Source organism: Serinus canaria, chromosome 12, assembly GCF_022539315.1.
Source record: "Serinus canaria isolate serCan28SL12 chromosome 12, serCan2020, whole genome shotgun sequence".
Lineage (NCBI taxonomy): Eukaryota > Metazoa > Chordata > Aves > Passeriformes > Fringillidae > Serinus > Serinus canaria.
In genome coordinates, this window is record NC_066326.1 from 9,754,806 (window position 1) to 9,894,322 (window position 139,517).

The 139,517-nt window shown below is 42.7% G+C and overlaps 8 protein-coding genes across 13 annotated transcripts in view; 4 read left to right on the forward strand and 4 right to left on the reverse strand.

Moving 5' to 3' along the window:
• Positions 1–419: 419 nt before the first annotated feature.
• Positions 420–3,955, reverse strand: LSM3 (LSM3 homolog, U6 small nuclear RNA and mRNA degradation associated). The gene is made up of 4 exons (XM_050979565.1): positions 3,856–3,955; positions 2,286–2,396; positions 1,123–1,218; positions 420–833 (listed from the first exon to the last, which is right to left on the reverse strand). The coding sequence occupies exons 1-4, from the start codon at positions 3,874–3,876 to the stop codon at positions 753–755; spliced, it is 309 nt and encodes a 102-aa protein (XP_050835522.1). The 5' UTR covers positions 3,877–3,955; the 3' UTR covers positions 420–752.
• A 2-nt stretch (positions 3,956–3,957) lies between these two features.
• On the forward strand, positions 3,958–12,320 carry XPC (XPC complex subunit, DNA damage recognition and repair factor). Of its 2 annotated transcripts, XM_009091109.4 has the most exons (16): positions 3,958–4,094; positions 4,674–4,875; positions 5,064–5,197; positions 5,469–5,592; positions 6,096–6,180; positions 6,668–6,825; positions 7,038–7,158; positions 7,352–7,441; positions 7,855–8,787; positions 9,264–9,424; positions 9,651–9,732; positions 10,166–10,300; positions 10,804–10,973; positions 11,169–11,262; positions 11,476–11,565; positions 12,111–12,320. In XM_009091109.4, the coding sequence occupies exons 1-16, from the start codon at positions 3,995–3,997 to the stop codon at positions 12,318–12,320; spliced, it is 2,889 nt and encodes a 962-aa protein (XP_009089357.2). In that variant the 5' UTR covers positions 3,958–3,994. The 2 variants fall into 2 exon arrangements, with proteins under 2 accessions (XP_009089357.2, XP_050835520.1); XM_050979563.1 differs by lacking the exons at positions 11,169–11,262; positions 11,476–11,565; positions 12,111–12,320 and having other exon boundaries at positions 10,105–10,300; positions 10,804–10,958.
• Positions 12,321–12,652: 332 nt separating this feature from the next.
• Positions 12,653–25,113, reverse strand: TMEM43 (transmembrane protein 43). 3 transcript variants are annotated; one of them, XM_050979564.1, is made up of 12 exons: positions 24,960–25,113; positions 23,642–23,794; positions 22,559–22,693; positions 21,782–21,876; positions 21,064–21,113; positions 19,534–19,603; positions 19,119–19,189; positions 18,833–18,954; positions 18,164–18,238; positions 17,981–18,082; positions 16,534–16,651; positions 12,653–12,798 (listed from the first exon to the last, which is right to left on the reverse strand). In XM_050979564.1, exons 1-12 carry the CDS (start codon positions 24,969–24,971, stop codon positions 12,653–12,655), a joined length of 1,149 nt encoding a protein of 382 aa, XP_050835521.1. In that variant the 5' UTR covers positions 24,972–25,113. The 3 variants fall into 3 exon arrangements, with proteins under 3 accessions (XP_050835521.1, XP_009089359.1, XP_018770679.1); XM_009091111.4 differs by lacking the exon at positions 12,653–12,798 and adding an exon at positions 13,720–15,576 and having other exon boundaries at positions 23,642–23,791; XM_018915134.3 differs by lacking the exon at positions 12,653–12,798 and adding an exon at positions 13,720–15,576.
• Positions 25,114–25,280: 167 nt separating this feature from the next.
• On the forward strand, positions 25,281–32,668 carry CHCHD4 (coiled-coil-helix-coiled-coil-helix domain containing 4). The gene is made up of 3 exons (XM_030228098.2): positions 25,281–25,441; positions 27,222–27,320; positions 31,512–32,668. Exons 1-3 carry the CDS (start codon positions 25,420–25,422, stop codon positions 31,799–31,801), a joined length of 411 nt encoding a protein of 136 aa, XP_030083958.1. The 5' UTR covers positions 25,281–25,419; the 3' UTR covers positions 31,802–32,668.
• A 3,956-nt stretch (positions 32,669–36,624) lies between these two features.
• LOC103817037 (netrin-4-like) lies at positions 36,625–78,839 on the reverse strand. Of its 2 annotated transcripts, none has more exons than XM_030228195.2 (10): positions 78,296–78,839; positions 71,535–72,076; positions 59,282–59,545; positions 49,966–50,092; positions 49,519–49,707; positions 41,826–42,039; positions 41,032–41,168; positions 40,386–40,454; positions 39,087–39,257; positions 36,625–38,591 (listed from the first exon to the last, which is right to left on the reverse strand). In XM_030228195.2, the coding sequence occupies exons 2-10, from the start codon at positions 72,069–72,071 to the stop codon at positions 38,455–38,457; spliced, it is 1,845 nt and encodes a 614-aa protein (XP_030084055.2). In that variant the 5' UTR covers positions 72,072–72,076; positions 78,296–78,839; the 3' UTR covers positions 36,625–38,454. The 2 variants fall into 2 exon arrangements, with proteins under 2 accessions (XP_030084055.2, XP_009089360.3); XM_009091112.4 differs by having other exon boundaries at positions 78,123–78,839.
• Positions 78,840–81,350: 2,511 nt separating this feature from the next.
• UROC1 (urocanate hydratase 1) lies at positions 81,351–117,389 on the forward strand. Of its 2 annotated transcripts, XM_009091113.4 has the most exons (20): positions 81,352–81,656; positions 88,162–88,292; positions 90,858–90,951; positions 91,402–91,461; positions 93,705–93,833; positions 94,494–94,555; positions 95,441–95,507; positions 96,068–96,211; positions 98,987–99,075; positions 99,536–99,598; positions 99,783–99,962; positions 100,471–100,568; positions 100,803–100,875; positions 101,954–102,075; positions 106,564–106,634; positions 107,545–107,643; positions 108,073–108,172; positions 111,319–111,400; positions 116,481–116,580; positions 117,147–117,389. In XM_009091113.4, exons 1-20 carry the CDS (start codon positions 81,531–81,533, stop codon positions 117,285–117,287), a joined length of 2,031 nt encoding a protein of 676 aa, XP_009089361.2. In that variant the 5' UTR covers positions 81,352–81,530; the 3' UTR covers positions 117,288–117,389. The 2 variants fall into 2 exon arrangements, with proteins under 2 accessions (XP_050835342.1, XP_009089361.2); XM_050979385.1 differs by lacking the exons at positions 116,481–116,580; positions 117,147–117,389 and having other exon boundaries at positions 81,351–81,656; positions 111,246–111,335.
• A 3,218-nt stretch (positions 117,390–120,607) lies between these two features.
• Positions 120,608–132,169, forward strand: ZXDC (ZXD family zinc finger C). Its single transcript, XM_030228024.2, has 10 exons — positions 120,608–121,670; positions 122,149–122,301; positions 123,164–123,242; positions 123,368–123,498; positions 124,092–124,262; positions 124,825–125,510; positions 126,215–126,299; positions 128,087–128,259; positions 129,037–129,138; positions 129,992–132,169. Exons 1-10 carry the CDS (start codon positions 120,635–120,637, stop codon positions 130,076–130,078), a joined length of 2,703 nt encoding a protein of 900 aa, XP_030083884.2. The 5' UTR covers positions 120,608–120,634; the 3' UTR covers positions 130,079–132,169.
• Positions 132,170–132,291: 122 nt separating this feature from the next.
• CFAP100 (cilia and flagella associated protein 100) overlaps positions 132,292–139,517 on the reverse strand; it is a 10,513-nt gene continuing 3,287 nt past the window's right edge. Inside the window, exons 5-13 of the mRNA XM_030228025.2 lie at positions 139,129–139,209; positions 138,355–138,536; positions 138,133–138,277; positions 137,391–137,439; positions 136,662–136,813; positions 135,814–135,949; positions 135,141–135,343; positions 133,707–133,800; positions 132,292–132,787 (exon numbers count right to left, since the gene is read on the reverse strand). Of these exons, the coding sequence (XP_030083885.2) occupies positions 132,722–132,787; positions 133,707–133,800; positions 135,141–135,343; positions 135,814–135,949; positions 136,662–136,813; positions 137,391–137,439; positions 138,133–138,277; positions 138,355–138,536; positions 139,129–139,209 (1,108 nt within the window). The 3' untranslated portion in view covers positions 132,292–132,721. The remainder of the gene's footprint in view (positions 132,788–133,706; positions 133,801–135,140; positions 135,344–135,813; positions 135,950–136,661; positions 136,814–137,390; positions 137,440–138,132; positions 138,278–138,354; positions 138,537–139,128; positions 139,210–139,517) is intronic.

Sequence of the window (139,517 nt, forward strand, 5' to 3'; positions counted from 1 at the left end):
GGGAAATGAATGCAGCAGGCAACTCAATAGCATGTGAGCAACAACCTCAGTCTCTACTCATGGCCTTGCAAACTGCAGCTGTTGGCAAAGCCACAATGAAAACATCTGAAAACATTGCACCAAAGCCCATCTTCTTTATCTCAGGTGGAAGATTCATATTAACACCATTTCCCTACAATGAGGATACACATGACAAATTTGAACACAGAGCCATAAATTACAGCACCATTGACTGATGTAGTGCTGTCCCCAAAACCAGTAACCTGTGAGCTTGGGTTTTAGTAAGGACAGAAGTTAAAACAACACATTGAAGATACTGCTTGCTCTGAGAGCAAGGCTGATACTATAACCTAATCAAGTATTAGCTCTAAGGAAGAACATAGATCCTCACCAACACAAAAAACATGACAAGTCGAATCTCAAAGACAAGCCAAAATTTATTTAAAACAACAAAAACAAGACAGTGCTACTGCCAAGATAGAAAAAAAAAAAGGATTCTTTTACTGAATGTGACAAGGCAGACAATTTACAGCAGTTTACATTAATTCTGAGATCGGGTGGAATTTTACACTGCTTCAATTGACTACATGTACTTTCTGCAAGACAAACTGGTTCCCTTTCCCCTCCCCTTTTCAAAAGAACTGACAAAAATATCATATAAAAAACATTTACAGAATTTTGAGACATGATTGAAACATAAACTACTGTCTAAAAGTCTGGAACTTTCCAAGAAGGTTAAGTCCTTTGTTGCTTCAACCAACCCTCAACGGGGGAGCTACAAGCACAACACCATCCCCTCTGACAAAGAGCATGGGAATATTCCTCTTGGTAGACTGTGAAGAAGGAAAGAAAAGTTTACATTTACAAAACATTCATTTCAATCATAAAAACACACCTGAAACAATTCCAACAAACACTCAATGTGCTGGCAAGCTGAAGAGATCAAAACAATTAACACCAACTGTCTAGATATCCTGTGTACTTTCATAACAGCTTGTCCAAATCCTGTTAGAGCTTGGTTTGAAAAACAGTCATCAATAAACTACTTTATCAATATAACATAGTGTAGTTTAAAATAAAAGAAATCTGTGAGGATAAATTAGCTCCTTTTTTAGTCCTTACTTTATAAATCTCTTCATAGGTTTCTTCATCAATCTCTATTGTAGTCACAGTTTCTTCCACATCACCCAAAATCATATTTAAGTGCTGATCATATGCCTGTAGAAATTAAGTTTCTTTTACTATGGTTTCCAAAATTCAAACATGAGTTTATTCAAATGAGAATTTTAGCAAGACTCTCGGACATAAATAGTTTAGTCTGATTTTGACCAAAACATAGCACTATCAGTTCTAGTTACTACTCAACATAAACAAATGAGAACTCTGCAGCAGGAAAAAGAATGCACAACATTTATATTTACTGAAACACTTGCAGGAAATAGCTCTGAAGCATTCTGTGAGAGCACTTACAAGACCTCAGAGACAGACAGACTTTGTTAACATTAAACCAGCTCCACACTGCTCCCAGTCCAGCCTCCTGGAACCGATTGCCCAGGGGCAACTTAGAGGGTATGAAAGCTGCTTCTCATACAGTGCTACAAAACCTTAAACACACGTTCCAAAATCCTTACAAAAAGCATGTTGCAAACTACATGTGTCCCTCACAGATCTCTTGTTATCTCTGTGTTTCCAAAGGAGTTGAGGCCCAGTTAACTCATGGGGCAACTGGTTGTCTTCCCCAGCAGAGCACAGCACTCAGGTAGGATGACTGACTTAACAGAAATCAAAAATCTGAGAACCCAGCTGAGCACCTGTCCTATCACACCTCCCAGGGTGTGCCTTAAAGGATTCTTGTTTGGTAATGATGACCTCAGTCTAGAAGAGGCCTCAGGGTACATCATATGAAGAGGCCTGCAGCATTATTGCTTATTTCACAGACAGAGAAATGGAAGCCAAAAACAGTGAAATCAGTTGCTTGGTATCATTCAGGAGAAAAGAAAAACAAAATACATCTCTTGATTTCCTAGGGAAGCAGTTAACAGCTGACAAAGTACTGAGAAAATGAGATTTTTTTTCCACCAATCACATTACAGTTATGGTAACTAAGACAATTCTTAACCTACTTTCTCCAACTACTTCTGCACTTTCAACCATGAAATACAATTACTCATATTTTAAAACTAATTTTTTCAACAACTAATAGAATATTACAGGTAAACTTGTAAAGAAAGGCTGCCCAGTGCTTAGCTGAATGAGCAGGACAATGTTGTGAAAGTTTTACTTACGTGTAATCTGCCTCTAAGCTCTCTGTCATTCCTCATTTTGACATAGATTCGCTCATCTAAACTGAGTCTGATGAGATCAAGTGGCTCCTCTACAGTATTTGTTGTTTGTTGCTTAAAAAAAAAAAAGCAAAAGCATTATTTGTACAGAAGAAGCCTGTGAACTTTTGCACTCCTCAATTTTTGTTTGACAAGAAAATAAAGGAGTGAAAACAAAGGTGCAAATACTTGAAATCATTCCATCACATCCTGGTGAACCTGAGTGCTGCTGATTTACCACTCCACTGACACTCACCAGCCCTGAGCAATGTGAGTCACAAGATCTCAGTTTAGTCTGCAGCAAATCATTCTTCACACACAGGGGGATTGGAACGAGATGATCTTTAGGCTCCCTTCTAACACAATCCATTTTATAACTTTGTGAACTCTTTTTCTCACCAGCAGCCACAGTTTACACTGCAGGTGCCAGCAGCACAGCTGTGCCATGGCACCATGCAGCTGAACCAGCCAAACCCACACTGACAGTGGTGCCAGCACAGGGAGGTATCCGGGTGATAAAAATGGGAGCAAGCTCCTGGTACTAAAGTGATTTCAGCATTTATGATAAGGAAAAGAAAGGCCTAAAGCACAGGGCCCATGAGCCGAGCAGGAGCGTTCCCGTCCAGGATGCTGCAGCACCGGCACTGGGGATTCTTTTCAGTCCCCATGTCCCAGATGGAGCAGCATGGCTTCAGTGAGTCAGAAGCCCCTTTTTATCCTGTTTTTTGCTCCTTTGGATTGGTTTCTTGTTGTATCCTTCATTTGCATGAAGGCTGAAGGTGCTGGGTTGGCCCATTACAGTTCTGTCCAGGTTGGCTTGCTTCGCTTGGGGGGTGCTGCACTTTACTTAGATGTAATATGGTAGATTGAGTACCCTATTTCTCATAACTACCCTTTTAACCCCTTTTACAATAAAATAACCAAACTAACAGTGCATGCTTAACAATCTATTAACTATTTTACAACAATTTCTAACCTATTTTTAACACGGGCACACACTCAGGAGCTCGCAGGCGCCCGGGCACACCCCCGGGGGCTCGCAGGTGCCCGGGCACACCCTGCCCCGCACACTCCCCGCTCCCGAACCCTTGCTGGGCCGCACAGCGGCCAGGCCGGGCCCCGAGGCTGCCGTGAAACCTCAACACAGAGCAGCCTGCGGCCCCTCGCTGTGCGAAAGGGGCACTTCGAGGATCACAACTAAAAAAGGATGAAGACCTCCCCCACACCTTCCATATGTCATCTATATCCCATATTTCCGTTCTAGCTACCCCCTTCCTTCAGAGCCCAGCGCACTGCCCTCCGCAGCATTCCCCCTCTCCCTCCCCCGGCAGTGCCCGGGATCAGCAGGCCCGCAGCGAGCCCTGCCCGCGCCCCGACAGCGGCACCCGCTCCGCGGCCGAGCGGGGATTTCCCCTCGCACGGGAAGCGCTCTCAGGGCCGCGCCTCACGGGGGACCCGGGCGCGCCCGGCCCAGCCCGGAGCTGCCTCCCCCCTGCAGCCGCCGAAAGAGCTGAAAGAGCCGAGAGCCGCTCACCTGGTCCACCTCATCCGCCATCTTTCAAACCGCCTCCCGCGCCCGCCCGCGAGACTTTATGGCCCGGCCCCTTCCCCTTCCCCTTCCCCTCCCCTCCGCAGCGCGGGGCCGGGCCGGACCTGCCCGCGCCGGCAGCGCCATGGCCAGAAAGCGCAGAGCATCGCCCCGGCCCGCAGCCGCCAAAAAGAGGCGCTCCGGGAGGCTGCCAAAGGAGGAGGAAGAGGAGGAGGAGGAGAAGGGTGAGTGCAGCAGAGAGGCCGTGGCGTGCCAGAGCTGCGCCACCGCCGCGCCACCGGCCGCTCCGGCCGCGGGGTCTTGGGGCAGCGGTGCCAGCGCGCCTCGGGAAGGACGGCCCCGCCGGGCTGGAGGGCTGGGTTATCGTAGGGTTATCGGTGGTGGGTTCAGTGCCCCAGATCCCGGGCGTTAAACCCGTGTGTGACGCGGGCCCCGCACGCTGGCAAAGGCTGAGCAACCCGTGAAGGGTCATTTCATCTCGGCCGCGCTCTCCTGAGCAGCGTCACGCCGTAATAAGTTGTTGTGAGTGGCAAGCACGATGCTTGGTTTTCTGCCGATTCCATTGGTTGGACTATAGAAATCTTTAGCTACTTTGTGTGAGTTACGTAAGTATTTCCCTCCGAATAGTCTCACTGTTCACATCCTGCCTATTTATAAACAAACAATGACATGCTCAGTATTATGAGTGCTCACGTTCTTCTGAAGCTGCCTATAATGAAGTCCATGGAGCTGTTGTTTCAGATTGCCATGGAGATGAAACTCCATACTTTAACATTAATCTTCATTTGTTTTGTCACATGCAGATGATTTTGAAGAGAAAAAGCCCAGTATAAAAAAGACCTCAAAACCTCCAGCTAGGAAAAAGGAAGAAGATTGTGAAACTGAAGTTTCCAATTCAGCAAAAACTTCCAAACCTTCAAAACAAGAAGAGGCAAATTCACAAATAAAAGAAAGTAAAAAGAATGCTAGAAATAAAGAGAATTGTATCAAAGAGGAAATATGCAGGTGAATTTATCATTCAAGTCTATAAGACCTTTTTCTTCATATTATTTCTTCCCGTGGTTTGATTGGCAAATACTCAATCTGTTGTTACTGATGCAGAGGTCATGCTTGATTTATTTTCCTATTTTTAGTCTTTAATAAACAAGCACCTCCATTTCCTGATGCTACTACTGTTTTGATGATTTTAACAGTGACTCACTGAAGCATCCTCAGAAGGAGATGAAGTTAAAGACAGAATCTCCTGTTAAAAAAGAGATGGATGAAGATAATACTGACAACGATGATGATGATGATGAAAGTGAAGATGAGTGGGAGGATGTGGAAGGTAACAATTGCGTACATTTTTATGTTAAGCACTTTTTAAGAGCTTTTATATCACAATGATTCTTCAAGAGAAGGTGACCAGCATCCCAGTTATTTGAAGTAACATAGCACACACTGTGTTATAGAAGATCCAAAAGCTCGTAGTTACTGGATGTGTTCTATTTAAAGTTGTTTGAACACTTGAGAAGGAAAATGTAGGTTTTATCCAATCATCAGTCCTCCCTGGTAATCTATTCCATGTTTACTTATAATTTAGTATTTTATTTTTACAGAACTTCAGGAACCCTCTACAGATAAGTTAGAAGAAGCTGCTGTTCTTCCATCAGTGGGGCTGCCAAGCAATCCTGTCGAGATAGAGATTGAAACCCCAGAGCAGGTGAAGAAAAGAGAAAGGAGGTAAGAACAAGGAGGTGGTGGAGGGCTGCTAAAGGCTGAAGTTAAAAATACTCCAAGTCTTGACTGTCACTGACTTGCTGTGTTCAGGGTGAAAATCCCCACTTGGTGCAGACCGTTGAGTTGGAATGATGGAGGGTCGTGGGATGAAGAACAGTTTACACACTGACAGTTCTACCAAAAATTTTCAGTGGAGGTTGGCAGGAATGAAGGAGGCTTTTCAGCTTCCTTGAAAGTCAAGTGTGTAACTTCATTGTGTTTTACTGTCTCTGTTTCTGTGAAAGAACAGCAGGAGATCTCTGCAAGGAGAGCTGTGGGTGAATGATATTGTGTTGCTGCAATACCTTAGCAGCCTGTTCACATAGCCAGTCACTAAACCTTTCCTTGAGTGTGGACAGAAGATTCTCTGGGATGGATTCTCTCTGTGAACTGACCCAGTTCAGGAATCAAGAAAGGCAGGTCCACAGAAATCCCACAACATCCCTTTCTTTTGTTATCTTCTGCAGAGAAAAAAGAAAAGCCGAGTTTGAGATGTACCTTCGGAGAATGATGAAACGTTTCAGCAAGGAGGTTCGTGAGGACACACATAAGGTATTTGTCACAGAGAACCATGGCAGAGAAGAAATTGAGCATAAAGGTGTCTGAACTGATTTCTAATCAGAAGAAACTAATTTTTATAAAATAACATGGGGTCACAGCTAGAACTGAAAACACAAAGAGGCTGTAGACCTGACGGATACTTGTTAAGGTTCCTCCTAAATTGTGAATTGGAAACACCAGTGTCTATGTTACTAAAATTCTAACTCAAAGCATATGTGAGTAGGATGTGTATTTCTCCATAGAAGGACATCTTCTCATTCTGTTGGGATTAAATTGCCAGTCGTGTAGAGCAGGAGATACTTGCAAAGACTTCAGTGCTTTGCTGTCTTCCGAAGCCAGCACTGTGAGTCCTTGGGAGGCTTCATTGTCAATTCTCTCTGTTAAAAGGAGCAGTGAAATATTCTTTGTCTTTACCATGGGCAGTAGTTCCAATAAGGAAAATCTCTTGTGAACTCACTTTTAAACTCTTCTCTCTCAGGTTCACTTGCTGTGTTTATTAGCAAATGGTTTCTACAGGAACAGGATCTGCAGCCAGCCAGATCTCCTCGCCATCGGTCTGTCCATCATTCCCACGCGCTTCACCCAAGTGTCTGCAGGCCAAGTGGGCCTTGTCTACCTTTCCAACCTGGTGAAATGGTAAAACTCTCTTCTGATGGTGCTGTCACATGGAACCCAGAGTGAGGGTTCAGGGATAGGGATAACTGTGACTAGCGATTTTCTGTGGGTTTTTTAAATTTTGTGTACGAGGGTGAGAGGGGCTGTCCTTTTTAGAGAAGGAGATGGGGAACTCAGAAGTTTAAGAATACAGTCACAAACACTGGATAATAAGCAGGTGTCTTGTATTTCAGGTTTGTTGGCACCTTCACTGTCAATGATGAGCTCTCCACTGAAAAAGGAGAGCCCCTTCAGTCAACATTGGAGAGGAGGTTTGCCATCTACACTGCAAAGGATGATGAGGAGCTTGTTCATGTAAGAGACTGGGAAGTGCAGGGTTGGTTGGTGAGTTTGGATGCTGTGTGTCAGACCATACACAAAGTGGTGGCAGGAGTGGATTTGAACAAAGCAGATTGGTGATGTAAGTGATTCTGTAGCTTTTTATTCTCCTGTATTTTTGTCTCGAGACCTCCTGTGATTAAATTACTTAATTTAAATTGTTTTTCAGATATTTTTAATTATTCTGCGAGCTTTACAGCTGCTGTGTCGCCTCGTGCTGTCTTTTCAGCCTATTCCTCTCAAGGAGACAAGACCAAAGGTAGTTTTTGTTGTTTGTGTGGAATAAGGAATAGGTCACTGATTTAGTAGGATTAAAAAATCTTTCTGGCTCTTACAGCTTGGAATGAATCACTTACTGCGTGAACCAGGGTTCTGTCTACATTGCAGAAAATGCACACCCTAAATTTTAATTTTCTTCTTTAAAAAAGTCACTCATTTCAGTGTTTCAGCAAAGATTTCTTAATGTTTCAGTGGGTTTACATTTCTTTAAAACTTACGTGGTAACTCTTGCTGCATGAGTACACCTCTCTTCAGCCAGTTGCCTGAAGTTTTCAGGTGAATTGACTGTGTCTGCCAACCTTTGGTCTACATGAACCTTGGGCTGATTTCAGTCTTTTTTTTACCATATTCTTAGCTGTGGTGAAAAAAGTGACCTGGCCTGTTTCCCTGCAGGGAAAGAGCTCATCCAAGAGGCTGTCTCACAGCAGCACCTCTGAGGGACAGAAGAGTTCTGCCACAACACCCAAAGCTGTGGCAAAATCATGCCCCTGCAAAAAAGCCAAGCAGGATGAGAAATCCTCAGAGAGCAAAGAAAACAACAAGGAGCCAAAGAAACCTAAAACTGCCCAGACTGAAAGGACACAAAAGTCAAAGCTGACTAAGGGTAGCCAGGCACAGAAGGAATCAAATAATGAGACGAGTTCAGCAGAAAAAGATGTGCCAGTCAGGCCCAAGAACGACCGCCGGAGACGAGTGGCCTCCAAAGTGTGTTACAAGGAGGAGAGTGGAAGTGATGAGGGCAGTGCTTCGGACTTTGAGCTTTCAGAGGAGGAGAGTGATGTCTCTGATGAGGATTTTGAAACTGTCCCTAAGAGGCGGAGAAGCTCACAGGCTTCCCAGAATTCAAAGCTGACAACTGTGAAAAGGTCAAAAACTAACACTTCAGAAACAAGGCAGTCAGAAAATTTGTATGGAGCTGAGACTAAGCCAGCAAAAAGTACAACTCCAGCCTTGTCTGAAGCACAGAGGAAGAGAAACAAAATCATTTCTAGTGATGAGGATGAAGGACAGCAGGAGGTGAGGAAAGCCATGGGCACAGACCAGTGGCTGGAGGTTTTCCTTGAGCCTGAGGACAAGTGGGTTTGTGTAGACTGTGTTCATGGCAATGTGGGCCAGCCCCAGCTGTGCTTTGCACATGCCACAAAGCCGCTTTTCTACGTCGTGGGATTTGACAACGATGGGAGTGTCAGGGATGTGACACAAAGATATGATCCAGTGTGGATGACCTCAACAAGGAAGAGCCGTGTGGACCCAGAGTGGTGGGAAGAGACACTGCAGCCCTATGAAAGTCCCCATGTGGAGAGAGACAAGAAGGAACAAAATGAGGTAAATCACAATGGGTTGTTCAGGACATATAGTGCCAGGAGTCCTATCCCTGGATTCTCATTCAGGCAAAAAGCATTAGAAATCTCTTTCTGTGAGGAAGGAGGTTTGTATTTGAACTTGAAATGTTGAGATTGAACATAAAGAGAATATACAGTGGTAAATTGAAATAATATTAAATGATGGGGGTTTTTCAGACAAGTCTGCATAGCAGAAGTACTGCACTGCTTGTGCTGGAAACTTACTAGTGAGGTTTGTGTAGTGTTCAGCATTATTCTTCTCAGAGGGAGTTTTTAAAGTACATAGGTCAGAGTACACATCTAAGTACTTATTTGCAGCAAAAGTGTTTTGGTCTGTTGGCTCATCTGCTAAGTTTCTGGTGTTTTTTCTCTTTGGTTCATATTGTAGTCTTTCTTATTTTCTTACAAAAGGGTAGTGAAAAAGTTGTGAAATAACTCTTTTCTGTATAATTCTTACAGTTTCAAGTGAAGCTTCAAGATCAGCCTCTACCAACAGCAATTGGAGAGTACAAAAACCACCCTCTCTATGCACTGAAGAGGCACCTCTTGAAATACCAGGCCATCTATCCCGAGACAGCTGCTATCTTGGGGTACTGCAGGGGAGAGGCTGTCTACTCCAGGTGAGCTGTGCACCTGTTATCACCTGCATCTGTGATCTTTGTAACAAACTGGAGAGCTAATTAGTAGTCTCAGGCCACATGCATAAACAGGTGAGGCATTCTGCTGCTCTGACAGCATTTGTGTATCACTAAGGTACAGCTTTTTTATTATTCCAAATATGTGTTTATTGTGGATCTGTTATGGGTGACTTGAAAACTTACATTTGCTTCTTTCTGGCCTTTTTAGAGACTGCATACACACGCTGCACTCCAGGGACACTTGGCTGAAGCAAGCTCGAGTGGTGAGGATTGGAGAAGTGCCTTACAAGGTAAGAGGGTTTGACTTCCTCCTGTACAATCCATCTGCCCTCTAAAGCTCAAGCTCAGTTCTGTTTTGGTTTTTGTCTTCTGCAGATTTCACACGTGCTTGCATGGTTTGTGTTAGCTGTACTGTCTGCCTGCTCTGCCTATAGTTCCTACATCCTGCCCAAAGCCCAGCTTTGGTTTTTTCCCACCCCAAGGGTATCTGGCAGAACTGCTCACTTTTCACCTTCTCCAGAAGCATCCCAGTGTTTTTTATGCACTGCTGGATCTCTGCCTGTTGCATACAGGTGCCATGGGTTGTCATTTATTGGCAATGGATATTGAAACTAGGAAAAAGCATTTCTGCTCTCCCAGAATCTTCTCCTTTGGTGTCCTAGGAAAACCTGAAACCACTGTCAGCTTCTTGTGATGTTCCAGGCCTGGTTGTTGCATTTGCAGATGGTAAAAGGATTTTCCAACCGGGCGAGGAAGGCGCGCCTGGCAGAGCCGGCGAACCGGGACCGGGAGGACCTGGCGCTGTTTGGCCACTGGCAGACAGAGGAGTATCAGCCTCCCATAGCAGTGGATGGAAAGGTACCTGGGAAGGCAGAGGGCTGGTGCTAAAGGAAGGGGTTTGTGTGGAGCTCTGGGCTTTGTTTTTCCAGAAGTTGTCTGTTTCAGACGTGAGATCAGTCAGTAATATCTGGATTCAGGATTAAGAGTTCAGAGGTAATTGTTCACAGGAGGAAATAGTCAAAACTTTACTGAGGCCTTTTTTTCACAAGTACTCACTCAAAAGGCAGTGAGTGCAGACTGGTAAAGTCAACGTTTTGTTCATCTGATCTTCCTAGCCTATGTTTTGCCTTGTTCATTCTCTGCATTACAGTCTGAGTAGCAAAGCTTGGGCAGAAGACATAGCTATGAGATAACCATGCAGCTAAAATCTAGGCTTGTACCTTGTCATGTGAATATTAGTTGCATACTGGAGTGGAAAATAGCAGGTCAGGAGGGGAGAGTCCCTGAGTTGGAGCAGGTATTCTCACCTCTCTCCAGAAAGCAGGATTATCACCATCTCTCTTTAAATCTTGCCATAACAGGTTCCTCGGAATGAATATGGAAATGTCTATCTCTTCTTGCCATCCATGTTACCCGTGGGCTGTGTGCAACTGAAACTGCCAAACCTGAACAGAGTGGCACGGAAGTTGGACATTGACTGTGCTCAGGCCATCACTGGATTTGATTTTCATGGTGGCTACTCACACCCAGTGTATGTAAAAGCTGCTTTGTCGCACCTGTCAGATGTTGATGTCCTGCAGAATTTGTATATCTTGTGCTTCGGGGAGCGTGTGACCTGTTGTAGATCCTTTTAGACAGACAGTAGCTTTTGGGCTGGGTCAGCAGGCATTTGCTCCCTTTCTTTTGCCTTCTTACAGCTGACAGAGAATTGTGTTCTCCTTCCTAGTACTGATGGCTATGTGGTGTGTGAGGAGTATAAAGAAGTCCTTGTTGCTGCCTGGGAGAATGAACAAGCAGAAATGGAGAAGAAAGAGAAGGAGGTGAGAATTACTTTTGAGCTTCCTTATTGTTATATTTACAAAGTAAATTTCATTGAAACTGGGCAGTCAAACAGAGTAGGCTGTGTAAGCAACAAGCAGGAGGCTTTTTTTGATGACAGTTTAAAAATCTTAAAGCTTTCCTTTTCCATGTGCATAAATACATTGAAACTCACAGTAGTGAATTTTTCTCTTTTCCATAACAATCCCCCACAGAAACGTGAGAAAAGAGCTCTAGGGAATTGGAAGCTGCTGACAAAAGGACTTCTCATCAGAGAGAGACTGAAGCAACGCTACTCCATCAAGGTATCCTGCATTTCTATTAGTCATTTCTTTTTCTAGAGGTTATTTTAACTGTAGAATAAAATTTCCAACTGTAGTTGCTCAGAAGTCTTCAGCTAGTCAAAAAAGCTAGGCCAGAAGTTCAGTGTGGTCATGTTCATCAAAGAATTGTGACTGTTTAACAAGGAGTGAATGCTTTTAATTTTATTACTATTTTCTGTGTTGTCATACCCCTTCCTGGATTTATTCCTCTAAGCCAAGCATGTAGCTAACAGATGGAGAGTGGGGCACTTTTAGTTAGATGTTTTACTTCTTAATTTTTTCTGCAAGAAGATGAAAAGCCTGATCTTTTTAAAACAGGTTGGTTTTATTCTTGTCAAAAATGCTTGTATTGCAAGAATGTTTGGTGTTGAGAAATAGAAGCAATTTGGGTGGGAAGTCCAAACCAGAGCAACCAACTTCTGTAAGGCCTTCATTGTCACTGTGACCAAAGACAAGCCCTCTTAGGAAGGGGCAGTTACAAGTGATTCTTAGAGTGACTTTCTGATTTTCACACCTGTTTTTTCCAGAGTGAGCCATCAGCACCTGAGACAGAGAAAGGAGGGGGATTCTCTTCTGATGAAGAAGGAGCTCCAAGCTCAGAGAGCACAGTGGGGAACACAGCCATGTACTGGCCCCAGAATCGCCAGCTAGAGAAACAAGAAGAGATAAAAACCAAAAAGAGCAAGCGAGAAAAGAGAGGAGAAGCGGCTCAGTTGTTCCCTTTTGAGAAACTGTGATAAGCTTTTCTTTGGTGTTCTCAGATGCAGGAAACATAGTAATTTTAAAAGTATCCTTTACCAGTTAGGGCCTTAGGCTCTTCTCTGCACTTGTGTGTCTGAGCAGGCAGGGACCAAACTAATTCAGTATCCAGTTTCCTTTGAGATCACAGGTATCACTTAGGTATCAGATAGTTCCTTTTGTCCTTGGGAGAAGGGCTGCACCTCCCACGATCACTTTGCATTGTTGGGGATTTGCTCTCTTTTGTATCACTCAGCACTAATAGTTGAGTTTCCTGAGGCACTCTCTTTTCCTATTTTTCTTGTTTTCATTTTTCCCTGCTTGCTCAGAACTAAAGCATCCAGCTGCTTTTTATCTGTCTGCAGAGAGGTGGCCAAAGGGATGCTGATGCCTGCTTTGATCCATCGCTTACCCAAATCAGTGGTGAGGTAGAGTTCTGGCCTTTCTGTCTCAAGGCAAAAACACTTCCTTTAAGGTCTAAAAAAAACCCCAAAATCAGAATATGGAAAAATTAGTATTTTCTAAAGAATACTTGCATTTTGTGATAAAATTTAGGCTTTTAAGCCTGCCATCTTTATTTACTCTCAGAAACCTTGTGCTGTGGAAGGGAGAAGCCCTGTCCTTACTACCAGCTTAGGATTCAATATGTCTTCTTAAGCAATTTTACATACATATTTGCTTCTGTTGCTTATCAAGATCCTGTTCTGGAGCAAAACACATAAAACTGGCTAAATCTTACTGATGGAACAAAATTCACTAGAACCATAGAATTCTTGTTATCCAGTACCGTAGCATAAAAAAAAATCTGTTGAGAGAGGAATATTAAATCTACATAAGCTTTTGTTGCACTTTTGTAATAGAAATACTGATCTGTCTTTGGCAGTATGTATCTAAAGTCCACTGACAGTCTCTTAAAAAATGGAGGGGAAAACAATTTAGTCACTGCTGGGCATTGTCACAAAGTAGGAGATGTAAGAAAATGGCTTTCATGTAACTATGTTCAGAAGAAAATCTATTTTTGTACTGTATTTGTAGATGCAAATAAAGTTTGAAAAAAAGACTTATGTTGTCTGGTTTTGGAATGCACAGGTAACCCGCAGTCTCCTTCAAATAGAAGGGGCTGTAGCAGTCAGGTTGAATCATCATATTTTTCAAATGATCTTAGAGAGGCAAGGAAGTGACTGACTTCCTTGGTCAGTAATGGGGAGTAAACCCATGGCAGGCAGGCAGCAGTACACAGACAGGACAGCAACTTCCCAAAACAGAAATATTTGCAGGACAAACAAAACCAAACAATAGGAAACTAGTTCCTGTAGATGCTACAAACTACCTGGACATTACATTATTCCTGGATATAAAAAATGCAATACTTGAATTTAATAAAAAAGCCTACAGAGCAACCTTTTGAAAATAGTATTTTATTAAATATACAAAAGCTCAGCACTTCTGTAGAAAATTGTCACTTCATTTCCAATAAGTAATGCTGGTTAGTGTTCTGCATGATGGGCAAAACAGCAGCAGTTCAAAAACAGTTTCTCTCTGCTCATGCTCCAGCAATCAGGAGCACAATTCCTGATTGCTGGAGCATGAGCAGGTTTTGCTGAGCAGCAGCAAAGCTGTGCAGCAGCACTGCCACGTACCAGGGCATGCACAAGGCCAGCTCCTGTACCTGCCCTTTTACTCCCTGCTCCTGCTTTCACCAGGACAGAGCTGTGAAACCAAAAAATACCAAAAGAGTAACAGTAACTAGGGCTAATAAAGTTATTACAAATTCTCAAAACATTTATGATTTCTAACTCAGATTTCTATTTCAGTATCATTTCTAGCAAATGTCAAATTCCTTTGGTACAGAGAATACTCCTCTGATGGTCATAAATAGATTTCATAATAGAAAACATTATTTATGTACTGAACTGTATACTTACAAAAACCCCAAAACAGTAGTGTAGGGAGCCCCATCTGGAAGCCAGACTCTAGCTTGGTGGAGAGACTTAAGGGTGTCTCCAACCTCAAGTACTGGTTACAACAGATAAATATGAGCCATCACAACACTACAAGGCATTCCTCAAACAAGATACAAAACTACCAATTTAGGCTACTAAAATATATGAAAACTAATCAGGCAAAAATGTTTCCATGACTTAATTTCACAGAGTATGTTTGTTGTCCTTACTAAGTGAAATTAAAGCAAGGAACACTATACACAGCAAAAAAAAAACTATTTTAGACTACACATTCAGTTATAAAAGTCAATGTTGTTTCAAGGCAGGTTTTTTATTTACACATGAATGACCTGTGAGGATCCCTTAAGTGCAATTTGAAGTGAAATTTTTGAAACTTCTGATATAGTCCAGGCTATCATTTTGGATGCTTAACCAAGAACAAGTTCAGACACTTAAAACCTGGGGGAAATCAATGTGTCCTGAGAAATCTGCCCAACCTCAGACCACTGCTAACCTGGCCACTCATTGCATCAATGACTGAAAATCCTCAGTCCAGAAAGCAGAGGGTTTACACGACTATTCTGTGGAATTCACCTAAGCTATGTTTTCCCTTTGAACACTTGCACTGCCAAACACATCAGCCAAAGAAGTGTTCCTGACTGTGCAACCAGAAAAGGCAGCAGAGGGAGGGTTTGTCAGAGGCAGGCAGGCACATGCATTTCCTAAGGACATGTAATCAGGGTCCACAGGATGCACCTGGCACTTTCTCCAAAACACACAAAGTGCCCAACCGAGCAAGGACTTGCCAGCTCTCAAATCAGGGGGAATTACTAAGCAGTAAGAGGTACAAATCTGCTTGTTCACTAACTTACCATCAATAACACACCTAAAATGCTTTTTTCCCCAAGCTGGTGTCACTGACTTCCCACAAACAACATCCTATAGTCCTGTGGATAACATATGCCAATACTCCCACCCAAGCCCCCTCCCCAGCTTTTGGTGCTTGCTGCTGAGCTGTGATTTGCTGTAAGCTTGCTGCAGGAACCGGGCAGAATTGCACTTGGGAAGGTTCTAACCAGGACCCAGCTCAAGACCCGACCACTTCCTTGTCACTGCTGCTTCTTGGGCAGAACACGGGATCTGGCCACCAGGATGGGGACAGCGGAGAGCAGCATCAGGAGCAGGGCCCAGAGCGGGCGGTAGAAGAGCCAGCCCACGGAGATGGTCAGCAGGGACAGCGAGCTGGCCACACACACTGCAAACACCTTCAGGCCAACGCTAACCAGGTCCCTCACAACAGGAAACCAGTCCACTGCAGGGAGAATTAAACATGGCAGGAAGCAGTTGGCAAGATGACAGTTTAAAAAGAAGTCTGATTCATGCCTAGGATCTGCACCCTAGCAGCTGCAATCATAAGACAGACTCAAACTATTCATCAAGAGCACTGGATTAGGCATTTTAGCAGAGCATTATCAAGACACTTGATCATTAAGCAACAGCTAAACATATAAGGCAATGCTATCCTCATCTCTTCACATAGGAAGTAATCCAAAATGAAGTCTGGAGACCTGTCCAAGGCTTGAGAGGCAGAGGAGACAGACAACCCTGCAGCTTTAGAACAAGTCCAGGGCAACTGATCCAAGCTGCTAGCACAAGAATTCCTTTCTGGCAACAATAAATCTCGGAGCAGCATGAATATGGATAAATAAATCAGAAAAAAAAAAAGGTTCATGGCTACAAAGTGAATGATATCTTTGATGTCTGGAGTTTATGCAAGTTTGAGGCATTGTCCTGTCTTTCTGTTTTTACTCCAGCATTTTCTATATTAAAAGAATAAACAAAAACTTTTTTTGCTCTTTGTTTACAGTAGTGTGGAATAACCAGACACAAAAACATATTTCAATACAGCTGCTGATTAGGACCTGTTGGGGGAACCAGCTGTGTGTGGGTGCAGAAAGTATTTGTATTGCAGTACCTTGAGTTAGATTTGAAAGAACCAGCCCAACACATGCCTCAGCTTTTTATTTTGGGAAGCTTTGGGCTGGGACCTTCTGAGACTGGTAAAATATATTTGTGTGGGGTTTTTTTGATGTTCACAAAGCAACCACTTGGTTTTGGGGTCCTGTTTACCTGCAGTTGCCTACAGTGACTTTTCAGATCAAATCAAATCTGAGTTAAAATCAGATCTCTCCTGGTCTCCAAATGACCTAACTCTCTAGAGGTTACAATCTTGTTCCTAGATAATTTTACCTGTCTGTGAAAAACTTACCTAATGTGTAAAAGATCCTGGTCATCAGGCTGATGCCTACAAACATTGAGAGCCAGCCAGCTGCACGGAGGGCCCAGGTCTTCATGGTGTTACTCTCCTGCTCCTTCTGAAACACCTCCTGAAAGCAAACATCATCACATGCAGCCTGTTTCTTGTCCTTTTTCAAGATCCTCTTAATTCCAGTACATTATGAGCTAAGGAGAGCCAAGAGCATTTTAGGTGTACAATTTCTCTTGCAGAAAACACATTGCAGCTCATTTTGCAAGGTCTGTGCAGTATGGCAGTACACTGCAATAGACTCAACAGTGCAGCATGGGGGAAACTGGTACTTTTCATAATTAAAACAACCTAAAAAGCACCATTCAACACTACCCACAGGCAGAAACCACACAGGTTTTGCTGAAATTGGACACATTCTCCTTACTGTGGAAAATAAGACACTAATAAGTAACAGTCATAAAGAAGGAAGAGTCTGACTTCACTCTGAAGGAAGAGAGAATAGGTAATATCCACTGATGGCTGAGAGAAAGGTGTGTGAAAGAGAGCAAGCTGGATGCAGGGAAGAAATCTAAAAGGCATGTGTGCATTTCATCAGGCAAAGCAAAGCATCTCTTTGCAAGAATTCTGATTAAGATTTTTTTCAAAATGGATTGTGTGACCCTCTGGCTCAACAAAAATGTTCACGTGAGGATGGCTGGGACATCAGAAAGCACTAATGGTAAGAGGTGTGTAAGACTGATTATTTGCACTTACAAGTATTCAGTGTATTATTTATTTGTAACCAGTTCATTTTCAATGAAATAAAATTCTGTCTAATGAAGATTTGGAGCAGAGGGTTGATTCTACTGCAACTCTTTCAAGTCAGAACAAAGCCTTTCTAACTGCTTTTGGGAGCACCTGTAAACTGACATCTGGTTTTCTTTGCAGCAGGGCATGAAACAATCATTAATGGAAACAAACCTACTAAAAGAAGTAAATGAATCACCAAATTGCTGGAGCATGCAGGATTTATTGAAGCATAATGCCCTGCCTGAAGGTTCTTTCTCAGCCAGAATAATAATAAACATTTCGAACAAGCCTAAACTCCCGTTATTAGGAGCTGAAGAGAGAATAACTCCAATGGTTTATTTAATTAAACCCTGATTTTACTATTTTTACATGTAACCTGTTCAAAAGCATGTGCTTGCATGTCTAAGTGGGAAACAACCAAGGAGCAAATAAAAACAAGAGGGCACATAAACAATCTAAAGAAAACAGAATGTGCAGAAACCTGGAAGCAAACACAGACTACAATCTGTTGTCCAAGAAAGAGAGAGAGCAAAGACAATGTTTGTATGAGTATCTCCTCCTTTAGGGCCAGTCTGAAGGAGAGTAAGAGCTTCATCTCTGCTGCTTCTGCACCTCCACCTGAAGTTTTAACCCTCCACAGAAGAGCATGGTATCTCACCTCCACAGAGAGGTCCCCAGGGTACAGAATCTCCAGAACATCTCCAGTCTTGGTATGATATGGAACCAGCTGATCACCTCGCTGCCGAGCAATCACAGTCACCTTGGAAGACAGGGAAAAATATTTACTGCTTACTGAATTGGGATGAGAGCTTGCAAAATAAAAAAACAGCTGAAGTCTCACCCTATCAGCAGTGCCCAAATAGGGATCATCTCCACTCAGACCTGCATAGAAGAAAGAGACACGAAGGTCTCCCACCTACAAACAAGAGAAGATTGGAAGTCAAGAAAGATTATTTTACAAAGGGGAATCACAGGAAAGACAACTCAGCACAAGAACATCCTTTATTTATCAACACTTTTTCTGAACATTTATGTCATATAAGAGGTAGCCAGAACGATTTCCAAGCTGTCCTTTTTTCAGGGCTAGCTGGCCACTGAAACATGAGAGCTCAAATGCTGTTTTGTAATATCCCCTCTGATTAAGCTGCAGGAGCACATGATATGCTTTGTTGCTTTGTTCATCATTCCATCTTTTAGCAAAACAAGGCAGGCAGCCAGGTGACAACAAACTGTTTGTACTCCTCCATACAGCAAGGCAGAGGTGGAACCCACCTTCCAGCACCATCCCTTTCCAGTTAAAAGCACAGCAGACTTGAGAAGACAGAGAATAAAGGAGCAGACTGAAAGCTTTCTGCAAGAGAAGCACTCATTCTCTAGGGCTGCACTAAGGGAGTCATCCTATGTGATGGTCTGCACTCCATTTTCTGTACATTTCAACAGAAATGAGACAGGCCCCAGTTTCTTTTCACATACAAGTAATCACTGCTTTAGTTTATCTTTTTCATCTTACTTCTGGACGCCTGGGGTTGTCGCTGTGATAGAAATAATCTTCTCTTCGGGTAACATCAGCATGGGGATCCTCCAGGTGTGACAAGCTCAACTGCTTGAAATCATCAATTTTATCCACGAGACCTAAGCACAATAAAGCATCAAGCTGAGGCCCAGTGTCTAACCTGGAATGGCCAATTTGCTGGCTGGCTTCCTGATTATCACTTGACATGACAGCTATTATGGAAAAAGCAAAGTCCACCGCTGATGCAACAGCAGACACAAAGCCAGTACAAAACAACCCTTACCCTTGGAAAGAACAAAGCTGCCAACCTGGACGTTAGGAGAAACAGCAGTGAAAGACTCCACAGCCATGGCACTGAGAAACACAGAGAGTGCCTGATTAGTCCCAGAATTATGATAAAACTCTTGATTTGCAGAAAAGGTACTATGGTAAACATCAGGAGAAACTCAAAGAGCTAAATTACTGTCATCATGTGAAAACAAATCCATCAAGAGACTGTCTAGACTGCATACTGCTGAAGCCATTAAAACAAGTTAAGGCATCACTCTTGGAGCTGCTCTAATTTCTTTATGCCTTCGTTCTCCCAACTACCAAAAGAACAGCATTTCCATCTACTGCACCCTGTTATGAAATAGGTCATTTAGCTTGATCAGATCCAGTGACAGAATTTAGAGGGACTGTGCCAGATGGTACCTCACCTTGGGTTTTTGTGTCCAATTTCTCGATCAAAGTTTCTGCTGTTCACAACTTCTGATTTCCACTCTGTATCTAAACAGAATGATAAGAAGGTTGAGTAAAGGACACTCAGATCTCAGTTACTGAAGACACCTCTCGATCATTTAGTTCTAGGTTACGCTTCTAGTAATACTGTCTACATCAATGTCTGTCATAGTCTGGACTGATACACAGATTCCTCCTCCTAGCATATTAATGGGGAATGGCAGGATTTAGGGTGAAAAAAGGTATTTCTGGGATAAAACTGTAACTCAAGTTTGCTCAGCTTTTTTGTTGGCATCTTCCATGATCAGGCTTTGATTCCTGGCTCCGTTCTTTGGGAATAAGCTGGCTTTGTGAGAACAAGTATCAGGGGGCAAAGAGAGAGGAGTCTGGAGTGAGCTCAGGAAACGTTGAGTCCAAATGTGTTTTGCCAATACCCAAGTCAGTAATTAAATATTTATTTTAACTGACAATAAACTTCCCCAAGGAGAGTCTCTTTTTCCCATAATGGCAATAGAAAGCCATCTCCCTATCATTCTTTCAACCTGTCCTTCACTCCTGTCATTCCCAATTTCTTTCCCAGTCCTGCTGAGGGGAGAGTAATCAAGCAGCTGTGTGGGTCCATGCCTGGCATACATAGACATTTACAGGACAGAATCCAACAATTTTGAGAGGACAGATGGTTTTTTAGATGGCATTTCTTTTTGTTCCCTATCACTGTGAGCCTGTTTTTCATGGCTCAAAACCACCAGCTTTGCTCCTTATGTACCTCCATGACACAGGGTCCCCATGCTACATTCAGCTGAGTAGTTTTATTTGATCACACCCAGAAACTGCTGCACACCCACATTACACATCAATGTGCTTTGATCAGAGATAAATGAAGCACAGAGACCAATCTCCAAACACACAATGACTCAGAGTGCTTTTCTGCCACTGGGTAGATCAGAATAACACACTCAGTTCCACTCCTGCCAAAAAAGCACTTGGCAAAAGCCACAGGGCACATCAGAAGGTGCTGGTGGTTTTCACTGGCTGGTATCAACACCTAAACAGGTTCTCAACAGGCTCCCTTACAGGCTGGAGATAAACTACTTTTCCCTGTCTATTCGCTTCTGCTCACAGCTGACATATTCCCAATTACTCCATGTCTGAAGTGTAATCTCAGAACATACTCCCATCTCTGCCCATCTCTGGTCATTGAGGATCTTATGGGCCCTATTTCTGAGGCATCCTATCCCTGGATGTTCCACTGAACTTTTAGGGGTTTCAAAACAAGTCTCAGATTTTCTGTAGCCCTTGCTTGCTGACAACACGTCTCCTTTCACCTCAGTTACCTCAGGAAAGGGAGGTTCTGTCATTTGTTTAGGAAAGAGAATTTCTGCTTATTTCTTCACATTCCTTTCTTTCCCAAAAAGAAAATAAAGGTTTTACAACAAAAATCAAAATACACACACACATAGAAGTCCAAAGTTACATGCATAAAAGGGACTTTCTGTTGATCAACTTACTGTATGAATACTTTGTCTCTTTCTTAATCTCACCGCCCTCCTCATATTCGCTGCAGAGAAAAAGGGCTAGGATGAGAACCAAAACAATGCACACACACCCCTGCTCAGGGCAGAATACACTTCACCAATGAAATGCACAGACAGATCTCTGGCAGCACAGACGTATCTTTATACATAACCTAACTCTTCTCTGAACTCCCTGTTCTGAAGACAGATTTTTCTGTACCAGGAGAAAACTGTGTTTGATAAGAAACAACCAGCATTAAGTACAGTGAGACAAGCTAGCCCAAATCAAGTCTCTAACAGATGCTGCACCATAAGCATGTTAAAACTGAGAAATTATTTTTCACACCTTCACTACCTCTGACCTTTTCTTTATATGACATGAAAGACATCTGGAACATGAATTCTGTGCAGTCACACCTACATAATAGCTAATAACATTCATACTACCATCAGTGGAATTATTAGCAATAGCAGAAATGTCTTCCCTATTTTGGTTGCAACTATTTAGCAGAGCAGTTAACATCTTTCAAAGAAATTAAAGTGATTTTCTAAAGGAAAAAAAAAATCCAAGAGCTCTAGAATTCCCTTGCTATGAAGAGTTTTTTTATTTGGTTTCTTTTTTCTCCTTCAGTATAAGGAAAGAAAAAGAATTGTGATAGGATCCTGGTAACACAACAGCCTCAAACTACTTTTAAAGATTGCTTTCACTTACTTGGAATCTTCATATTCAACCCACTGGTACATTTCCACGTTACGCTTAAGTTTGACAGCTTGGATGGAGAGCCCATAGCTGGGGTCAAACAAAGGCTGTGCAAAAATTGAAGAAAATGCAAGTCAGTCTAAATGCTGTACCTCACAACCTCAAACACTACTTTTACTACTGAGCCCATTTACATATCTCACTGTACAGCTAGCACTACCTTACACACAGGTGAACACAGTGTAAATGTTATGAAAGACAAAAAGGAATGTCTCTGGCAAATCTAACCTGAAGAATCATCATCAAAAGCGAAGAATGAAACCAGAACTGCTGACTATGGGTTTACAAGTTTTATTGTTTAAACCAGGAGATTCTGTTTTGTTGGAAGGCCCTGTGTTATCTTCTGCAATGTGTGTGGACCATGGAAAATGTCATCACTACCGAAAAGTAAAAACTTGCAGAACTTCTGTGCTGCAAGAGCCTGTGCTGAAGACTTAACAATATCATGAACACACTACAGGTTCCCTACACAAATGGTAATTGAGAAAGGCAGCTTGAGGGTAAACACAGCTAGAGCTGGCATTGGCTTGAAGAAGGGAGTGCAAGGCCATTCGGCATCTCCCTGATTCCAGGCCAAGAACCAGAGCTTGAGTGGTAGATGCAAATGCATAGAGGAGGGGAAAAGCCGTATGTCTTTTCCTGGATATCAAACAAAACTTTAATTGCCAAAGACGTTTCCTTCCCTCCAAGCTTGAAATACTCATACCTTCAAGATATTATTTTATTTACCTTGGATGTACTGAGAGCTCCAGCCAGGTGCACCAGTCTCCCCTCATTCTGCTGAGAGATGCTGTGGATGCTGTCAAGAGGGAGCACAAGAGAAAGCCCCTCATCAAGAGACTTGGCTGTCCTTAAAGCTCGTCCCTGCAATGAAGAAATCAGAAATCAGCTTGGGCACAATCAACATCACAGCAGCATTTTGTGAACAAGGTTAGCAGACAAGTGTACTGATGACCACAAGGAATGCTTGTATATTCAGCCCAAGGCATATTTTGGAAACATACTTGTACTTCTCCATTCTCAGTCTGGGCCAGTTTGGGGCAGTACTTCTTACCCAGGCAGCAGGACCATTAACATCAACTAAGCTTCTCAAACAGACCCAAATTCTTCCTGCACAGGTCCAAAGTTACTGCTCTGCACCTCTTACCTTGTTCATCATTCCCGAATAACTGCAAAAATGATACAAATTACAGCTCATTTTCCAAACATCTATATTGACTCTTTGGAAGTTTTCCCTGCCTCACCATCATATCCTGATGTGCTTTTTTTTCTGCAAAGTCATCAAAATTTGGAATAGTTATTTTTCCTCTTGTAGAGGTATGAAAAGAAGTCTCTAAGTGAAAATCCACAGAATTCTGCTTTCCACTCTAAAATTGCCAAAACAAGTATGTTTTCAATGCTAGGGTCTTAAGATTCCTGGCTTACCTTTTTTTTTAATTGTATCTAAACCAAATAAATAATACTGAGAAAAAACAAATAAATAACTACTCCAATTTTGCAACATGGGGTATGAATTTCTTTAAAGTAATTATAACACCACTAGAAATGAGGACCTCCTGTTATCTCAAGAAAAAAGAGGGCTGGCTCATGCAACCCTCTTACCACAGGCTGTTTCATCATCAGTTTACAAGCTTTGGATCTTATCTCTCATCACACACTGCTACTGTCTCTACCAGTTCCAGAGGAACTAGGCCTGTGATTTCACTTTTCTGCTATATCCCAAGCATAAGCACCAGGTTCCCAGACCAAACCTCCTCTTCTCATGGGTCAAGTAATAATGCTGTGCACAAACACTGACAGTATTGCACTTACTTCATTGGTAAAAAGAACGTAGAAAGCCAGAAGAAACGTCACAAGTCCAATCAACATGCCTCCAGAAGTCTCACTGAGCCGCTCCAGGAACCCTGGTTTGGGCTCACTTGTGACTTTAACATGCTCTTTTCTGCTGCCTGGGTCAGAGAACTGCTGAAAATAAACCAAAAGTGCAATATTAGTGTGAAAGGGAAAAGCATTCAGTTTCACAACAAGTCTTCTAGCTTTGTTAGCACTGCTGCCCTACATACAGCGCAGAACCTCTTGCCTTGGACCAAAACTTTCCCACACTTATCAAATGCCTTATCACACTTTTGATACCAGAAACCCAATCAATAAATAAAACTCCAGCCTGATTAAAAAAAAAAAAAACCAAAAAACAAAACCTCCCTAATTTCTATTATAGTGGTTCTACATGTTCAAGCTTTCTTCAGTCTGCCTCCAGGTTCTGTATTTGGAGTCCACACCCCGCATTCAGGCCATGGCAAATTGAGTAATAGCCCTGAATTCCTGACCAGCTAAAACACTGCTATAAATAACAAATTATGATTCACCTCACCAGTAAAAAGAGTGCTGCACAGTCTAAAATAATTATATCCAGGGTAACAATAACTCAAAACAAGGCAGCCCAGGAGTTTATCTGTGCGTATGTGGCTTGCGGGGAGCTACCAAACCCAACTTGAGCACAGGCACACAGCCAAGGCAGGGCATGGCACTTCTCTGTGTATGGAAAATCACGCTATGAAAAGCCAGTGTTCATAGAGGAGGCAGAGAAGTCCTGCAATTTTATTCGAATTAAGGGAGAGAGTCCACTGGGGCACACACCCGCGGGGTTTTCTCTCTCGAGATTTCGGAGGGCACAGTCTCCTTTCATCCTACACTCCCAGCCGCACCCTGCCTTCTTCATTTCGCCATCAGCTGAGGTACGGAAGGTAGACAGAGCCTTCCCGAAACGCCTTCCACATATCCCCCCTTAAACCTACTGTTTTACCCCAAAGTTCAGAAGTTCAGGCTAGTGGAGACCCACTTTCTGTGTGAGGAGCCAAGCTGCCTCAGCTCGGCAACCAACCTGCTGCCCAAAGTCAGCAGACATTAAGACCCATTTCAAAGACATTAACACTCATACTTGCACCCATCAAATTATTAGTAAAGTCATTAGCACACATCGTCCCTCTCATCTAGCTCATTTGGAGATGCCTGGCGGGCTGCGACCGGCATAAGGCCCTGGCGGCAGCCCTGGCACATCGGAGCGGGCTAAGCTAGGCGGACGCCGCACGGAGCGCGGAGCAGCGGCGGGGCCGGAGCGAGCAGCACTTACGTTCCTCGACATCCTGAGCCTCTCACTCCCCCCGGGAACCACAACTCAGAGACCGCCAGAGCCGCGCACCGCCAGCTTCGCCCTCATCCGCCTCAGGGCTCCCCCGCCCCCGAGCCGCTCCCCGCCCGCAGCGGCGCACGCCGGGACGCGTAGTTCCCGCAGCGGCGGGGAAACCCTTCCTTCCTCCTTCCCTTCCCGCCTCCCTCTCTCTCCGCCCTGCGGCCGGGCGCGGGGCGGGCGGGAGCTGTAGTGCGGCGGGGCCGGGCCTGGCAGGGCCCCGCGGCCGGCAGGAGGTGCGTCAGCGGCCGCCTCAGGGCCGGGAAGGCGCTTCCGGAGGCGGGAGGTCGCGGCGTGGAGCAGCAGCGCGGCGCTGCCCGAGCGGTGCTGGCGGGACGGCAGGAGCGGAGCGGCGGGGCCCGTGTGCGGCGCGCTGCGGAGGAAGGCACCGGCCGGCTCAGCCATGTCCTACTGCAGGCAGGAAGGTGCTCCCGAGTGTCCTCCCAATGTCACCCCGCCGGGCGGGCTCGCCGTGAGGCGGCCGGGGGTGGGTGCGTCGCGGGGTGACCGCCCGCTCCCCGCAGCCCGTAAGGGCAAGGCGCGGCCGGAGTAGAGAGGAGGCGCGGCAGCCGCCCGCTGTCCGTGTGTGGCGGCGGTAGCGCCGCCTCGCTTCCCGCCGCGACCTTTCTCCTCACGGAGGGCTGGAAGGGCGGCGGGGCCATGAGGCGCAGCGCGGTCCCGGGCATGTGGGGACGGTGAGGCCCCGCAGCGGGCCCAGAGCAGCCGGAGGTGCCCGCAGGGACCGTGTGTGGCGGGGAGCGCTGAGGCGTGCGGGCAGGGCAGCCCCCGGCCACGGAGCGCCTTCTGCCCGCAGGGGTTAAATTTATCCCAGCCTAGCTGAGTGGCCGGAGGTGTGGGGTTTTACCTTTTTAAGGTCGATGGACAGGGTGGTAGACTGCGTATCTGTATCATCTACAGGTAGTGGTATTTATGAGGCTTGACCACCTCTTGAAGGGGGAGATGCATAGGTAAATATCTATGTCTACATATATATATATAAAGATCCTTGCTCTCTTAAGTAATGCGAAGGGCTGAATGTAAAGTTTCAGACTACGAAAAAAAGCACCAGTAGTTCCAAATGCCATTTGTAAGTTACAAACTTGGGCAGAGACTATGAACTGTATTGAGGTGGTCATAATGTATGGATCTCTTTTATGCTTTATGTTGGGCTTTGTTTAATTTTGCAAGATTTGTAAGTTGCCTTATGCAACCCTACAGAATGGCAGTGACTAGGTTAGAGTGCATGTGTTTATCGCTCCTTTCATATAATAAATGACCGAACATTACACATTGTAAAGTTTGCTGGAGTACAATGCAGAGTTGTCAGAAAACTCTTTCTGCCTTTTAAAAGGTGTTAAGATTTATCTGTTTTTCAGGTGTTTAAATGCATGGTTACTGAGCAAGGTTAAGTTACTGAACATCTGCTGGCTGCGGTCACGCTGAGGGGCCAGGAGATTTAATTTCTAATATGACAAGTTACTGTAGTGGCCTGTATGAATTTGGAAAATTCTTGGGGAATTTACCATTTTTTCCACTCTCAGAGTGTGTGTTAGAGCTTTGCAGGGGTGTTAGAAAACTAAAACTACTGAAGTGTCCAGCCAAGCCTCCCCCGACCTTGCTATGGAATGTTTTAGTTAAATCAAGAGCAGAAAATTTGCTCCATTGGATTTCATCCCTTGTAATGTTCACAGCACCTTTCAGTGTAGTTAGTTCTATATGCTGATGGCTATCCTCAGTTTTTAATTCAGATTATTAGTGTAAAATATTACACTAGTCTTTAGCAAAAACCTCTGTTATTAGTAAGTTCCTGTGGAACACTGTACTGCTATTTATTATAGTTTCTCTTTTACTTTTTTTTTTTTTGTTTAATTCTAAACCCTTCATCTGTGTTAGTCCTGACGTTGGAGTAATTTGAATTTGTTTGGAAACAGCTTTTTATCTTAGCAATTTAGTGAACTGTACTGTTATTACAGGACATTGCTATGAAAATTGGAGTATTAGAATAACTGAATTTCAGTGTGTATGTGTTCCTCTGAGCTAGTAACTGTTCTCATTCAAGGTGGTTGTTAAATACAACAGTTCATTCTCAATATTATTGAATCACATTGAAAGTCTCATTACCTTGTGGTGTACAGCAGTTTTGTAAATGACTCTTTTCTGTCACAGATTTCTCTGAACTTTTGCTTCTTGTCTCCTCCATGGTAGGAAAAGACAGAATCATATTTGCAACCAAGGAGGACCATGAGACACCGAGCAGTGCTGAGCTGGTTGCAGATGACCCGGATGACCCTTATGAAGAGCAAGGTCAGTAGTGAGCAGAACGAAGTAAGGGGTGTTACATCATACATAAATCCAACAGAAAACCCTGCATGAATTACAAAAACTTAAGCACATTTAAAGACTGAAGGCAGCTGGTTATGCAGTAAATACCCAAACTCTTGGCAGTTTTAACTGCTAGATTAGGACCTCACTAATGACACATTTTCTTCCAGTATTTATTTTTCTGCACTTGTAATGATTTTTCTTAGTGCCCTATTCAAATAATCACTTGATGGCTTTTAGTTTTGGTTAGTGGCCAGAGGTATGCTGGGATAACTTTTATTTATAAAGTTAGAGCCTAATCAAGTGAAAATTATGATCATTTTTCCCTCTAAGTAACAGCATGCAATTTTCAGAGAAGCTGGAGTGAGTTACATATTGTCATTGATGTGAGTTGCTCACCTGACTGTGAGCAGCTGAAATTGCCTAATATGGCAATCTCTGAATATCTGTTATAGTATAAAGTAATATCTGGCTAATCTATACTATACTGGTAGCAATATAATCAATATCTTTCACTGGCACATGATGGGTAAGCTAAAATTATTGAGTTTTCATGTGTAATTATTGTGCCTTGAAAAGATAAAGCTTTTCATGAAGATTACAGTTCTTGTACAAAGTATATCTAACCTGCAAATAGAGGTTTAAGACAGCAGAATACTTCTGAGACCAAGACTTACAATATTCTGGTTGCAGATTTTAAATAATGGGTAAATAAAATATACTTCCAGTAATGATGATTTAATACATTTTGCCCTGGATTAATAATTGTCATGGAAATGTGAGTTTAGGTTAATTTTTTTCTAATTGCCTCTATGTTTACAGATCTTTTGGTCTCTTCACTTTGTGTGAAGGGATTTCATTGGTTTCAGCTCAACTGAAGCTGAAGTAAATTCTTCAGACTCTTTGAAACTTAGTTAGAAAGTGAAAGTTAGGCTTTCTAAAGTGTCTCAGAGACCTTTAGAGGGCAGCATTTAAGCAGTTTAGCAGCTGGAGCTCACAGGGTCTCTGTTAGCTGATATGGCATGTACTGTAATTGGAACCACACCTTCCTATGTCATTAAAATTAACTTTTTTTGTACATAGATTTCTGCAGAAATGTTGCTGCATTTATCTGCCTTCATTACAACTGTATGTAGTCAGTTAGATATCTTAAGTTTTTCTCACTTGCACTGCTAAGTCTGTTGATGTCCTAGTGTGACATACATTTGGGTAATAAACTAGTCAAAATGAAAAGAACCACTTTATTTTTGTTTAAACGCCACATCAGTTGATTGCTGTTATGTGTATGTTGTTGGCCATGAAAAGGCTGTGGTGAGGAGGAGACGTGATGGGGTTTGTTTCCTAGCAGTCCTGAAATGGGGAAAGCCAGGAGCTTTTTATGTCGCCTTACAGTGACAGTGTGTGTCTGTGGGATTCAAAATGAGAAACTATAAACTCTTTTTAAGTACTGTCGGTAAGTTTGGGTGGGGATTTATTGTTGTGTGATTTTTTTTGTTAGTTTGTTGAGTTTTCTTCTTAGTAGGTGGTAAATTACTGCCATGTTTTTAAGTCTGAAAAACCTCTTGAATAACCCAGGGCTACGGTGCATTAGATCAGAAGAGAGAAAATGGGCATATCATAGAATGTAGCAGTAGGGAATGAAGCTTATGGGCAGGAAAGACATGAGTAAAATGGTTTGGAATATGATGAAATGCTGAAGCTCTGGCTTGCATGGCTTTTAAATAAAAGAAAATTGGGAAGAGTTTTGCTATACCTAATGTAACATGCAGACTTTTCTAATTGAGCTTCTGCTTGGAATAGAAGACTTGGTTTCCAGTGTTGTAAAATTAACTGTAAGGGCTCTTTTAATCTTTTCTGCTCTGCCAAAGAGACCAGTCATATCTGGAAAAGAATAGATGCATTATATAGACCTGCCATAATCTGCATTGTTTTCTAATACACCTGAAACTTGTGTTTGAGGTTTTGTTTTATTGTAGGGGCTGTTTTCATACTTGAGATAAAGATCTAGTTTGGTATTTGGTAATTTTCGATAGTTCTTATTTTGTCCCAGACATTAACAGATATTAGTCTTTGAGCAGTCTACTTGAAACAGTAGATTGGTCAGGAAAACTTGTGTTCTGTTTCCCTTAGGATAACAACCAGTTGTATCCTGCTCTTATTTCGGTCAATATTTTGTTGTTGTTCTTGTATCAGCTGGGGGATTTTGGTAGGCAAAATGTTAATGACTCACTTTAAGCTGAAAACATTGAAAGAAAAAAGCCATGGGAAATGGAAAGGCAGACAAACTGGAGTAAGTTCAGGTTAGGATTTCATACTGCTGTGAAGATCCCAGTTCACTGTCTGTGCTTTTGACAGCTGTGGCTGATGGAAACAAATTAAAAATTCATTTGCAGTGGTTTTGGAATAGTACTGTTACTGTAAAGCATCTTTTTAGTCCTATGTGTTGCAGATGGTGGAATTTGAACATGAAAGATTCCTGGTTTTCACTGACATCTTGGCTGCCTTCAGTTTGAATAATTTTTTATTTTATTAAGCTTATATGAGGAAGGCAATGATGAGTTTTGTGCATGCAAAGTGGTTTTTATTAGTGTTACAGCTGTGATGGGAAAGTTGGATAAAAGTACTTATGGAATTGGACCTCAAACACAGATTGTTGCTGGTCTTTCCCTTCTGTTTTTCCAGACTTGTTCCTGTCATCTTATTTTATAAACAGTTTTAAAGTGGTTTCTAGAGGGGACTGATGAAGCAAAACTCCACGTTCTTATAAGAAAGAACTTGATGAACGATCAGACGTACAGGACTGTTTCTATGACTAATGATGTCCCTTTCAATCCTGCTTCCTGTCATCTACACTGTGAATCCCTGGCAGATAAACTTGTTATTGGGGTGTTTGTCATGTTACAGGGAAGACACTCTTCTCAGAACAGCAGTGGGACTTCATACCATGAGTTCAAAGACAAATGTTGACACAGGTGCAGGTGGGCCTGCCTTTGGCCATGACATGAGCAGCTTCCATGAGCCAGGAGACTTTAGGTTGTGAGATGTCAGCAATCAACTGCTCGCACAAGTCTTGATCTGCAGTGATGTAAACAGTGTTATTTTTTCTTCCACGAGTGCAGGTTCAAGTATATTGTGACTCACTGGATCAGTGAGGTTCAGGCTGCATTTGAAAGAAGTTTGAATTAAATTTTAATTAAAAATAGTAATCCTATCTGTTGTAGGTTTGCAGCTCAGGAAGAGCAGTGGATGAAATCTGTTTCTGATTTAATTGTGTTCTAAGCTTGCTGATGGACTTACTCATTGATGTTTGAATTCTGCTGTGATTATGAGTGAAGAAATGCTTGCTTTAGTCATCTCTATTTTTGTTTTGTTTTTCTAAATCATTGTTTCTGTGCACAAAACGTCTGAATCTGATGCTATTTCAGTGATAAAATAGGTGTAGGTCAGTGATCTTGTGATACCGTAGAATGTATTGTTTATGGGATAACTCACAGTAAGATTTGCATGTTTACAAGGCAGGTCTGGTTCTAAAAGGAACAATCTGTTTGAGAGAATTATTTTACAAATAATTTTATTGCTCTAGTGTCTTCAGGAACATTTCAGACTGTGGTAGTTCCTTGTGTTCTGTGGCACATGACTTAATCTTGACAAATACACTGATTTTTATTTTTGCAATTCTGGTCTTCCAGTTGAAATTTGAAGGGGGGAAGTTGTGGGTTACTATTTCAGAGCTTATTTCAACCAAGAAGAAAAAGACATCCATTCAATTTGATTTAAAAGATTTCTAGTCTTAATACTGGATTTAAAGTCTTACTATTTGTATGGAATGATTTTAATGCTGGCTTGTTCCCCTGACAGTCTGGCAAATCGGTTGACTTGACTTCCATCTGTTTTGCAGTTCCCTTAGAATATTCTCAGTGGTTTGTAGTCCAGGGAGAAGGACTTAATTCAGAGATGGATAGAGAGCTAATCTCACTGATGCCCATTAAAGGATTATACAGATCAGAGGGAGAAACAGACTGGCTGGGAAGTGAAAGGTGTTTATCAGCCTTGAAGCTACAAAACTAAGATGGCATTATAAGTGCTTGAGTTCACCTACAGCCCAGCAGCTGTCACTGGGTGAAATCAATGTTTGGAAGGTGCATTAACTTTTCTTCTCTCTTGTTTGTTCAGGATTGATATTGCCCAATGGAGATATCAATTGGAATTGCCCATGTCTGGGTGGAATGGCTAGTGGTCCCTGTGGGGAGCAGTTCAAGTCAGCCTTTTCTTGTTTCCACTATAGCTCAGAAGAAATAAAGGGATCAGACTGTGTGGACCAATTCCGTGCCATGCAGGAATGCATGCAAAAATACCCAGATCTTTACCCTCAAGAGGATGAAAATGATGGCAAGTCCAGCAAAGATTTGGAAGCTGCCTCTATGGAGGCCTCTGCTGCCAAAGAGGAGGAGGAATCCAGCTAATGAAGATGCAAGGAGGCTGTCGTCTCCATTTCTCATTTTCAGAGACATGGACTTCTGCACTGTGTCTGTCTTCTGAGTAGTGAGGAAATGTTTCACCATATTCTGTGCACTGTATCATAATAAATAATTTATTCCTGAAGGAGAAATCTCAGAGCTTCAGCCTTGCAGATAAATACTGCAAAAAGAGTGAGTGTTTGTATGTACTGTGTAACCTGGTTTTGGACACAGTTAAAACTTTAACAGCTCTTCTTTGCTCTCAAGTTTTCCTTGAGTTGTGACTTGAATAATGTCTTGAAGTACATAGCTTTCAACTAAAATTCCACTGGCACACCAGGTCTATCTTCATTTCAGTATGTTCTGATCAGTAGTTGCTTTTTATTTAATGTGTTCTGTTCTGTCAATAGAAATTACATTAAATGATTGTTTTTCATTTAAGATTTCTTTTTTCCAAAGTGATGCAAGACATTGACAATGGTCTAGATCTAGAATTTCTAAAATAATTTCAAATGGTCTTACTAGATTATGGTTGCATTTTACTACTGGCATCAGATCAGGACTGCCAGGAAAACGTTGAAATGCACATCTTCTTTGATTTCATTTACTTACTGTGATGCCTTTTGCATTTTTAAAAATGGTGTGTTGTGCAACTGATGATTAAGGTGAATGAAAAGAATGTTGGTCACTGGCTTTAGTTTTGCTCTGAAAATACAGATTTTGGGTTCCTTTGGTTATTACCTTCTCCTTCAAGGTATAGATGGGCACTTGTAAAATACTTTGAGATATAATAAATTGTTACCTGGTGTAATGATCTCAACCCAGATACTGTGACTTAAGTGCATATTAAAAAGAAAATACTTTTTACCCTCACTGGAAGCTCCTGTGTCTTTGTGGTGTTTTGTTTGGTTGATTTTTTGTTAACACCAACTGGATTTGAGAACTGTTCTGTGCTGTAAGCAGATCTCAAATGAATTTGTGGCTTGTGAAGATCAGTTGCTCCAGCTTGTCAGATGTTTATTCTTGTCTTATTCTTTTCTCCCCAGCTCAGGCAGGAAGGCATAAAAACCTAAAGCTTTTTCAGTAGCTGTAGTAGACTGAGTAGAACCAGCAAATAAACATGAACAGCTCCATAAATGTTTGAAAATCACTTAAAAGGTACAAATAATTTAATAGTTCAATATTGTTTAATAGCTGTAGATAAGCTATACTCCATTGTTTGTCTTTCTGAACAAAAGATAGGCTGTGAGATTTTTTTTTTTTTTCAAATGAGATTGTGGCTATGGTTGTTGGGTTTTTTTTTCCCTCTCCTTGTGTTGGTTACCTCACCGAAAGCATAAAAGGTTGTAGTGTCAGTAATGCAGCCACAAAGTCCAGCGATGTTTAAACACTTTCTTTTTCTCTGTGGGCAGCACCCAGGAGTGCTCAGCAGCATTAATTCCATATAGCACTTTCATGTCTTGCTTGCATACGTGAATTCGATGCCACAGATGTTTCTGAATGTTTGAGGGGAATTTTGGTCAAGTTTTACAGTGTCTTTGAGGTGTTTGTATTTCAGTGCAGCTGTTGGATCCTCAGAAAAAAAATTTGTAGGCAATTAAGTGGCTGACAGCTACTTTGTTCTGAGGGTAGTGATAGCAGAGACTCTGCATCGATGGTTTCCAAAGAAGCAAAGTGAGACAGAACTTCCCAGTGTGGCTCTTTTAGGTATAAGAAGCCAAGTGCCAAGTTAACCTGAGTAAACAGGCACAAAAGCAGCAGAGATAATCTTTGGCACTTAGGCAATAGATGAACACTGGGCACCAAATTAGAAAAAAATCACATGCACTCAAGCTTCTGGTTCAAATGGAAATCTAGTGCACTCTGTAAAGAAGCAAGATCTGTTTGTCAAGGGGTGCTCTGTTCTAACAAGTTTCCTCTTTCTTTTTGCTGTGCTTTTTTTTCCCATGTTGCCTTTGTGCTCTGAAGTGTTTGGACTTATCCTCTGCAACTCTATTTGTAGCATCTGTGTACAAAACATAAAATGTGAGAATCTTGGCCTACAGTGGGTAGGGATGTGCACCTAATTCTGACAGAGGGAACTTGAGGCAAAATCTGACACTTCTGAAGGTGTGTTCAGGATGGATTTACTTCTTTCTGACTGTTGTGACTTGGTAACCTGTTGTGCTGCATCCAGTACAAATATGAAATATGTGTAAGGATCTTACACCAGAAACGGTGAATAGCACTGTGTGATGTTTTGAGAAAGGAAGTAATAGCTTTAATCCTAAATAGTTCTTTGTGGAATTTTTTTTTTTTTTTGGTATGTAAATTCATGCAGTTGTGAATGCATAGATAATGTAACTCCTTGTTTCTGTTTCCCAGCATTGCTTAATTTGTGTGATTTTCCTCTTATAGTTACATGCCCCAATTTTAAATCTAAAATCAATCAGTGGTTATATTAATATATAATAAAGATGATAAAATGATCCTTGACAATATGTGACAAGCTTGTGAAATAAGCAGATGGTAAGTTGCATTTTTATTGTGTGAATACAAAACTTAGAGTTGCATATTTCTTATTTTATATATATATATATTATAAATAATATCTTAGTTTTCTTTCTGTGATCACTGAGCTACTAGTTCTTGGAGTGATAGTAGTAGATTCAAAAGTGTGCAATTTTGTTTATAGAGTAATTTCAAACTGATTTTATGTTATCAGGTGCTTTTGTCAAGTCATAGGCACTGCTATGTCAAGTCACAAGTAGTCCTTGAGGGATAAAAAATGCTTTAATTATGAAAAAATTACTCTTTTAGTTGATCTTTGGCCTATAAAAGCTGATGTGATGAGTGTGATTAAATGTTTATAAACGATCAGCTAAAAGAAACTGTTAACAATTCATTAATCTACAATTATAGATGTATTAGAATATCTTTTCGATCCAAGTTACTTAGCCCAAGCAGTTCCATTTAGATAGAATTCCAGTTGAATTTGCTCTTTAGTTTTTAGAATAAAAAGACATTGTTTTAATTGTGTTCACCCTACAGACCTACTATTGGTCCCAAAATGCTCCCTTGTACCATATTGCTGTGAAATACTCCAGATTTTTAGTTTTAACTATTCTTCAGTTTTTGCACACCCTAGTCCTTCTGGTGCAGTGGTGAAACAATCTCTGCTTTTGAAAGCTGGGTGAACTGTTATCAGCTGGCTGCAATTCCTGCATGATGCAGGCCACAAATTTATATGTAACTTGTGATAACTTGCTTGTTAGGATGGGATTGTTCCTGCAATCCACTTAAACTTGAATCAGTGGTGCATGCATTACATATTCTGATGTGGATAAAGATTGCCTCTAAAACTTCAGATGATCCTTTAACAAAACATATATTCTAAAAAGTAAAAAAATACTGAAAAATAGTTAAAATTAGACAAAATTGCCTTTTCAGAATCTCTGCAGTACAGCCTGAGGATATTGCAGAGACCTGACTTCAGTTTGTGTGTAGTAACTTTCTTAGAGGTATGGCTTTGCTTCAGATGCAAAAATAATCTTTTTTTTTTCCCTTTCTTCCTGCAAAAAAGGAATGATGAACAAAATGGTGGCTAGAAGGAGACATTTATCTTGCAGGCCATTGTAGGGATCATTAGATCTGGGGATCTTTCAGGGCTGTTTTGGAAACAAGATCTATATCCTGAGCAGTTCTGACTGAGAGTGTCCTTGTTAACCTGACAGCAGTGTCTCCTGTTTATCTGAGGCACTGATCTGATCACACGTCAATGAACCTACTTATTCCTAGGGAAGTAAGAAAAGGAATTTGTGTGCTTCTAGACTCTTGTTTTACCTCATTAAAATTCTATCAGTGTTGGTGTGGGACAGTGTCGAGCAGCTACCAGCAGTTTGTCATTTATTCTTAGTCAGCTCTCTTCACTGGACGTGATTCCATTTTGTTGAACGGGAGCCTGTCTGCAGTTGTTTTTCAACTGCTTTTAAGCCCTCTGGAGCTGATGCTTTGTTGGTGATGGTGGAGCTGAGGGGAGACACACCCAACAGAGGAAGAGTAGAGGAGTGATTATAGCACCAATGTTTGTTTTTAAAAATGGCTTATTGTAAATCAGTATTGATGATCTGTGAGCAGATGGCTCAGGAAGGCCAAAACAAGGAGCACAGTGGTGATTCCACAGTGCAGATTAGCCCAGATGACACAACAGTGATGTGAAGGGTAGGTGGATGCAGGATTTGTTGTGCCCTGAGTGACAGGTCCAGTTATTTGTTTCTGAATGTTACAAGTTCCTTACAGCTCCTAAGAAAGTTAAAGCATCCCCTCCCAGTGCAGTCATTCCCTTCATAGGATGCTGTGTGGAAAATGGGTGATTAATTTCTTAAACTATGGTTCCAAGTGGTATTTCTACTAACAGTAGCTAGTAATGCTAGTAAATGAATGTGCCATAAAATAACTTTTATTGACAGAAAAGAACTATGCTGATGTTTACCCTCCCCACAAAACCACCAGTCTGGCACAACAAGTGGAATAGAGGTGTTTGTTTAATATGGTGCTGACTATAAACCAACATGGAATATCCTCATTGTCATTAAATAAGATCCCCTACAGGTAAAGTGGCCTCTGTTGAAAAGCACATTCCTTAGTTTAATTGTAAACCTACACTTGAATTTCATTTCTTGTGAGAAGCCCTTTGAGATCAGACTGTAAATTCATGTACAGGTCTTTATTGATATTTGAAAGAGACCTAGTTAATCTTTTTATTGTGAGACAATTTCTGGAGACAGTAAAGAAGGCAGTTGCTGGGCTCCTAATTTCATAAGGCTGACATTGCAAAATCTGCCAAATGCCTTGGTTAAAAAGTGTTTTATTGCATTAATTAAATAGCTTGTTGGAGATGCCACATTGTTGGATACCAGTTTAGGTAACAACAAATAAATTATGATGTGAAAGGGGGAAAGCAGTGGAGAAAGGGAAATTTCCTGAAAAGGAGGGAGGAGGAAACACTAGAAACACTGTTTATATCCTGTTGAGAAACAAATTGGAGCTTTTTCCTCTCCTAAAGATATGCCTGCCATCCATTTCCAAATTAGCCGAGGATATTTCTGCTGTTCAATCAATGTGAAATTCAAAGTAAAATAGCAGTAAATAGAATGGAAGAGGCTGAATTTTTACGTTCTCATTGGTAAAGAGAACAAAACAATGGCCTAAGTTGTAGGCTGGATTTCTGTTGTTCTGCATTAGCATTAGGGTTCCTAGGTATCCCACTTACCAGACTGTGCTAAATGGAAACATCTCCTCTTCCCCAGGAGCGTTAAAAATTGGGCATGGAATTGAAACATGCAAACGTAGCATGTGTGCTTCTCTTTCTCTGTAACTCCCTGGAAGAATATGGATTGATTCATTGTGATTTTTGCTTAGTTGACAAGAGAGTGCTCCAACCAATTGCATTTGGTTGTGAGTCCTTAAATGGGGGACACACATCTCAAACTTCAATTTCCTCAAAATACTGTGTTAGGGAAGGATTGAGTAGCTACCTCTTGATTACTATAGGGTAAAATGGATTTAGAAATAATGCTTTTGCAGAGCAGAACTAATTTTACTCGGAGTGCTGATGTTACTACTCCTGTACTTTTGCAGAGGGAGAAACAATCCTCAGGCACTATGGGAAGGAAGCAGAGCTTCAGCATCTTACCCTGAAGTGTGACCAAGAGAAATAAAGCACAATGAAAGCACTAAGTGCAATCAAAGGCCAGTGGTCTTGAGCACAGTTGGAATAGCCAGGTTGCTCTCCCAGAACTACATTTACCTCATTTGATACATGATCCAGCCAATCCATTTACCTCCTGTTTCTGCTTTGTGGCTTTTGTAGTGTCAAAATTTCAACATTAGAGCAGCTGCTAGTTCCTCACACTTTGGCTTTTTCCTATAATTAAGGCTTATTTGCAGTTATTGCTGTGAAACCTTTGTGATGTTGCAGACTAAGTACTACAGCACAGATCTGGATTTGGAATGGAGTTTGAGCCAAGGTGGTTTCTGCAGCAGAGCTCAGCACTAAGCATTGATGATACATGATGATACATGATGCACATCTCTAAAGGACACTGTCCCAAGATAAGCCACATGTTTGTTTCTGGAAGGCAGTGGAATAATATTGCTTCTAGAAAGCAGCCCATTATATTGGCATAATTGCAGTCAGATGGTAAATCAGTTTGAGCTCTCTTACATGCTTATTTAGTATTATGCCACTTGTAAAGCTGAAAGAAATTGCTGTCTTTTAGTGGCCACTTATAAATAAAATTACACTCCAGTTATGAATGTATTATGAAAGCAGTTTATGCATATTAATATCAGACCCTGACCTGAAGTATGGAAACACTAGTCCATGTCTTTAGTTTTGCCTTGTAAAATTATTCTGGCTGGAATCAGGCTCAAGTGAAGTACTGACTTGTGATCTATATATGATGCGCTAGGTAATTTTGTACTATAACACTGTGCATTTTTTAAAAATGTAGTCATGTCCCAAGTTTCCTGTCTAAGCACATGAAAGGAAGGATGGCAAGTCTGCTTTCCTTGCTTCAACTAGGAGCATGTTGAATGGGAATGCATGAACTAACTACACCTTTCACTGCAGTGTTACTAAAAGGCAAAGTCCAGCACTGTAATTTCTGAAGCAGAAATTATTTGCATCCAGTTCGAAGAATATCTGATACTTGTTTTCCCAAATATGCCTTCCAGGGTTTCACCAGGCTGTTCATGTTCACAAGGAGCTTGCCAGTCCTAGAGTCCTCCTGGCCTGCTATAAGATAGTCAGTACCTAGTTAAAGAAAAAAGAAAAAATAAATAAAGAAAAAATAAAAAGAGAAAACCCTTAGTTAGCAAATAGAATAAGAAAGAACCAAACTAGAATTTCTCTATTTCATATGGATCTGGCATACAGCACCTTTGCCAATTTCATCCAGCTTATGCATGTGCCATCTTATGTGTATAAATCCATGTGCATCCTGTCATTGCTGGCTCCTGGGCACACAGATTCACTGGTATCAGGGCTGTGCTCAGGGGTTACTGCTACAAATTGATTTCATTCCAGTGAGGCTCTGCACACAGATCTGCTGGGATTTGGCAGCTGCTGCTCATGCTTTTGCCCCCCTCCTGCCTTTACCACCCTCCTTGAGCATTGTGAGCTGGAAAACAAACATGCTTTGGTGGGGATGAATCAAAGGATGCTGCCCCAGAAAGGCTGATTACAGCTGATATTCCTAAGCACTGTTTACAGGGGAAGCAAAACCCCCAGTGAGTATTTTGTCCTTACCAGGATTGAGAATGGGACATGTACAGCCTCTGTTGGTCCAGGATTCTGGGTAAATGCTTCTGTTGCTCCGGGCAATTTTCACTTTGCCTGATTTCAGGACCTTCTTCACTTTCACCACAACTTCTGCATGGGTCCCTTTGTCATGAGCAGACAGGATTCTTGCTTTTATTACTGCCAGAAAACGTTTCCAAATAGAGACCAACAATGAATTTCCAAATGAATTTTGGTTAATGCTGCTAAAAGATAGAAGTTTAACGCCTTGAAAGAAGACATGAAAAATCCCCCAAAGTGCAGAAAGTACAGTGCTTGTCCACTTCACTGATGGATCTTTTAAATAAATCTGGGGAATAGAAACTGGATTTTTCTTTGTAAGTAGTTAACTCATCCTTTCACCCTGTTATTTAGCGACTATTTTTTAATGGGCTGATGTCAAAATACTTGGAAATTCTAGGAAAGCACTTGTACGTATACAAAAGGAAGGGTGACAAATCCTGACCAGCAGCTTCCAGTCGGATTTCTAGCACTGATTCTACACTTTATATTTCCAGTTAGAAAATGTTAGTGTTTAACCCTCTAACACTGGCCTCTCAAAAATTCTGTCCTGTGAGAAGGGACTGTCTACAGGAAGGAAGTCAAGAAGTTTCCTATCAGGCATGTCACATGACTAAAATTCCATGATTGCACAACAAACCAGAAGAGCTATTTTTGGTTTGTGGTCCAACACCTGGTTGCCATGTTTAATTTCTGTTCCTTTTAATTTAGTAGGATCCCATAAATTTTGGCATGACAGGCTCATGTAGATCAGCCCCTCAAGGAGGCTTTGTTGTCTCCTGCCAGAAGCACATCAAACCTCTGAATGCCAGAGTTTTCCTTTCTTGCTTCATGTGATGGCATGAACCAGGTATTCATAAACAGCAGTTTTAAATACAGTCTTGGTAAATGAGCATGGCAATTGGAACTTGCATAATGACTGCAAAAAGCAAGGACATCTCAGATGTGAGGTTTTTATCATTTTTTCTTGATGTAGAGGCCAATCATTCCACTAAGTATTATTCTACCAACCCTTGTGCTGTAAGAGGTAAATTAACTGGGTGGGAAGGAGATACCACAGAGCTTTGCATGAAAAATGCTTTCAAGTTCTGATCAGAAGTTGGATGTGTCACTAGACAAAAAAGGCAGAAGAAATCCTACCTCTCAGGACTTAGCTATGAAAAATGACAGGATTGGTTATCAGCTAACAATATGCAGAGCAGGAACATTGTGGAATGATCATAGCCTGGGGGCATGTTGCCCACTTACCATAGGCATACTTCATTTGGCAGAAGTCACTGACACTCCTGAGCACCTTTTCTTTGCACACACACTTTTCTAGCAGGGAAACCCCAGAACACAAAATGTTGGAGAAGAGCCAGAAGACGAGAGAGAAAAGAAGAGCAAACAATCATCAGTTATGAAGTTAGATAGCTATAGTTCCCATAATCTATATGAACCTTATTCTTGAGTTGGAAAGTGAGCTCAGTTATTTGTAAATGTGTTTCTTGTTATATGATAAAATAATTACTCTGAGATCTGATCAGCACTGTCAAGTAAAATGCAGCCCACATGAGGTCTATTGTACAGGTAATAAACTGATCCTAATGAAGAGATCAGATCCAGCTGTAAATCATGTAAGTAATGAGACCTTTGTTTGATCCCATAACCTAAGAACTGCAGATCCTTCCTGGTGTTAAGGCAGTATCCATCTCAGAAAAGTCAAGTTATGCAGTAAGTGGCACTGTTACCTCTGCCAAGCCACCAGTGATGGCAAGTGCTGATCTTTACAGGGCAGGCAAAACTGAGTCCTGTTTAAATTCTACAGACAAGCTGGAGATAAGTAGAGCAGACCCAGTCAGGGTGGAGGGCTGAAAGAACTGGCAACTGAATGTTCCCAAGCTCGGGGCTGTACCTGGGTGCCTCAGTGCAGAAAATCCCTGCTCGTGGTCATTCCATTTCCACTCCTCTTCGCTCTCGTTGCTCGGCGTTTGGACGAGGTCGGGGATTCGTCCCCCAATGGGGACATTAAAGAAGGGCTCACTGTCATAGCTGGGGGACACAAACCACAGCACTGCCTTAGGGCACTCAGGGGAGGGAAACAAACAAACAAACAGCTGCCTTTGGCTGTGCCCAGACTGATGAGCTTGCTTTCTTCAGGTTGGGACTGCAAATATGAGTGAGACTTCATGCCACATAGAGAAATCATAAGGTCTAGGCTTTTATTCAGGCCTCCCACTGCTGACTTAGTATTTTTTAAAGTACCTATAAATTGGGCCTTTTTTGCTTACGTTTGTTTGTTTTTAGGGAATTATGTAACTTAGTGACCACTTGTTGAGGTCACTGGGACCTGAGGACAGCTGCAGGACCTGTAGAACTGCAATTGCTCAGCAAATCATTTTACCCTGGGCACAGATGAGAGGCAGACTCTTCCATCTATTTCCAAAGCAAAGATGTGTTTAAAGACCCTGCACATATTTCCATGGGGTTGTGGAAATGCCTATTATTACTGCAAAGATTTGTCTGTTCAAGATGGCCTTGGATAATGCAGTGGACTTAAAGGCGCAAATGTAACCTAATAAACCTTTTATGATTTACAGCCACCTTTTCAAATCACTGTGCACCCCCCCAATTTTTGTTATTGCTGTAGAATTTGTTTCCTTTCACGGAGTCCCATCTCAGAGAGGACCCAGAGCAGGGTTTCTTTACCCATTGAAGCAGGTCCCAGTGCGCTGGTCACAGTCTCTGGCGCAGTCACAGGGCCGACAGCCGTTTTCTCCAAAGCCCCAGTAGCCCACCAGGCACCTGTCACAGTTGGGACCTGCCACTCCTGGTTTGCAGTAGCAGAATCCTGTCCGGGGGTGGCATCTCCAGCTGCTGCTGAACGTGGTGTTGGCTGAACCCACGGGCTGGCAGGCACAGGCTACGGACACAGAGCAAGAGGAAATTCAAATCAAGTGCCATGGGGACAGCTGCTTAAGTGACAATTTAGCAAGACGAATAAACTTCTACCTTCTTTCTCATGATCAGTACTTTTAAGTCAGAACTTGTAAACGTTGCATTTCAGCCTACATTCACTTTTTTTTTTTTTTAATTTGTTAGACAAAGCAGAACAAGAACAACTGTGAGCATTTGTGTATGAGAGTCAGCTCTTCCCGACTACACAAACCATGACCACACAGGGTTTTCAAATGACACCAGTAAGCCTCCTCTGTGTCTTTATTGTTAAAGGGGCTTGAAGGTAGTTCACTTTAAAAGTGTTTTACAGAAAGTTTCACTAGCAAGGACAAGGGAAAGATTTATAGCTATTGCCTACATTGCCTATCCTGTAAACACAGAGATCACAAAACTGCTGTTTCCTCTGGGGTAGATGCAGGTTATACAGGTGGTTCAGATGACCTGAAACATATTTTCAATTTCTGCCTCAAAAGAGTGCACAAATTTCCTTCAGTTCCTTTCTAAAGTGCTAAACATCACACCATGCAGTACTGTATGTCCTTAAAGAAGCTGATAATTATTTTTTTTTTACAAATGCTTGAGGAGATTTTTTTCAAGGAAGTTAGCAGAATGGGAGAAGACCTCTAAACTAGATGTATTTTACATGTAACTGAAGGAAATAGGAGGAAAAACCTTGAAATCTTTCAAATACTATTGCCAGTTTCACACCAGCCTAGCAACTCAAGGCGTTTTGGCAGGAAAACAGATAGTGACAGCCCCTGTGGGCATCTCTTCCTGCACAGACAATAAATTGTCATAATCCCACACCACTGGTACATTCCTGATGTGACAGCATCAGGGAGGGATACACAGAGAGGTACAAGCCAGCACAGTTGACTCCTCTCCAGAACCTGTCTGGGATGGCCAAGCCTCATGCCAGCAGCTGTGCAGAAGTAAAATTCAAGCAGTAAACAAACCCACTCTGATGTTCAGACAAGTTTGATCAAAATGAGAACTGAGCTGAACTCCAGGCCTTTATATTTCAGCTCTCTTTTGTGCTATGAAAGCAGCATGCCCTGACTTTTACTTGTAGCAGACTGAAAAGGTAATGCATCACTACATCCATCTGGAAGAGGGCAGAAATAAAAATCTTGTAGCTAAGGCCTGCTTTTACAGAGATTTTTCAGTTAAATGTTGGACACCCAAGGTGTTTAGATAGCTTGGATCAGAGGCCAGCCTTTTTGGATGCTTATTTGAACCAAACATGATCTCCAAAGCTTTTGAAGTTTGCCCATCATTGTTTCTGATCAAACTACTTTTCTTCATGAGCTCACAGATAAGAGACTAAATGAACACTCTGATCCCACACATCACTTTCCAAGGGGAAAGGGGCAAATATAGGACTAAAAAAATTTTAAAATGTAGCAAGGACAGATTCACTTTCACCTGCAACCTCATATTTGAAACTCAGGAAAATACCTTTTGGAAACAGTACAAGAAGAAGGGCGAGCAATTTTGTTTAAAGGGCATTTCACTTATGATCTGCTTACCATATAGTTATTTTTTTCCCCAATGCCCTGTGTTCTTTCTGCCAATAATTTCAATAATATTATGATACTGCTGTGGATGGATCTGGGCCCATTTTGCTCAGGGGAATCTAGCACAACAGCCTAGGGACAGAAGAGCCACGTGCTGTCATGGGCAATGTGCTGGGCACAATGGGCGGGCTGGCGCAGGGCAGCAGCCTCGACTTTGGGAGCAAACCCAGGGCTTGTGCTGTCACTTCTGGAGAGCAGGTGGAACACTGAAGTGCTCATTACCCCTGACAGGTTCAAAGGAAGGTCTGATTTTTTGCTGCTAAACTGGATTTCACCCCCACCCCATTTTTGCAGGGCTGACTACATCACCCAAAAAATGAGACTCTTAGTTTGTCAGTCACTGAAAACAATGGATGTCATAGATTTGGAGATAAGGATGGGAAACACCCTTCCTTCATTGCAGACAGGTTTGAGACATGAGGAGTAAGAGCTTGCCAACATCGGGGTCACTTGAATCTAGGATGGTTTTCACTGTAATATTACTGTATGTAGGATCTGCCTGTGGTGTTTTCACTTAAAATGCCTTAAATTTCTGCAACTTCTGGGTCTGTCTTAATCCCTCTTATTTCTATTTTTGGGTTTCATCAGTGAGAGTCACTTAGCAGATGGGTAACTCACATCATTAGACTACCCTATCCCCAGCTGAGACTGGAACCTGATTCAGGAAGATGAGAACTTCTCCTACTCTATTCCTCAGGGAAAACATTACAGCACAGTGACTGAAAGCACTGGTGAAAGCTGATGAGGAAGCAGAAAACAAAAGTGCCTTTTTTATTTTGAGACTACAGTTCAGTAAAAATAATGTTCCCAGATGAACTGTGGGACATATTCTCCAGTTAGAAACTGGGACAGCTTCTGGTGCATCAGAAAGCAAGCTGCATCAGTTCATGTACAACACTTTCAGATGAGTTATACAAGTGGCTTGCAAACTCTTTACTCAGTCTGTGTTTATTTAGCATTTCAGCTTGGGTGGGTACATTGTCTGGCTTCCAGAGTATTATGGCTAAAATCCCAGTTGTGATCTAAGGTAACTCCTAAAATAAGAGCCCACATGTCACATGCTGAAGGGGCAGCTGTGGATGACTGGGTTTTTATCTGTTTAACAGTACCATGGATTTGCAAATAAACCTCACTATTAAAGAAACATAAAAGCAAGTTTCCAAAGCCTTACCCTTTAACATTTTCCAGTATTTACAACCCTTTCCAGCTGATTTTTGCTTCTTTTCTCTTGGCAAACCCTCATTTTCTCTCCATCCACCTCCCCATCTAACAAAACAGCAGCCAATGTGACAATGGCCTTGTTTGTCAAAGGCATCATCAATTATGTTAGGGACGGTGTGCAGACAATCCTGGCTCAGAGCTGGGCAGTTTATTTTGGTTCTCCCTTTGACAGTAGCATAGTGAAAAACAGAATTTTACTTTAGAGTTGCCTATTGGTCACAGTGTCATGAACATCCTCTTGCCTTTTAGTCTCACTCCCATACCAAGTATTTGTCAGACACTACTGTAAAAGGGAGGAGACAAGAAATAATGAAAAATGAATAATTCATACTGCAATCCCCACTCAAGTCCCTCATAAATCTGTCTGCCCTCAGCACAGCTGTCTTCCCCATGTAATTAGACACAGATGTAAAATATAATATTGGTTGTAACAGTATGGTCCCAGCTTACAGGAAAATACCAGGTGCTCCAAGTAAGTCAATGGCCTATGAGGTATCTTGTCTTAAACTTTCATCTAATAATACTGCACAAGATATAGCTGTGAGGAGACACAATTTGATTTTTAAAAAAAACAGGCAAAATGAAAACATCAAACAGTCTTTTGAGTCTGAAATATATACACGTGCATCTTGGGAGTATATGATCAGTGTGATTTTTAAAGCATGTCAGGTGTGGGGATTGACTCTGCCAATGATGTTTCTTAAATGAAGGAAATAAGATAGCTCTGTGTGTGGTCAGGGCTGATTAAGACAGACGTTGAACCAAGATGTGATGGGGCCTTTGTGATATTAGAATTAAAAGTTCATTCCCTCTGCTGCTCAGAAGTAAAAGGATGAGAAGCAGACCCTTTCAGACCATGTGTGTGTGCATGTGCATCTGGGCACATTTTAATTTTCTAGCCTTGTTCTTTGAGTAAAAAAGCTTGTTTTCCTGGAGACCCTTTTTAATAGGTCTACATGCCTGCATTACTTTTAAGCTAAGCAAAGGGTGAGTACAAAAGATAGTGCCATTTCAGAAGGATCCCTTAAGCCTTGGAATAAGCCACAGGAAAGAGCCAAGGATACAGCAGCTTTTCTAACCATTGGTTAGGAAACAATCAGGCTTTTGAGTCAAAGCTCCCCTACAAGTCTATATACAAACTACTTAATCCTGTGTTGTCACCCCCAATAACAGGCAGGTGTGTGCCTTGCTCAGGGACTCTTTTCATGCCTTTCTTTCTTTTTAATATAGATCTAAGCTGTGTCCAAACAAGGCTCTGCCCATGACCCTGTTCTCATTCATCCCAGCTGATAGGAACAGGAGCAGCAAAGGGATCAGAGGCAGGCTACCTCTGCAGACAAAAAGGAATAGCAGATTCACAATTCCATATCAAATTTCAGTAGTTTTTTTTTCTGAGGGAATGTCTTTGCAGTCTCACACTAGAGGGTCAGCTAAGGGTGGTTTAGATAGTGCCAGGAGATCCAATTGTTATACAACTTTTTTTTTTTTTTCAGAGCAGATTAAGAGGGAATGCTATTCATTATTATGACTAATGCTTAAAGACTGTTTCTGGGTCTGAGCAGTGTCCTGTTAACTTTCTGGGAGCCTGAGGGGGATGTCACAGCTGACCCTAGACTTTGCTCTGGATGGCAGAGCACTCTTCAAGCGTGCTTTCTCAAAGGGATTAGCACAACATTTCATTCAGCTTTTTCATCAGACTTCCTGTCCCAGCTCAGTATCTACTGTACACAAGGGTTAAGTTTTCATCTCCCATTGAAGTTTTATTTTCCTTCTAAGCTCAAAATAGGAAGATGGGCACTAGGTTGCTCTTACCAAAACCACCCATTCAGTCTGCTGTTTGCAGTTTATTACTGCTTTTCAACACTTGCTCATTGGGTGGGTCTTTCATTTAGTGTTGTTAGTCTGGCTCTGTTTGCATGAATTTCTCAAAGTGAGATGATGCCTTGGAATTGGTATACTTAAATCCTAAAAAGCATGGTAATCCAGAAGTGGCAGCTCTTCAATTATAATCATCAGGCTGAAGTATGACAAAAATCTATCTGGTGGTCTCATTGTCTAATATATTAACAATGCTCAAAGTAGAAACTTTTTTTACTGAGAAACCAGATTTGGTTTTAGGGTCACACAACCTGAACAACTTGGACCACACCAGATGAGGTTTACTGGCAATGCAACCTAAACTATAGAGAAGAGGGCCTCTAACCTGCAGGAGGCTTTGCAGTTTAATGCTAGCTGATGATGGTCCTGGACGAAAAACCTTCCCTCTCTTAAACTGAGTCTGTTCTAACCAAAGCCTGTCTCCACTGGTGTTTCAGGTTTTGCTGATAATTTTCAGGTAATAACCAAAGTAGTGAAGTGTTCCCTGAAAACTCTCTGCAGAGGTGCCCTGTAACACAAAGTGCACACTTGCACACTGCCTGCAGTCCTCACGGGGAAGTGCTTGGGCATCAGGTCTTCCATCATACAAAGTGCTACCTATTATGGGAATTGGCCAAATCTTTTTGTGGGAATTCTCTTATTTTCCTTAAATTAAAGAGAAAAGCGCAGATTAACCACCTCCTTCCCAGTTTTCTCTGAAGTCTGTAGTTATATCCAGAGTTCCTCCTATTCCCACAGAGGTACAAGCATCGTGCACACAGCTGCTGTAAAAGCCAAGTGAGCTGCAATGCCCTTTCCTTATATCTTGATATGGCAAGAATTCATGAATGCCTTTACACCCTGAGAAAGGACCTATTGACTTGAACCATTCACAGATAGGGTCGTGCTTACCTCTGCTGCTGAATCAAACCCATTAAATTCATCTCAGCTAAGAGAAACTCTAGTGCAGGCTAGTGATCCAGAGTACCTCTTAGGGAAATAGATATGCTTTAGAGGGCAACTCAGTCCATCTGTTTCAGGCATCTACCTTAGATTGCAATAAATAATTCCCCTGAGGTCCCTCTGTTTCTCCACTGACAGAACAAGGAGCCTAGAAAAGATATATAACTTTCAGTGACTAAAGCAGGATGGCAGCTCTCTAGGCCTGGGCATGCAACTCAGAGTGGAGACAATTGCATTTGGGGGCCTTCTGCTGGCAGCAGCACCTTCCCAGGTAAAAAGAACATTGTTGTGCTTGACTGGCACGACAGGAATAAAGCTCTTTCAACAAGGTAAATTTCTGAACAGCTTTTCTCTTGCTATGCAGAGTATTGGCAGGGGTTACTGAGAGACCTGTAACCAGACCAGACAAGAGAGGCAGACCTAGAGTCGAGGTCTGATTTCATCTAGGCAAACAGTTCTAGGGTTTCCAGACAGATAGGCTGTATTTTCAAACAATGTTTTTTCCTCTTTGCTGCTCTCCAGTGCTCCTTGATTTTAGCAGTTATCTAGTATTACACATGATGCTGGTTACTGCACCATCTCCCTGCTGCTCAGTGCAAGAGTTCACACACAGATTCTTTCAGGTGCTATGAAATTGAGAGCTAATCTTCTGGCATAACAGTTTGTTCTCATTACAAGATTTCCCTGTAACAAATCTTCTCAGAGTAGAAACAGAACTAGAAAGGGGCCGCCATAGAACACTCCAGGATACAGGGTGAGCCAGATAAGCTCACCCTCTGCCCTGTCTGCTGATCCATGTTCTGTGATGAACATTGTGAAAATCAGAAGAAAAAGTTGTGTGGAAGCAGTCTGCTGTCACCAAGTTCCAGTGGGAAGAAGGCAAAAGAGCAGAGACATTGGATATGTTGGGCTCAGAAAGTTTAAGTAATACCACAGGACTTGCAATCCTAGGGAGAGGAGTAACCTAAATGTTTAGAGGAATCATGTTGAAGAACATTAAAAGGGCCAGAAAAGCTTCAAAAGCTCGTTATGTCAGTGGGCAAGAGGTCAGACAGCAGAGGATGAAGTTCTCTATGCTGGAACTGATGTCTGAGCTATGGGGAAGGAAAATTATCCAAAAGGAAAAAAAAAAGAAATTAAGTAAATTGCTGGAAATAGCAACCTCTCAACAGCTGTGAGGTAGAATCAGACATGTGAAGCCTGGCAGGATACTCAGGAAACATTTACTTTAAGTGAGGGAGATTTGGGCTGTTTGCCAGACTGGCTGGGTGCAAACTATCTTGATCCAGAGGTTGTACATCCTCTGTGTGCAGCCATTAGTGCCTCTGTGCCAGAGACACACCCTAACACATTCTGCTGAAGTGTTAATGATGTAATTAATTTGGGCAGAGCACCTCATAACAGCTGTAGAATCTGGAAATAAATCTGACTGATGTATTTGTTTCCAAGTGAATATGCACAGTTCCAGGCCTCTTGTATCTTTTGCATCCATTAGATGTATTTGCATGCACAGATATTGCACAAACAAATGGAATTTAACAATAGCTTGCACATAGGTTCACACAGTCTTGACAGGTACAGAACAAAACCCCAGGTAAATAAAATGTGCCTCAAGAGAAAAGGACCCATATTAAATTAAACCCAAACACAAGAAGAATGTACTTTTCCCCAGGAGGCAATGCATTTGGAGAACTGAATCAGTTATCACAAAAAAAGTGTCATAACAAGGGGACAAAGAGACACAAAAAATCAAGATGTTCACCTTTGATCAAAACCCCCTGTATTTAGCCAAAGCATTTTTCCACTCCTGTAAGGTGGTCACTTACGTTTGCAGACGTCTGGAGCAGACATGGGCTTCCCTCTGTCTCTGTAAAAGCCAGGTTTGCACCTCTGGCACCGGTGTCCCTCCGTGTTGTGCTGGCAGTTGTCACAGACCCCCCCCGTGCGCTTCCCCGAGGCCAGCCACACGCTCAGCTCAAAGTGGCAGCTCTCGGCGTGGTTGTGGCAGCGACACTCTGGTGGGGACAGGAGAATAGAATGCCCTTCAGGCTTTTACAACTGGCACAGTAATCATGGGAGCATTTCCCAAACCACTCTGGCAGTATTTTAAACCCTGCTAGAACCTGGAACGTGACGGGGTTTAGCTACATGAAATTTCCACTCCCCAGTAGCCCCAGTGCAGAAGAACGACCTGCACACTGAAGTTCTCCATCAGTGACCAGCAATTTATCCCCAGTTTCTGTACTGACACTCTGTAAACTCCTTCCACTTACTTCTGCATTCATTTGGTGCCCCTGTTTTCCCATCTCCTGGTTTCCAAGGCTGGTCGTTGTAGAGTGGAGCACATTTCTCACAGTGGTCCCCTGCGGTGTTGTGTCTGCACACACACTTCCCACGGACCTGCCAGGGAAAAGAGAGCACAGTCAGATGGCTACAGGAGCAGGTGGAGTCCCCAGCAGCCTCATGAGGAGCTGGGGCTTCTGCACAATTCCCACACAGCTGCCTGGCTCTCTTAGGAAACCCACAGAGCTTGGAGCTAAAACATACAACTCTCTCTTTTCACAGTTATTAATGATGTAGAATTTTTCCTATACCTTACAAAATGCACATAGCAACAATTTAACTCTCAGTTGGCTAATTAACTACTGCATTGATGAACAACCTGTAGACTCTAAATTTGGTGAGCTAACAGGTCTTATTTTGATTTACAAATTCAGGGCAAGAGCATGCAAAGAATATCAAATATACTCTGGGCTAGCAGAGCCAAGTCACAGGAGAGCACAGGCTAACAGAGGATGCTTGGCTCTGTCTTATTTGACATGAACACTGATCTGGAAGAGAGTATAAATATAGGGAAGTGAAATCACCATGAATTATGAAATTTTAAATTGTTAGATGAATGAGGAAATAGCTGTGGACATCCTAGCACAGTTAAAAATGTAGCAAAAATATTAAAAATGGAAAAATACCAACCAGTACTCCCACAGAAAAGTGGGAGAGCTTTGAGCCATTCTATGAGGATATTTTAACTTAGGTACAATAGGCACCAGCCTGTGAACTTACATATGACTACATATAAATTAGATTAGTAGAAAAGACACAGTCAAATTTTGGGCTATGGAACTAAGAGCACCATGACTACAAGGGGACAAAAAAATTGTACCTACAATGCTGTGCTCAGTTTTGAACATCTTATTACTAGATAAATTAGGAATTAGAAGATCAAAAAAATGAGCAAAAGCCGCCTGAAGAAGGGGGTTGAAATACATAAACCCATCTGAGCTAGAAAACAATACATAGTATTTGATGGGCAAATAAAGTGCAAAAAGTCTTGACTAAGACTGGCTGAATAGTTCTCTCTGTGATTATTTACTTGAGAAATTACTTGAAGAAAGAACTTGCTTCCTTTGTACTTACCTGCCTTCATTGGAACACAATAATGATTTTTAGTCATGGAAATATTCAAATACATATCCAGTTTGGAAGCAGGTATTCACACTAGAAACCAGACCTTGCAAACTGAGCTAGTCCAGCCTTTAAAGAGAAAGTTACCATTGAAACTACTTCTGCTCTCAAGCAATTTTACACACCAGGAATAAAGCAGCCCACTTCCACAATAAACTGAGATTTGGTGCACAAGATTCTGTAATATTAGCACATATCTAAGAACAGCCATAGAGAAAGGTTTTTATGTTGTTGCTGGGTTTTGATTGTTTGTTTCTTTTTATAATAAATAAATAGTATTCCAATATCTGTTTACAATGTCTAGGGAATTCACAGATTAATTTTTTGGAGGAAATATCAACCACAGGGTGTGAGAAAAAGGAAAGGGTGGTACCATAAGTCATGTTCTACATTTATCACAGGAGCAGCTGCTATTATGCCAGGACACACTGGTACTAGAGCAGGAAATCCACAGAAATCATGGGTTAGACCCCTGTCCCTCTGTGGGCTGTTGAGGATCCTGAGCTCCGCACAGCTCTGACCGGGGTGTGAATTAACTTTATTCCTTTAACCCCACCATCAACACGAGTTAGGTTTTTCCGGTCTGTGCCGAAAGCCAGGCTCTCCCTGCAGCCCCACCTGACAGAGCAGGTAGCTCGGGATCAGCAGAGCCGCCTTCAAATGAGCAGCAGCGTGGATGCGCTCCCCTGCCCCCAGACTCGTGTGCCTGCAGCAATTCTCTCTCCGCTGCCCTGGGTTCTGATCCTCCCGAGCAGAGATGGGCAGCAGGCAGAGGAGCTGATGCCATCCCCCTCAGCTGCCCTGGTTCTGATCCTCCCGAGCAGAGATGGGCAGCAGGCAGAGTTGCTGATGCCATCCCCCTCTGCTGCCCTGGTTCTGATCCTCCCCGAGCAGAGATGGGCAGCAGGCAGAGTTGCTGATGCCATGGCCCCTCCGCTGCCCTGGGTTCTGATCCTCCCGAGCAGAGATGGGCAGCAGGCAGAGGAGCTGATGCCCCCTCGCTGTTTATCTTCCCGATGCCAGCTGCTCCCCTGCTGCCTGGTTCTGATCCTTCCCGAGCAGAGATGGGCAGCAGGCAGAGTTGCTGATGCCATGGCCCCTCCACGGCCAGCTGGCAGCGCCGCCGCCTCCTCCCGGCGCACTGAGCGCGGCTGCGGCTCGGTCCCGGCCTCTCCCGCCTCGCTCGGGAAACTCACCCGCGTTCAAGGCACGACAAATGACAGAGAAAAGGGCAAAAATACTAAAAATGCTATTACAAGGGCGTTGTGCTTTTCTCTATTTGGGTTTGACACTCGAGGCTCTAAGTTCTCCCCTGCGGTCACAGGGGTTGCTCTTCAGAAGGCAGAGAACAGAGAAAAGGTAAAATGGACCTGACCCAGAACTATGGTTTTGCATATCTCCAAACTTCAGACTCCACCTGAACTTCACAGCTTATTCTAAAATGGATCAGAACAAAATCCTAGATCTCTTCACTTTCGTACTTCTTGAAATGTATTTCTATGTAAAATCTGCAAGTTAGCCCATCTTATTGTTTGGAAATACATGCAATACCCTGACTAGAGTACACTGTATTCACTAGATTTAAAAATTATATGAAAAGTGCTGAGACTGTGCAGTTGGGAAATGATAGAATTAAACCATGCAATCTTGTTTTAGCCTTGAATGACATAATCAAATATTCATTATTCCACAGGAGCCTGTGCTTACAGTGCACAGCACAGATGGTGTGAACACTGATGAACAATTATTCAGAAAAATAAACAGGAAAATTCAGTGAGAGGGAAAAGGAAAGGTCGAGTTATTCTTGGGAGAGTAGACGTGCCAGTTTGCTCATTGCCCACTGGTTTGTTTGAAGTGTAGTTTGGGGCATGTTGTGAACAGGACAGAGGCAGAGAAAAGGCTTCCTACCTGTGATCCCTACTATGGAACAGCTCCCAAATCCACGTGGAAGGATGACTGGCTCTCTTGCTGGCTGTCTGCTTGGCTTTTCAGCCCTTTTGTCTAAGCCATTGAGCAGGCACAGGGAAGCAGGGATGCTGGCATGGAGCTTTTTTTAGAAAGTGTTACATTTGGGTACTAACATTTTTGGCAAAGGTTTAAGAAGAAGGCAAAGATAATTGACTGGTATTGGTGCAAAGGAAAAGCAAAATGAAAGAGAAAGTAGTCCACCATGTGTACCAAGGAATATAATTTTCCATGGAGAGTAATCTCAGATAGCATTCATAGGAGAAACAGCTACAGAAGAGAGTGAAACATGAGGGGACAATGAATTACAAAAGGGATTTGGATAAGAGAAGAGAACAGAGGGGAACAGCTCACATTGAATACATAAGAAAAATGAATAATGGATGTAAGTGGCCATCACAGAAAGATTGGCTAATGCAGGAAAAGCTGAGCTGTGGAAGAGACCTGTAACATTTAAGTGTAAGATGAAGTAAGGTTAGCTGAGGTGTCTGTGAGTAATGAGACAATTTGTTCTGTTAGAGAGGAAGAGATAGGAGAGACAGCCAGAGGCTAAAGTCCAGGAAGGAGCAAGAAGGAAATACAGGAAACTGTGAGATAAAATAGGAAATGGGATACTGCTTAAAGACAGAATATGAGAGTCACATTCAACACCAGTACAAGGAGAACAGGTGTGTCCCTGAGTGGTTATTCACTGCTAAAATAAATCTGCATTTCTCTCACCAAAGTGTGGCCAAAAAGCTGGAAAACTGCACTCTCTACCAAATGCAAGATTTCAGGATGCACTGGATCACAAATGTCATATCAGGGAAGAGAAGATAATCAGACAAGTACAGATCCAGGGGAACTATGCTGACACCTTTCTATGTCCTTGAAAGCAGGGTCAGATTTACATGGAGATAATGATGATTAATAAGAAGAGGAATGTCAGGAAGCAACACAACAAGGAGCAGTTGCTCTTTAAGGGCCACCTGAGCCCATGTGGGTTTTGATCTTCACAGTGAGTGAGTGAGTCAATGAGCTGCTGCCAGTTCCAAATTCACTGAAGTGGTAATGGTGGAGAAAAACCAGTGATAGGGTTCAGCTGAATATTTAGACTGACATCCCCAAGAGCTTTTTGAACAGGAACAAGATAATATTACTCAGCCTGTAACAGTCTCAAAGCACAGCTCTGCCTTTTGCCTGAATTCATCTCCTTCAGTTCATATTTCATTCTGCTTGCTTATTGTCTTCTTTCTGAATTCTGCCTTGATTATTATTGATTTTGGGGACAAGCTGTCCTCTTATTTTTGCCTGCAATGCCAGTATTAATCTGTATAAAGCTGCACACAATGGACAGCTGTCAGGCTGAAATGCAGCATCTGAGTTACAGTAGGTCACCAGCTCTTGGTGAGTATCTTAAGAATGGAGGAAGAAGAAAGGGGAATGAGACTCAGTATTTAAATACTGAGTGCCTGAATCACAGAGTAATGAGTAAATACCACTGTTCAAATGTCCTGAAAGTGAGTGGCATCTCTTGCATCTCTGAGTTCTGGGCACAGCTGGAATCAGATAATGTGAAAACTTAGCTAGGGATTTCGAATAGAACTGCACAAGATATCTGAAGAGGAAGTAGATAATATTTACAAGGGTTACAACAGTCTGGTCACCTAGAAGACTGATGCAAAAAAGCAAGTTTTACCTTATGTAACCCCCATTATGCCAAACAAGGAATCCTACTTAGAACCAGATCCTGTTCCCTTTGAAGTAAGGGGAAAACTTTCCATTTGCTTCGTTGTGGAGGATCAGGCCCACAGGGAGTCTAGTTTGTCTCTGTAAACAGGATAAAGAAGCAAAAGAAACATCCGAGGCCACTTGTAAGAATTTCCTGGCACTGTAGGTACCAATAATTAACAATTTAAAAAAAAAACCCAAAACCCTAATGCTCTCTAAAAAACATTTTCATCCACATTTGCTTTCCTCTTTCTGAACTTACTTCTCATGAGCTAGAAAGAGAATTGTGAAATGTTTGGCAAACAAAAAGGACTTTGGTCTAGATTCTGTGTTCTGTCCATGTGCACTTTCTGCTCTGTAAACTTTGTTCTGGGAGCATCTCTGGACTCTCCTAAAATGGGCCATCAAAGCAGATCCTAAACCTGGCAGCTCTGTAGAGACACACATGACTTTGTACATCCTGCAGTGTCAATACCTTGGGCAGGACTGCGTTCTCTTGCATCCAGCCATAGAACAAGACTAGATGCAGTCAGCTGCCTGGGTCCTGGCAGTTGTGTTATTTGTAACAGCCTGTTAATAACCCCCATTAATAAAAATGGGAAAAAAAGAGCTGGGAAACAATTTGTAAGAGTTGGAAAAATGCAGGCTGTGATATCCAGAAAGGAGAATTTTGCCATTAGCTGCCATACAAAGCTATGGAAGTTGGGTGAGGAATGACATCTCTGTGTCTCCTTTTATTTTTCTGATCTGAGGAGAGCTAAATAGAAACCAAGAAAACATTACTGTCAATAGCAACAGACCTCAAACTCAAGACATGTTTGTCCTGAAGTTTCTTGCCTATTTACAGCTCCCATCTTGATAGCTCAAAGTTTTCCTTCTATCCAACATGATATTCTCAGTAGTTTGCACAGGAAATGTCATCTAGATAAATTGTGTTGAGGGGGGGGCATGGCTTGTTTAAAAAAACAAAAAAAGCCCCACAGAAAAAGTAAGTATTACTGTTTTACTCCAAAATAAGAAGTCAGAGAATATTTTCATTGGATCCTATGCGCCTATTTTGGATCTCACTGTATTTTCACAAACTTATGACCAGAAATATGCATGAAACTCTGTAGGATTTCAAAATATGAGGAATGATGCACCATTTGGACATTGGGTTTATAATCTGCAGTTTTCTCATATCCATTTGTTGCTATGACACTGTGGCATCTGTGACATTGCTTCTCATGGAGCTGCTTTTCTTATTGGCAGCCTCAGTGGAGAAGCCAGAAGCTGAGAGGGTTGCCATGACTGAAGTGACACATCCACAGATAAACTGATCATTGACAGATTATCCAACAGCCATAGCTCGTCCAGTCCCTCCAAAATGGTGTTGAAAAATATTGGTTCAATAGTATTAGGAAATTAGCTTTAATTTTCTCCATTATTTAGCCTCCATGTAGTATCAGTTTAGCAGCATTAGGAGTATTACAAATGGAAGAGATTGCTGTCAGAATAGGAAGAGCAGACTTGCAATTCAACACAATAATGCATTTTCTAGGACCCATGTGCAGAATGATCTCAGATTTTGGTCCTATCCCATATCAAACAATTACAGTTGTATTCTACATGAAATTGTTTTTGTCTTTGTTAACTACAGAAGATAAATACATCATAGAAGGACTATGAACAATTAAGAGGCTGAAACTCATATTACTTAAGACTTTCTGTGGAGGTCTTTATTTTTTGCAGCATTTTACTTAATTACCTGACAGCAACCCAGGAAACAAAGCTGCTCTGCCTTCCATCTGTGGATGATGTAATATCATCCACATTAAAAACTGTGTGTTGTGGGACTTGTTCTGCCCATGTGTACCTTCAATATTAGATGTGGCCTGTGGATTGAATCGGATTCTTTCTGGATGTGCAGTGTTTGTAACATCTTTTCCACACCCTGTTTTATGTGGCTCACCATTACCATGTGACTGAAAGCAGAGCACCTTTCCTCTGCCAAGAAATTGCAAAATGGCAGAGATTTTTTTGCAGTGTGGGTTGGCTGATGGGAGCTGTATCATTGGTGTTGAACCCTCAACAACAAAAGCTTTTTCCTCCTGCTTGTAGGCAAGGAGATTGCTGTATTTCAAGCCAAAAAGTTATACACTTACATAAACTCCCTCATGCCAGCTGTGTAAACCAAACCTTGAGATCTGGACCTATGAACTCTCCCCTCACCACTACAATATCATTATTGGTAACTATTAGGTAAAATACAAAAGGATCCAGGGACCTGGATCTTCCAGGAGTGGGTTTTCTCTTGTGTTTGAGAAAGGCTTGAGTTGTAATGTCTAAAGTGCAGAAAAGATGAATACAGGAGCATGATCATCTTTACTCCAGGCTTGTCATCTGGGAGTAGAATTTTAAATTTTTACCCCCTAAGTTTTCACACTTCTCTGGTTACTACAAAATAGAACCTAAGGAAGGATATGGAGAGAACCTTCCAATCATATCAACAGCTCATTTTAGGCATTGGGGAAGAGGAGACAAGGAGGAATCACCTTAATTTGCAGCAGAGATTATTTAGGCAGGCACTGAAAAAGAGCTTTCAAAATGTTAGAACTGGAACAACTACTGAAGGTTTGAATGTTCTTTGTCAGGAAAATCTCACTCAACAAGCATTCCCTAGTGGATTGTTCAGGTGTGCTTGATCACACCTTTCTGTGAGGACCCAGACCAGCCCACTTGTGGTCTTTTCCAGGCCTCCTCTAGGATTCTAGAGACAGTTAAAACTACAGAGGGCTTTTCTTATTTTTTGCACAGCTGTGTTTGAATTCTTGCTTAGACAAAGACTTGATAATATCTGTGAGAATCATGTGCTGCATCCACCCTCTGTCTCCTGGGACATGAGTCACTCGTGGAGTGCATTTCATCCAAACTATTTCACCTTCTGCCCTGTGAAGTCATAGATGGCACAAAAAGATTCTATTCCCTTGTGACCAGTGGGAAAAATATCCAGTCATAGTTTACAGTGGTTATGCCAGTAAAACACACAATATTGTGTTTTCCCTTTCTGATGGGCAGAATGTTTATTTTTCTACCAGCTGCATTCACTTAGTGTGTTATTCATCTATTTGATTTTTCTATGTGTCCATTTAACAGTTTGCAGTAAGGACCATCCACTCTCTAAACAGCTTTTCTCCACACAGTTATGACTTAAGTGGGTCTATATTATTTGAATCTGATAGTATCACATAGTATAGCTGAATCTTGGAGTTGTACCACAGATGGAACAGATTCAGAAATTATTTGAAAGTCATACAGTCCTAATTATCTTACAATATCTACCTCTGAACCTAGGAAAGTTGAAAGGAAGACAATGAATACACATTCCAAAATAACTTTAACCAAAATGTCAAGTGTACCATGTGTCTAAAGGGACAGAAATTATCTTATGATGTTTTTCTTAAGTCTCTTATGTCAGAGTGCACTGGGGGCTAGAGTTTTAAGAGTTATTTGGGTTTTCAAAACCCAATACAGAGACAGACACTTCTGGATCCAGGGGAGATATTGAGTAGTTTAAAGTGGCTTGAATTCCATCTCTGATGTATGTGTGTAGATGTACCTGGATATTTGATTAGATTAAATCTCCCCATGATTGTTATTACAGTTCTCTACACAATACTTGCAGTTAAATCAAAAAGGTGTCATCAGTCATTTCCTCTGAATTTCATTGTCTGAGAGTGCATTCAAACACAAGTCCTCTTGTGCACATCTCAAGTCAAATGCAGATAAAAGACTGAACAGGGAAGGGACACTCCAAGTACTACAGAATAATTTTACTACAAGGTTTGGCTTTTTAAAATAAAAAAAAATTCTAACTTATTTTAAGATGCATGGGTAAAAGAGTGGGAGAGCAGAAGTTATTTTCACATCCTGAACGCTGCTGTCTATGTTGTGAAAGTAACAGAAGGTTGAAAGCCTAAAAGTGATGGCTGAAACCCTAAGTATGACAGAACTGCTCATGTCACACAGACTCAGAAAATCGGAGATCTGATGCTGAAATTCTGCTCAGGGCAGACTTTGTAGCAGCTTCTCTGGAAGATATTAGTTCAGTTCTGTGCAGGCATAGAAGTAGGAGATTTCACTCACTATATTTGGGGTTGGATCTCTGTTCCAATTACAAAGACCCCTTTCAATTTATAGGTTTCTTGAGGTCCATGGTTTTTTAGCAATTTATTTGAGTTTAAGAGTACCAGAGTTTTTAGAAGTTATTACACATTAAACAGTAGAAAGGAGTATAGGAAATATTTTCCCAGAGTGGTGTAGGTTTCACTAATGTGGATTGACTGTGCTGCCCTGTTTTTGGATAGGCTTAGGGAGGCTGGGACAGGATCACACATGAAATATACATTTAGGCTGAGGCAGCAGAAGCAAGTAGCAAGTCTAGTAAGCTGATAAATGTCTGGAACTCACCATGTTCTCCATGACTCCTGTCCTGTTGGCAAGCTCACATTCCTCTGCATGCCCATTGCAAAAGCAGCTGCCCCGGATGATCAGGTCATAAATAGCATAGTGGGCAAATCTTTGGGGTTTCTCTACCAATCCTGAGCCATGGCAGGGACATTCCTGTCTTTTTAACAAAAGCAGGCGGAGGTTGGTGAGCTTCAGGAGATCCTGAGCCTCAGGACTGTAAGGGTCTTCGATCTTGTTGGCCGGACTTAAGGCACGATAAATCACCTGAAAGAGACAAAGTTCACATCCCAGAGCTGACAACAGTGCTCTGCATACACAGCAAACACCCCAAGATGATCTTTAGGAAAAAGCAGAAAGCCCTCACATCTTGCAGTACAGGCAATATGTCAAGGACAAGAGAAATCTACTTCCTTGTGTTTCTGAGCCCAGTGACAATAGTGTCACTCAGAGAAATCCAAGGTTCATTGGCATAAATGCAGTGTTAATGTCATCCCAGTTTTTGGAAGCATTTTAGGAGCATGACTTTAGCATGAGTTCTGGAGTCAGGTAAACAAAGGCACTAAGGGCATCTGTGAAAGAAATGGAAACTGTGATCAGACTTTTTTCCTAGGTCACTTGAACTATGGTGGAAACACAGATTAGAATAGGACAAGTGAACACTGAGGGAGCCCTGTCTGTGCACAAAGCCAGGTGGTTTATTACTGAGAAGCAGCTACAGAGCAGTGAGTTCACAGGACACGAGGTGCTTGGTGCCTGCTGGCTCTGTGCAGGTTGTTACTCTTTTGTCACAGCATTTCTGCTGTTTGATAGTTCTCCAGAGCAGCAACAGCTGGGCTTTGAGCATCACAGTCCTAATTTGGTGTTTAACAGTGGCTGTTGTATTTTAGTTCTCCAGCATTCTACCCTTCTCTGTCTCTTGGGGTGTGCTTGTTTCTGTTGCTTTTGAGAGAGGTTGATAATGGAGGGCTGCACCACACTCCTGGCCAGAGAACTGTTAGCACCGTTTCCAGGCTTAGATGTGCTAACTCCAATTTGACAGTAGTTTTGTCCTCTGCTTGAGTTTTTCCATCATGACAGAGGGCATTTGTTCTTGGGATTCTTTGGCCCTTCTTTATAAGTGGTCACAGTCTCTGTCTGACTCACTCTGTCAGTATTAGCAGAGTGAAATCTTTGTTTCCATAGGGATTCCCTTTTTCTCTCTCTGTTTTGCTTTTTCTTTCTTCCTAGAGAACTGATCAGTTTAAATGTTTGGAGCATGTAAAATACTTTTGCTCCTTTTAGCTTGCAGAAGCCACAAAAGAGCTTGTGGAACATGCCTAGTAGATAGCTCAGTTCCATGTTGATGGCACATGGGGAGACAAATACCCTTAAATAACAGAATCAGCTTCCAGGCTTTGCACAGAACCAAGCAAAGGCAGTTGTACCTCTCCCACCTGTCCACAGTGTTTTCTATTTTATTACCTCTGTACTTTTTTTTCTTTTAATTCTCTTCTCTTATACTGTCAGCTGCTTCCAAATCTGCAAACAGCCTTGCTTGGTGAGATAGAGATGCCCATAGCTCCTTGTTGGATAGAGCTGTGGGCAGATTGCCCAGGCTGTGCAATGCAGGTGCCCACATTCCCCTGACCAATGAAGCCATGACAAAACAGCCCAGGCGTTTCCACCCTGATGTCTGCATTCCCCTGGTCAATGGAACCATAAGCAAATGGCTCATTCTGTTTTGTCCAGGTGCCCAGCATTCCCCTTACTGGGGGATTCACAGAACAAAGACCAAATCTGCATATCTGTCCAGTTCCCCTAATCCAGGATGGTCTGATCTTTTGGTGGAAACCATTATATGAACCCTGTCTCTTTGCCAGTCCCCTGTGGATCACACAGAGGTGGAGAGACTTCTCAGACTCCTGAGCACCTGTTGTGTGCAGACACACACATCTCCTTCCCCTGTGGTCAGCTAAACTAAGACCAAGGCAGGGAACTGGGTGGAAAAGTTCTGAAGAGCCTGCTGAGCTCTGAGATCTTGAAGAATGGTTAAAAGTCTCTGTGAAGCTGTTTAAATTGGCATAAACCAGAGGAATTGAGGGTAAAGCAGTCTATTTAGTCACTAGCTTTTATAAGCTCACATTTTTTAAAGTGTTCTCACACTTAGCATTCTTGTCTATGGTTTCTCTAATATACATGCTTAGTTAAAATGGTATCTCCTTTCAGATGGACCTCCAGAGGATACCCACCAGATAAGTGGCTTGAGAACACAAATGCTAGAGGTACTTCATAAAATAGACATCTGAGAGGTAATTGATAAAGCATTGGTTTCTGCAAGACCTGCTCTGCTCCTGCCAGTGACCTTCTTATACTGTGGCATACAGGAAAAGCCTTATAAAAGAAGGGCCTTGTTACCCTTGTACAGCCATGGCCCAGGCCTGCTGCTTAGGCTAGGCAGAAGGGAAATATGGGAGAGTGACTCAGCTGGAATAGGGGTAGGGAGATTTGGGAGATGTGAGAGCCCTGGGAGCCATGCTGCGTGACTGCCGCATGCCCACATCATGGTGCTTGGCTGGCTGGGGCTTGTTGTGCCTTAAAACTGTAAAACTGCTAAAAACTGTGTAAAACTGCTAAAAAACTGTGTAAAACTGCTACAACTGCTTAAAAAGGCCTGGTTTTTGCAATAAAGCCACTCTCCTTTGCACTGCCTGGGGACCCTGTGTCGCTTTGCTTCGTACATTATACAAGGCTGGGCAAGAGGCCTCGTGTCTGTGCCAGAGATCCCAGCTGTGAGCAGCTATGGGACTCCTCACAGGAGAGAGAGAGGAAGGGTGAGTGAGGTGAAGAAAAAGAGTTTTTACTGGGTCTGTCTGAAAAAATCAGCATATAATGGCTAAAATATTTATTTTTTTTCTCTCTGGCACTATACATCATTTTGATTGCAATAGTCTTGCACTGCACTATGATAGGTGTGAAGAAAATCCTGTGCACTACTAGAAACCTATTTTGTACATGGTATGACAAGTTTAAACAGATGGATTCATATTTTGGGGTCTCCAGTCAATTATCCATCCTCCCCATGCCATAATTGGCATTCTGAGAGCACTGAGGTCTTTAGGCAAAGAGCAGCTGTCAGGGGCTCTTCTCTCACCAAAGGGCCACTTGCTTTCACCAAGCTGTTTTGTTCCTTGTTTCTTTGCTTGACAGCTTAGAAAAAGGTTTGGTTTCCTGTGGCTTTATTGTTTTGCAAATATTTTCATTTCTGGCCTTGCCTCTCTGGAGAGGAGTTGCTTTGGCATTTTCCATATCCCATTAGAACACTGAACATCATTTGTGAGTAGAGACATTAATAGCTTGGAAGTCCCATAGGGATTGTGGCATCCTTTTAAGAAAAAACCAGTATTCCATTCCAGCTGAGGTACAAGAGTTTGTTTGTATGATTAATTCATGACACATTTCTGTCTGGGATAAGCTCACTGGTGAGACTGGATTTGCTTGTCCTTATTTCTCCCAAGGCAAGTCTTGTTAAGTGTTAAAGATCTGATTTGGGTGACATAACACTGCTGAGGTCTTCTGGGAGCTGCTTAAATGTTCTTCTAGGATTCAACCTCCAGGAAGGAATTAACCTTCCTTAACTTTGTAAAAATCAAAGACATTTTGATCAGCAGATATATAGTGCCAGTAGAAATAGGTTTAGGTGAGCTACAGTTAGCACAGAGGTAGCAGTTTTATTTCACAATTAAATCAGTTTAGCATTTATTTCACATATGCATAAAACTAGAAAATTGAATTTCTCTCTCTTCTGGATGTCCCATTCTCCTTGAAATATTGGTGGTTATAATCCTTGGGCACAGGCAATGGGATAATATAATCATCATCTCTTGCTTCACTTTTAATATTTGATCGAATGTTCTGTCTCAAATGAAAGTGCCAGTCAGAAAGTGGTTCCTTAACATATAGATTGCTGTACTGTCAAGAAAAAGATGTTTGTACCTGTAATTTCTCCTCATTAGTCTACTATATGTATTGATTCAAGTAATTTTAGATTGGGATAATTTTTTTTTAAAAGAACTGGTATCTCACCTTACATCCTAGGAATTATTTTTCCATAAATGCATAATTTAGCTAAAAACAAACAAATAAATAAATAAATAACCCAACAAAACCAACTCCCTAAACTTTTTTTTCTGTGTTATGAATGCATGACTATGTTTTAATTTAATGTGTTTGGGTTTATAGTTCCCTAAGGAAAAAGAGATAGTTCCCTAAATTAAAAGAGATTGGTGGTGGCTATATATATGGGTTGACAATTTTATATGATTTAGGGAAGAATTTTATTTCTTTAAAAAAGGAGAAGGTATTGCTTTGATGAAAATACAGAGTGGGGAATGCAACTCTTTGGTCACAGCCCCAGCACAATTGCTCACTACAGTGCTCAGCAAGTAACTAGGGCCTCATGCTGTTCTGGATTGATTTCAGTAGGAACTCAGTTTTATGTACTGTTTTCTTTCCATAAAAATGGGATATTGGTATTCAAGTAGTTTGTGCTACGGGGGGAATATTAATAAACTTGTATCTGGAAAATTTTAATAATTCCAGGCAAGAGATAAGAGTTTGGCCATCCCAACCATTGATGCATGAATGTATTAAAGATTAGATTATAAATGGATCTAAGTAATATTGAGCCTCCAAAGTCATGAGCTGTAGGAGGAGACATTCCACCTTTTCACTGTTATTTGTTCCTTTTGTTTCAGTTTACAAAGTTGGTAATCCTAAAGCCTATGAAGCAAATTCCTTCTATACAGGTAGACATTTGACTTCTGCCTTTTGCAGAAAGGCAGTAATATTATTATTTTTTCATTTCCCAGAGGTACTGTGTGAATTTTTAATTTTCCATTACATTCATGCAAAAGATATGAAGAGAGAAGAACAAAAAAGAAGTGTTTTTCTTTAATTAAGATGTAAGTTTTGAAAAGAGCTTCCCATGATGTTCACTGTAAAGTTATTTCTCATCCAATAAAATCTCTATCTGGTAGCAAGCTCTGTTCTTTTTTTTTTTGTGCTGTAATTGACTGCTCTGAAATCTCCCAGTTGTTTCCCTAAATATCAATGTGCAGCTGTCATGAAAGTAGCATAGGCACAGCTGCAGAAGAAAATCTGATGGTGACTGAGTCTGCTTAGGGACACCCTAGAAATCTTTCCATTGAGCTGGGTGGAAGTTGAAGGTGTGCAGCACCTCTGTAATTTAACCCTTGGTAGAAATCCACCCTAGGTCATGAGTTTCTCTAATAAGCAGGAGCTGGCACTGGAGCTGAATGCTGAGCAGGGCGTTCATGCTTATCTGCATATCTGCCATCGAGCGCATATTTGCCATTCTCATTCTCAAAACTCATTCAGCTGCGCCTCAGAAAGATGGTCCCTGTCCTCTCCTGACCTTCCTCAGAGCAAGGAAGTCTGGAAAATGCTGTAAGTGTGCAAAGCTAAAAGGCAGCCACTGTTAGGTGACTGGTTTTGCTGGATACAAGTTGGCTCTGCCTCACATTGTTTTATCAACAATCAAGAGATCATCTTCATTTCGGAGACAGTGTCTCAGATTTTTGATTTCTTGCCATAGGTTTTGCTTCTCCATTCCTGATGCACCTAATTCTGTTTTTTTAACCTGATCTTCGAGCCAGTATTAGTCAGAAGAGATATGGACACAACAAACGTTCCCCCTTGCAAACTCATAGCCTAAGGCCAAGGAATATGAATCATAAATGGAGGGCAGTGCCAATGCATGGCCTCCTGTAAAAGAAGATCCCTATGCAGAGCAAGAACTTGATATTACAAATCATCCTTAAGCTGTGTTCATCATGTTGCACACACTCAGGTTAATGAGGTGAGAAATGTCTGTGTGCTTGTATTGGGTCCATCAGAAGGAAGCTGCAATAAAAACTCTCATCCCTCCTAAATCCTCTTCATTAAGAGATTTTCATGTGAGTTGATTTTGTTCTTAAAGGAACAGTAAGCAATTGTCTCAGGATTTTTCCTACCCAGTGACATGTATCCTCTGTTTTATTTGATGGACTTCTATCTTGTGAAACAGTAGTCTTTTTTCTGATTTACTGTTTGGAGCACAGAGAAAAACTAACTCTTTTCCCAGAAGGTCTATTCTGACAACTCATGGAATGGTGTTTTTAAGTCAAGATCTGCTGCTTTTCTGTCCCTTCAGAGAACAAAGCTTAGAAACCAGTATGGAATATGGTAGCTTCTTAAAGAAATAATTGTGCTTCTGATTTTTAAAATTTCTTTGATCTGGGTAAACTCAGCTACCACCAAGACAGGGGCATCCTAAATTCATTCTGTGTTCTCCAACTCAGAAAGGATTGATGTGCCCTCAGTTTGCATTTGCTTTGAGGTTAATCCAGTAATCCAGCTGGCGTGGCATTTTAATATTAATATTTAGGCATGGCTGCTAATATGATTATGGCATAATTGAAGTCAGGCAAATCTAAGAGCAATGCAGACTTTTTCTGTAGGTTCAAGTTATCTGCAGATGTACATCCATGCAGAAAGGCAAGGGTTGTGGGGAGAAGCAGTACCCTCTATGAGACAGGTAATGTAGTTGGAACACAAAATCTAGATTATTTGACAGAAAACCCTTCAGCTTTCAGTCTGTGTATAGGGAATGGGAACATTTCCATGCTCCCACAAAATACAGTGTCCTTTTTCATTATGAGGGATGGTGCTTGCTCTGAAATGGCAAAGGGTGGCACAAGGAGTTCTGTGATGCAACAGCCTGACTGGGAACTGGACTGAGAGCAGGGAGACTCATTTCACTGTTTGCTGGATTGTCAGGGAAAGGTAAAACACCCCATCACCATCAGTGTCAACCCATGTCAACCAAGCTGTGATCTCATGGGAGAGCATCCATTTCTTGTAAGTGAAGCCAATTATATCTCTAGGTCTTGGCTGAAATCTTACACATGAACAGACTTGGCTAAATGTATAATCTCACTGTGACAATGATGTAGGGACAACTGCAGAACAAATATTTAAGTGCTCTTTTGCCTGGAGTTTGAAAATTACAACAATAAATTGCTAAATTTCATAGCATTTTAGGCAACTTTTTTTTTTCACACTTGAAACATGGATTAAAAAAAAAAACAAAAAAACCCCGAACAATGGCTGCAACTCCACTAAGGTTTTATAAAGAAAGGTGAGAAGAAAAAATAAGTTCATATCTGCTGCCTTGTATGTTCAGAAAATGCAGAAGCAATGCTAAAAAACCCCCACTGCTGTGTCTTTCTGGGTGATTTATAATGTTCCAAACGTTTCTGAAATGGTTCATTACAAACCAGGTCAGGGTAGGACACTTGGTGCCCTCCTCAAGCTCACTTGCCAGGGATGGGATTGCTGGGCTGGTCTCAGTCAGTTCAAATTCCCTTCAGAGACAAATCCTTGAGCCCCTTAATTCTTCCTCCAGGGAGGCAGGGCCTGGCAGTGCTGTCAGCTTGTTTACACTGCTGCTGTTAACTGCTTCATCTCAACTTGCCTCTGCATTCTGTCTGCTCTGCAGCTCAAGTTAAACAAAAAGCTGAACAGACAGCCCTAGTCCTACCAGTCAGGCACTTACCTACACTAGTGACTAATCCCTCCTGGAACCCTTTCTAGATGGAAGTTGGAATAACCCAGCTGGAAGTTGGAATAACCTGAGCATCATGCAACTTTCAGAGGCCAGTCCTGGTGACTGTTGGATAATTCACTGAAGTGCAAGACTTTGAATCGATTCAAACAGTAGTCTTTGAATCCCAGCCATTGGGAATTCATCCTTGTGATGTGCTGAGCAGGTTTCTTTCCAGTGACCCCTCTGCCATATGAGATCAGAACTCTAAGAAGTCACTGAAGCCTCAGTGGTGATCTCTTGAATTATTGATGTTGCCATTTAATGAGGGGTGTGGGTGTGTGTGTGCACAGGGAATACTTTGTTTATCAAAAGGATTGGCATGAATACAGTAAAAGAGAAGCTTGAGAAATGACAGTGGAAAATGTAGGTCCTTGGAGCAGGATCCATACATGCCACACAGAGCCTTGTCCCTGGCCTGGTTTGGTGCTTGGGTGCCAGTGGTGCCACAGCTACTGCTCAGGAGGTCCCTGTGGATGGAGAAAGGCAGCAGAGCTTCAGTGTCAGTGCAGAGGAAAAGACCTTCCACAGGGCTGACTCTGGCTTCTCTCTGAACGTCCTGGTGGCTTTTGAAGCAGACAGAACTGTACCCATCACAACCTGCCCTGGCCTGGCATTCACCAAGGGGAGTGTGTTTGGGAGAGTGATTAAATGTCTTTTAGCTACAGAGGGTCCACTCATCTTTGACAAAAGGCACTGCTGGGGACTTCTGTCCCTAAAGAGGTCACCACAGGATACAAAACGGAGAATGAACAGGTCTTCTGTGCAAGGCACACTTAACATGTTGCCATAGAAACCAGTTCCTTAATTCAGGCATAGACAATCCTTCCAGCCCCCAGTGAATTCCAGTAATGGGTTTATTATATCACACTTCATTGGTGTCATCTGTCACACAGACACTCACATAAATGAACCAGCCTTTGATTCAGAACTCCCTTCCACTAGCTAGACCCAGTAGGGGAAGGGTCTCCTTCTGGGCCTGGTGGCGATGAGCAGGTCAGTGTTCCACCCCACTTTGCATGCTAATGTCTTCCTTTCATGCAAACATCACATTCAGTGGAGGAGAACATTTGTTTTCATTTCCTGATATTCCAGTTTATTAAAAACGTGCTCTTAATCTCTCAGATCCTCGAGTGCACGTGCTGTCAGGGTGCAGGTTCAAACATTTCAGTCCCTTTTCCCCCCACATGATTTGAACTGCAACTCACATTGATGCCTGATGCAATGCTGTGTTAATTTCTCCTTTTGTTTAGGCCAAAGTTTTGATTTATGTTAGCTGACCTGGAGGCTCATTCTAAGCTCCATGACTATATAGTACAGTGTTTTCAAGTTAGAAGAACAGATGGATGGACAAGTGGGTAAAAAAGGTCTCAACTGATTTATAAGACTCCATGCCAGTATTCCCTGTAGATGGACTTACAGATGATGAACAGACCTTGAAAATGTGGTCTTGGTTTTAGTTCATGAGCTAATGATGAGGATCCTAGGATTTCAGACAGGTAGATTCTCTCTGCTAGAGTACTCTGGATCTGAACAGGAGTAAGGGATTCAACAAATGGTTGAGTAAAAGAAACTGGAAAAGATGAATTAGAGAGTAATTGTCTTGCATTGCTATAGGAGGTGTTCCCCAATGCCTTCTGTCTCAGTGTATCTTATATGAGATGGAGTGGAGATGTGTGACCCTGTCAGAGGTGAAAAATAAGGGGCAATCTACCAGAGACAAGGGATATGCTTTAACTTCTGTTCTGCTGTGACATTGTCATGTCACTCATCCGAATGTCTTTTGCTCCATCCTAGTCTCCTACAATTTTCTATTCTGTCAAAGTTTTTACATTGCTTTTAGGAAGAAACTCTTTCAGTGGCCTTGGTGGCCAGAAGGTGCTAAATGAGATGCATCTCAGTTTACAAATGTGTGTAGGTTACTGCAGCTCTAGCACCTTCTACTTTCATGCCTGCATTCTCAGTTCTGGAAGCCAGTTGACTTGAAATCTTGTTTCATGATCTGTCCCAGCGCAGGTTTAATTTTTTTTTAATTCCTTTTTTGCCCTGTTAAAAAAGGAATTTGTGTCTGTTCTCAGAATGAATAGGACCCTAGAATAACCTGAGTTTCATGTGGTGAAAATGACTTCAAACCCCTCAGTAAAGAAAACTGACATTTATGTCAGAGCATTAATTAGCACTTAAGTTGGAACAGTTCTGATCATTTCAGACGTGCTGTCAGCTTGTGATGTGAGCCCCTCAGCAATCCAAGGCTTAGCCAGAATCAGTAACTGGGTAGGTCAGAGTGGAGGTGAAAAAGAAGCAGAGAACACTGAAGAAAATCCTGGTGGGGATTCAGTCAGCTGCCTTCAAAGTTACTTGAGTCAGTGCTTGAGGAGATGCCCTGGTGACATTTGTGACATCTTCAAAACAAGGTGTAAAATTGCAGTTCTGAGGTGTGTGGGCAAAGCTCCCCTGAGACCAGCAGTAACAGTGGCAGTGTCACCCAGGCAAACCAGATCAGGTATCACTGCAAATAGCTACACTCTGCCTTCCTTCATTTCAGCTCACAAAAGGATCTGCTGTGTCATACTGCTGACCTGAAAACTTGGTGCTTCTGCACCCTTGCCATGGGGACACTTCCTGGATTGATTAAGAGGTCTCTGTAAAGTCTGTCCAGAGCTTGACAACCCTTTTTGGTTACTGCGCTGTGGAACAGTATTTGTCTTGTCCTCTGTGAAGTTGCCACACACATTCCTGCTTGCAGCTTTAAAGCTTCAGCACTTCTGCCATGGAGGAAGTGACCTCTGCACTGATTCAATTCATCTTCATGAAAGAATTTGGGATCTGCAAGGGTAACCTGTGAGTTTAGGACTGTTCTTGTTATTACTATTGTTTCCTGACATCTCCTACCATGCCATAGATTGATTAAGCACACACATGCTCATTTCAGTGTAGCTGCCACCCAAACTGACAGAATCACTGTGACACTTGTAATCACAGAGGCTTGCATTGGATGAATGTTTTATTATTTGATTTTCTGCCCTCCACTTCTCAGATTTGTTGTAGCAGCAGCACATGGTCTTAATGATATTCCCCAAGGTTAAGTAAGCACAAAAGCCAACCTAGTGCAGGGCATACTCTACTTGAGAGGGAAGGGTTATTTTGTGTTTAAGGTCTAGGCATTTCCCTTAGACCCTGTATTCTGTCTCTCACTTAACTGGAATTGTCCTCTCTTACAAAACCCTTCACCTTCCTGTGCTGCTCTTTTCTCATCTGTGAAATGGCAGCAGAACCCTTGTGTGTGTGCTGAAGATCATTAGCTGGGTTTTGCAAAGTACTTCCAGATTTCTGATTGGAAGGCACACAAGAATGGAAAAATATATTACTTGCTGAGGTTCTTGACGTGGCAAATTGTAACCTCCCTACAGAAGACATTTGGATGCATTTGACTTGGACATGAAATGAATAATGATAACTGACCAGCACAATGACTGCTCCAGATGATCTGTTCCAGGTTTCTAATATGCAGAGATGCTTCTTAGCCTGTTACATGCAGATGAATTCCATCTCTCCCTACTGCTGTGCCCCTGCTCAGGTATAGTACCTTGGTTTCTTCTCATGTGCATTTTGAAGTGCACTGCTGAAACACAGGGTTTTCTGAAGCCTATCTGGACAATTCACCTCACACCTAAATTTAATTTGCAGATAAGTCTGAATCTGCTGACCACTTCCAGACATCAAAACCAAAAGAATTGTGACTTCTCTGAGGAATAGAGAAGGAAGTGAAAGGACATGAAAAGATTCAAGCCTCTGTTGTAATTATTGGAATATCTTATAATCTTGTTTTGTGACTTTGTCTTCTCTGTAAAATGATACCAATGATGTTTATGGTCTTTCCCATCTGAACTGTTTCAAGATTGATGAATGAAAAGGCTCTAATCAGGAGTTAATGTTCTTGTAAGAGGAACTTATCAGAACAACTGTACATTTATTTAAGAAACGCTCTTTTGTGTATGCTTAAAAACAAATCAGAGTATTGATACCAAGGGAGGGCTTTTCCCACCATTGAATAGAGAATCCTGGCTGCTCACTCCCACCTCTGCTTCCAAGCAGTTTCCTTTCTGTAGCCTATGGCTTGGTACAATCAGCCATAGTCACCACCAGACAGGAAAGTGAAAGCAAGAAAACATTGAACTTGGAGGAATGATGTATTTAAGTCAGCCAATCATCTAAGACTTTTTATATAGAGAAGAAAAAGAAGCATCATGCAGTTCATGTCATCCTAAAGTGACAATGGTTTGGATAAATCAGACTCTACAGATGTGTGTTTCCCTACACCTACTTTGCTAGAATTTTAGTTCAGTTTTGGGCATCTGCAGTGTATAATCAGGCAATGTTCATATTATCCTGTGAGGTCTCATAAAAGAAATTTGCTAAAATATTTCTATCATTGATGTATATATAATTTCTCCTCTTCTTCCCCTTTATTTGCTTAGCAGAAAGCCTTTAGGGATGGGATACCTTTCTTAATCTATATGCACAGTGTCTCTTTGAGATACACTCTCTGGGTTTCTGGCAGTCTTGAGCTGTTTGACATTAAATTTAGTGCAAACCTCAATTATTGCTTACCTCCCCTCTGGTGCAGGGCACTGCATCTGAATACCTGGAAGTGCACATGGAGCCTTCCTCAATGAGATCATCCTGGAGCCCAAAAGTAGCTGTACAGTTGACAGAGAAATACTTGTAGGGCCTCCAAGTCTGCCCATAATCCTGGGATCTTTCCAACACCATCGCAGCTGGGCGAGGTGACTTGAACACAGCAATGACGTGGGTCAGGTAGAATTCTGTTTCAAAGTCCAGTCTGATTTCTTCTCTGTGCACCCCTTGGGCAGACTGCCACCAGGAGATGGGGTTTGCAAAGAAATCATCAGTCATGTCAGCAGGGAGGTGGGAGTTGTCGGGCTGGTTGATGTTGCATTTGGTGCAGCGGGGCTGCCCACAGCCAGGGGAGAGGTGGTGGAGGAGGTTCTGCTCTGGGTAGAAGCAGTAGAGCTCTGTGCTGTTCTGGCCACACGTGGTGCTGGTCACTGGGGTCCTTCCTGTGGCCAGGTTTCCCACGGGAGGGTTGCAGGCACGGCCGCTGCAGCGGAAGGCTCGTGGCCTCATGGGATCTGAAGGACAGGGAAAAGAAACACAAGCAGAATTTCTCAGGTAGTTCTCACTGTGTAACCCAGGTGACAACACAAATGATTGGAGTCCTCATCTGGGGTCTGACATTTAAGGGGACACCTTTGAAGGAGAGCTGCTTCATCTTTTCACACAAAGTTTGGGGATAGTGTCTCAATAAATCTAGTCCTTGTGTTTGGTGCCTAACTCAGAAACTGATCTTTAGAAAAACTCATGCTTATGGGGCTTAACTCTGATTTCTGTTGAAAATGCAGTTGTGTCAGTCTATTGAATTTTATGGTTAACCAGAGAAATCTTGTGGTTTTCACTTTTACTCTAGTAAAACTCCATATTGAAGGAGTGAATCTATTCAATGCCTTTAATCAGAGAACAAAGTCAAACTGGACAGGACACTGTCAATACATTAAGAAAAGATTATTCCTGCCTGACATGTTACAGACACCAATTACACATATGAACACATAAAGAAAGCCTGTATTTCTATAGCTGGGTGTTGAGTTTCTACTGCTTCTAATAAGATCAGGTGGAGTTATTAATTTGTAGCAAAGCTGAAAATCAAGTGTCTCTTGTTTAAGTACCTTCATGTGAAGGTAGGTGATTACATTCTATTTGCCAAGTTGGCAAATACTGACAAAGTTTTGGTATCTTCAATGTATATATTTTCTTATCTCTACATTAAGAAATGGTAGGGATAGCTACAAAGTCTTAATGTTGTTTAAAAATCAGTAGTGTCTTGTGAACTGGAATTAAAGGTCATTCCAAAACTTATTACTGAACTGGAGAAATCTTCATTTCTAATGACATATAATGCTCTCTTTGCAACTTAACACTCTAGAAGGAGTTAAGGACTGACCTTGCAAGGTCATAAATCTAATCCAAGAGGTCACAAGTCAGATGATTTGATTTAGGTCCTGCAGGAAATGACCCTTCCAATGATACGTAGGATGGCTGTAAACCCTGGGTAATCTAGGAGCAGTTCAAAGGTCAGCTATAAGTTCAACTTTCTAGGTCAAATTTTAAATTCCCTACTCCATTTGTATTCAGCTTTTCCTTACCTAAAATTAGTTTAAATATCATGTTAGGTCAAAGAAAGGGTTCTCCAAGTCAGCCTTATGAAAGTATTCAGATTGTAAATGTTGTTGAATGAGATGGACATTCCTCTTCCAAAAGGAAAGTTTAAATTGAAAAAATGCATTCAGCTTGTGTGGTTTTGCTTTGGAGTTGATTCTGTCCTTAGTTCCTCAGTGACATCTCTGCACAGGCCAGGAAAGAAAGCTCAGACTGTTTTAGAAAACTCCTCATGCATTTTGCATTTGCATTAACTATTTGCAGGATGCCAAACAGTTATGGCATGTCCACTGAATCCCTTTGACCAATGGTTTGTGCCATTTTAGCTTGCATACAGTGTAAGGTAGTCTAAAACTTTAGATAGCAAGGAAGGGGATCATCCACAAATGATCTTGTCTGCTCTTAGAAACAGGTGGAAGCCACCTTCTAGGTAATTTGAAGTGTGCTGGCTGGCAATGATTTTTTAGTATCACAGTGCTGTCAGCTCCAGGAGCCTGGCAGAGCTCAGAGGGCAGCAGTGCCTGGATTACAAGAGCACCTAAGAGTCCTCAGACCAAAGGAATGGAAGTGCCTGTCCCTCCCCAGTCCCACCACCACTCCCTGTGCCAGCACTGACATGAGGAGCTCCAGATCCATCTGGAGCGGAAGGAAGATGGGGATTTTTGCCTCTGTTGGTTCTGTTTTGTGCTCCCCACCTTCAGCTGAGCAGGTGATTCTCAGCACCACCAGAAGTAAGCAAAGATATAATGAGCTGCAGGTGCACACCTCAAGAATGTCTTTGCAGGTAGCATTTAGGTTAATGTCCAAACTGCTTGGTAGAAACTGCTGGAAATAAGGAAGGCAATTTTTGTATTGAAAGTAGATTCAGTATTAACTGATTTTGCCCAGGGCTGCACAAAGGTGTCATCTTCGCCTCCAGAGAATTTTAGTGGGACTGGTCTCACAACTGGGCTTTGAGCAAGCATTAGTTCTGACCTAGAGTCAGGTTACTCAGTTTTGATTAAGAATGGATCCATGTTACAAATGTTATTGGATTATGGATGATTATGTATAAATATACCATGTAATTAAAAGAAAGTCCATCTCTATTGATGGATGACACCACTAAAGCTTTCATAGAAGAAATGGGATGCTGGAGTTCTAAATTAAGGAAGTTGCATAAGGGGGAGCTTTGCAGACAAGAATGTAAGGAAGCATAAAAGGAAACGTTGTCTAAAGGGAATGGCTGCTTTTTGTATTTCCCATAAATGGACTATTAGCTTTGTATTGAATTTTTAGCTGGTTTTTTCTGAGCCTTGAAAAGAAAGAAGGGTGTATTTTCTCCTGAACAGCAGTCACAAGAAGGTTTATCTGCTCTGCCTGCTAATGCAGCAACATCAATAAACAGTTCCTGTCTGAACTGCTGTGTCATTAGGAAAATTGGAGAAGAACAAAGTGCAAATTAGCAGAAGGGAGTTTGAGAGAAGGAGAGAGATTGGAAAACAAAATCTGCAGTCGATTAAAAGCTTTGTATTTAAAGAAATCAATTGGCAGAACATTGTTTGGCCACAAGGATAGTGCAGCCTGTCCATCACTCACTGGTTCTGTGGAAACAACATGAAATGTTGAGCCTGGACAGCAAGGGGAGACTGCTGCAGGAGAGAATCAGCAGCCAGGCAAACACACAACTTACCCCAACTGCCAGGAGGACTCACTGAATAATTCAGAGAGAATTAAACAGTTTGATTACGTATGGGCACTGCATGTTGTTATGAGGTTGATTAGCTTTTACTCCATGGAGGGTGGCTTGGCTCCATCAATGGAATGATTAATTTATTTGTTTGTTTTCTGGTCCCTCAGAGCTGTGCCACAAAGTGCAGGTCAATGGCACATGCCCAGCACGTGCAACAATGGTGTTATCTGATGATTAGGGAATCATCCAGTTCAGGGGAGGTCATACCATTGATATTCCTGGGACACCATTTCAAACAGAGACCTCTTACTTCACAGCCTTGTAAGGCAGTAAAACATTGCAGACATTAACTAAAAACATGTTCAATTATTTTTTCTTCATTTCTTTTTCACCCTCCATTGGATACAACAGAAGAAGGGTCATATTGCAGCTCATCCAAAACCTGCTGATATGTCTGGAAAGATGCCTAATATTTTCTGAGTGATTTGAATTAGAATTTTTTTATTTCTTTTCCATATGCAGATTTATGATTTTGTGTGTTCAAGTCTCCTGCAGTGAGTGAGGACAGTAAATGTCACATATCTCAGAAAGAGCAAAACCTTTGGGCATCTTCTGCCGTGTGTTTAATGGAGCAATTTCAACATGTATGTCCAACCTGGATTTCACTTGTTATATATCTGTTAAACTTTTTTTCTTAATAACCAAGACCTTATAAACGTTATTCTACATCTAACCACCCTGGGGACTTAAGTTGCTCAAGTTTTTCTTAGTCAGACCTAGAATTTTGCCCTTTAACACTGTTTCCAACAGCTGTTCAACTCTTGGTTTGTCTGGGGCCAACATGCAGTAAGTTTGGCAGGTCTTCATCCCCTTAGGAGAAGTCTGGTGTATTTCTGCACTAAAATAGTTCTGATAACTGGAGCTAATGAGCCTGCTGTCAAAATACCTCTGAGGTGAAGTTCAGGATGTGCTGTGAAACCAAGCTGCCTCCATGACTTGAAGCATGGAGAGAAGACTAAATCCCAGGCTGGGGCCAGGGCAGTCTGCCTGTCCCCATCCTTCCTGGAGCTCCAGCACCCGCAGCTTCACTGGCAGAGGAGCTGAATAATCTCAAACAGATGAAACCAAACCCTGCTAATCACCAGGTCCTGCAGGTGCTTTTAAGCTTGATGGTGGAAGTGGCCATTTTTGGCCACATCCCACCTTCTTTTACAAGGCTCCCACTGGGATCAGAGCTGGCCCAGGTGCTGCTCCCCAGGGCACTGCTCACATGGGGAGGTCTGGGGCTGAAGCAAGAGCCCAAGCTGTTGTCAGCTCCACTAAGTGTCCCTTATGCAGGAATTTCAGATCACTGCAGAGTTGATTTGAGGGGAGTAATGCCCTCCACCTACATGAGACAAGGGGAAGGATTGTCCAAGTGTCACATCCTATGGTACAAACCCAACTGACAGCTCCAGCCTAATAAGCAATGTGTTTGGTTTTTTGTTTGGGTGTTTTTCCCCCATTATGTGTAAAGTTCTAAGGAGTCAATCTTGGCAACCCAGACTGTCTTTTCTGCCCAGAGGCAGCAGAAGGTAAACATTGGATTCCCCACAAATATTATGTGCCTTGTACTCCCCATAGGGTAATGAAATATGCCAAAAACATACTTCTCTGTATATGTCTCAGCTCTAAATAAAGAATCAAGAATTTACAGGCAACCCTTGTGCTTTCACAGGCTGATAGCTTGTGCAACCTTTCAGTCAAACACCAAACACTTATTTAAAAGGATGTTGAATCCTTAGCAGCATCACCTTCAGTATCCAATTATTTTGCTGCTATCCACCATGACCTGCACTATTATTTTGAGTGAGTTTATCTCCAAACATAATGCACTCCCTTCCTGCAAATTCACTTTCCCAGACAGCTGGGAGATGTGTTTGCTTGAAGATTCATTCTCTCTTAGTGAGTTGGATTCAGAACAGATTTAGGCTAGTCTGTAACAGGCTGCCTTCTGCAACAGTGTCAGCAGCTTCACAAGAGATCTCTGCAGCCTTTCTGTGCTGCATGTCACCATATGTATCCTGGGGGGAGCCTGCATCCTAGCCTGGGGAGCCAGGCAATGCCCAGGATGAGGCACTAAGAGAATTAAGGCACAGGTACTCCCTCCCCTCATTCCTGTCACACTGTGACAGCCCCTTCCCCAAATGAGTTACTGGGTCATACAACAGGTACATCCAGGAGCTGTTCAATTTTTAAGAAAATAAATCTCACTGTTATGGAGATTTGCTGTCTGTTATCAGAGGGGTTCTGGCTAGGGAATCATCTGAGCTGAATCCACTGGAACTGGCAGGATAGCTGAGCCCTTTCAAATCACTGCATGAGGAGTGTTGTTCCTGCCCCAATACTCTGAGCACACATGTGAAATTTAAACCATTGAAGTGCTTTTCTGTACAGGAAGAGAGATTCCAAGACAGTATCTCAATGGAAAAGTTACCAAGGATGAAGTTTTTTCATCAATAATTGTTTTTATTTTTTTCTGACTTGATTCCTGTAATTAATCCTTTTTGAACCTAAAGATATATTAAACCACAACAGAAAGGACAAAAATCCAATGCTTTGCCTCCTTTCCTTTAAGGAGTTTGTCTTCCTCATAATCCAGGTATTTTTAGAACCCTATGTAAATACCATTAGAGCTGTATCATTCCTATATATGTTTATTTGTACACCCACATGTGTACACACAACTAATCAGTTTATCTTTCTGTTTTAATCTATTTTTCTCTAATGCAAATTTAATCCTGTACTCTGCACGTGAACTATTCAGTTAAGATTTCCTAAACAGTGTCTCTGATTTTTAATTATGCAATATTAAGTTAACAGAGAATAATTCAGATTCCTACACTGATGCTTTCCAAGGATGTTGTCATTTCACTCTTGTCCTGCCTAGGAAGGCAGTGTTTCATCCTCAAAACAAACATCCAGCAAATCTCACTCCACCTATCTCTTTCTTTCTCTCTTACTTTTCTTTTGTTTTCAAAAATGACACACTGCTTTTTTTTAAGGGTGTATGAACCTGTACATCCTATGATAAGTCTTTGGAAGGACACTGAACTATAAAGCTGGGTATTAGAAGGAATAAGAAGCATTTGTATATATTGACTAACACAGATTCCTTGTAAAAATCAATTTAAAATAAAGATGTTGACACAATTTATTTTTCACAAACAGATCCGATTTCTATCCCCTTTCCCCTTGCTTAATTTAGGATAAATTGTTTCAGAATGGCAATATTGATTTATTTTACTTACCTGCTTCCCCATGTCCAGAAATAAAATATTCCAAGAACACAATCAGCATGATGCCTTTATGCTGCATGGCTGTCAGTAAAATATTTGTCCTCAGTGAAGCAAAAAAAGACCTGCAGTAATCTACAGGTTTGGTGCTTGCATGGCTTTTCTGTGTTTTCTTTCTTTCTGCTCACCTTCCTCTCAGTGCAGGGTCAAAGCTGCTGTCTCATTCTTCTTGCTCTCGTTTGGGTCCAGAGGTGGTTTGGTTTTATTTCAGGGCTCAGATGCCTTCTGGGTGTCACCCATACATTGCTTCCAATAAATAAATAAATAAATAGCGAGGTGTTTCAGCGCCTTTACCCCTCTCCACGCAGCGGGCAGGGGACGCTCACATCTCTGACGCAGCCCCTCGGATGCACCATCGGGGGCTGGTGCGAGGCGGGGAGCTCTGCTCGCTGCGGTCCTTGGCGCTCCTTCGGATGCTATTTCGAAACTTTCATTTCTGCTCCTCGCTTTTGGTGCAGCTTCGGCTCGGCTGTGCCCGGCTTGGCCCTGGCAGCCCTGCCCAGCCCCTCGCACGTCCCGCAGGCTGCTGCTGCCCGGGGCGGCGAGGGGGTGCGGGCAGCCCGAACCCTGCTTTGTTAGGAGCTGCCCCCGGTGCCTTCTCTGCCTTTGCTCCCTGCAGCGCGGGGTCCTAAGAAGAAGAGTTGGCTTTGGTCCCTGAGAGATGATGAGAAGCAAGTGCTTTCTTGGCTCTTCTCTCTTTTTATTTTGGTTTGTTTTATTTTGTTTTATTTCCCTCCTCCCTCCGCTGTCACGGAAGCCGCTTCTCCCCCACCTCCAAGGGATTTGCTTCACGCAGCGAGCGCCAGGGGAGTGGAAAACAAACGCAGGGGCAGCTCCGCGGGGCCGGTGCCCGGGCAGTGCCCGCTGAGCGCTGCTGGAGCTGCCCCGGACCGCGGGGCTGCGGGGCTGCGGCTCCCGGAGGGACCGGGCGGGCAGAGGCTGTGCTGCGGGATGGAGGTGCGGGGCCAGCCACAGAGCCGAGCGGGGAAAGGGAGAGGGCTGGGGAATCCTTCCTCCCTCCTGCCACAGCAGGGCTCAGGGCGGGGGTCCTGCCCTTCCGAGGGCGGGTTAGTTATCTGCGAGTTTTGTCTCTGCTTCCTCCAGCCTCTATCTAGCACATCTCTCCGTCCTAACCGGGCACTTCTGCTCAGTTCTCCTCCTCTCTGGTCCTGTCTGGCTGCAAAGGAGATTATTAAAACATGTGATCTTTTTCCTGGGCTTTATATGTGCGGGTTTTTGTTTTTTTTTTTTCTGCCTTAATTTAATTTCTTTAAGGTCAGTTCCGCACCTCCTCTCGGCTGGGCTGGTCCTGGCTGGGCTCAGCTGCGGGCGTTGTTTTCCAGCCGCATCCTCTCCTCCTCAGCCGGGCCGGCTGTGCGTGCGTGTTTCCCGGTGCGTGTCCGGGTGTGCGCGCAGGCGGGGGCGCGTCCGCGTCCGTCTGTCCCTGCAGCACCCTCTGCCAGCCCGGCCGGCACATGACACCTGCCCCGGCACCCCGGGCACTGCGGCTCGCCCCGGGGTCACTCCACAGCCGCAGGCGGGAGCTGGGACAAGCCGGGCGGCGAGGGGACTGGCGGCTGCCCGGAGCTGGGGGCTGCGCTGGCAGAATCCCTGAACCGGGCTCTGGCACAAACCCAGCGACAAGGAGACACTCCAGTGTGTGGCAATCAGGAGGTGGAAGTGTCCAGCCCGAGAAAACATCCTGTTTCAGGGTGGGAGTTCCCACATTTCTGTTCTCTTCAGGTTTCTCACCAGTATAACACCATTAAATTCTGCTGGTGTCATGGGGGAAGCAGGTCTGATGGGAGTGCAAATGCAGACAAGGTTATTCTTGTGCCCCTGTGTGTGCAGGATCAGACCTTAAAGGGATTTGAAGAATGTGGGTTGAACAAAGAAGAATAAGGAAAGATTTATTTCCCTTTGGAATAAGAATGTTTATGTAAGGCAGGGTTATCTGGCTAGTTTTTGGGGTAGAATTTTCTGACTTTAACCTTCCTTTTGTGTGTGTTTTTAATATGAAAACTCAATGGAAAACTTTAAAATATAGAAGCTTTTCTGTCTCCTTTTTGTCTTTGCCTTTTGTTTGAAACCAGCTAAAATACTGTATAATTACAAAACAAAATTCTCGTGCTGTAAATGACATTATCCTTCAGAGGGTCTGAGTTCTGCTCTGTGCTCAGCTCCCCTGGGATGCTCTGAGTTCTTTCAACTTGAACATCTTCACTGGGAGCTGGGGATGTGCAGGATGTCCTAGAGCTAAAGCAGATCTGACATTAATGAGAGGCTGTCATTTAATAATTGTGCTTTGTTGTCACTGCTTGTTGATTGCTGCCTTTGTGGGGAAGTGCTGTATTTTTTTGTTTGCAGGTTTTAGGCTCATTTCTAACTGAAATGCTTTGCCCAGTTAATTTCACCAGGCTTAAAATGTGGCACTTGTAGTTCAATGGATGTAATAAAGGTCAAGAAGCTTCTGTATAATTTTAACAAGCCAGAATGGAGAGCAAAGTTCACGTTGCACTGTTAAATGGAAAATCAAAGTTAAGTACATTTATTTACCTGTGATGCCTGGATGGCAGTACAAGACTTTCTAGTAGTCGTTGACTGTAGGGTATAAAAGTGACATAGGACTGGAAGCCTTCATTATTCCTCCCAATTATTGCCTGTCTTGAGAAATCCACTTCCAGTGCTAATGAGTACATTTGCAGTTCAATGCTATGAAAATACATTCATGCCTGTGAGCTGAGAGGAGCTAACACCTAAGGGGGGAATTTTGCTGTTGTGATGACCACTGCTGTTGTCTAGAAGATGAATTGGTGAGATCTAAGGAAGTGCCCATACCAAGGGGTGTCAAAGAGACAATGCCCATCTGAACTGAACAGTGTGTATGAACAGTGAGGTGAATTATCCTTGACTTTCATTAGTTCCTAAGCTATAGCAACATAACTGAACAATTCTTGATGGCTCAGTCAATATTCCTGCTCCAGACCATGACTCTCAGGTGAACATTGGGGGGATCAGGTTATTTGGAAGGTGACTGAATTTTCTCTGATGCCTTAGCACGGCGCCAGTTGACAAAGCACCCAGAGAATAACCAAACTGTGAATCATTCATTTTGGGGGAGGAGAGAAGAGCCAATGGCATGGCACAGAGCAGGGAGGTGTGTCACCTGTACCACCTGCCCTCCCAGCCTGACAGCCCTGGTTGCCAAAGCCAGAGGACAGTCTGTCCTCCTGGAGATCCCCCTGGAGTGGTGGCACATTTGAATTGTGCAGCACCTTGCTTTCCTGCACCCTTTCTTGTACCTCCCTTTTTCCTCATACCTCAGTTTGCCTTGCCTTTCCTCCTCCTATTTCCTCAGCAGCTATGACCAGCCTGAAGGAAATCTGTCGTGGCCTTCCTCTAAACCCCCTGCCCGAAAACAAAGGTCGGAGAAAAGGAATACCTCATGCACCTGTGAGAACACCCAATCTCACTGCTCAGGAGAAAAAGGTAACATGGCATTTCACAGGGCCTCATTTCTCTTCCTTTCAGATAAAGGCAGCTTGGGGCAGCAAACCTGATTGCCCAAATGCTTTTCTGGATGGGAATCTAACTTTGTGTCAGATGTATTTCCTTGGTGTTATAATTCACTCTGTAATGGGACAAGGGACTGGAAGCTCTTCTGCTCTCTTCCTTTCTCCCTCCTCCAGAATAATTGGGTTGATGAGAGGGAAGTTTTCTGCACAGCACCTTCCATGGCTTTAAATGGCTAAACAAGAAGCAATCCAGCATTGTTTCTCAGAGGTGAAATTCAGAATGCTGTTGCAAAACCATTGCATATGTACGTGAGTGAAAGCTAACCCCTCCAATACAATAAACTTCAAAGGTGATGAATCAGCATCATGGGAGCAGCTACACACGTGTAAACTTTTATAAAAACCCCAAAGATGACTTATTTTGTGCAGAAGTCTGGGCATGGATTTCAGGTGAGTTTGTAGGGAGTTAATGATTTGTCTTTAGTTGCGTAATTATTTTCCTGTCTCTTTTTGTTTAAATAGTCTTCGAACACACCAAAGTAATCATTGCATTATTTCATGCTCAAGACTAAAAAAATCAGCAGCAGAAAATAATGGTCAATGGGTGGAGATGCTTAGGAATTCGTGTGGGAGAGGACAAGGTGGGTTCCTTGGCTTGGAAGTCTGTGCCTCATCACATGTAACCTCACTTATACTGAGACATTTTGCTCAGAGCACAGAAGTTCCTTCCCCAATAACAACTTGCACACAGCTTCCTTGCCCTCGTGGGAGTTCCCCACTGGCATCAGCAGTCAAATTCTTTCAAAGTCACTTCCACAAACAGAGGAGAGTCTAGTCAAAGGGTAGAAAGAGCGACAGCTGTGAGGTATCCAAAGAGGATTTACTTCAGTGTCAGGAGCATTCATGGCTGAGGCATCCTGCCTGTGCCTGGGACAGCTCAGACCCATGAAGTGTGGTTACTAAGCGAGCAGAAGGGCTGTGGTGATGGCTGGGAAGATAAAGGAGTGAGGAGTGAGTTTCACTGCATGTCAGAACATTGCCAATCATCTCTGTTTTATTCCTTGCCTTTCCTAAATCCCTTTTCCCCAGAAGTCTGATACAATAGGAAGGAGTTCCAATTTCAGGAGATGGTGTCTCTCAAGAGGATGCCAAACCTTGCTCTCTAACCTGTGGAGGGGAAGGCAATGACAAGGTATTCCCTCCCTATATAGAAACTGGAATAGTTTTTCTGCCTCCTTTAAGGTTTGGAGCAGTTGACTGGTTTTCTGCCTCCAGCTGACTGTGTAACATCCATCTCTCATTTCTCCATTTTACCTACTGCATGTGATAAGAGGTCATGCTAGTTGGGTATTTCATTAGACTCTTAGAGGTTTTAAGGCTTCCTTTATGATTTACTTTATGGTTAGTCCTCCACCTTAAACTCTTAAGAGAATTAGAGGCTCAGCTGGCATTTTTTTCACATCTGAAAAGTCAAATCTCTTTTTTTAAGAAGTGCTCCATGCTTAGAAAAGCAAGTAGATGGAAGATTGTCTGTCTGTAAGGGTTTTTTAAGTCATCTTGAGACAGGCTTCCAAATGTTGTTGACAGTGTGTAATGCTGAACATATTATAAGACTTGTCTTTATATATGGCTTCATGTTCACTTTCTAATTGAAATATTCAGGAGAAGCTTTGACAGAAGTGAAGTTAATAATGCTCTGCTGATTTCCTCTGGATTTCTCCCTCTTTTCATATGCCTTCATTCCAGTTTTAGTTCTTGTTACAATAATAAACCTTACCACTGCCAATGTTTTATTTTCATGGGCCTCCTTTTGTGGTTATAACAGAAATCCTGTAAGTGAGATTTATAAAGAACTGTGTGTTTTGGGACTTGCTGAAGAAGTATCTAATTCTTCCTATCATACCAGCTTTAATCTTCTTGGATAAATTGAGCCATATCTCAGAACTGATTCTGATTATATGTTTCCTGAATTCTCTTCCTTCAGCATTCTTTGCCTGGGGCCTGAAACAGCCACATCCTCCCTCTTTCCCTCCCTGCACAGCTCAGGAAACCCTGGCTTTCTGTGTCTCAGCATCTGTATCTCAATGTAAATATGCCTCAAAGAAACTACCCTTAAAACCTAGGTGTGGGACATTGCCTGCTTTGTACTCACTGATGTTCCAATAAAGCTGGAGCAACTTGGAAACAATGGGCACTTCTTTGTGTTGATCAGGATCAGGAAAAATGGGATGGCTTTATCCAGACAGGAATTCCCTTATGGATCTTAGAGCCAAGTCATGTCACAGTCTCCCTGCCACCCAGCAGGGTCCTCTGTGCCCTGATTGCAGCATCTGGTGTTTCTGGGGCAGCACTGAGGTCAGTAATGGGCCTTGATGACCCTGATGAGCCTCTCCTGAGGTCTCCTCCCACACCCTCTGCCCATAGGCTCAGGGGCTCCATTTAGGCCGAGGTCTGGGATTCAGACTCAGCTATGCTGGAGATGTCTTTGGTTCTGTTCAGGGTGTTCCTGCACTCAGTCTTGGCCCTCCTGGGTCTGCTCTCCCTCCTGTGGGCTGACATCCCACTCTGAATCTCTGGGGGTCTCTGTGTTCCATCTCTCCCTGGTAACATCACCAGACCTGGTCCTGACTTGCACTTCCAGCTTGGTCCTGGACCTGCAGGTCAGCCTGGTCTTGCCTGGTGACCAGAGCTGCTGGTGGGCCCTGGCTGCCATCCCTGGGCTGTCCTGCTCTCCTCCCTCAGGCAGCACAAGGTGGGTGAGCTGTGCTGGCTCTTCTTGGCTCCCTATTCCTTGGGGAGCAGCTGGGATCTCCTGCTTGGGCACATCTAAGGATGAGGAGCTGAAAACCAGGGCCTGGAAACTCATTCAGCACCTGAAGCTGCTCTTCAGCCTTCTGGTGGAGAAATGGAGTGTTTGACCTTTGTGATTTCTTTGCACATCCAGGCCTGAGGTACTCCAACAAGTTTACATGTGGTTTGGGGAGGCTGCTGTATTAGCTCCTGTTTTGGGACATCTGGCTGATAAAGAACTTGGTTAAGCTTTCACACACATTTATGGCAATGACCAGTAAGAAATCTCCATGTTTACTTCCCAGCTGAGCTGATTGAAACGGGGACCTATCAGGCAGAGTAATAAAAGAAACACTCTTACTGCTTAGAGAATAGTGCCACCAAAGATCTGGGTCTGGATGTCCCCAGGTGGTAGAGAAGCACCATCTCCACTGGAAAAGGGGCAGAACTAAGGATGAAATTGTAGAGTTAAACCAGTCACTTCCTCTCCTTGTGCTCCCCTTTCCCTCAGTAAACAGGGACTGCAACCCTTAATGCTTGAGTGTCTCAAGGGTCTTACATTGGAAGTCCTGATGATCCATTTCAGAAAATGGAAATGAATGGCATTCCTTCTGAAGAGGCTTCCTTCTGCCTCCTCAACAAACACCAATTAACAAACAGGCTGGTTTACTTGATTTCTCAAGAGAATACCCCAGCATAGAAATTTACAGCTGATTGATTGGATTACATGGGCTGTCTTGATTATATTTTAGCACTGAGAGGTCTAAATCTTGATTAAATAGCAGTAGAATCCTATTATAATATAGAAATTCTGGGGAGTGTATAAAAAAAGACACCCTAATAGTGTTAGAGCTTAAACACAAGAACAAAATGTTAAATCCAGCTGGCAGATTTAAGAGGAAGACTTTTCATTTTCTTACATTGTGCAGGGTTGTAGTAAATCAGTAACTCAGCAAATTTAGAGCAGATAATTTTTTAAAACAGCCTATGAAACTCAGGATTATAACTGCAAATAATATTTCTGATGCCACTGAACTCTGGACCTATTTTTTCAGAGGTACTGAGCATGAGCAGCTTAAGCTTCTGTCAATGGAAGTTATGAAAAGGAAGAACACCTAACTATCAAATGCAAAAAAAAAAAATATTCCAAACACAGTGTGTCAGAAGTAAATAAATCCTCCTAAAAGGCTAGGGTAATGGTTTTTAATGGTGCTTTAATTAAATATATTGTCTGCCCACAAAAGCATAACGATCAGCCTATTTGAATTTCCTCCTTGAGTGTGTCTCTCAGATTATTCAGTTTCTTTCTCAATAATGAATATGTAAAATGTTTCCCAATGCACATGGCCATTTCCCTTTCATAAAGCAGTCAGGTTTCATCTAAGCAATTTTGTGCGCCCCAGCTCTTTTATTGAGAGATTCTTTCACAATATCTTACATTTAAATTCTTCTGATTTCAAGCCTACATTTTTTACAGGTAATTCACAGCTATTTATTCCTTTCCAGCATTTCCCTGAAGCTTCTTCTTGCTTCATCATTTATCCTGCAGTGAGACAGCAATCAAATCTCACCTTTATTTCATTCAGCTAAACAAGCCATAGTCTTTAATCCTCTTTTATAAGACCTCTATTGTCTGTGCAAGGTGCCTTTCCCACATTTCATGTGACACTCAAGTTCATGTTTCATTAATGTTTGCATCATCAAAATTCAGGCTTCTGAACATGTGTAACATTAATAGGATAGAGGCTCAGTATAAGTGAATTTATTTGAAAATCAAAACCGATTTTTCTTGCTTGAATTAAATGGTGAAGAAAAATATTTGTCCATCAGTTTCATTTTAATGCAAATAATATATTGATCAAAGACTGTGGGTGATCCTTGCCACAATGGAAGCCTTATAGTTCTCTGTAGTTCTCAAAGGCAGCCAAAATACCAGTGATTGCCTGTTGGTTTTAGGGCTGCAGGTGATTTTATTTTTGCTTTAGGAATTTCTCATCTCTAGAACCCCCTGTGCTCACCCCTGAGCCTGACTTTGGAAATGCCTGTGTATTTTGTCACTGTGTGGATAGAGGTGGGATTTTCGTATTATTAATAGCATGCCCTTGAAAATTACTGCTTATCTAACTGGAGAAGAATAAAGTGGCATTAGAAGGTGGAATCTGCATTTTCTCATCTGGTAAATAGATTTTCCCCCTCATCATTCTCTGTGTGGAATGGCAATTCTAATTTGTAGGGTTTTACTGGTCTGGTCCTCAGGTGGTGTAAATCAGCACAGCCTCACTGATCTTGGGGCTGTATGCTTGCTCTGGAGCAGTGTGCTAACAAAAAACCTCCCTCAGTATGAGGCATTTGAGTTTTATTGTTCCTTTTGCTCCAAGGGATGTGAGACCAGAGTGCTCAGAGGAAGTAGCTGAAGCTCCAACCATCACAGCCAGACCAGGCACAGGGTGAATAAGGTGTTTTGTGCTGAGCTGAGGGTTTTGTGGGGCTGTTCAGCACTGCTCACCAGGGCTGCTGGGGATGATAATTACAGTGGATGATTGTAGATGCCTTTGCTCTGGATATCTGTACTGTAGCCCATCCTTCACCCCTCCAGGAGGCACTTCCACAACTGAACTGCCAATGACAGGAGTCACAAGATCTTTCCTCAGCCCTCTCAAAACCTGAACTGTTATCAGATTTGGAAGCAAACTTGATCCCTTTCTATCTTTTCCACAGCCATTAAAAGATCAGCCAAAAGAGGATATGAAATTCCATATGATTTGTGAATCTTTTAATCTAAAAATCCTTTGGATGGTGTTGCCATTTGCCAGGGAACTTATAAGACCTTTGCATGAAACTGGCTATTTAAAGATGACAAAATCTTTGTTCTCATTATGGTTTTAATCAAATGAAACACAGAATACAGAGACATGCCTTAGCAGGCTGTTACTAAAGATAATGATTTATTTATGGGTTCTTTCATGCAAAAGGACATATTGTACTTTGCAAACCATGGCTAATGTCTTTGAAGGCAACAGGGAGTGTGAGCCACGTCGTATCATCTGCAGGATTTAGCTGAGTGCCTAGTAATCACTTCAGCTAATTTGGAAGTGATACATATAACATCAATAAAATAATATAACCCAACACCCTCTGCAACACATTAGGATGCTAAATGGAGTGAATCTGCAATAAAACTTAGCCCACTAATATCTTCATCTGGGAGTATGTCACATAACTCTGGGCCAAGGTCCTGTTTTGAATGGAAAGTACTGCAGGATCTTCAGTGTCTTGGAGTTTAGGGATTTAGTTTTGGGGATTTTTGAACAATGTTTGCTTGGTAGTCCAGTGCCCCTGGTACTTTGAGAGAGAATTTGTCTGTGTCTGATGTTAAGATTGAGCACCACTCACCAAGTCCCCAAGGTCTCTCCATGCAGGTTTGGGGAGGCAGGTGGGAAGGGGTTGGGGTTAGGGTTTACCCCAACTGAACCTACAAGGAAAGGTGCAGGTAGAACCATTTCAATAGGGAAGCAGGAATGAAGCTGTCCTGGTGTGAGCTTAGCCTTTTGAATTGCATTGTCCTTGCAACAGCTTAGGCAGGCTTCCACCTGAGTCTGGTTAAAGTTCAGGGCCACCTACTTACCTCCATTTCTCTTGTGCCTCGTTTTTTCTCCCTTGTTTATTTTTGTGTGTGTGTATTTTGGCAGCTGGCTCTGCGCAATGCCTTGCGCTATTTCCCACCTGAAATCCAAAAGAAGCTGGCATTGGAATTTGCTGAGGAGCTCAGGCTGTATGGCCACATCTACATGTACAGATTCTGCCCTGATATTGAGATGAGGTGAGGACTGGATGGTTCATGTTGCATTCAGCTGCCATTTGCTTGCCAGCTTCCACCTGTGGAGCTGACCTTTAAAGAGTGGCCTTGATGCATCCTAATTTACCCCTGGTAGAAGTTTTCATATAAATGAAGCTCATCATCTGATACTTTAGATGTTCTGCATATTGCAGTGATTTAATTTCCAGGGAGGATTACTGTGTGATTTGGGATGCTCCATGGGACTGGGAGGGAAGCAGAGTGTTCCCCTCTGGATAGGCTGTGCTGGGCCTGGGCAGTCTCACTGCTGGAGAGCTCACTCAGCACAGGTCAGGGACTGAGCCTGGCTGTGTGTGTGGCAGCCCAGCTTTGCCCCACACAGGGATCCCAAACACTCTGCCCCATGGCAGGGCTTGGTTTCCAGGGGCCAGTCATTACTAAGAGACCTTCAGCCTTGACAGGAAACTTGCAATAGTTCTGAGCTGGTCCAAGCCAAGTCCCAACTGAACCAAGAAGTAAGACCAGGTGAATGGATGGTTGGTTGAGCATGCTCTCAGAGCAGAGGAAGCTCTCTGGTCTTGAAAAGTAAGGCAGTGCATTTTTTCCATTGGAACCTTTAGGTGACCCTGGTGTGTAATAAGCTGTGCCTGTTGGTCTTGGACCATCACTTCATTCTAGGGCTGCTGGGTCTAATGTTTGTGAAGCAGAACAGATTTAGTGAGGGCTGCCAGGGGCTAGCTGCTTTTTTTAGACTGATTGATTCCTTTTTGCATCAGCAGGGGCCTGGTTAATGTCCATAAAGAAATCTGAATAAAGCAATAGAAAGCACTCTGATTCCCACAGTCAACCATGTTTCTATGCTGTTCATATTAGCCTGGGGTGAGCTCTTGCAGAATTCAGCTAAGGAGTGGAGAAACAGAAGACTATCTGAAAGTTTTTGCAGGGCTAGACTTCAGAGGACCCTGTACTAAACTGCAGATGGTGACACCTTCCGAGTAGGCTTGGATGAAACAGTCCAGCAGCTTGTTTCCATCACTGGCATCAGTGGTCCTTTGACAACTTCAAGTATTTTTTTATTTTGTGATCATTTCACTGATCATTTTCTAATAGATTGTTGTATTCTCACAATGAGAAAATGCCTTTTGATCTCTGTAGTCTGAGAGCATTTGATTTTTGTTTTGTGTGTCCCAGGGACCATGGCTCCACTTAAGTCACGTTCCTATGCCAGAGCACTCAAGTGAAGTAGGGTTTCTTATGCTCTGAGCAATATTATGTGTAAATATCTCCTCTTGATGAATTGGTATCATTCCACAGAAATGCTCTTTTATCAAGTTTAGAACTGCAGAAATCCCTAATAAAAAAAGCATTGTGGAAAAACTCAAAGGCTTTCCCTCCTGGTTTGGCAATGACTACAAGGCATTTGTTTTAGTATCCTGATGTAAAAAGCCAGGATAAAGTGCATGGGATCATGGGAGGAGCCCATTTGCTGAATCTGTGGAATATGCATTCCAGATCTTGGCTCCAGAGCTGGACAGTGGATGTCCAATTATTTTTTTGTCGTTGGCACACTTCAGCCTGACCTTTTCAGCTTGACTTTCCTTGCACAAAGCAAGAGTCCAGCCACTGAATATCCAAGGTCCAATAAAAGGAAGATCATTAGAAACCATGCCAAAAGATCCTGTCCCTCTTTAGGAATTTTCAGCCTTGGTAATGGTGGTGTTGCTCACAGAAAAGGAAGGACTAAAACTCTCAATCAGTGGTCCTGCTTCCTTCAGGTGTCATACCTTAGAGGCCTCAGCACACTTGGACTAAAAGCTGTGCAGACACAGCAGAGAAACTGTCCCTGTCCCAAACAGCTACAGAATAAATCCAAGAGAAGGAGTTTTAGAGCAATTTGATACCCAAACAGATGAGGGAGGAGAAGATAACAATGAGATGACCACAGCCAGGTGCATTAAGGACATCAGTGCCAGGCCACCTGAGCTGGGATAACTTTGAGGCTCTTTCCCATGCCTCACCTCTCAGCTTGTGGATGAAGTGCATTTTAGTGAAAGGGTCCATATTTCTCCTAACTAATTCAGTTTTTGAGAGTTTCTTGGAGCCTGAAACTCAAGCTGAGTGGTTTTTTTCTTAGATACAATCTTAAATAGCAAGGGTGGATGAGCCTGAAGGCAACTTTCAGGGATGCTGCTTTCCTTGGCACTGCAGGACTTGGCTGCTTGGCCTGGCAACTGTTGCAGAGGCCACTTCCACCACCCCAGAAAAAAATTCAGTTAAAAGGAATGAGCATTCTTGGCCACCACATTTATCAATTGTGATTAAATAATCCAGCAAATGATAAGCCAATTGCCATTTCTTGGTTTTGCTTAGTTCTGATAATAGTTAAAACCTGATTTGCCTGTTGAGGTACAGATGGAACTACAGATCTGTGCTTTTTTTTTTCTTTACTCTTCCCCTCTGAACAAAAGCCTGCAACCCAGACAAGTTTGAGTATCCTTGGCACGCAGAGATATTTGTGTGGGGTGTGTTGTTCTGGTTGCTCTTGTGAGCTGGAGTTTTTCTTCTAAATTTTTGTGCCTACCCTTTCAGAGCTTACCCCATAGGAGAATACCCTTGCAAGACCAAATCAGCTGCTGCCATCATGCTGATGATCATGAATAATCTGGATCCCTCTGTGGCTCAGGTAAGGTACAGTAAAAGGAATCTGGATTCACAGGCAGAAGCAAATTGGCAAAATTCTTCCTGTATGTGCTCTCACATAAATACTGAAAAATTGAGACACACAGGCACTGTATACAAGAGCTTGGTCACTGCTTGAGACATAGAGCTCAGCTTTTGATACATTGCTTCTACAATTTGTGCTGAAAAATTAGTGCTGATGCTTCTTCTGTCTTTGGAAGCTCATCCCAGTGACAGTGTTACAGTAACAAACACTTAATTTTTAAAAATAATATTAATTTTTTGTTCTTAACTTACCAGTTTTACAATGTTACTTCCTGATTTCAAGAACATGGAGAGCTTTGATGCAATAACTTCTAGAAAAGATTTATTACTGAGATGGCAAAAATAGCTCAGAGATACAGCAAAAGGTTTGAGAAAAGTGCTTGCCTGAATGTTGAATTGCCTTTTTTAGTTTCCTCAGGAGCTCGTCACTTATGGAGGAAATGGACAGGTCTTCAGCAACTGGGCACAGGTAGGACATTGCTGGGTTTGCAGTTTGCTTTGCAGAGCCAGTTTCACCCTCCCCCATGCACATTCTGCTCAGGCAGCTTGGGATCATTCTTGGCAGTTGTTGCCTTAAAATACTCCAAAACATCCTGTTTGGATAGGGGAGTGCTCAGTTATGAACTGTGTAGATGGAGAGAGCTTTATTTAGTAAGGAGAGCACAGACAGCCCAACAGAAATCCAAACATGACCCCATGAACACTCTGAGCTGTGTAGGATGGTAAAAGGCCACTTCTTTGTCTTTCTTTGATGCATGTGTATGGGCCTGAGTATTTAGCACAGAATTTTAGAGCCTAAATCTAAAAATCAAAACAGGTTATCCTCTGTTTGTGGGACTTTTGCAACATTTTTCACAAATAGTGGAATAAAAAAAGGCTTTGATTGAAGACTGTGCCATTCTGAGTCACTTTTCCAAGTAAATCAGATGAGGTGTTAATATTTGTGCTAGCTGGCCACTTCATGCAGCACATTAGCCTTCTAAAAATAATGGCAGGTGGTTAAAAGCCTCTCTAAAATCAGAGAATGTTTGAAATTCTGTTTGTATAATCTCTGTTCTCTTACATTAAAAAAGGTCAATAAATACACTCTCTTTATTCTAAGCACTGCAGAATGCATATGAGAAAGATTTTCAGGAGATCTTTGGAATCAGCAACATGTTTAGAATTCTGTTTGCAGTGCAGGTCAGAATCAGCACAGGTAGGAAGCTGCACCCCCTGGAGAGCAACATCCCTCCTGTCCCTTCTGCCAAAGTCAGAAATATTCTTTCCTCTTGTTCTCATCCAAGCCAGTCCTATGACTTGCAGTTCTTTCACAGCAGAGCAAACAAAACCTTTTTATTTTTGTTTACTTAGAGTAGCAATCACATGAATGATTCAGTTACCACAGAACACTTTCTTCTGTTTGTAGCTTGAAAACAGCACTGAAAAATTTGAAAATTCTAACATTGCAAAACTCACAGTAAAAAGGTTCAGTTTGGTTTATATCATCCAAGCAGACCTGTGCTTTCTTCTGGATAATTTCAAATGAAAGAACTATGTCCAGAGCTAACTCGTCAGATCTTCCTCCTTGCTAGTTATGCCTTTCAATGCCAAAAGTCCCATTTATCTTACAGCTTCTAGTTTTATTAGGATGTTTTTCCCAGACTGCTAGGGAGTTGAGAGTTCAGCACCTGTTCTGTCCTATGACATGAATTCAATTATTCAACATTTTTCATAAACTAAACCATAAAAAGCAAGACAGTAACTTGACTAACTCTTTGCAGTTCAACTGAACCTGCAGCTTGGGGAATTGCCTGTGTTAGAAGGGACTGGCTTCAAATCTGTCCCATTTTTACTTCTGGTCTCAGCCTCAGAGCTGAAGTGCCTGTGTTTATTTGTCACTCATACTGCTGCCTCCTTGATCAGCAGTTCTGGGGTTATTTTTTCCCCCTCAAATTTTGTGTCCCTACAGAAACTCTAGTTTCAAGTACCTGTTGAATTCCAATATTGCACTGGGGTGTTTCTCACAGGCCTGGTTGACACATACTGGGAGTCCTGTGTAGTTCATTGGGCTTTGTCACAGACAATGATGGATTACAGTTAAATTTAAAGCCAAATTAGGTGGTCAAAGTGTACATTTTGGCATTAATCAGGAGTAACCATTGAATTAGGCAGACAAGGCTGAATTACATTTGTGTACTCCAGGATGCATCCTGGATTTTTTTTTTGTGTCCACAATGAAAGCTGTCTTTTTTCCCCTGAGAAGAAAAGCTATTTCATTTTGAAGTGCACAGTATAAAAACCATTTATTGCACTAGAAAATCATGAATTTCAGATTAGGATCAACAATAAGCATGAGTATTTAATCACTTCTATAGGGGAAATTTTGCAGTTTGGCTTTGGAAGGATTGCCAGAAAAGTGCCAAATACAAGTGGTTAATCTCAAGATAAAATTAGAATGACTTTAAAAGTGAAGGATGTCTGGGGTTTGTACTGGAGAAATTATTCTGGAACTTATTCAGACTTTTGTTAGTTGCTGATTTGTGTTTCCTGGTGAGTGATATCCCTTAAAGGACATTATTGAAAACAAGAATGTGTTGAGAGCTCTGTCATTCCATATGTGAATGCACCTCCTTATCTCTATTGCGGCCTTCAGTCTCCAAGATGAGCAGCTTCACAAAAAGCAGGAAATGTAAGATGCAAAGTCCCCCTGTTCCTTGCTTTTCATTTCAGTTCTGGCTGGTGATGCAGTATTTGTCAGAGATGACAGAGGAGCAAACACTGGTGATGTACAGTGGGCATCCCCTGGGGCTCTTCCCCAGCCACCAGCGTGCTCCTCGTTTGGTCATTACCAATGGCATGGTAGGTATTTGCAGCTTCTTTTATTTTTCCTTTTCAAGTGTTGGCTGAGTTAAAATATGATTTATACTGTCTGAATTTACTGCAACACACAGGAGAATGTGGGGTCCAAGTTGTGCAGCATTTTTTCCAGCACAGCTGCTGTCACCTCACGGGTGCTGATCTGCAGTGATGGAGGGAACAACCTCCTCCTCATTAGAAAACCTCTGTTCTGACTGAGTCTGAGACACTTCCTTGCCCCAAACAGTTCAGCAAGGCTCAGTCTGGAAGATTTAAAAGCCCTCAGTAAGCAAACATGATTATTAATCAGAGGCTCAGATATCTGGAGTGCTTTGCCTGGAAGGCAAGGTGGCCAAGTGGAAATATTGGTTCCTTGCCAGTCTCTTGAGCCATCCAATATCCATTCCCCTGCAGGTTAGTTTTGTGGCTGGAGAACTGCCCTCCTTAAAACTTGGGTGGCAGTCACAGTGCCAGGAAGACTGGACATCTTTTTTTCCAACGCTAGAATACATGAAATAAAACACCTGGATTACTCCTCCTGTTTCTAATGTTTTTCTGCTTGTATAATAGTTACGGAAATAGCTAAAGAAATTTAGGCTGTTTAAAAGACCTGCTTAAATCTCTAATTTGCTTAAGTGGATTTTATTTTGGTTGTTTTCTTAGGTTATTCCCAACTATTCCTCCAGGGATGAATATGAGAAGATGTTTGCCTTGGGTGTAACAATGTAAGAAGATAGCTCACTATTAAAATATATCAAATACTTGACTAAAATATAATTCAGACATCAAGCAGTGACTAGTTGAAATGCATCTGCATTAGAAATTTTAACTCTGCTGCATGAAGTACCGATGCTGCAAAGCATTAATGCACACTTAAATGGAATTACTTCAGAGTTTGAGTTATGTTCAGCCACATATAGAAGGATGTAATTGAGGTCTGTTAGGAATTAATATTAGGTTTATGTGTGAGACTTGGCAGAACAATAGCCTAAAGCCTTAATCATAAGCCACTTAAAGCACTTGCTAGTTCTAATTTTCAGTGGTTGTTTTGCAGTCTATGGAAAACACAAGTTATAAAACATTCTTTCATGCTAAAAGAAACTTTGAAGTAAAAAGTGATCATTTTTAAATGATTTTTACGTGCTCTTCTGTTGATGAGCACAAGATTATCATTCTTTTGTGTACCAAGGGGAGAATAAATTAAAACAGCCAAAGAGCTGCCCCACTTCTCTGGGAATTTAGTATGAATGTGGTCAACCATTCTGGGCTAAAAGCTTCCGCAGTGGCCCTGTGTCTGAGAGGCACAAGAGCACTGAAACCCAACAACACAGATTCCAGTGAGCTGAAGAAGAGTGTCCTTTGGTCACCATGCTGAATGCCACTCAGGTTTTGATCCATGTATTTTCGAACTCAATGAGCTAAACACTCCTCCAAAAATATGTTGGTGCATTGCTAATGGTAAAATTGTTAAGCTGAGAATTTGGTAACAGCAGACCTTTAACAATAAAGTGAAGCACAGAGGGTTTTTTGTTGTACTGGAAGCACAAGGGGACAAGTGCCACTGCAGGCTGAGCAATGTGTGGTGTCACTGTGTTCCTTGCTGTCCCCAGGTATGGTCAGATGACTGCAGGGAGCTACTGCTACATTGGGCCTCAGGGAATAGTCCATGGGACCGTGGTAAGGACCTGGGGAAAGCCCTGGCAGCACCTCTTGGAGGAGGCTTTCTCCCATGGTGGCTGGCTGTGGGAGTGGGTTGGATTGCTGTGAGAGGAACTTCTGGCTGCTAAAGAAATTCTCCTTGCCTGCTACATTAAAAAATAATGTTTTTTTACTTAGATATGTCTTATCCAGAACAGAGACTTGTAGGGATTTGCGATCAAGATCTCAATCTGAGCTCACATTCAGCTACAAAATGTGAAGTATGAATTGACCAAATGCGTTATATAAAAGTATTTTCTTGGCTGTTTTCCTTAGCTGTCCTTTCCAGACACCTTTAAGTCTCTCTATTGCATGAGCAGCATGTTGGGAACCACTGATTATTTTATTCCACGGTGAGAGAAATAAGCATAATGAGGACAGATGGTTTCACAACATCATTTTGAGACACATTTCCTTCTTCAAGGATTAAAGTGTTTCGTGGTGCTGACGACCCCAGAGTTCCAAAGTCTGTTTGCTGAAGGGACAGAAGCTGTTTAACTTTCAGGGCTGCTGGTGATGGCTGTGTCTGTTGTGTGCAGCTGACGGTGCTCAACGCGGGCCGGCGGTACCTGAGGGCAGAGGACCTGTCTGGGAAGGTGTTTGTCACCTCTGGCCTCGGGGGCATGAGCGGGGCCCAGGCCAAGGCTGCAGTCATTGCTGGCTGTGTGGGGATCATTGCAGAGGTGAGAGCAGTGCTGCCATTCTGTCTTCTCATGCTGAGTCAGAATCCCCGTTCTTCTGATCTGACAGGTTCCTGAAGTAACCCTGGCAAAACAAACTCAGAAAATATTCTATTTTCCAAGATATATCTCTTTTTTCCATTACTGAGCATTTTTCACTGTTTTTCCACTCTCTATTCATTTACTCATTGGCTCAGACTGCAAAGATAGGGACTTAGAATGGCTTCTGACTGGCTTTGGTTTCAATGCACAGGAGAAACCTTCTTGGATGAGCAGATCCAAGGCTGGCCAAAATGGATTGGGTTTTCCTGTAGATATGCACGTGGTGGGCTCTTGTTACTCCTCAGAAGAAGGGATTTTTGAGAACTAAGCCCCAGTCAGAGCTGCCTGGAGTGGGAGCTTGGCTTTCTCCGCTAAATTCATTCACAGACAGTTAGCTGGGAAACCTCTGCTGTGGGCATGCCACACTGCAGTGTGAAGAATAAGAATATCACAATCTGATCCATTTTAGTTACAATTAAACTTTAAAACACAGTGGGTTAGACTGCCCACGTCACGTGCAGTAACCCTGGCTGCTCTGGCTGCCTCAGGTCTTTCATGGACGGCTTGGGCTTCAGCAGCTTTACAGAAAGGGTGCAAGGTGGTTTTGTTGGCACCTGGGTTTTGCATGTATTTGAGATCTCATCAGGTACTCCCTGCAGATTAAATAAGCTTATTCAATTTTCTATTGAATAAATTATTAATGAATAAATTATCTTTATTCAGACTTCTGTCATCATGGTCTTTCAAGTGCTGGAATACAAAGGAAAGATTTCAGTGAATGCCATTCACAGCCATCCTTTGTCCTTTCATCTCTATGGCTGCAGATGATTTTGTTCAGGGGACTGAATTTTGCCTGGTTTTTATCTCCTGTGAGATGATCCTTGTCGGAAATGAGTCTCAGGAGCACATGTGGATAGCTATATATATGAACATATTATTTATTTAAGGAACTATTTATGCAAATGACATTGAATTGTGCAAGGGATCATTTTGTCAGCCAGGGCTTCCAAAGCTCTGACAGAAGGGATTAGTGCTGCAAGTATTTTACCTCTCCTGTTTGACAGGAAGCTGATTGTAATTTTATGAAATAATTGTGTGGAGGGCCAGATATCTCCTCTGAGCTGCACTGGGCTCTCTGGGATTACACTGGAGGCAGCATTAGCTCATCCTTTTCATGCAATTTTTTAAATTACTGAGATGCTGATCCAAAAATGAGCATATTTTTGAAAGTGTGGTTCAAAGGAAGTGAGTTTTCTTTATCCAGCAAGTCTGTGAAAGACTAGGAATGTCAGAGGGAGCTAGAGTAAAATATGTAGGACGTGGTAACATTTAAATAGCTCTCAACTGTGTTATGTGGGGATTTAAATGAACCCAATTCTTGTAATTCATACAGACCACTTAATATTTTTCCTCCTGTGCTGATTTAAATATCTCAGAAGAAGCTGTCCCCCATGGCATCTGACTTTATTGAATAATTCCATTGGCAGTGACACTGTTACTATCATAATCTGGGGTTTGGGAAGGATAGTCTTCATTACTGATGTGAAAAATGATGGATGGTGTTCCATGCTAAGAAATATTGGGGAAGAAAAGGTTTCCTGGTGTTCAAGCAACTCCTGAATACAGAATTTATTTAATTTACATATAAATACCTTCTTAATGAGAAAGAATTAAAATGATGGGGCAAGATTATAGAGAAGTAAAAAAATGCTTTAATGAAATACTAGAAGATGCTCAGGTCATGTGTTCTTGTGCACACACATCACTGTGGGGGGTTTAAATCTGTTGCTACCACCGAATATGGGTTTAAATTAATTTTGCTTCTTGCCTTATGCCACTGATAGCTCATTATAAATGAATTAATGATGTGCAAGCTTCCACATTGGACCATTGATATGGAATTTGTGCCAAAGCCTCCATCCACCATGTTTGTCCATCCATTTATATTTTTATCTAGCTGTCTCTTAGGCACATACACCCTGGCACACACAGAAGCTGAGCCCTGGAGAGAGTACAGATTTGGGACTGAGCTTATTTGGAACTTCAAAGTTCAAGCGAGAGGGAATTAAAGACATAATTTTGTTTTGCTCTGTTCTATTTTTCAGCAGCATTAGGCAGCTGGGACAGGAAAATGCTTTCCTCTTTTCTTTCCATATTTGGTTGAGGTTTTCAACCAGCAGCCCAAGAACAAAAGTGAGGGTTAATTTTATTCAGCAAACCATAGCTTCATCTTGGGCAGCCTGGCAGAAATGTCTCTCTAGGCTGATCAATGAAAATAGTTTGTTAATTATTAAAAAACATTCTTTTTACAAAAAATAGCCAGATTTCAAAAATAAATTTGATGCTTTTTTTTGCCTTTTAACATAATCATGAAAAGAAGCAATAGGAATTCTTAATACCTATATTACCTCTTATACAAATTCAATGATAAATTTTGATTCATAAAATATTTTGGGAAGGGATGTATCAAAAAAGTCTATTTCTTCTTTAAGCCTGGAGTAAAAGAGAACAGAAAGCTTAAAAAAAAATCAGAGGTGAAAAATAAGCATTTGAACAATAATTATATATATAATATCTATATCTGTACTCTATATATATACTTATATACTATAGGTAATAGTAGGGCTGTTACCTTTACTTTTTATTACTTTTTCCTGCAGGGTAATTGAAAAACTAAAGGTGAAAATGACTGCATGGGGGAAATAGGAGTTTTAAGATCTCTGCTATTTCTCTCAGGTGGATGAAGCAGCACTTGTGAAACGCCACAAGCAGGGGTGGCTGATGGAAATCTCCAACAACCTGGACCACTGCATTGCCCGCCTCAGGTATGACCTGTAACCTGACTCTGTGAGTGGGACTCTGCTTCCTAACCCTGCACTCACGTCTTTCTGCCCTGTGCCATTGTAGTCTGCACTTAGGAGGGGTTGAGGAACACCTCTTCTCGTTCCAGGTCTGCTTAGGAACGTGAATCCAACTTCCCAAGCTGCAGAAGTCTTTATTAGTGACTACTAATGCTTCACGTCATTTGTGCATGTTAAACGTGGCTTCATTTAGTTTCATGAATATGCATGGAGAAATTACAACGAATGTTACACTTGCAGCATCACTCAAGCTTCATGGAGTTCCTGATTAACAATTATGTAGAAAATTTGTTTCTGAGATAATTGTTGAAAACCACATGCAGGCTTTTTTTTTTTCCCCAGGGTTTGAGTCTGTGTGTGATTTGTACATTTCAAGATTGAATGAGATGCATTTTCTTCAACCAATATTTTTATTATTTTCTAGAGAAGCAAGAAAGAAGAAAATTGCCCTCAGTTTGGGTTACCATGGGAATGTGGTAGATCTGTGGTGAGTAGTATGAGTGGATAATGAGTACATTAATGCTCTGGCTTTTTGGTCAATGTGTCGAATTAGTTCCCAAACTTGGAAGAGACATTAAAAATAGTGCTGAGTACATTACTCTAGATGCTCATGAAAATGTGCTCTCAGAAAGGAGATCTTCACCCTTGTGTTCATTTGCTGTCCCCCCTAGGGAGAGGTTGGTGCATGAGCTGGACACAACAGGAGAGCTGCTGGTTGACCTGGGCTCTGACCAGACCTCCTGCCACAACCCATTCAATGGGGGGTACTACCCAGTGCAGCTCAGCTTTGAGGAGGGAAAGCAGCTGCTCTCCTCCAACCCAGGGAAGTTCCGGACACTGGTACAAGAGAGGTGAGGGTTTGATCTTTCATCTTCCTAACCTTTGAGTTTAGCTGCTCTTCAAGCCATGCAGTCAGGGGGTACCAGTCCACTGCTGGAAAGAGAGGGTAATTTGGGCAGTTTGGGCCAAGGAAGAGGCCAGAACAGTGATGTTCTGTTTTTCAGGTTTTTCTCTGCTTGCTTTGTGAGCTACTTAAACTGTTCTGCAGTTTTGTGCAAGCTGGTTTTTGTTATCAGCCTCCATCTCCAGAGCTGGCTGTGTTGCTTGGCTGAAAGATATGAGTGACACCTCTTTGCTATTTAAGTTTCCTCAATGACTGTAAATCCCTTAAGGTTTTGAGGATAACAGGTGCTACAGAGGCTGAAAGCATCTCAATTGATATCTTGTGGGCTTATGTCTGAATTTATCTGGGGTCTTTCCATTCCCTCTGTCTCCTCCTACTCCCATGCCTTTGGTTAGTCAATGATATTATCCTTTTTCATATTTCATCAAGAATAACTGTTTCCTTCTTTATTTCAGTCTGAAGAGGCATGTAGCTGCTATTAACAAACTAGCTGATAAGGGCATGTTTTTCTGGGATTATGGCAATGCTTTTCTCTTGGAAGCTCAGAGAGCTGGTGAGTAAATCCTGGAGCTGTAGGTGGAAAGGAGAACAATCCTGCTGTGTCTGTTAAGTAGGACAGGGTTGGCCACTGAAATTCTAATCTTTAGTCCTTCTTTCTCTCTTGTTCTTTGAGACCCCTGGCCCTCCCTGGCTGAGATAGAACTTTCCTAGGATCTTGTGTGCAGTCTGGTTTTTCATTTTATAGTTTTCCTCCATCAAGTGACTGACTATTAAAATTCTTTTATAGGTGCTGATGTTGCAAAGAAAGGAGCAAATAAAACAGAATTTCGATATCCTTCCTATGTTCAGCACATCATGGGGTATGTTGGGCAGAGCTGGGAATATGCTGTCAAGTATCTTGTGACTCCCTCTCTTCAGAGGGAGAGTACTGCAGAGATTAGTGCAGTCTGACAGTGATCTGCAATGATAAATGATCCAAAGGAGGCAACAGCAGTAGAAAAATGGCTCTCACAAGTGTTAAGCCAGAATTAGTGTAGGCTAGCCATTGTCAAATCAACAATCTTCACTCCTTTACAGGAGTAGCTGCATTTTGTCTTTGCATGACTTTTCCTTAAGCAGTTCTGCTCAAGAAGAGCAAGGTCACAGCCTCAGACTGTGACTAGAGGCAACTTCACTTCTAGGCGCTAAAAGCTGAGTGCTTGTCTCTTCAGAGCAGTAGAGATCAACCCCTAATAATCCAAGCCTTATATGTGCCCTGAAGTTAAAAGTATGATGGAAACAGGACACTCTTCTGCACCAGCTGTGCCTCTTACCCATGCTGTACATGCTGCTTGTGGAAACAGCTGAGCTCAGGACATCTGTTGAGGGACTGGATTTAGAACTGATTTTCCTCTGACTCATGCTTAGCTTGCCTATGCCATGTGAATAAGAGCCTGAGCATAGAGTAAGGCCCCAGCCAGATTAGATCTTTTCTTCCGGCCCTCAAGTGAAGCGTGTCCCACTATTGTACATAAACAATGTGGACAGCAAATGAGCCTGGACTCAGGCACTCGGTCAGAACCTGCCCTTGTCTGACAGTGTAGATGCACTCAGGGTTAGCCTGGGTTAAGGACACAAAGACCAGGCAGCAGGGAGAGTATATTTAATGAAACAGAAGAAAAGATGCAATTCATCTGATGATGCACTTGATTGAACTGTCCAACATGACTATCAAAATTCTGGCCTGACTATACTTTTAGACGCCAGTGGGTGGCTGCATGAAACAGCAGTGTTTAATTTCTCAGTTAATGGTCCTTGATGCTTCTGTTTAGATTAGTGCACTGAAAATGTTTCAAATTCTTCCGTCTCCAGCTAATGAAAGAAAAAGCACTGCTAGCAGCCAGGATAAATAAGGAAAGAATTTCAACTATCTCTTAATGAAACATGTTCTCTTCCCAGGGACATTTTTTCCCTGGGATTTGGGCCATTCCGCTGGGTTTGTACCTCAGGTGACCCACGGGACCTTGCTACAACTGACTCCATTGCCATGTCAGTGCTGGAGGACTCCATCCGCCAGGGAGGTAAGGCATCATCCCACACACCCCCACGGGGGGCTTGGCAGAGAAAGGGAAACCCAGAGCTCAAATGAGTGCTAGCTGTTGGCTGAAAACATGGAAAGCAAGGTCTTCCAGGTTCCCTGTAAGCAGGAAGTGTTGCTGCTGTCTAAACTCCTAGTAGGAGTGCAGCCTGCACTGCAACAGTGCAGGTAACTGGTAAAACAGAAAACCACCACTTTGGGATGTTGATTCCAAAGCAGTTCTGGCTAAGAGCCTTTCTTTTTAGTTGTTGCAGGTGTTTTTAAACTTTGTTGCCTTGAAACTTTAAGGCAATCAGTAGGTTTCACTGTCAGGTCTACAAGAGTAATTTAAGGAGTCAAATTGCTTTGCTCCTGTCTCACAGGCAGGTGAGGCATGAAAATCTAGGGAGGTTTTCAAGAGGTTAGCAAGGAGATCAGTGACAGGAATCCCAGGTTTCCTGGGTGTGGTGCTCCATCCAGTGTCATTTTTTTGTGATTACAATTTTGAGATCTTTTTTGTCATTTGTTAATAGATTGGCAGCTCTTTCTACTGGCTGGTGGAACCAGTTTGGAACACCTGCATGGCTCTGTGTGCTGCCCTAGGATCCAGGAATTGCACTCTTCCCCATCCCTGAAACTGGGCTATTACTGGTATCCCCTGCTTATGAATGGGAACTGAGACAAAGCTAATTTTGTGTCAGCAAACATTAATTCTGGTGTCCCAGGATGGAGAAGGCTCCACCCTTTTCCCTACCTTTGCACTTACCAGACAGCAGGGTCAAAGGTTTGTCACTGTCCCCAAGCACTGAAATCCTCACCTCTTCTGTTTTGACCACCAGATTTTGTGCTTTCCAGAATCAACAAAATAATCCTTGAATTCTGAGGAATTCCTCCAGATCAAAAGGAAATGGATCAGAAATCCAAACCATATTTTGAGAACGAGAGCATAATATTTTTTCCCCTGGTTATATTGAAATATTTGTTGCTTTTTTTTTCATGAAAGACATTGAAATACAAATAGAAGCATGAAAATTTTGAAGGCAGTCCTGTTTGTTCAGGAACAATCAGCACTGGGAGAATCCTGGGTAGTATTTTTGACAAGGATATATCCTGTTCAGATGTCTTTCATTTGGAATAAAAGTTCTCTTGTCTTCCTATGATGCACGGCTGGTGTCCAGCCTTCCTTTCCTCCCAAGAGGAGAATTATTGGTACAGTGGGTCTGACCTTGCAAGGTCCTTGGTTCTGTCTGTTCTCTGATCTTTCCTTAGGAGTCATGAGTTGTGTTCAATGCAAAACCAGCTCATTGCAATAACCCAGAAGTGCTTACTCTGATCTGTGGGTATTGAAACTTCCATGTTTTTAAGCCTGGTCCCTTGGCTTTATTGAAGGGAGGGTGAAATCCATTACTGTACGGCTGGATCTGTCTTCAGAAATCTGCAGTAATTTTTCTGCCATGCACTGCAGATTCCAGAAACCTTCTCTCAGGACTGAACCATTCTATGACCTTTGGATGGCTTGCATTGCAAGACTGGGAAATGAATCAGTTCCTCTGTGTACAGGAGAATGTGGGTGTTTATATGGATGTCATGTAAAGCTGGGGAGAGAAGTCTCTTGCACAAACAAAAGGCATTGAACAATTGCTTGTATATTCTCAATTTAAATGAAAAAAAATGACATATAAAAAAATCCCAACAGGTGAAAACAGGATTAAGGGCAAGGCTATTATTCTATTTGTTGTTAAATTTGACAGGACAATGGAAATTTAATTCATAGAGAAAGAAAAACAAAATTTGATCAGAAAAATAGACATTCATGCATACATATGCTTGAATAATCCACTTGCAGTCCATTTTCTATGAGGCCTGAGTTTGGACCAAATTTTAAGGGTCTGGATAGCCTCACACATATACATATCTGAAATCTGAGCCTACCTTTGAAATTTATAAAAGAATCTGTTCTAAAAACTAAGTGAAAACTCAACAAAGCTGAACTCTGTTGCATTCCAAGCCTAAACATTTAACTTGGTCTTAAATCCACTGTTAATTATTCTTCTTCTTTTGTGGAGATGAGTTTCTTTCAGAGTTTGTGAGATTTGTCATTTTATTATCTGCTTCTACCTGAGCTTTTAGGAATGCCCTTGCATGAGAGATGTAGCACTGGTGATTGGGGTGTGACTTGGTTTTAGGACCTCTGTGGTAGTTTGAAGGCTGAGCTGATGCATAACAATGTAAATCTCTCTAAGGGAGCCAGTCTCTGTGTTCCTTGGGACAATTTCCCTGGGAACACAATGCTTTTCAGTATATTTTAAATCCTAGGTGTGTACAAGGGCCTATGAAATACCAGAAGCAATATAATTGCTTGCCTGACTTAAAAAAAACACATTTCTGTTGGGATGGGAAGGTGGAGGCAGAAGTTTAGCAAATGAAATAGATGGGGTTACTATAAAGTCTTTCTGAAAAAAAAATTTGTGAGATTTTTTTCAGTTGCAGGAAATAAGACTAAATAAAAGGGAGTATTCCTCACTTCCCCAGGGAAAACTGATTAAATCCAACTGTTTATTGGAGCTGGCTGGAAGGGACAGATGTGTGCTGTGTTGAGATAGGTCCTTGTAGCCAGTATTCTCATCTGGCTTTTCTTCTGTAGATCTTTTCCTCTGTAAGTCTGTGCACTGTGAAGTATAAAATATGCTAAGTGTTCTCTGATAGAGCTTAAAAAGTGATAGAAAGGAACCCATTCCCTGTTGTTTTGGTTTTGTTTTGTTGGGTTTTTTAGAGGTATTCCAATGAACTCCCATTGCATATCTATAATAACCTAAGTGAACAGTGCCCATTACCTTCTGGAGGCTGCTTCCTTCAAGCTTCTGAGTGGCAGCACAATCCTATTAGGACAGCACTAGCAGCTGTTTCATCTTTCACTCCCTGCAAAGTGAAGTGCTGACATGTTAATCCTCACTGCAGAGTTTAGAAGCTATCACTTGAAGCCAGCCCCTCGAGCACTGACAGGTCTCCTTAGGATCATTAAAGCTCTGGGTATGGAAGGCCTGCCTCTGCAGGAAGGAGCATATTTTTCATTTCCCTTAAACAATGTGTTTAACACAGGTTGAATGTGAATTTCTAATATTTTCCTCTTTCCTTTTTCTGGTTTTAGCCTGTATAACTGCTGTGATACTTCCTAGTGCAGCAGCAGTAGTCCAAACACTCTTCTCAGAGACTATTTCAAGTTAGCAGTGTGCAGTTTCTCCAGCTTGACTTTGAAACATAACTTATCTGTATGTTATAATTTGCTATGAAAAGGGGTGAGAGCTGGAAATAGAGAACATTCTGTCTTGGCATCTGCAGAGATGATTGCCTTGAAGCTCCAGCGCATGAACAGGTCACTGTGTCACTGTGCTGTCACAGGCCAGCTGAGCCCTGGTACCTGAGTCTGACTCTCAGGGCTATTTCACTCTCTAGTGTGAAATAGCTTAGTCCAGTAAGTAACTTCTTCAGGCACTGTAACCCCATCTGAGCTGTAAAACCTCCTAAATGAGGACAGCAAAATGCCTCTGTCCCATTACTGTACCCCTCATCTCTTTTGTGACTCACTCACTACAGATGGTGCTGTGCCTTTGGAGGCAGCTGATTGTGCTGAGGTCACCATGTGACTGATATGTGCCATATTTCGCTGTCTTTCACTTGGAATATGTTCTTATTCCTTTTTAATTTGGCTGATTGAGATGGAATGAGACGGATATAAATGAAAAGAGGAGCTGGAGAATGCTAAAATATTAAATATAATTGTCTTCTTAGGTAACCTATACATCTAAACAAGGTGTAGGGTGGATTTATGTATAAAGTAACCCCCGAATAATAAATTTTCCTGTGCAGTTTTTGTTCCATAGAAATGTGAGGCAACAAACCTCTTAGCTGGAAAAAAGACCTCTGTTTTATCTTGGTGCAAAAACATCCAAGGACCACGTTGTGCAGAGTAACTGCTGTGCTGTAAATCTGTGTCCCAGATATGGTGTCCATTGGTGCAACTTATCCTCAAGTGTGTGTTGCAAGCTGCTTTTGAGAATTTCTGCTGGCTGCCTCAAAGGAGTTATTCACTATGTGGTACAAGACTGGATTGCAGTACCCCATGTCATGGAGTTTGATGAAATGACTAATTTAGCAAAGATTAGTAATAGATTGGCCTTTAGTAGGCAGTAAAACAGGTGACCAAAAATGTACAGTACACGTAAACCATATTTCATTTTAATTTAGTTTGCTGAAGATCCAAATGGGAGTTGCCATTCCAGCTCTCTCCTGAGTGGCATCTTCTACCTTTCTCTAAATACACGATGCAGTTGCTGCATCAGCTGCACAGAGAACTTTATACAGCATTTCCTATATGCACGCTTGTATCTGAGAGTAGCATGTGACTCCCTAGTGCTGCCAGATGAATTAGAGTAAATTTAGAACATATTGCATTAATTTTCAAGCTGTATTTTTCCTCGTTTTCTCTCACAAGTGAGCACATCTGTGAAGCAGCAGTACCACGACAACATCCGCTGGATTCGGGAAGCTGGCAGGCACAGCTTGGTAAGTGCGCAACCTCCTGCAGCAGATGTGCCTGCTCCTGGAACTGGATGCTGGGGTGAAGAGCAGGGATGGACAGGAATGAAAACACAGTCTGTAGCTCTTGGGGCTGACAACTGAAACCCTTTTCTTCACAGCAGGATTTTAGGTTGAGCTGAAGTAGCTCTTCCCCTTCACTTCCTCATCTGGAAATATCAAAATAATCCAGCAATATCTACTCTTGTATCTGGAATGAAACATATCTGTAAAACAAATCTGTGATTCACCCTCCACCTCAGTTGTAACCACCTTTCTTTCACAGTGCTATTCAAAATATTCCTCTTGGTAATGCTGTGGACCAAGCTCCTCAGAGGTGCAGTTCCCAAACCCTTTCCAAAACAGGAGACAGGGCTGAAGAGCTGCCATCCTTCTGCCCTGTGGGAGGCAGGACACCAGTGGATCATCCTTTGTTTTCCTTTTCCTCTCCCTGTGAAGCCAACAAGTGATGCTGTAGAGCTCATATGTGCCCTCCCAGTCTGGAAGCACAGCAGAGCTGTGCAGGACAGATGTTCTTTGCCACATTTTCCCTTCCAACCCACCATCACCAGCTCCAAACCTTTGCTTCTCAGCTGTTGGTTAAGGGATTTGTTGATAGGGGGATTATAGCCTAGCAATCAGGTTGAGTTAAAGAGTGGAATTTACTGGGCAGTGGCAGCTGAATACAGAAATACATCTCATGGATTGTGTGAGTGAAGATAAAACTAAGTTCAAAGAGGGATTTGAATTTTTTTTCTGGAAGCTGGATGTTGGTGAAGAAATAATGTGCACTTTTTTCTGTGAAGGAAAGGGGTCACTCCTGTGACTCCATTCATCTGGGACCTGAAGATAAGCCAGTGGCAGAGAACCTTATCCCTCTGTCACTTTTCTTTTCCAGGTTGTTGGCTCTCAAGCCAGAATCTTGTATTCTGATCAGAAGGGTCGTGTGTCCATAGCTGTGGCTATTAATCGAGCCATTTCTGAAGGGAAGATAAAGGTTTGTCTCTTTTGTCTTGATGTGCTCTGCTAATTGTTTTTAATATCTGGGACTGGGGAGGCAGGTGGCAAAGGAGAAAGCTTCAAGCAGTGAGAGCAGAAGTGCCTGTCATTTAGAGGGGGGCAGTTTGTGTAAGAGCTCAGTCCTCTCTGCCTGCCACCAGTATTGTGCTCTGTCACGGGAGACAGGTGGGTTTAGAAACTCTCTGAAATTTTTGTTTCATGATGAGACTGTCTAATTTTCTCTTTGGGCACCTACAATCACAACATATAATTCTGTGATTTGCAGAGAGCACAAAGCAGGGACTGTAACTCCTTAGCAGGGCACCAAATATTAAGGCTTAAGACAGAAGTGAATTGAGCAGATAATGGTCCTCAGTAGCAGTGTCAATCTGGAGGATTCCACTGTCTTGTCCTTGGTTTTTTCCAGGCTCCAGTGGTCCTCAGCAGAGACCACCACGATGTGAGTGGGACTGACAGCCCTTTCAGGGAAACATCCAACATTTATGATGGATCAGCCTTTTGTGCAGGTCAGTGGAACAGCTGAGGCTTCTCTGCCTGGGCCAGCAAGGAAATGGCTTTAGAACAGAAATAGCTTTTTTTATGCAACATTTTTTAAATGTTTTTGTTTAAAAAACACCCTTTAATCCCAATTAATCAGATTTCCTGAGAAGCTTTGTGGGATTTAACAATATAGACACTAGTGGAGAGCTAGTTACATAGGAGAGGTCCTGAACACTGCTGGAAATTCAATGAAAATGCACCAGATGTGTCTGAATGCAAATGGAGAGCAGTCTCAGAGGATTGTATCTTCTGTTTGATTTTAATTTGGAATCTCACTGTTTCAAACAGGTGATCTGATTGTGGCCGCATCTCCTTGGAATCCACAAGATCAAAATCAGGTCTATAATAATATTTTGCTGAAAGCAAAGGGACTCACAGCTGTTTTCATTCCATTGCCTGAGGACTCAGGAAAACAGTCTGGAGTTTCTGAAGGGAACTTTTCTGGTCATGAGGAAATATTGATAGTAAAGGCATAAGAATAAAAGCCAGGCCTTGCTGCTCATTTTAAGTGTGACTGTGGGCAGATAATGTAGATTTGCTCTACAAAAGGAGCCTTTAAATCTGCACAAATGACCTGAGCTAACCAGACTCTGCTTCTCAGTTTGTGAAACCATCTTTTAGAGAAATAAACCCAAGAAATATCAGGTTGGACACTTGAAAAAATGGATAAAGCACTAAGCACTTTTTAATCCTAAATCTTCCTCAATTTTCCATCTGTAAAGTGGAAATTAGAGTAATAGCTTTAGCCCCGTGGTGTTTCTCTATGTCACGAGCTGACAATCACAAAGAGGTGTGAGATTGGAGGATCTGCTGCTGTAGAAGGAGAAATTATGATAGAGGAAGCTGAGCATATTGAATTACTTCCATTATGGAAATTCGTAATAGAACCAAATTATGGCTCAATTTCGAGGAGAGAAGTTCTCTCTTAACTGGATTTCCTGGTGAAATGAGGCTTTTAACTGTGTCCATCAGTGCCACTTCAACACTTTTTGAGCGTGTTGGCTAGTCCTAATAGAGCAAATAGATGCCTTGAATAATGTTAGTTTCTGACAAGCTGAGAGAAAATGGTGCAGCTGCACAAAGAACAGAAATTCAAAGTCATGTCTCCATCTTAGCAACAGAAGTAATCATCAGGCAATGCCCTTAGAAGAGGGCAATAGAAACAAGGCTTGCTAAACCCCCTTGCTTATTGTGCTTTGTGGTTTTCTTTGCTTTTTGTGATTTATGTGATCCAATTTCTTCTTCATGGGCTTATCTAAAGCCTGTTGGCCTCTGATATCACTGGTCTTTAGAACCCAGCCTAAATCTGTTTTACCAGATGAGCCTCTGGAAGCAATAAAAGAACATCATAGTCTTCTATCTCATCTATCCTGTTGTTCTAACACAACTTTTGAACTGGTTCAGGTGGAATTTGCTCCTATTTAACACACAGGACATTTCCAGAATGTTTGTCTCATTTTATTTTGAAGCACCTCAGCCTGATGGGTCACTGCTGCTCTGCAAAGTGTATTTCAGCACAGACATTTGCAACCAATGACCTTTATCAAAGCCAAGGAGCAGCATGTTATTGCATTGTTAGTTCGCTCCTTGTCCAAGCTCTTATCAGGCCAGTGGCTGAGGAGAAAATCTGTACATTATAGAAGATGGTGATTCAGATCTCTCCCATTCAATCTCGACAGCACTGTAATTATGATAATTGCATTCTTAAAGTGAAATAGTGTCAGATAAAAGATGCCATAATGGAGCTTTTGAAAGGGTTTAACATAGATTAAGTAAACTCATTTTTCCATCAGGCACATAACTGTGGGTCTGCAGATGTGGCTGGTGGGGATATTGTTGTTGTTCTCTTATTTTTCCTTTAAAAATATGGCAAATTATTTATTGAATCTTTCCTGAATTAAATCTGGATGTTTTCAGTAAATTTTACCCTTATCCTCTGGGTATATGCTTTAGCAAAAACTGCAGTGAATATACAAAATTCTAGTGAACAATTCAGTGGAAACCATGCATTAATCAAATGATATTTGTTTGCTAAATTATATTTCTTTGGGGTTTTTTCTAGACAAACCATCTTAGTGGTTTCAGCAGTTCCTGTTTAGGGTAAAATTCCCACGTGTTCAGAGAATTGGGGTGGATATAATTTTCCTCCCAACTCTGTCCCCAAAATGCAGCTCCTTAGCTTTAGGCTGGCTTTCTGCACAGGGCTGAAGTAACCCTGCACTCCAATCTGAAAATATTTCAGATTTCTGAGAACTCCAAGGTGTGTAGTGTTCCAGGTGTCCTGCCCATTTTGAATCCGCATACATGGATGTGTCCAGCCTGTTCTTCCATGACTGAGGTACCCCAAAGGAGTACATTCTATTTCTCTCCACCCTGAAGAAGTATCTCAGAGCTGAAGAGTGGCAGGTCCTTCAGCTGCCTGTGTGGGAGCACAAATGCAGGAATCACCAGCACCCTCATATCCCACAGTGTAAAACTGGCATTTGTTTCCTCCTAAGTCAGGGCAGAGTGGGAGATAAATCTCTCTTGCTTGTTACTCCCAGGACTGAGATGCTCAGTGAGGGTCACATTCACATTTTCTGACAAATCTCTTCGCCCAGGATTTTTCTCCTGGGAAGCTGGGAAGCCTCAGAGAAAGAGGAAAACAATTATCTCATTTGCTTCTCCTGTGTTTTGCTCCTTTGGAATGTGGCTGGAGATTGTTTAGCCACAGGTGGTTGTTTCCTTGGGTTTTGGTGTGAGTTGTTTTGACCCAATGGCCAAGCAGTGCCAAGCTGTGTCGGCACTCTCTCCAGAGTCACGAGCTTTCATTATTAGCTTTGTAGCATTCTGTAAGTATCCTTTCTGTATTCTTTAGCATAGTTTAGTTTAATATTCTTTAATATAATATAGTATCATAAAATAATAAATTAGCCTTCTGAGAACATGGAGTCAGATTCATCATTCCTCCTTGCCACGAGGGTCCCCGCAAATACAATAAGTGTATATCTGTGAGAGAAGCTGTGAGTAAAACCTGCCTCCAACCCTGCCTTCCCACAGCCCCAGAGGAGGGAGAGAACAGCACAAAAATGAGTGTGGCCCATGAGTAGTAACACCTTCGCTCTCCTCCCAGACATGGCAGTGCAGAACTTCGTGGGAGACGCGTTCAGAGGAGCCACCTGGGTCGCGCTGCACAACGGGGGTGGAGTTGGCTGGTGAGAACTTGTTTGTGTTCCTAAAGCTGGGCTCTGAATCCTGCTCCTACAGCTCTGTGTGTGTGTGTGGGGAGGAGAGACAGAACTTCTGGGAAGATGTGTAGTGCCAGAGGAGAGCTGTGTTGTGATGGTGGGAAGGATGGGTTTGGAATCGAGGACTGAAAGGACAAATTACAAAGCCAAGTATGGTGCTGCATGACTCTTTTTCTAATTAATGCTCTTATGTCCAGAAAGTGTTTTGAACACTGGCCACAGCACAGTTTGAAGAACTTAATTTGATGAACAAGGACAGTCTGCTGTGGTCTTTTTGAACAGATCCTGCTTCCAGCATTGTCTTCACACATGCACAGCCAGAGTGTCAGTGGATGGATTGTGTTCAGGTCTCCTCTCCAGCTCTATTTAAGCCTGTGACCTTAGGACCCCAACAGAAATGCTCCTGTGCTGCAGTGCATGAGGGGTTACTGAGACAAACCAGCTCAGGTGCCAGCAAACCCCCCAGATTTTCTCTCCCTGCTCGTGCCCAGTAGCATTAAAAACCACAGCCAATTAAGGATTGAACTAACCACCTCCTTCACTTGATGTGAAGAACTAAGACAATTGCCTGGACTGAAAAGCAGAATGAAAGAAATATTCTATATGGAGATGGAAACTAATCTCCATCTGCCACTGAAAGGCTACCTGGATTGGCAGAGCTGCAGGAAGTGGGAAAGCCTGGCCACACTGCACTCTTTAGCTCTGGTTTGTACTTTCCAGCATATTCCAGCCAAGCCTCTCCCATTTTACAGTCATGTCTTCATTTGGTGGTGGCAGCAATCAAAAGAGGCACAGTCCTCTGTTAAATACTGTGGTGAACCCTCATACTTCCCTGTTTCAAACAGTGCTGGAATATGCCAAAAACAGCAAGCCAAAGAACTTGTTGCAGATGTTATCCTCAGAGACATTTTATGATAATTAATTGTTGTTCATCTGGATGAGCTGAATCCAGAAAATATCCCTTCAGGTCAGTTGAAGAGCTCCCTTGCTGCACTCTTAATTCCTTTGATTTCTGTGACATAAATACTGCATAGAAGGGTGCAAGAGAGCAAAACTGAACAGTGGGAAAAGAAAACTTTCTGAGGACTTAAGCACGTGGAGTGAAGATTTGTCTTTGCTGATTTCAGTGATAAGGACCCACAGCCATGATTTCATTCATAATTTCAATAATTTTGAATGGAAAACACATACACAAAATGTCTCCCTATTCTGGTCATGTCAGTCTGAGGCTCCAGAGGCAGCAGCAAAGTTCTGTCTTAATTCCCTTTTAAAATATCTGCTTATGAAATACAAGCAAAGAAAATCACTTTTCAGAGCATGTTGTGCCAAGTATTTGGGATATTTTTATGGTAATTATACTTATTAGAATTGCTAAAATAATTGTTTATGCCACAAATGTTCTGTGCATTGAAGATGCTTAATTCAAAGGACAAAAATGATCCTAATCCTTTCTGGTCTCTCTAAGGCCAGTCCTTCCAGGACACTTTTAGCCCTCTCTGCCATTCAAAGACAGCTTGGCTGAATGGTGAGACTGCCCTTAGCTCTAGAAAACTGGCCCTGACCACACTGCAATTTCAGTTTACTGTTTCAGTTACTGTTTTAGTTGTCTGGCAACTGGAGTTACATCATTAAAAGAAACTTTGCCACAAGGCAGAGCAGTTTTATGCTGTAATTTATGTAGTGCAACAGAAAATTACTGTGTGGCCATTCAATCAAATCAAAATATCTCTGGAAAAACAGGGTTTGGTTCTCCTTTTTGTCATTTCCTATGGTTGCTTGGGGGCTTGTGATTGCAGAACAGGGTCTGCTTGCCTTGCTCTTGGAGCAGCATAGCCCTCTGTCATTAAATTCCTGTGCCTCAGTGAAGAATGCAGGGCCTGAAAATCAGGTGTGTGTCTGCAGAGCCTCCACAAGCCACCATGCTGAGGCTCAGCTGTGGTGACCACATCTTGTCACTAAGTGCAGGCTTGGCTTAACTCAGGTGGCACCACCTGGCAGGTGAAAGGGCTGCACCCCCTTGCCTTCTGAGGAAACAGAGGAGTAATTTAAAGGTGGCAAAAGAAGAAAAACAAACCCCAGCCATAAAAAATTGCTTTCTTTGCCTGGTAAAAGATAGGTGCTTTTAAGTTTTTGACTCTGTTTTGCTTTTTCTCTGGAGCCCTAAAAATCCACCTGACTTAGCCAGAAAGAAATCTCTATGTTTTTGATAAACCCTTTTTGTCATCAGCTGCTTTGGAAATGTGAAAGTGAAAGTTTATATATATTTATAAACAAAAATACATGTGACTAGAGTGAAATCCAGTAGTCACTGGCAAGGTTCTGCCCTGGGAATTCAGAAATGGGCAATTGCACTGTGTTTAGCTGCCAATCCTTCCTGCAAAGGCTGGGCTTGCCTAGAACTGCTGGCAGATCTGCTGTGTCTTCCCTTTGAGACTGCACAAGTGCCTTTTACATGCTTTATTTTCTGTTACAGCCTTCTGGGGCAAACAAGAAAGGCAGGATTAATATTTATTTAGCTGGAATCTGCATCACATGTACTCTGGGAGAGACTTAAGATTAACATAGTCTTGACTATAATTACAGCAAATGATTGTTATTCCTTTTTGCTGCCTGTTTGTGTGCAGCAGAATTATATTAGCACAGAGCCTGGATAACCTGTAGTAACAAAAAGGCAGAAGCAATTTAAGAATCCATCTGCACTGTCAGCAGTGTGACATCTTGATTGTGAGAGAGGCCTTGTTTTCTTTGATCATCTTAGGAGGAGACATCTGGAAATTATAGGAGGTAGCTTAGGTCAAAATGCCACATGTTTCTTTAATTACCTGAAAATGTGACCCAATGCTAATGAAGGCAGAGAGAAGTTTTTTCTAGAAAATCCTAACAAACACTGGCATTTAATGTAGGAGTGGTTTTAGGCAGTAGAACAGATCCTGGTGAGTGATTCTGATTTGCAATGGAGTAACTCCAAGGAAATTGATGGAAAGGCTTTAAATGTACCTTTGTAAAGATAAATTTAAAAATTTAAATTTAATTTTTTAAAGTGCAAGTAGATCAGATATTCCTTGTTCATGCCTAGGCTTCAAAGGATGCTTTTTGAGATTTTGTGGACAGAGGGAATTTTTACCACTGAAGGAACATCATCTTCCTATATGGAATATCTTTATAAAACACTGGTTCAGAGGTCTGGGTTTCTGGGGCTTTGGACTCTGACAGTAAAGAGCAGTGCTCTGTTCTTTGGCCTCTGTACACAGGAGCAGCAGAGTATGGTGGACTAACTGGCCCTGGCACAATTACATTTGTTGTCATCCAGTCTGGTCCCCTCTTTCGGAGACGACAGTGACAACATGAGCTATTCAAAAAGTAGAATTTGCAAGAAATACAGATGATTGGCTGTTTGTATTCAGCCCCAGATAAGACTAAGAGCAGAACTAGTGAAAGACTTCACACAGTAAAAACATCCTGGGAATTAAATTTCAGGCTGAAAAGAGCTGACAGTCTCAATCAAAAAGAGTAATTTTATTTTGAAAAGTCAAATCTTACAATATTCAAACATCTCAATTGAAAATATGACTTTGTTTCAAATTTTCCAGTTAAAAAACCTAATTCATTCAGTGATGTTCTGCTATGAGAACTGTCACTTTGAAGGCAACTCTGCCTTTCACAGAAAATGCATCAGTAATAGTGACATGGAAAAGTGGAGGGAATTCAGAGAAGGAATTTGCTGAGATGATGGTGAGACCTGGAGCCCTGAGTTCCTTGCTGAGCTCTGTGATAGGGTCCTACTTCACACACAGGTACTGTATGTGAGTAGTAGTAGAAAGGCAATTAACATCACATGAGTTAACAACTTTCCATTGAAACTGAGAAAACGTGAGCTCTAGTTTCAGGAAGTAGATCTCAGGTTTGTGAGGCTCTAGTTTAGCCTCAATTCCCCATTTCCTCAGAAGCTCAAGTTACTGCTAGAAAATACACATTAAGAAACAATTCCTTCCTGGACTGGATCTCTCAGCTCCTATCTGATCAATGGGCATGTCTGATGTTGTTCAATGTAAATTTTGTAAACTTATATTAACTATAAAACTCAGAGGACAAAATCCTGCCTCCAGGGATTTCCATGAGTGTCTCACAGCATGTAGAACTGTATGATATGCCCTGTCCCTCAGGTATTGCTGATGCTGAGCTCCAATGCCAGAACTGTCACAGATTTACAGCAAGATTAATCTCCCAGCTGCATCCACCACTATTCACCATATGCCATGGAATGGGAGCTGAACAGGCCAGATTCTGAAGTCAGACAAGATGTTTTGCTCTACGTGTTTTCCCTGTCCTTTAAAACCAGACTGTTATTTCTCCCAAGAATAATCTGTTCGTTTTAACATATTTCTGTTCTTCTTCTGCCAATAAGTCTGCTTCCTGAAAAGCTGGCACTGATGTCTTTAAACATCTCTGTATCTCATACAAAATGAGTGATGGTTTTGGAAATGATTGAGGCAGATGTGCATTAAGTGGCAGTTAACACTTTTTTAATAAAATGCTTATGCTCTGTCATTTGTCCCAAGAGGATATAAATAGATCCATCTGCCTGCTGCTGTAAGCACACTGTCACCCTCACGATCCTGGCTAGATGGCAGCTGTAGTGCAGCAAACATGAGGAGCTGAACCTTTAAAAACACCCCGAGACAGGTAAATCTCTGGCCCATCAGATCTGTTAACCTTTCTGCACCTGTTTTTAGAGCCAGTACATAGTACAGGTCTCAGGAGATACAGAGCAAGCTGAATTTTTGGTATCCCTGCTGGGAGCAGCTCCGGACTCCCAGCTGGGCATTACAAGAAAGGTGCACTAGGTTTGCTGCAGGTCAGGAAATTAGGCCTTTGCCTGCTAAACACTATTTTTCTTTTATCATAGGTATAAAATATCACTGATAGTTTCTTATTCAGAATAATTTCTGTATTCTCATCCCTCTTCTTGCAGTACAACTGAACAAACTCTGTAAAATTTGTGTATTGGTTTGAATTATTTTGATTTGATTCTCTTAAACTTTTTTAGGGGTGAAGTGATCAATGGGGGATTTGGCCTGGTTTTGGATGGGTCCAAGGAAGCTGAAGAACGAGCTAAGATGATGCTCAGCTGGGATGTTTCCAATGGAGTAAGCAAAACTCATATATGTATACTTTATTATTTTTTTTTAAATTTGGGGAATCTTGCTTGTACACAGATCAAAACATAGAGTTTTGCTGATGGAAAAGGAGGTTATGATTTCTCTAGCTGTCGGTAGAATTTCATCCTTACATGCTGGCAGGGAATTAGGCTCATTGATTTCATATTTGAAAATGCATTGAAGTGACATTTTCCTTTTAAAATATTTATCCTACTACAGAAGCATTGACTGCTTAAATGATCCTGTTATCCAAAGCTAGTGCTAATTTAACAGAGCTGGGATGGAGTGCACAATTATTTTTGGTGAGGGAATTTTGTAAGTTTATAAGGTACCTGGCTCTACCAGTGTTTATCTGTCTAAGGTTATGCATGGAAAAGTACCACATCCACCCAAAAACTACTCATAAAAATGAAGTATTACAAAAATCAGAGGGGAAACTAAAAACTGGCAGAGGGTTGAAAGATTTATTGTCACGAGTTGGGTGCCAGTTTTTGCACAAACATGGAGCAAGGGGGGTGTGGCAAGAGGAATGTCTGATTTTTGCTGTCTGACAGGTCGCCAGGCGCTGCTGGTCGGGCAATGCCTTTGCTTATGAAACCATCTGCCAAGCAATGAAGGAAAATGGCACCCTGAGGGTGACTCTCCCTCACAAGGTGCTGGATGAGAACATCTTGGAGCAAGCCATGAAACATTAGTGGTACTCCAAGTGCAGTGCTGCTCCTGCAGATGTATTTGACGTTGCTTCTTTGATATCCTGTTTTGCTCTCTGGCCAAATGATAAAAGCCTTGCAAATGTCTGTTCCATGTGAGTTCTCTTTTTCCTCTCTAACTTATTAATGGGACAAATCTGTTTGTGACAGGTCCACCAGGAACAGTCTTTTCACTGATGTATTTGGAACAATGTTTGCAATTAGAAACTGTTCGTGATGGGAAAGGAATGGGAATTTTTTCCCTGAAAATTAAATGGAAAAAAAAAATCCCCCAACAACGAAGCAGTCACTTATTCCTAATAACATATAAACTAATGAGTGTACAAATGTAAATCTTAGCTGTCCTGTCTCATGCTAAGCATGGTTGTTGCACAGCACATGGGCTTCATTCTGACACAAACACAGTGGCAGCAGTCCCTTCCCCGTGGATTTGCTCTGGAATGTCCCTCAGCCTCCTGGCACTGTGTCCATCACCTCTCAGAATGGAAAGAGGTGTTACACACATAAACCTGCCTGTGCTGCTGCAGAGGGGATGTGATGAGCTGCAGTCTCAGGGCTCTGAAACTCCAGCCCTGCTAGAGCCCACGGTACCCACAGGTGAGCACCCTGCAGTTCTGCACTGCCTCTGCTGCTAAGAAAGGGAAATGTTTATTTTGAATCACGAGCTCTTTACTCTGTTCACGCACTGTGTCTCTCTCCAGATGAACAGTGAGAGTCTGGCATCTGCTTGAAACTGAGCCTTCTGTGAAGTGCAATCTGCAGTTGGTAGGAATTGCTTTACATTATGGAAAAACCCGCCCACATTGCCAGTTCATATGATTGAGATGGGAGTAGCTGTCAGGCAGATTTGACAGCCTTTGCTTTGACATATGTTCTGCATTACCTTATTAATAATCACTGTGGACTAGGTCCAAAGTTAGGGTATTGGTATTGTGTGAAACCACTCTAATCTTCATAGCCCAAAACCACTGCTGGTTCTTGCTTTGTCAAGAGGAAAAATTGGAAAATTCACTGGCTTTTCTTGCACCAAGGGCTGTAGAGCTGTTCCATAGACTCATCTTAATTCTGAGTTGAAAATGCCCCATAGATGAGATGTTGAAGATTCTTCACAAATTCTTGACCTTTATATTATTCAGTACTGAGGTACCTACCAGCATGTTCATGTTTACGTCCTGGGGTCAAAAGGAACCTTATTTTTGTCCTCGTAGCCTTATTGCCCAGAGGGCATAACCTTACCAGGACAGCCATGATTAATTTCTCCCTGGGAGTTTATAACTGTGCTGCCTGTAGGGACACACAGAACCCATGTGGATGAGTGCTATAAACAGCTACAAGCTGAAATTCAGATTATGAAATCTATTAATGAGGCAGCATGAGTTAAGGAAAAATGGGGTACAGAAAGGCAGTGAACTGGTGAGCAGCTGGTCTTACGTAGGACTATTCACTGGAGTTTATTTCAGTGATGTGGTGTGTAGTTACATGTATATGTTTAAATCTACTTTGGTCTTTTAACTGCAAATCTCAAGCACTTAACAAATTTGAACTGGCTGAGGTTTATAACACCTTTGGGAGGGCACAGGGTAACACTAACCTGTTGCTCTCAGGGATGAAATAGCAGGGAAACAGAAACCATAAACAACCCCAGTGCAAAGTTCCCTTTCTGAGCCCTGCTGAGCCTTGATTATCTGTCCTCTACTTGCATGCAGAGCTCAGACTGTGAATAGGCTATTGTTGTGATGTCATTTTTAGGTAGCTGACCTCACTGCTGGGCAAAGCCAATACAGGGAGAAGAGTTTTAAATCCATCCATCCATCTATAGGCATTGCATTGGATCTGATCTGGGCAGGGGATGTACAATCAGTGAATTTCTGCAGTGCACTGAAGCCTCAAGCTTGCCATGCTGAACCATCCTTCCTATGAATCTCAGCACCTTAACTTTCCTAAAATGCAGACACCCTGACAACCTCGTGCATGGTTGCAGATGGAGGCAAGAGCTTGCTGACAGGTTTTGCATCCTTCAGCCAGGGATGCACCTTTGTGTGAAGCAATAAACTCGGGTGCAGACCCATCTCTTCCTAGGAACATGAAAGAAGGGACTTCAAAGACCTCCCTAGGGAGATTGGGATGGCTGGGGCTGCTAAGGACAGGGAGGACCTACACCCAGGGGAGTTCTGGGTGTAGCCACAGCTCCAGCTTCTCTGGAGCTGAGTCTGCCTGGCCCCAGCTCACACCCTGGCTGCAGGAGGTTTGACGCTCAGAAAGGAGGAATTATCTGAGCAGAAGGATCACAGCACCATCTGCTGGGACTGCTCACCAGTCCCACAGCAGCAGGGAACTGGTAAATTACCATAGCAAATACAGGACCATTTTACCTTTTCCTTAAGTGTTGGAGAGCCATAAGCCAGCTGAACATTCTCAAGGAGAAAGCTTGGCCCAAGAATAAATTTAAAAAAAATATATGTGCATTAGCTGAATTTGTAGGATTTTTTTCTTTTTTTTTGTGCTGTTCTACCTTGGGAGATGTTGTGCCATGGTCATGCTTGAGCAGTGACTTTTCATTGCCCAGGGTTGGCCTGTAGTGCTGTTTCCATATTTTCACTCATGGTGGGCAGGGTGTTTTGCTAAAGAATTTCCCTCTCTCAGCTCTCTGAGTGTGGCTGCACCCTTAGCACACACAGTCCTACCCCTCTACTTGCGAGGACACATCTGGGATGCTGTGTCCAGTTCTGGGCTCCTCAGTATGAGAAGGACACAGAGCTGGTGGAGAGGGCTCAGTGGAGGGCCAGAAAGATGAACTGGGGTCTGAACATCTCTCTAATGAGGAGAGACTGGGGGAGCAGTGCTTGTTAATTCTAGAGAAGAGAGAGGGGACTTCATGAACCCATTTACGTATCTCAAAGTTAGCATTCAACAGGATGGGGCCAGAGTCTTTTCAGCGGTGCCCGGCAACAAGATGAGGAGCAATGGCCATAAACTAGAACGCGAGATGTTTCACCTCCACAGGAGGAACACCTTCTTTACATTGAGGGTCCCTTAATTCTGGGATTCTCCCTGGCCGTTTGCAGGGATATCGGCACACTCCCCAGGCCCTGCGGTGACTCCAGCGGTGCCAGGGGGATGTCGCAGAGCCGCTCCCACCGCACCATTGCCGCCCGGTCGGCCCTGCCCCGGGGCAGCCCCACTCCGTCCCGTCCGCTGCTCCGCTCTCCGGGTTTCGCCGGCGCCGCCCGCGCCGCGCCCGCTCCGTGGTTCCGCGCTCCGCGTTTCCGCTGCGGCCGCTCCGGCCCCGCCCCGCGGCTCCGGTTTCAGGCGCTGCTACAGGGACCCCCAAGATGGAAACGCAGGGGCTGCCGGCCGCGGAGGCGGCCCGGGCCCGGCCCGCCGCGCAACATGGCGGCCCCGCCGCGCCGCCGCCGCCCGGCTGGGACCCGCCGCCCGCCGCCCCCTCTTCCGCCGGCAGCACCCCCGCGCCGGGCCTCTACGTGAGCTTCCCGGTGCTGGTGCTGGAGGAGAAGCCGGAGCCCGGCGCCAGCCCGGCGCCCAGCGCGCCGCCGCCGGGGCCCGCGCCCGACAGCGACGGGCTCCTGCTCGTCTTCAACGTGGTGCGCGGTGCGGCCGAGCCCGGCGCGGGCGGCGGCGAAGCGGGGCGAGCCCAGCCCGGCCCGCCGCCCGCCAAGCCGCCGGAGGAGGCCCCCGGCTCGGCCCCGCCGCCGCCGCCGCCTCCTCCCCCGCCGCCGGCACCGCTGCCCCCCGCGGGCGGCGATGGCGGCGATGGCGGCGGGGCGGAGGACGGCGCCTTCTCGGGGACCATCACCATCAACAACCAGAGCCTGCTGGTGCGCATCGAGAACGGCGTCCTGACGCTGGGGCCCGGCGCCGAGCAGCCCTCGGGCGCCGCGCCCCCCGCCGCCGCCAGCCCCGCCGAGCCGCCGGGCGGGCCGCGCCCGCGCTCGCCGCCGGCCTTCGCCTGCCCGGAGCCGCGCTGCGGAGAGGCCTTTCCCCGCAAGCAGCAGCTGCGGCTGCACCGGCTCTCGGCGCACGGCGGCGGCGAGGACGGGCGGGGCGGCGCGGCGCGGCCCTTCGGCTGCCCCGTGCCGGGCTGCGCCTGGTCCTTCGCCACGGCCTACAAGCTGCGCCGGCACCTGCACTCGCACGACAAGCTGCGGCCGTTCGCCTGCGCGGCGCCGGGCTGCACCAAGCGTTTCACCACCGTGTACAACCTGCGGGCGCACAGCCGCGCCCACGAGCAGGAGGCGGCGCACAAGTGCGAGGCGTGCGGGCAGCGCTTCCCCAGCGCCGCCCGCCTCGCCGCCCACCGCCGCCGCAGCCACCTGGAGCCCGAGCGGCCCTTCCGCTGCGACTTCCCCGGTAAGCCGCCTCCGGGGCTGGGCTCCCTTCCCTCCCCTCCCACAAACTGGGATCCCTTCCCCTAAGGCCGTGCGGCTCTCGGCTCACTTCTGCTCCCGCTTCTCCTTCCCCTTCGTGGTACCCCAGAATGTCAAGGAAGGTTCTCCTCCAAACCACCTCAGTTACCAGGAGAAAAAGTTTGGGAGGATGTTGTGCCTTTCCTCCTGCGACTTTGTGCTGGTGCAGTGAAACACCGCAAGACACGGCGCCAGCGTTCAGTGCGCCTTAACCCAGGCTATTCCTGATTGCCCGCCTGGGCAAAACAATTGTAATTCCTGGGAATAATGTGTAGAAATTCACTCTTTGTTTTTTTTTCCCTTTCCCCCGATGTAGTGTCCTGAAAAACGAGCCTGAAAGTACCTCACTAAAAGCTGGGAGGGAGAAAAGAGTGCAGTTTGGTGACTTTCGTCAAACAGATGTATTTCCCTTTTGTCCCCAGGCTGTGAGCGAACGTTTATCACAGTGAGTGCATTATTCTCCCACAATCGAGCCCACTTCAGAGAGCAAGAGCAGTTCTCCTGCTCATTCCCTGGCTGTAACAAGCAGTATGATAAGGCCTGCCGGCTGAAAATCCACATGAGGAGTCACACAGGTATTCACAGAGATGATTTGTACACGGGGGCATAGTACATGGAGCATATTATGTGGAAAGTGGACTGCAGTGTGCTTGGAAAACTGAAAGTCAGGAAGGGTGCCATTAGTTATTTGGAGTCAGAAAAAGCATTTGATTCTTGGCCTTCTGGGGTAGGAGCCCACTGAATCAAGTTGTCATATGCAAAGTAGTAAAGCACATACGCAAAGCCGTGGCTTTTGTCATTGTGCATTCTGTCCAGAAAAAACTATCCCAGCTCTATTCCCAAGTTCATAGATGTTCAAAACATTGCATGAATGAAAAACTCTCAGAACATGTGGAATGTATGTACCAAGGTTTGGAACAGCAAAAAGATAAATTCCAGCATGCAAGCATGCCTGACTTGCAAGGACCACTGCAAAGCTGAAATACAGCCTTGTCATGTTACTGGTGTGTCCTCTCTTTTCCTGGTTTCATAGTTTTACAGTTTTGAGGTTTTTTTAAAATGTCACTTGAATTTCATAGGTGTGGTGGAAACCAAATCACATACTTCACAGTCTTGTAATCAAGACACAGTGGCAGATCATGAAAACAGGAAAAAAACAGTTGTGTTTCTGTTTTGAGTAATGCTGTTACTGACTATTGAAGCAACTTCAGGATATGAGGTGGATTGATAAATACTTGTGCTCTCTGATGCAGTAGCATGGAGTTAAAGAAAGCCCATATTGTAGGAGGGGTAAGGGACATGATAGTACTCTGCAGTGCATTGCAGGAGGGGCTGGTTGAGTTGTCTTAAATTATTTCAACTTAAGCAGGTTTTAATATTTTCTAGTAGCACTATGTGTTTTGTATTAGATTATTAACGTAACATTTTTTATTCAAGGTGAAAGACCTTTTATCTGTGACTTTGAAGGCTGTGGCTGGTCTTTTACCAGTATGTCCAAGCTTCTGAGGCATAAAAGGTAGAGGAAGCTTTTTCTGATTATACTGTCCTCAGCAACTGGCTGTTTGTTTGTCTTTGTTTCTCTTTCAGTAGCTAAGCAGTAGTGGCTTTAATCATGCCAATGACAATTTCTTTCCCTTGTAGGAAACACGAAGATGACAGGAGATTCATGTGCCCAGTAGAAGGCTGTGGGAAGTCCTTCACAAGAGCAGAACACTTGAAAGGCCACAGTATAACTCACCTTGGTACAAAACCATTTGAGTGTCCAGTAGAAGGTACTGCTCCACTCTCATATGTGTTTCCTGGTAACTGGTGTGTATTTTTGTCTAAAGGTTATATGTGCTTGGTACAGGACTGGAACAATTAAGAGTGAGTCTTCTAGCAGGGTTTGAAGAGGTAAAACTAAACAGAAGTCTTGAACAAGTGATCATTCCCAGAGTTAGGAATGACAGAGCAAACTGTTTCATACTGTAGCTTGACCACCCTCACCACTTCAGTGGTGCTCCAGAAGCAGAGATTTTTGGGTGTGATCTGGATTATTCAGCTCTTTAAAGTAAAGCAGCTCTACTTGATTGTTTCTACTTTTTATGGCGTTTCCAGCAGTTGTCATGAAGAATTTCAGATGCCATGGTGTGAAAAGGTTGTGCTTTACACTGAATCACTAAAGAGTTTCATGTTGTCAGAAACAGGTTTTTAAACTGTCTTACCCTTTGACAGGTTTACTTTCTTGTGGTTCCTCTGAGTGTATGCCCAGCTGCTGCAAAGCAGCAAATAGAGAATATTGTGATTTGTTGAGATGTTAAATATGAATATTAAATAGAAATGTCAATAAATTTGAAACTTCAAAGCCTTCTATATCTTCTTGCAGGCTGTTGTGCAAAATTTTCAGCACGAAGTAGTTTGTATATTCACTCCAAAAAACATCTTCAGGATGTGGACTCCCTAAAGACGCGGTGCCCTGTTTCCAGCTGTAATAAACTGTTCACTTCCAAACACAGCATGAAAACGCACATGGTCAAGCAGCATAACTTCAGCCCAGGTAAAGTGTTTGTCTCTGGCTATCAGAGGGTGCCGTGGAAAAATTAAGTGCTTTATTAAGGAAAATGTGTAATTTCTGATGTTGAAATCTGAGTTCCATTTATATGAATGACAGAATCTTGTCTGAGGCTGAGGTTGGTTTCACGCTCCTCTAAAATTCAGTGGGATCTCTGAGTATGAGAAAGTGATACTTGAGCTTGACCTCTAAAATTGTGAGAAATTACAGAATTTTTCAGTGAAGCAGAGCTTGTCCTTTTCGATGCCATCTATAGAAGATGAATAAGGACTAAAAGGATTTCTCTTTTCACCCTTTTCACTCCTCTACACCACGTACTTAGCCTGCACTGCCTTAGCGCTATTTTTTGGCAAGTGTTTTTATAAGCACACTTCACAGTAAAAGAATGAACTTATTTTGGCAGGCAGCTTTTCCCTAAATCTGCTTTCAGGGAAGGTGGGAAGTGTTTTAATAGGCTAAAAATATAGAATTTTATAGAGTTTTAAGCTTTCTTTTTTTCCTGTTGTCTGTGGAAGCTCTATCTTATAACCAAACCCTTCTCTTATAGATCTCCTAACTCAGCTGGAAGCAACCTGCTCCCTCACCCCCAGCAGTGAGCTCACTAGTCCAGGGCAGAGTGATCTCAGCAACATTGACCTCGTCTCCCTGTTTTCCAACGTGTCCAGTAACAATTCTGGAATTGCAGCAGACATGGCGCTGGTGAACTCTGGAATCGTCACCATTGATGTGGCCTCGGTGGGCTCGACGCTGGGGGGGAGCCTGCCTGTCAGCAACAGCTCCCTAAGCCAGGCAGTGGATCCCTTGATCTTGGTGGCAAGCAGTGACATGCCCCAGAGCCTGGACAGTTCTCTCCTGCTGGGAACCAGTGCAACGGTTCTACAGCAAAGCACTTTAAATTTGGATGATGTACAGACTGTCAATGCTGAAGCCTTGGGTTCGCTGGCGTCTCTGTCAGTGAGGAATTCCAGTCAGGATGTGCATGGGCTGACATGCAGCAATAATTTAACAATGGACACAGCCACTTTGACTCCTTCCAGCAGCCTCGGCAGCACCAATGTGCCTGAGTTACTGACACCAGTTAAAGCTGAACAGAATTTGCTTCCCAGCTCAGATGTGGTTGGTCAGCAGGAGGGCAGCAAAGTAGTGACACAGTTTGTGTTCTCCAACCCTCCAGGGAGTTACAGTGCACAGAAGGAAATGGATCTTGGCGCAGTGACTGGCAGCTCGTTTTTGGTATGGAGTAACTGAATTCACTTCACCCCTAGATGAGACAGCCTGACTTTGGGGGTATCCCTGGCTGCTAACACCTTATTGGGAGACCTTTCAGATTTTGCAGATCGTGCATTTTGTCTCTCTTTTGATTAAAGATGTAGAACGATGAGTATTCTGTTTTCACAGGTAGATTTAGTGTGGTGACAAGTTCTAAGAAATACTGAAATTCTGGTGGGGACAGTTCAGGAAGAACCTTTCAAAATAAGCAGCTGCCCATCTGAAATGGAATTTGCAAGATCACCCAAGAATAAGTGTTATATGTGTTACTTGTTCATTTCATTCCAGGGAAGGATTTGGGCTGTAACAGTAACTGCAGCATTTTCATTCCAGTCTGCATTCCTCCTTTAAGTACTTTTCCCTTTCTGTTTCACTGTGTTATTGGAGACTTTCCTTTTTGTTTATGTTATGAAGTACATGTTTACGCTCTTAAAATCTGAACACTTACAAATGTGGAGCTAACTTCTTGTGCTGAGCTCCAGATATTGAGTAGATACTGGGAATTTATTGAAACTAATCAGAAGATCAGGGGAAACTAGAGTTCAGTGTTTGCAGCATAGAAGATAAGTGCATCTCAGAACTCATTAGTGTGTGGTTTCATTATCTTGTTTTGTTCTTAATTCCAAAAACCTTGCATCTCTGGGCTTTTTTTTTCTTCCTTTAACTAGGAGAGCAGTGGGTCTGCGAGAACAGACTATAGAGCCATTCAGCTGGCCAAGAAAAAGAAACAAAAAGGGAATGGCAGCAGCACAGGTGAGAAGCCATTAGTTCTGTTACATTTACTGAATAAAAATATTTAGTAATTTTGGCAGTGCAGTGGGAGTAGGTTTCTGAGTAACATTCTTAAATGTACTATCCTGTTTATTGATAGTTAATATAATGATGCATGTGGTGTACCATCTGTTACTCAGGATAATCACATTCTGTGAATATCAGATTCACAGGAAGTTTACAAAGAAAGCTGTGCCCTATGTTTCATGATAATTAACAAGACACTAGCTGTCCATCTCTTCATCTGCTTCTTATTAAAACTAAAAATTATGTTACTGTGCTTTCTGTTGTTTATGCTTTTGGTCTTATCTAGGAGGTTCTTTTACTCAGTACAGACAATGGAAATTTCAGCTAGATTTTGCTTTTGTGTTTCACTTAGTAACAATGTGAAGGAATTTATTTTTTTATTATCTAGATATACTCAAACCTCTCTCTTATACTTTAGCCTTGTAGAGTGTTCTTGTGCAGGGTGAGTTTAGGTCATGATTCCAGATGTGTCCTCTTAGTTTGACTAAGAGCCATTTGATGTAAGTAATAACCTTTCTCAGATCAAATGTGCTCCATGGTTCCCTGGACTTGCTCGAGCTCAGGTGTTTGAGATGTGTCTAGTCTACCTTTGGGGCTGGGGTAGAATATTATAGATTTATGATACATCCATATCATATATATATATATGGTGAGTTTAGTACTGCCTTGCTGTCTCTTAGACCTCCCTCCTCTGAAAATCAATAGTTTTTGAGGCAAGTTAAGAGACTAGTTCTGATTTGAGAGCTGTTTTGTTTGTGTATTTATAAAATGCATATGTGCATACATTCTGTCTGGCTCAGCAAATCATCACATGGATGGACAAGTGCTTTATGAACCTAGTTCTAAGGGGCCTTATATTATCAAACACGTGCAAGTATCATCAAACTTGTCTTTTGGACATTAGTTTAAAAAATATGATTGCACTTTGCATGACTCCTAAGATGACCTCAGAAAATTCCTGTTTCTGTTCCTGATCAAGATTCCCAATAGTCCACTTTTCACCAGCTGTTGCCTTAATGATATGCTGTGCCTCTCAAACTGGTCTAGAGAGTCTTGTATTTCTGATTGGTTTAACTAGATTAAGTGAATACTGTAGAGAGAAGTTCAGGGTTTAAATATAGGTTATCCAAGCCCTTCATTTATTACAGATTTTTTTAAAAAATCCAAACAAAAACCTGAGCTGACAGGACTGTATTCTTACATTTGTTTTGATTAGGGTTTTGGTTTTCAGCTCGTGATCTAGCAGCTGGTTCACCCTGCTTTAAACTGAAAAGAAGCTTAAGGTTGTGATAGTTGTACTTGTGTAGCCTGTTCCACCTAGTAGTCCTTGAAATCTTCCTGTAAATAATGATCTTCACTATGCTTTTTTTACAGTTTAGAAAAATCATGTGCATGACTTGTCAGGAAATGCGTTGCAGAATGAAAAACAGAAAATGCAATCCTACTTCCTAATTCCTTTCTATAACACCACAAATATGCTGATATTTCTGTGTACCACAGGGGAGGGCCCTAAGCTTAGCAGTTTGTGATTTTTCAGTGGTGTTCAGGTAAAAAGTGCTCAGTCAGCAGCTGGAGTTCATCAGCTGAGTGCTCTCTGCCTTTTAGCAGTTGTCTCATGGTGCTTAATTATATTGCACTACCCTGGCCATTTGCTGCATGGTATAAACAGCTGCAAAAAGTTGGAAAATACTAGTAGAAAACTCTAGCAAATTCATCTAAATATTAAAATTGCTTTCTTTTAGGAGCATCTGGTTCTGGTCAGAGGAAAAACAAGGGTGGTAAAGTAAGCCCTACCAACTTTTCTTCCTCTCCTCCTGGCAGTCGACTGGGTAGTAATATAGTTCTGCCAAATGGAGGGCTGACAATAAGGGACCCTACCACTGGAGCCCAGTATGTGCAAATTCAGCTTCTTCAGGTAAGAGCTGAGGAGAAAAAAACATGCTCAGCTTCTCTGTTATCCAGACTTGCATTTATGGAAGAGTTTGAGTGTTTGTGAGCTCAGGTACTACTGCCCCTGGATGGAGTCTTGAGCCCTGCAGTGTTCTTACATTATTCCACCTCTTACTTATAAAGTAAATGAGATGAACATGAAAATGTTCCTGCAAAAAGAAGTTTCAGCCTAAACTGAAACTTTCTCTTTTCTGTTGAAATAAAGCTTAAAATTTAAAGAAACCAAAACCTGTTAATTGGTCGGGGCTGATTAGTGGTGCATGGCAGGTAATAGGTTTTTTGCCTGGTATATCTGTGTAATATTCAGAGAAAGGGTAAGTTCCTTCTCCTTCATTGCTAACAGCTCTGTTGTGGAGAGACTGGTGGGCTAAGTTCTCCATTAATCTGTTTTTTAATGGGTGTACACATTTGTAACTTTCATATAAAGTATGAGCTTCATGAAAACCTGATGAAACTTGTTGCATGTTTCTGAGTGTTAGGTTTGTTGAAAGAGGAACCCTTCCTTCCTCCTCAGATCTTGCCAGTGTTTCAAGTTGATGAGGACAGGATAAATGGTTGTACACTGAGCTAGGTTCAGATTTAAGTTGTAGTTAGCTGTCCACATCTTTGTGGAGCTGGGCCTTACTAGTATAGTGCAGTGGCTTTATCAGATATTTTAAGGTTGTGAGACATGATGAAATTTGTCATATTGTGCTGAGATACCTGGGGGTTGTGTAACTTGATCATGTTTCTGCATTCACAGGATGATTCCCCAGGAGAGGGAGATCTTCCCTTTCAGCTGAGCTCTCAGTCTTCCTCGTCACATTCTCAGCTTACAGTGGATTTACCTGTTTACATACTTCAGGTACAGCATGTCAAGCCACTGGGTTTTATTGCCTTGCTTGATTGTATAGACAGTTTGCTGTCATGAACTGAACATGAACCACCCTCATGTTCTGCCTGATGAAAACACCTTGTTTTCCATTGGGAGTTGAATTCCATTCACAAGGAAGAGTAAGCAGAGAGCTGCACTGCACAATGTATCTTGTGTCTGTTACCAACCTTTGACACATCAGAAGTGGTTGGATTTTTTTCCTCTTTACTGAGTAATGAATAACTAAAACTTTTTTTTTCTGAAACACCCCACCCTTGTTTTCCTGATCCCATCCTGCAGATACTAAGTGGGTCAAGAAAAAGGATCAGAATTGGGATGTTGCAGGCTATAGAAGAGGGGTGGGTGGGAAGTGGGAAATAGAAGAAATAGAATCTTGAACCTAGATTTTGGAATGGTGCCCTTATGGGAGTGTCAGTTAAGTTTAGAAGCCTGCTTAGGGACCTCATTTTTGATAAACTCTGCAATGTACCTATTCCTGCCAACTGGGTTTCTCCTGGATAGAAAATCTTTTTTGTTGAGGAGGGGCACTTTCCTCAAAACCTATAAGGATGAGAGAAGTGGGACTGTTGGCCATGATAGAGTGTTAATGGAGGAAAAAGTGATTTTAAATCTTTTACCATTAGTAATTCTTGTCTGAAGTGTTCCATAGAAAAACTGTGGCAACACTGTTTGGGTGGATCCCTGAAGTGGAAGAGCTTCGGGTTTCCTCTGAGCCATTCCAAGCATTTCTCTAGTGTTGAATAAATGTCAAGATAATCTTGCTGATAAGCACTGAAACCATCCTGAGGTGAAAGTAGTTCATGCTGTCTGTTTGCTTTAACAGGAACCACACAATTCCACTGAAGATGATGCAGGTTCTGATAACTCTCAGTTCACTGGAAGCACAATAAATTTACAGGATCTGGAATGACGATTATTAAGAGCAGTTACTTGAAAACAAACTGGGCAATCATGACAGAGTGAGATTATTGTGTGGGTCTCTTTCCAAGGAAAATACTAAAAGTAGGAGAACTGAAGTATGGTTGCACTCTTTGTGATTTGCTTAAGACTGTTGCAGCTGAAAGATTTTCTTTAAAAATGTAAATCCCACTTGATGTGCCTGTGTAAGATACCCTGTCTGCCTGGTGGTTGGGGCTGAGGCAGACTGCTGTACAGTGTTGTTTCAGGGAGAAGTACTTTATTACACTTCAAACTGAGGTAATATTTACTGTTTCCACAGGAAAGCAAGTATTCTACAGCTAACAAATGCAAATTTATAATCCTGCCTGCGACAGTTAAAACTTTCTTTGCATTGGTCTCCTCCTGAAGCCAGTGGCATCGAGGAATTAAGAGCTAAATGTTGCAAGTGTTTTCCACACACAAAGAAAAGGATTGTTTCGGCCCCTGTGTTTGGCAGAAAACCAGAATAAAGTGTCACACGTAACAAAATTAATCTTCTATGCCATGAAAGTGAGATGCTCTAAAATCTTTGTTTTAGAAAGCTAGATTCTAAATGTTAACTTAGCTGTGAATCAGTTTGTAGCTCATGTTGAGTTTCTCCCTTTCCTTGCTCCTGCATCCCAAATACTTTGCTGAATTCTTCCAGCAAATCTTGAAAAAAAAAACTGCAATAGAACTGTACTCACTGTAAGTGATTTGCTAAGAGTCCAACAGCATCTGAGAGAGGTTTGTTTTATCTTTGTGTTCCCTTTTTTGGGAGGAATGTTGACCTTCATGTAAATTTAAGCACCTTGATTTTTATCTCATCTATAAACCGCTGCCAAGTTACCTGTGAACTGGTCACTACCTTTTTATTTAGGGTTGTTTGGTGTTTTTGTTTTGTTAATTGAACACTGTTAGTGTTCTTTATTGCTATCCCAGAGTGTCAGATGCACCTGGAGCTTCTGGCTGGTTTACAAAATATGCAGTTGTCAGAGTATTTTATGAGGGGGAAAGAGTTGTTACCTAGGAAGATCTGCCCCTGAAAAACTGCAGTTTCTCTTGGGGGTGGGGGAGAGGTTATATGTACTCTACTTACCTGGATTGCAGACACCTAAGTAAGTATAGGGTTGTATAGGGAAAAAAAAAACACCTTTGGTTATGTTTTAAGGTAGTAATTTAATTGTTTCCTATGGTGATGTTCTGAATGCCTGTAAAAGTATGTATAGGAGTTTGATAAAAGACTGTTTGTACTTTTTTTTTATTCTCAGTGAGGTGTGTGTATGCACGTATGTGTATTTTCTTTTTTTTTACAAAATAAGATATGTCACAGAGGAGAACGTTGTGATCTTTTTAATCTTGCACATATTTATTTATTTTACAGTTATACTGATGTTAAATTCACATGAGGTCGTTCAGAAATGCTTTTACTTCCTGTGCCTTTTGAACTATGTATGTGTCCATATAAATGCTTTTTTGATTGCAGACTTGGGGAGGAAAAAAGCATACAGGTTACAGTGAACTTCAGCTCCTGATTTGTAGGCAGTATTATATCTCTGGTTGAACCAGCTTTATTTTTCTATCTTTAGCCTAACTGAGCACTGAGGTCTCTCTGTTCCTCTCACTCTGAGTTTACAGCTTACATCCAGGGAAAGTCTGACCCCTCTCAGGCTGGGTTTTCAAACCAGTTGGTAGCTGAGATCTACTGGTGGCTGTGGCTGCAGCACGGAGTCCACTCCTGGGAGGTGGAAGGATTGAGGAGGAATTGTGCTGAGGGGTCACCGTGCTCTCCCTGAAGCTGAGACACCTCGAGCTCCCAATGCCTGCATTATTCTGTTCTCAAGGACCATACCAGTTTGTAATCCATTAAAATGGCCAAGGAACACTCCATCTTTTTATGGGACTTGCAACCAAATCTTTCTACTTCTGAAAATGTACCTCACTCAGCTTTGTAAGTGAATGTAAAGTGCTAACCTCTTGAGGGCAGAAACTTGGATCACTTGGCTAGGGCTCCATTGCTGGCAATGGATACCTGAAGAACTGCTGGTGCAAAAGGGTTAATAAAGCTTTTTTTTTATGGTCAGTTTGTCACTGGGTATTGTTCTTTGCATGGATGCATCTGACACAAAGCTAGTTACTGGCAGCTTGATTTCTGCAGAGAGCTTGTGGTTTTCCTTCAGTTGTGTCTTCTCCACCATAGTGGGGTAGAGTCTACAATGGCTTTTATAGTCCTTCAGAAGACCTGTGATTATCATAAATGTCTGTGAGGTACCTGCCTTAGCTGTGCCCTAACAAAGATTGTCACCTGGGACTGTCATAGATCTCACTGCTCAGGTTTGTATGGAGAGTGCTGTTGGCATCAAAAACTGAATGGTGCTTAGCAGGAGCTTGAGAAGCAAAATGAGAGAATTTTTATTTATTTTCTTAGGCAAAATACCAAAGGATGGGAAAAGGGGTTGCAAACCCTCCCTGGAGTCTTAGGGTAGGAGAAGAAGGAAATTTCATGGGACAGTAAAGTTCAGCTGAGCAAAGACTGACAAATTGTAGATCTAGAAAAGACTTCTAGAACAGCATCAGCCCTATAAGCTGTGGTTAAGGCTGAGCCATTAGGAGAAATAATACAAATTGTTCTTCCTTATCTATTTCCTTGGCTGTTCTCCTTGCTGGCAGATGGGTTGGAAGGCAAGGCCATTTTCTTGTTCTGCAGAGGAGGAAGAGGCACTGCATCAGTGCTTGGTAGGGTGTCAGGCCAGGCAGCTAAAGCTGCTCTGTGCTGCCAGGCTGGGAGGGGCTGTGGCTCTTGCCCTGTGCCCCAGGCAGGCTGCAGGCTGTCTGCTGAGTGAGCTTTCTGTATTGGAATGTGAAGCACCTGAAAGCTGTGTGTGTGTTCCTGCTTCAGCTTCTACAACTCACTGTTGTACCTACAACTGCTTTCTGACTAAAGCCTCATTACTCCTCTGCCAGGAAGAGGATGGAAGTTGGAAATCCAAAGAAATTTTCTCTATTTTCTCTTGGCCAAAGGGGCAGGGACTCATGGCCCCTGCTCTCAAGTCACCTGTGCTGTCACTGTGACAGAACCAGGGTCCCCTCATGGCCGTGTTGACCTGAGGAAGGTGCAGCAGCAGCCATGGCAGGAGCTCTGCATGAGCCTCTCAAGGGGCCAGAGGTGAGTTTGGGAGGATGTGGAACATGTCAGAAAAGGTGTGGTTTGTTGTGGCTGAGCTGATCTAGGGCCTTGCTGCTGTTATCAGGAGTGTCCTGCTGCTGCCCAGTTCCTCATTTGCCAATTTTTGTTTGGTTTAATTACATTACAGCCAAGGTAATGAGTTGAAATGAGCTTATTGAGAGCTGGCAAGTAGTGGAGGGGGTCATGTGGTTGAGAGAAGGATGATGGAAGGACACTGAGCTGGAATCGTGTGCACTGTGACTGACTTCCCAGCAGTGGCTAAAGTTACATCACTCCTGTAAATTGGGCTACACCTGGCTGTAGGTGCCACCCCTACACAGCTGTGGAAGCCCCTTAAGAATACTCTTCCCTTAAACACTTGATATTCAGGTACCCCCAGCTTTTCCAAAGTGAGCTGTTGAGGTGAGGTGTTTCCACAGACCCCTGCACTTACCTTTTTTTCTTCAGGTACCTGTGATCTTTCCATGTCCCTTTTCAATCCTTCATCATGCTGCTGCCTTGCTTGTTTCTGCTTTTCCTCTCTGAGCCTTTTGAAGAGAGGGAATAAAGGATGGGTTAAATGCAGCTTGCAGCTGCACCAGCTGTGCTTTTGACACACAGCATCAACATCTAACATAACATCTTCCATCACACCTTCCATCTAACCATTGGAGCACAGGGGTTTGGGCACACCTGCTGCTGGAGCTGGTTGTGTGAAGGGTAAGAGGGAAGCACTGCCTGCAGCTGGTCCTACTCTTTCTGGAGTGATGGATAGGAAAAGCATCTTTTTGACCCAGAGATGCTGGGCAGTTGTTCTGTTAAAGACACTTATGCCCTGCAGTTGGGCAGGATGCTCCCCAGCTGTGGGGAGGGTGGTGCTTGTTGTGTGCCCAGTGCTCAGCAGTGTAACCAGGTCTGTGACACACAGGTGTGAGCTGCTACACCCACGGAGCTACACTTGGCCCAAAGGGACACACTGGGGACAGTTCTGTTGCCCCAGTTCCCTATGAAAATGAAGTGCTGGAACAGGAATGGGCTCAAGCTATGGAGCACTGCTGCAGAGAAACTGCAGTCTTAACCATGTAAACTTGAGGAAAATGTTTAATGCTCTTAGTAGGGTGTGTTGTGTTTTGGTTTTGTTGGTGTTGTTTTTCTTTTGGTTGTTTTTTTGGGTGTTTTTTGTTTGGGGAGGTCTTTAAAAAATTTTTATTTTTATTTGAGGGTAGGGTGTGTGGTATCTTTCCTGAATATTCTTCTCCATTCCCAGCATAGAATAAATGTTTTTTCTTACTTATTTTGCAATTTAAGTGTGCAAACCTATTCACAGAATATCAGGAAGAAGAACCATACGTTTTCTACTACACAGCTGAAAAAGAGAATAAGCAGAACCAAAATATCACTATCTGGCTTTAAATCCTCATGTTAATCTGTCTGATTCACTTGAGGATGGCCAGATACAGTCATCAATTCAGTAATCTTTGTTATCTGTGAGATGAAATTTTGTGTAACTGGGCCTACAGGAACGTGTCTCATCTTGGGACTTACACTGACTGTGTTTATTTCTACTATTTAATCTAGTAATACAAATTAAAACATTTTGTAGAAGAAACATTTCAAAGCTGGAGTTGTTGACAAATGCCCTTATGTACATATTAAAGTCTGACAAAATATCAGGGCAAGGCAGACTGTGTTAACTTGAGATTTAATTTTCTATTTATTCAGTTTAAATTTTGTTACTGTAAATTGTTTTCTTAAAATGATGATTCTCAGAATCTGGTTTTGTTTGATGGAATTTCAGATTGCTGCTACAGTTTTTTGGGTTGATTTGGCCCTTTCAGCTGTCAACACTTAAAACAGAGATGTTTTCCAGAAGTGGGTCTTGCCTTACCTTGCCCTCTGTTCCTTTCTTATGTCCTTCACAGCCTTTTCTATCTTTGCTGGTGGGATTCTCTCCACGCTGTCCAGTAAATCATTGAGCTGTTTTTCTATCACCTTTAGCATCTCTACTGTTGGCAGGTTTGCCTCATTGTCCCCAGTGCACTGGAAATAGACTTCCTGCACCTTCTTGTTCAGACTTGTGAGCATTTTGTCCTAGAAGTGACAGGAGATTATGATGAGTGCCACAGCTGGGTTCTGCCAAGTGGAACCATAATATCCCTCCAAAACCAAAGGAAATCTGTGAGGGAAACACTTTAATCCCCTCAATTGCTTGTTTCCTGGTTGGCCAAGGGCAATGGCAGGAACAGATGGCTGAACTGAGCCCTTCTCCTGTTGGTCTCATCCTCCCAGCCTGGCAGTGACCTGGCTCAGGTGGCAGCTGCCCAGCTGTCTCTGGGAGCCTGCTCCCCCCTGGCAGCAGCTGCATGGAGCAGACAGGTTTGCCCCAGTTTGCTGCCTCAGCAGTGCCCCAAACCAGCCTTGCTGCAGTCCCATTGCTGGGAAACACTACTGATCCCTCCTCAGTGCAGCCCTGTGTGCTCTGCCCCCAGGATGGATGTGGCTGGGGGAGAGGAACCACTCGTGCACATGTGAGCCCCCCTTGCCTGGATCCCAGTGGGTACCTGGTCATCACCTTCATGTTCTTCACAGGAAAAGAGCTGAACTTTGAGCTTCAGGTCGGCCACTTTCTCTTCTTCCTTGGCCACGGAGGCTCGGAGGGTGTTTACCTGCTCTTTCAGCGCTGCCAACTCCTTCTCCCTAGAGAGGAGAGAGAGGGGAGGTGTTTGGGAAGGGCACCTCTGGAACACACGGCTCTGCTCCCCGCAGCCAGGGCTGGTCCCTCCTGCTGCCGGCAGATGGAGGTAACACTTCAGCCTTTCCTGGGACTTGCACCCACAGCCCTGAAAACCCGGGGAACTGCGGGGTTTCTTTATGGCAGAGCAGTTACTGTGCTGGGGTGGGGGAGGGAGAAGAAGCATAGCTAAACTTTCAAGGTTTTTAGGTAAGTCAAAGGAGGATCCAGATTACCTTTAAAACTTCCACAAGGAGATGAACTACATTTTAAATGGGAATATATATGTCTAGCTGCCATTGACATTGTAGATTACAATGAGATTTGGGTTCCCTGCTGCCTTCCTCCAGGCATTGAGTCACCATTGGTGCTGCACTGGATCACTCCCAGGAACTACCTTATTTCTTTCTTTGGTCTTCCTTCATGAGAATTACACTTACATTCACTCCAGGATGCTCAATGCATCATTCCCTAGCCTGTGCTTTGAGGACTAAGGAATTAGTCCCAAGCTCAAGTCTTATCTCCTAAATTAAGCACGTATGGGACACTTTCCTAGGAGCTCAGAGAAAGACCCTGCTGTGTGAACAGCCTTGTGTGCCTGATGGTGAGGTGTCTGTGGGGGCAGAGGGGTCACTGGGCCACAGGGACCCCTTCCTTCACCTGCAGGGTCACACTCACATGCTTTCACGGGTGGTGATGAAAGTCTGCTGGACTTTGTTCCAACTCTCTGCGATATCCTGGGAGTTCAGGACAAAGGACAAGTTCTCATCCAGCATCTCCATGAAAGTAGTAAGCAATTGTTCAGGATCAGTGAAGTAGAGCTCGGGCTCCTAGAGTGGAAAACACGAGTGATGAGTCTTCCCTCCTCTAGATTCTGTTCCACTGAACTACATGGAGGTTGATCTGCACCTGCCCTGGCTATTCAAATGTTCTTCCATCTAAGAGGTCCATGTTTGTCCATGTCAAACATGCATGGACATCCTTGCTACTATGTGTGTAGTTCTACTCTGCCTCAACAGCTCACCCCCAAAACAAATTGCATTTTGGGGGGTAAAAAGTATTGCAAACATCTGTGAGTGGGAAAGCTTCAATTTCAGACATAAGCCAGTAACTACACTAATTTAAAAATCTTTCATTTTCTGATGTCATATCTCACTGGAGGATGGCAAGCTTAGAGATGATGGTAGGGTTTTGGAAACTGAAGGAGCAAAGTTAAACTGAGGTATTTATAACATGTGTCACCAAAATGTAAACATTCAGGAATGTATAAACATACATTTACAATTTGAAACTACAGTAACTCCTCAAAACTGTAACTAATGGTTAGAAGGTGAGGAAAATTAATAACATTGATAAATGACACAGGACAAACAGAAAAGACAAATATTTCAATACAAGACTTCTGACCTCATCTTCGTCCGAGCTGATTTCACTCTCTACATCCTCCAGTGAACTTCTGAAAAGCATTTTGTGTGTTAGGCCCTTAGAGAAATGACAGCTCAGAGGGGATCTCATTGGTGACATAGGAACATTGTTACTGTTCACTGTCCCTGTTTACCCCTCTGCACATTCCCACCTTTGCCTCCTGGGGGATATTTAGGGGTCAGTAGGGTCTAGGGGCCACACAAACAAACAGCACAGGAGCTACTTCTGTCCATGAGCAAACTGCCTGTTGTTCTGCCCTGGGCTGTGCTGGCCAGTGGGGCTGGAATGACCCAGGAACCTGAGCTGAGGGTGTTGTTTCAAGTGCTTTTAAACTCACTGGAAGTGAGTTTAACTTGCTCATTTTTTAATGCTTCTCCCTCTACACAAGAGCTGGAAGAGGGGGAAGTGGTGCTTTGCTGCTGTTGGCAGCTCAGTCTGCTCATCACTTTCACTTGTACCTGTCAGCCTGTGCCATGAAGGGTTAAAAACCTCTGTTTGCAGGCTCTCAGCAGAGGATCTGAGGATGGAGCTCACTTGGAGCAGGCATATAGGTACTGACTTGCACACCTGGCAGCTTTCTGTGGTACCTGAGTTTCTTCCAGTGAGCCCCAGATCTCGGAATGCCCAGCCAGGGTGAGCAGTAGGATTGCCCTGTGCTGATTCCCAGTCAGCTGAGTGCTCTTTTCAGTCCTCAAGTCTGTTGTTTGCATCATCTGGTACTTACATTTCTCTTGATAAAAGAGGCTTCAGGAATTGTTTAAGCTGTGGCCTGACATCACGTGACCTGAAATCCAAACTCTCTGAGAACAGCAGGGAACTTGGAATATCCGTGAAAGTGACACTGTGGGCAGTGTCACTGGGAGCCTGGTCTGGAGACAAGAGGAGGTGACCACTTAGAGCCAGGGGCTGTCCCAGGCAGGAGCAGCAGCACTCTGCTGGCACTCACCCTGCTCTGTGCTGGAGGGATGTGGAGCACTTTCTTCATTAACTCTGGGCTCTGTTTCCTTATCCTTTTCTTTTTTGTGCCTTTTTCTGTGCTCCTCCTGCCACTCTTTTGGAGATAGCTGGTAGAGGATGTCCCTGTACATCTTGTACTCCTGCAGGGTGTCCTCAAATCTGGAGATGTCACTGGGTTGAGAGAAGTGGACAAAGTTTGTTAGCAGGGAGGGAAGCTTCTGTTTGAACAGGTTCTTTCTCACTCTCTTTCATCCACAGAAGGGGAGAGAGGGTACATTTTTTCATGGATATGCAAAGGCAAAAGGGAACCTGTGCTCTCTGTGGTTTCTCATGTGGAAACTGAGAATCAATCATATTCCCTGGTCATATCTCTTGCTATGGAACTGAGCTTGCTAGTTTTTGAACTTTTACTTGAAAAGGAATGAGAAATTTTTCCAGCTCAGCTAATAATGAGAATTATACTTTTTTTTTTTTTTTGTCTTTCCCTAGGTCCCCATTAAAATGCATTGCTTAATTTTGTTTGGATTTTAATCTGATGCTAGGCATTTAATTTTGGGGTTGGAATATCTACACTTTTTAAAAAATGTAATTAGAAAACTAGATTAGTTGTTTTAGAAACAAAGCCAGCATCTGGAAAACAAAAGCCAAAATATTTTGACTCTTAAAATGGAACATTTTTAGAAATCTATCCCCTGCAAGGACTGTGAAGCTGTAGCACTGTAGGGGCTGTTAAAGGTGAGGCAGGAGTAATGAGCAATCTTACCGTTGGATTTTCTTTATTTCTGTTGTGAGTCCCTGGATCTCTGTTATTTTCTTTGTCTTTGCTGAGGTTTCTCTTTTGGCTCTAGGAAAGGATGCACAAACAAACCATTAAACAATTTAGTAGTGAGTAGTGACTTGAGATGCCTATGAAACAGTGAAAAAGATGTGATGTGAGCCCTAGAAATCTGTGTTATAGATGTATCCCAGGAGATGCTTGGCTCCTGCTGAAGACCCTCTTGTCCTTGGCAAAGTATGGCATCCCAGTGTTCAGGCCTCCCTCATCTGGCTGCTGCTGAGCATCAGGTGCAGCTGTGCCCCTGTGATACCTGCAGTGGGCCAAAGTGCTCAGTCTGCTTCACTGAGGGGTTGGGCAGAGGCATCTCCCTCCAG

What these genes read in the sequence shown, in the direction of transcription:
- LSM3 (XM_050979565.1), bottom strand. Translation starts at nt 3,876, where the DNA reads ATGGCGGATGAGGTGGACCAG. An exon ending in TGGCGGATGAGGTGGACCAG is followed by an intron (nt 2,397 to 3,855) that starts GTGAGCGGCTCT and finishes TTTTTTTTTAAG; the next exon opens with CAACAAACAACAAATACTGT. An exon ending in CCTATGAAGAGATTTATAAA is followed by an intron (nt 834 to 1,122) that starts GTAAGGACTAAA and finishes CCTTCTTCACAG; the next exon opens with TCTACCAAGAGGAATATTCC.
- XPC (XM_009091109.4), top strand. Translation starts at nt 3,995, where the DNA reads ATGGCCAGAAAGCGCAGAGCATCGCCCCGGCCCGCAGCCGCCAAAAAG. An exon ending in GGTGGCTACTCACACCCAGT is followed by an intron (nt 10,974 to 11,168) that starts GTATGTAAAAGC and finishes TCTCCTTCCTAG; the next exon opens with TACTGATGGCTATGTGGTGT. An exon ending in TGGAGAAGAAAGAGAAGGAG is followed by an intron (nt 11,263 to 11,475) that starts GTGAGAATTACT and finishes AATCCCCCACAG; the next exon opens with AAACGTGAGAAAAGAGCTCT.
- TMEM43 (XM_018915134.3), bottom strand. An exon ending in GTTGAATATGAAGATTCCAA is followed by an intron (nt 21,114 to 21,781) that starts GTAAGTGAAAGC and finishes TTTTCTCTGCAG; the next exon opens with CGAATATGAGGAGGGCGGTG. An exon ending in CAGGATCTTTTACACATTAG is followed by an intron (nt 15,577 to 16,533) that starts GTAAGTTTTTCA and finishes TTCTCCCTGCAG; the next exon opens with TGGACTGGTTTCCTGTTGTG.
- CHCHD4 (XM_030228098.2), top strand. Translation starts at nt 25,420, where the DNA reads ATGTCCTACTGCAGGCAGGAAG. An exon ending in GTCCTACTGCAGGCAGGAAG is followed by an intron (nt 25,442 to 27,221) that starts GTGCTCCCGAGT and finishes CCTCCATGGTAG; the next exon opens with GAAAAGACAGAATCATATTT. An exon ending in TGACCCTTATGAAGAGCAAG is followed by an intron (nt 27,321 to 31,511) that starts GTCAGTAGTGAG and finishes TTGTTTGTTCAG; the next exon opens with GATTGATATTGCCCAATGGA.
- LOC103817037 (XM_009091112.4), bottom strand. Translation starts at nt 78,189, where the DNA reads ATGCAGCATAAAGGCATCATGCTGATTGTGTTCTTGGAATATTTTATT. An exon ending in CAGGAGTCATGGAGAACATG is followed by an intron (nt 50,093 to 59,281) that starts GTGAGTTCCAGA and finishes TTTCCCTGGCAG; the next exon opens with GTCCGTGGGAAGTGTGTGTG. An exon ending in ATGTCCCATTCTCAATCCTG is followed by an intron (nt 38,592 to 39,086) that starts GTAAGGACAAAA and finishes TTCTTTAACTAG; the next exon opens with GTACTGACTATCTTATAGCA.
- UROC1 (XM_009091113.4), top strand. Translation starts at nt 81,531, where the DNA reads ATGACCAGCCTGAAGGAAATCTGTCGTGGCCTTCCTCTAAACCCCCTG. An exon ending in GTGTGGGGATCATTGCAGAG is followed by an intron (nt 96,212 to 98,986) that starts GTGAGAGCAGTG and finishes TATTTCTCTCAG; the next exon opens with GTGGATGAAGCAGCACTTGT. An exon ending in GCTGGGATGTTTCCAATGGA is followed by an intron (nt 116,581 to 117,146) that starts GTAAGCAAAACT and finishes GCTGTCTGACAG; the next exon opens with GTCGCCAGGCGCTGCTGGTC.
- ZXDC (XM_030228024.2), top strand. Translation starts at nt 120,635, where the DNA reads ATGGAAACGCAGGGGCTGCCGGCCGCGGAGGCGGCCCGGGCCCGGCCC. An exon ending in CTTCCGCTGCGACTTCCCCG is followed by an intron (nt 121,671 to 122,148) that starts GTAAGCCGCCTC and finishes TTTTGTCCCCAG; the next exon opens with GCTGTGAGCGAACGTTTATC. An exon ending in TGACTGGCAGCTCGTTTTTG is followed by an intron (nt 125,511 to 126,214) that starts GTATGGAGTAAC and finishes TCCTTTAACTAG; the next exon opens with GAGAGCAGTGGGTCTGCGAG.